A 125,926-nucleotide genomic window follows, 5' to 3' on the forward strand; every position below is an offset into this window, starting at 1 on the left:
TACAATAAAACCTGGTTTTGCATGAAGGAGGCTGCACGAGAAGTGAAAGCAGTGTGGACAGAAACAGTGATGCCAAGAGATGCACTTTGCACTGCACTTACAGCTAGGCAAATTGGTCAAAAATTCTTGTGTTGCTTCACAAGAATTCTCACAGCAGAATATGTTTCTCCATCACCAACTCCGAGGCCCTGAGAAGAGCTAGAGGAAGAGGCTCGGTAGAAAACCTCTCCAGTGGGAAGTGCTGAATCCAGGTGACTTAGCCTGCCACAGCTCACAATGGTTGAAGAACTGAATTGTTTTGAAATTTTTTGTCTTTGGAATAATCTTCATGTAAAAAAACTGCTTGGAGCCACTGGTACTCCTTTGTTCTTCCCAACACCTTTTTCTGGAGCAGAACAATGTGTCCTGTTATGAGGCCTTTTCATCTTCTATCCAGAGTTCTAAGCATTTGTGGAGTTTACCTCAGGTTTCAGAGACATGCAGTTTTTCTCTGAATGTTGAACAAACTGTAGCGCACAATTGCCTACAAATTGCCATGAGATGGATGTTGATTACAGTAAATAAGAACTGAAAAGATTATACAGAAGGAAATTGAAAGCAACTAAAATGAAGCTCATTTATGTTTTCTCAGCCTGCCTTCAGTTTCTTTGTTGAGTATACACTACATTTTACACCCTGATTGAAATTCAAATTACTTTCTGTGTGGGAAGGTCTATTGAGAATTCAGGATACCCTTGATCTGCAGATTTGGGGATCTTGTATTTAAAATGTGGTATTTAACCAAAAGGTAGGTTGTCCAGCCAAGCAGCCTGACCTGAGCAAACAAAGGGAAATCACTGAAGGGAAACCTTCACTACAGGGCTTGGGCACAGTGAGACCCTTGCCCCTACCCCATCTGTCCCTTCACAAAAATCTCTGTTAGCACTGCTGGAAAAGGCTAGGCAGGCACTGCAGCAAGGGAGTCTGAGGGAAAGGCAGGAGAAATTAGCCCCATGTTCAGCATATGTAACTCAGCGGGGCTCCTATCTGCAATTAGCCCTTTTATAGCACTGCCGCTCCAGCACAGCAGGGCCTGCCCATGAACCAGGAGCCATTCAGATATTTTTTCTCAGCTGCTTGCTGTGCAATGCAGTGACATGGCAAGAGGGAAAGAAAGGTCTGGTGTCACCGGTGAAAGCAATGAGATGCATCTTCAAGTGAGAATGAAATTTTATGTTTCCAAAGAAAGGCAAGCAAGACATAAAAATACCCCAATGGCTCCCACCATCTGATCCCACTTCAGCGGTGAGGGGTGTCTGGATTAAGTGGATGCTCTTTAATATTTCCAGTGCCATGTGTGAAAGAAGAGAAAGCCCATTAGCACTTTGTTCCATGTCACACTCCCAGTTAGCAGCAGGGAAAAGGTGAAGTTCTCCCTGGTTTCTGAAGAAGGGTCTGGGGCACAGGTCTGATGAAGAGCTTCTGAGGGAGTTGGGGTTGTTTGGACTGGAGATAAGGAGGCTGAGGGGAGACTCTATCACTTTCTACAACTACCTGAAAGGAGGTTGTACCCAGGTAGGACTCTGTCTTTTTTCCCAAAAAACCAGGTGATAGTATGAGAAGAAATGGCCTCAAACTGTGCTGGGGGGTGTGGATTGTTCATTACAAAAATTTCACCACTGAAAGGGTTGTCAAGCACTGGGACAGGCTGTCCAGGGAAGGGCTGAGTCACCAGTCTTGGAGGTATGTAAAAGGTGTGTAGTTGTGGCACCTGGGGACATGGTTTAGTGTTGGACTTGATAATCTTAAAGGTCTTTTCCAACCTAAAGGATTCTACAATTCCATATTTTTTTTCCTATAGCTTGTTGGCAGTGCTCATCATCTGATACAGGCCAAAAAAATCCAAAATCAACCAACATTTTTCACAGGTACTTGTCTAATTGTCTTCCTGTCTCTAGAAAACACTTCCAGCAAAACCTTACAAAGTAGATGCAGAGGCAACACCATGTGGGGGGATAAAATGTAAGAAAATAAAGGTAGTGCAGAAGATAATCTCACCCCTGAGGAGTTGCAGCTGTACCAATCACCAAAGATTAGTAACAGGCCTGCCCTTAACAGGCCACAGTGTCCAATAAGGATGAGTGCTATAAAAGAGGGTTAGCTGGCTAGGGAGAGGGCTGTAGTTTGTTGGATGGGCTGTGAAGAAGAAGAAGGTGTCAGTGCTGTGAGGAGTTGCTCATGAGAAATTACTGAGAAGGTATGGAACTTTTACAATAAGAGGACAACAACATGATTAGAGGGTGGTGGTGAGACACTCAATCTGCTTAATTCAATACTTTTCACTCTCTGAAAAAATATTTTTTCTGCTTTAACTCTTTGATTTTTAAATGGTTGATGCAATAAATGAGTAGCAATTAGACTCTGTAGGTTTGCATTCTTCAACAGTCCCTAATTAGCCATGTAGCACACTGCATCACCAGCCTGGTCCCCAAGGGCTGTGGCAGGTGGCTCTTCTGGGGCACACAGCATCCTTACCATATGGGCTGCTGTGCCTTCCCTTCAGGGAGAGGGCACACAACACAGGCTGCCTCTCCAGGGCCTGAACAGGGCTTTCTTCTTGTCACAATTTACAGTTGTGTCCCCTGTCCCCACTGAGGAGATGGAGCTTTCCAGCTATGGCAGCTCCCCCTGGGGCCCTGGTCTCCTTGTCCTCCTCATTCACAGCTGTCTCCAGCCACCTTGATGGTGAGCAAAATTACTGAAAATGTGTGAAAACGTACAACTGTAGCAGACATCCTTGAGCAAAAAGGCCTCTGAAAGCTGTGCATGTGACTTGACAATTGTTAATTCTCTCTACTGAAAACTCAAATTTAAAGTGAAGGGTTTTAAAAGAGCTTTTGGTTAAGATTTTCAGGTTGGCCCAAGCCGTATATTTTTTGTTTTGGGTCATGATAAAGGCAAGAGTAATCTGGTGAATATGAGCAATCCTGATTCAGACTCCAGTAGAAATGAACCAGTTAACAAATCTGGAGATGCCTGATTAAAGATAGTCTTGCCCTTTTTCTGAAAGTGAATAGACCTTTATGTATATGAATTAGGGTTTTGGGGGAGTTGAGGTTTTTTGGGGGACTTTCTGTTTGATTTTGATTTGGGGTTTTGGTTTTTTTCCTTTTTTTTTTTTTTTTTTTTTTTGGTTGGGGTTTTTTTGTATGATCATTTTCCTATGGTGCCCTGGAAACCTGCAGCTTGTGAAGAAATGACCTTTGTCCCGTAAGTAAGAAGATACTTTTTCTGTCTGGGTCACAGTTGTGATTCCTTCCCTGCTACTCCTGCTATCAGTGTCCTCTTCCAGCATACCTGGATGTTCCAAATTCCTGCTCAGTACATGCTCTTCTCTCTTGGGCATTTCTGCTGTTAAAGGGCAGCAAAGGTTGCACAACCCAGCAGTAATGGCACTGCAAGTGCTGGGCAGCTGCTGCGGGTCCCACCACAGCCAGAGCTAGAGAAAAAGCAATGCTGTGGCTCAGGCTTCCTCCTTGCCACCATGGGCTGCATGGGAGGATGAAGTGATGCAGTGACATGAGGGGCTGGTGCAGCTGTGAGCCCCAGGCCTGCAGAGTGCAGAGGAACAGGGGTAACACAACCAGACAGGTCTGTCCTGGGAAACTCAACCTCAGGTTCATGTTCCAGCAACGCCTTGGCAGAGTGCACTGAATCAAGGTGGCAGAAATATCTGGTATAAAAGCAGGCTGGTTCTGGGCACAGGGAGAATGAGCAAACACAGAGGAAGCTTTGAAAAGAAGGACAATATGATGGATAGGAGCACTCTGAATGATAAATGTGACCACCCTTGTAGCCAAGATGTACAAGCAGTGATGATTTCAACCCAGATGGACAGAGCTGAGCAGCAGTGCTTTCTTGTGCTGCATCAATTGAACTGGCAAGGCATCAGCTGGGGTCAGTCTGTGATGGCAAGGCCAGACCACCCCTGGCTACAGCAGCCAGCCTCTCATAAAAGGGCTCCTTCCACAATTTTTGCTTAGGCAATCAGCCTGTAATGCTAATAATTATGCCATCTGAGCACTGCTTTGTGAATTTAACAGTTTTCAGGCATTAGAAAGAAAGATCCACCCATTCTGCAGGATCTGTGAGAAAACTAGTGTGCTTTGGAAGAGGTATGTATTTCATGCAAATAAATGGCATATTCAGAACTTAAGAGTCCCACACATGATTTGGTTTTGCAAAATCGTAACAAAATATTCCTGATATATGAATATGGGTGACTGATGGGAAAGCTTTAAGATCTCATAATCCCCAGGTCAGATCACAGATCTGCATTTTAACTAGAAGTCTTCAGAAAGTAGTATTTGGAAATGTCCTCCAGTTTTTGGAAACCTTAATTAGTAACAAGTGACAGGACAAGAGGAAATGGCCTCAAGTTGTGCAGGGAAGGTTTAGCTTAGACATTAGGCAAAATTTCTTCACTGAAAGGGAGGTCGGGCATTGGAAAGACTGCCCAGGGAAGTGGCTGAGTCACCACCCCCAGAGATACTCAAAAGACATTTAGATGTGGCACTTGGGAACATGATTCAGTGGTGGACTTGGCAGTGCTGGGTTAATGCTTGGATTTGATAATTTTAGAGGTCCTTTCCAAACTTAGCAATTCTAGGATTCTGTGATCAGTGAGCTGTTAGTTCACCCACGATTATTCAGATAAGGAATTCTTGATACATTATTTTTAAGCTAGTACTGCTATTCTGTAGGCAATTTGTGCTAACTGGGAGTAGGGCTGTGGCTGAGCCTCATCCCCAGTGGGCTGCGGCTGTGAGCAGCAGGTGAGCAGCATTGACAGCAATGAGACCTGGAGGGTCCAGGTGTGCTGACTAACCACCAAAGGGAGCAGAGGGCACACAGGTGCAATGCATGAACCTGAGGGGTATAAAAGGTTGGGCTAAAGGACAAGAAAGAGCAGATGTTTGCAGCCTTCTGCAGTGATGTTACTCTGTATGGGCAGGCATGTGAAGCCTTCTGATGAGGTATGGTACTACTCTGTATGGGTTGAAGCTCTCTGAAATTGTACACTGATGTTCTTTCTATCACGGCTCTCTCAACTGCAATGCTCTCCCACACCATTGTTCTTGTTACTGCTTTGAGGAAATATGGATGAGACCTTTTCAGTCTGAAGATTTAATTTTTTGTTCTGCAAAGTATTTGATGAGAAGACCAAATGGTCTTTGTGTTTAAGTCTCAGAAGCCCAGTGCATATTGTGGTTGTGGTACGACTGCATCTTTGCAAGACATTGCCAGAGTGTCCAGGGAAAAGAGGTATTTCCTAGCTGGGAGGGTGGCTTGGCATTGGGACTGACTTAACTGGGGGTAACAAGCCCATGGTGGTGGGTAATGCCCCAAAATTTTCAACAGTAAGCACAAATGAGTTTTCTTACTTGAGCAGATAAAAGCTTTGCCACCCAGACCTGGGGCCTTGCCCCCATATCACTGCTTGCTTTACATCACAGCCAGTGTAATCTTCCCAGGAAAAAGATATATGTTCCTTGGCTCCCAAGCTGAGACTTTTCAACAGACTCAGCTGCCACAACCTCCTCAGGGCTACCACCAAGATGGTTTTTGCTACAATAGGAGCCACTGAATTAGTAACAACAGGAATCCTGTCAGAGCAAACTCTTTTAATTGATATGTTTATGGCACAGTAATGATGGCAGTAAGGCAGAAATAATCTGACCTATCCTTGACTAATTCAATCATATGGAGCCTTTAGAAAACTGACCCAACTGATCTAATCATGCTGTGGGAGTAGACTAATGAACCATCAGAGGTTTCTGCATCTCTTTTTCCCACACTCCCAGTTTCTAACAGGGATGCTGGATCTGGCCTTTGGTTCCCGTTCATGGCACCCCCTCTTCACTTGCCAGGACAGCAGGCGTCTCTGCTCTCCCTGCTGCATATGGGGACTCTGGCATGTCTCTTCTCCAGCTTTTGAACCTTATATGTTTTTCAGAGGCACAAAAACTATTTACCTGGAAGAATGGACAATATGGTTGGAGATCTCCAATAGCAGGATTTCTCTGAGGAAGTTCCAAGAATTTTCTCTGTCCTTGGTGTCAGCTGCTCACAAAAAGAGTTGGGACCACTCCTGGAAAAATGCATTTTTCTTCTGCAGTCAGGATAGAAGTGTATTAGTGAATATTTACAAAAATATTACTGCTGTGTCTTTAGATTGTGTTTTACTCATAACAACTGAAAAAGCTTCCCTTCCTGAATATGCACCCTTTAAGACAGTTGCATGTGCTACTCAGCTGTACAACTGTGTGGTCATTGGGCAAGCCTTGTATAGATTTTCTAATATGTAAAATAGACTAGGGAAACAAATGTTAGGAATACATTTACCCAGTGTCCCAGTAACTTAATTGTGCTTGCAATATTTTTCTTCAAATGCCTGAAGCAATGGTTTGGTGTAACAGAGATGTGCATGTTCAAAGGTCTGTTTCTCCTTTGAAGTTGTGAGGAAATATGTCCTCAAAATGTATCAATTGAGTTGTAAAAAGCCTGATCGACTTTGACTGCCAATAGGATCTCTTCATTTTATCAGCCCTCACATTGTGTCCAATTTCCTATTATCAAATAAATAGGCTGAATTAATGAATGCTGAAATAACACACTCTGGTTTAGATCTCTTCATTTAAGCAATAACCCCCTCAACATCAGTCCAGAGCAGAGACTGAAACAAAACTGAGACAGTATACTGAGGATTTGTGTTGATGGATGAATATATATCTTATTTTATGTGCATGTTCTAGGCTGGTAGGACACAAACCATTTCTGTGACTGAATAAATGAACCATAAGATGAATTTTTTTTGCCTGCTGCGCTGGACCTGCCCCATGTTCAGCTAGGCTGAAGTCCTCAGATTGGTCTGTGTCTGCAAGCACACACCTCCCTGTGTGCTCTGGTGGGTGGTATCCATTAGCTATAAATAATCTTACTATATTTAAACTATCTTTTGCTTTAAAAGAAAATGGATGATAAATAGCAGTAGCATCACTTCTGCTTGGTCTACCATGCACTGGCTCAAAGTGACACAAATGCCAATGATGGCATGCAATAAGATGAGTGATCTTAAAATTTCTGTCTGTTGTTGATGTTTCCACCTTGTACCAAAAACCAGAGGGACTCACTAACAAAAGTGGGTGCAGATACCTGTGAATCCCATTGACAACTAATCAACCATTTCCTTTCTGTGAATAATTTAAAAATCCTGTGTGCTTATTCCATGCTTTGTTCTGTATTTGGAAATATTTCAAGCTGCCTGTATCCTATTAGGATGTCACTAGTAACTCCTAAGGAAGTTAAGAAAATTCAGGGAATAAATTAAAAGCAGCAGATATAATCCACATTCCAAAAGTGTTTGTTGAGAAGGTGTTTCTGTATTAAGAGAACAGGAGTTTCAGATGCTGTGGAATGGTGATAATATAGTGCCAATGGTTTTAAAAATAATATCATTGTGAATAATGCAATGCAATATATATAGAGCAGCCTGCCACAAATCCTAGGAAAAGTAATAATTAAAAATAAAAATGGAGAATCACTTCTGATAGGATTTGTTCAGTTCATTTCAGTTACCAGGTGATAATTGAGGTACTAATAGTGGTGTGATTGCAGCATGAATGTATCTTTCCAAGTGGAAAATAAAAGATATAAAGAGCTTCCTTAAGCTATTAGAGGGGAAAAAAGGGGAAAAAAAACCTTCCTGGAATGCAAATCCAGAGAAATCCAATCAGCAATTAGGATCATATTCTTACCACCAAGAGCACTTAGTGGCCAAGCTGCTTACAGAAATGAAGAAACCTCTTGTTTTCCAGAGAAAGCTGAATGTGTTTATAGGAAAACAGGGCAGGAACCCACAGTGCATGCTGGCCATGCAAAATAAGTGTGACTGCATGGGGCAGGGAGATGGAGCCAGTGACAGCAGCCCTGTCACAGCACACTGTGGAACATAGGCAAGACCCCTCTGCTCTCTGGAGAGAGGAAAATCACTGATCCCTGAAATCTGATCTGCTGCCTTTCAGCATAGGTATTTCAGTCCAGGTGAGGGCTTAAATGTGAAAGCTTTGAGATGTCTGACAGGTGCTATTTTGGTGATCTGCAGCCTGCTTCAGAGAAACAATTTCCCTTTTTTCAGGGGCTGTGCAGCCAAAGGCAGGGCATGGACGTTGTGGTACTCCTGTCACCTACAGCTGCCCACATGCCAGATTCACATACCCAGCTGTCCATGCAAAACTGCACTGGTGTTCTCTGGGTGATCCTTCCAGCATGTCAGTGAGGCAGGACTGAATGCACTGAATATTCTGGGTTTGTTTTCACTTGATTATGATCCATTTCGGTAATTGTCCAGGGGTTTGATTTAATGCAGTGAATCTGAAACCTGGGCAATGCCTCTGCTCTTCTCTCCAGCACATAATACTTGCTGGCTTTGATCTTTTGCAGTGGGTTTTATATCTGCTGCAATTTGTTGGGAATGGCTTCTGTAAGTGTCCTTTTTATGCATCCATTACCTGTGTGCAAGCTGGCCTGTCTCAGTTCAGCACTCCTGCAAAGCCAGTGCTTGCATGCAGTAACTGCAGCATTGTGCTGTCACTGATGTTTCAGCTCATGTGAAAACACTTCATTTCCAAGCTGCCTTTTAGCTCTGGCTCTTCAAAATGTGATGATTTGGGTTCTTTGCTTGTTTAGTTCTGGTTTTGTCACCCCACTTCCGACAGGCAGCCATGTGCACTGGATGGAAGTTGGAAAGTGCAACTGCCTGGGTGTCCATGGCACCTTACCCCAGAGTCCAGGGGTTCATCCCATGCCAAGTGAGCTGTGGTGATTTTTTTCTGCTCAGTTTTCTCCTTCCCAAACCAATCATGAGACATGAAACTCTTGTCATGTGCAGCACCAGGTACATGGCAAGCCAGGAGCCATGTGGCTTTGGCCAGCCCTCATCCACAGGGGATTTGGGCACTTGTTTTGTAGAGTGAAGTGAGGACAAAAGAAAGCCCAGGAGCCCTGAGCAGCCCAGTTCTGAGCAGGGGAGCTGAAGGAAAGGGTTTGTTCTGCAGAAACCTGAACTCTCAAAGCAGCAAGGTTCATGCTGGTTTTTTTTCTCAGGATGTAATTAAATCTTCCTCATTTGTGCATCCTAGAGTAGAGAGAATTGTATTTGTTTTAAAGATTGGAAGTGCATAGGATTGAGTGGCTGTACCCTGTCCTTTTTGCTGCCATCATCTGGATGCCTTTAAGTAAGCCTAGGAGCAAGGCCCAGAGACCACCAAGTACTTGGGTTCTTGGACACTACTGGAATGTCATTTTAAATAGCACAAAGGGGCTCTGCAGGGAGGTGGTGAATCTGCAACATGGGGCAGGGCTGGAGGGCCCTCAGCTAGTTCAGGAATTGCTGTGGCTCATGAGACACTTGACTTCCCTGAAGGAAGATGAAGAACTTGCCCCAAGACCAGCTCAGTGACTTTGTCCCCACAGGCAAGAGCTTTGCACCATATTAAGCTGTTTTTGGCCAAGTCTGGATCTAAATGGGGTGTCCCAGCCAGGGGGAAGGTTCTCCTGCCTCCAGGAGCCTACTGCCCTCCCAACATGATGGTCAAAACCACAGTGTGCAAGCAGGGAAAGGAGATGTCCATCAGTGCTGGGTTCAGCATAAGGATATCCCCAAGCACCCCAGGATGCTCTCTTGTGTCACTGGGGCAAAGCTGAACCAAAAAGGGCAGGTGCTGGGGTCCCTTCCCTCAGGCTTTCACTGTTTCTAACCTTGCTCTGGTAACTCCTCTTCCTTTTCCCCACCAAGTGCTCAGGCCTCAATACTGTCTGAGATGCAGCAGGATGCTGTAGCTTGTGCCACACAATTTGTCCCAGCCTTTGCCACTGGTGGCAGCAGGGAGAGGGTTTTTTTCTGTGACAGGAGGGAGGCTGGGACCCCTGAATGTGCTCACAGGTGGACAAAGCACAGCTCTGCCTGAACCACAACAGATGGTAGGGCTGAGGAAAAGGAAGTCCATGGAAACAAACTTCATGTACAAATATGAAGTTCTGGGAAATAGTGGGCAACAGCCACAAACAAAAAAAAGATTGACCGGTTCCATATTGATGTTTACCCTCAGGGATACATTACATGATACTTGGGATTTCCATGCTGGACCATGAGACTTTGGCAGGAGAATTTCCCTGCTGGAGACTGATTCAGAAATTCAGCTGACATTTTCCAGTAGTATCAAGAAAGGCCTTTGCAGTGGAGAACTTCACTATCAGAGATTTTTCATGTCTGTCCTATTACTCTTCAGATTAGGAGAAAGTTTATAACAATTTAACTTTCAATATCTGATCTTTCATACCATAAATCAATGCCCATGCTTATTCCTATTTTTACTTACACATCACATGGCTGAGTCATTCTGGCAGAAGGATTCAGCACTGATGGAGTGGCATGCTGCCACTTCCAATGACTTTAGTCCTGTTCTGTGTAGGCTGGGGAACATAAAAACACACAGATCTGGAAATTTAGTGTAGTTTTTCTTTACTAGCAAATTCAGCTGGCCTCTGCCCCTGAGGTTTAGTGCCCCTCTCATAATATATGTTGTGAGACCTCACAGCTGGTCATTGCTCCAGTAACTCACCTAAAGACCCTTGAAAGCATGAGCAATTTAAAAATCATGCATTTAAAAGACATGGCATGAATTTGTTAGGATTTACTGTAAAAAAAAAAAAGAAAACAACAAGTGAAAGATGTTTTTTATTTTTTTCCTCTGTGCTAGTGAGCATTTAAACATGTTCTCCTAGACTTATAGATCTCCAAGCTGTTTCAAAAGTTCAAAACCCCAATAAAACAAAATCAATGTAATAAAAAATATTGAAGTGAATGAGATTTTTAATTTGAAAACTGAAAACAGAAGCTCCTACTCTGTGATGACCACAGAATGGGAGCAAAACACAAGGTAGAGGCATCCCCCCATGGCAATCCCAGCTGCCTCCAAAGGGTGTGAACCAGAGGATCCCTCATCCCATGGGTCAGTAAATGTCCTTGGACAGAAGGTACCAGCTGGACAAATGGGATGGGAGTGCTGTGGCTTTACAGCATGAAAGAAAGCTTGTTTAAAATTAATATATCATAGTGATCTTGTGTAACACCCCTGACTGGAACAAGGCAGGTCAGGGTTTTCCTGTGGCTGCTCTCTCACCTGACTCCAGTGAGGTCACCTGGCAATGGCAGAGTCTTCTGTGAGACCTCAGAGGTCCCAGCTAATGGCACCCACAGTGTGTGAGGGTGCTGTGCTTCCCAGCATATTCTGGAGAGCAGCAGTATTTGTCAGGAATGCCTTTGGGTAGGTTAGGAAATCCTCCCACTTCTCAGCCCAGTACTCAGTTTTAGAGATGCTGGGAGGGAGGAGAAGTGATCCATCAAGCATTCAGAGTAGAACTTCCAGGGCCAGGTAAAGTTGCTTCAAAGTTTACTTTAAATAAAATATTGTATTAAAATGCTGCTTTAAGAACAATCAGGTAAGGTTAGTATTAAAAACCATCAAAATGCCAAAAACCACTAAGGGAGTTTGTTAAACAGCAAATTGCAACAGGAGATGTGCCTTTCTGTGCACAGCAGGGAGGGAGAGGAACCGATCAATAGGGGACTAATGAAAGTACCAAACAATTGGATTGCCTCTGGCATTGCAAATGGCAGGGCAGCTGTGGATGAGGATACGTATAAACTCAATTCACAAGGTCAGAAGAGGACTCATGGAGCCTGCAAAGAAGTGGCATCAGAGCACGCTTAAGAGATTAAGAATATTTTAGCTGAACAAAGCTGCCCAGATGGAAAAACTTACAGAGATTGCATGTTTGTTTCTTGGTATTTTCAGCATTTTTCTGAGGGAAGGAAAATGCTTTCTTTTGCAAGAAAAAAAAGGTTTGAGTGGCTGCTCCTTAAAGGAAGGTTTCTGCTTCAGATTTTAATTTCAAAATAACAACTAATGCAAAAAAAATTATAGGATTTTTAGGACTTGCTAATTTTTCTCTTCTTCATGTTTTGTTCTCTATTTCATTGGTGCTGCTACAACTGAAACTGCTGCGTAGTTGAGTTAAATTGTTCCCAAAGTAGTTTCAGCCCAAACGGAAGCAGGAAATCCAAGTAATCATAAGGAAAACTTTGTTTTAACCCAAGCATAAGGTTAAGGTGCTTTTTCAGTTGTGTATCTAAGCACCTACTGATATCTCTAAGTGGATTTGCCAGGATTACTTACTGCTGGCAGTTGAGATAACTGCAGGTGTGAGACTGTTGCATTTGCTCTGAATCTCTGAATTTACTTTAAATATTAAGATGACAGATTCTGTGAACTGAAGTTCAATCATTTGTACTCTTGTAAATGAGTTTTGTGCTGTGGACTGTGTCTAAGTATACGGCAAATTTTTTTGTCTGGACACATCTGTTTGTCATTGTGGAAAACATGATCCTAAAAGCAAATTTTCAGGTAGGTTTGTCCTGATGTAGAATAAACTCAAGTCAATAAAAATACATTGGTATATCCCAAAGATCTTCCCCAGTGCTGAGTTCTACATTTGAAAATGAAGACAAATTGGATTCTTGAATCTGTTACTCTTACCATATCCCTTACAAGACAGATGGGTCCTTGAGTCTTTCAAGTCTGCTTTCCCTAGTGCTAAAATCACAGGTAGCATTGCCAGTACACTTAGCAGGTTTGGGCTTAGGCCATGGGTTGAACAGGGCTCTGTTTCCATCAACAGCAGAAGGGAAAGTGCTGTAACAAACTCCTTGAAGGACAAAATAACTTGCACATTGAAGAAATGGAACCTCTGAAGAGAAAATCAATCTGGTACTTGATGCTTGATATTTAGTCTATTTTATAAAATATCCTTACTGTAACTGAATTTTAGAGATCACTGCAACTAAGATATGAAGGTTACAGAAGAATGAAAAAATTTCCTGCTTGAAAACCTGAACATAAGTCCAGATGGTGCAAAATGGCTTTAGCATTACAGGAAATTGAAAGCATCTTTCTTTTTGAAAACCAGATTCAAAGTTTCTTTTATAAAATATTATTACCTTCAGCATGCAGGGTTTTTCTTTTAGTTAAATTATTTCTCTCTCAGAAGCTTATTTCCTACCCCTCAAATTGATCAAATCTAAATACAGTAAAGAGTAAAGGACTGTTGTAATACTTGGAAGTTTTCCCATCATCTCCTTCCTACGATCAATGTCTGTCTGGGTTTGTGCCGTAATTTCTCCTGCGTGAGCCTTGGCAGGAGTATGAAAGGAGAGAGCCATGCTATTTTACCTCCACTGGGATCTCTGTTTTCTCCCCTTAGGTAAGCCCACTCTTGGGAGCATTCATTAGCCAAATTGTTCATCTGGAAGAGAAGAAAGACCCTTTTTCTTGTTGGTTGTGAGGCTTTCTATGGACCAAGTTTCTTCTGGTACCTGTTGAATTGAGAAGTCGGCAGTTGCCCACGAACTCAACTCTTTGAGCTTCTCCTATAGGAAAACAGCTTATCCATGCCAGATTTATTACACTTGTACTGATAAAGGATCTAGAACAGTTTTCACAGTACATTTTGGTACAGGGACCACTAAAACCTTCCAGCTGAAAGAGCACCCTACAGTCCACTAAGGTCCCTGGCAGCAGGTGCTTGTTGTTACTACTTCCTGCCATGGCATTGTAAGCAGCATGGCCAATCCAAAAGTCCTGGAATAGAAAGCAACAGATACAAATGAAAGGTGCTGCTCATCTGCAGGTGGATGAGGTGCTGAGTCTGCACTGCTTTTCCTCCAAAATGAAGCAGTGCAGCATCACAAACATTGTGAGGTGTGGCTACCAGGACATGAGTAATTTCTGCATGACTCAGCTCCAGGACGGTTTGAAATGACCACACTGTACACTGCTGCTTAAAATTAGTTCAGATCCCACGGACTTGAAAGTGGTAAATGTGGCATCAATATTTAATGAAACCCCAAGGGGAAATTTTGAGAATTACAAGGAGAAAAATGTGCCTTATACACTGAGCAGATTAATGGGAAAACATCAGAAAATAGACAAATATGTCATATATGGAATGAATCAACATGGTTTTTAGAGTAAAAGCTGTTGGAGCTATTTGAAGATACTAACAAACATACAATTAAGGATGACTAATCATAAAATCATTTTAACAATGTCTCTTCTCAAAGTGCGATAAAGAAATTAAGCAATTATTATTATAAAATTAGTAGAGTAATAGGAAATGTAGAATTCCATAGATGTTTGTAAATGATCATGAAGTAATGTGAAGACTTAGGAGACACTTTCTGCTGATGATACTGAATTGATCACAGTAGTCAAAGCTAAGTCTACCAAGACCTGTAAAAATATTTGGTGAGAATATCAATAAATAATGCAATGGCTGAATAAATTCAATATTGATAAATACAAATCAATGCAAAACCTACCTTAATTGCACATTCACAATAATGCTCTGTCAATGAGCTATTGCTACCCAGGAGAAAGATCTTGCAATCATTGTATTTCTCTGAAAATTTCATCTTAGTTCAGGGCAATGATCAAGAAGCTAAACTGAATGTTATGAAGTATTAGGAAAGAAATAGAAAATATAAAAGGAAACATCATCATACCAGACTCTGGAATGACTCTGGAATGATAACATTGTCTTCAGTTCTAATAGCATTGATCCAGAAGGTCTGTCCTAAGGCACAAGAGGTGTAACAATGGCCAGCAAGGATAACTATACAGAAATATAAAATGATTCCCATGAAAATACGCTTTCAAATAGAAGAGAACTAGCAAGTGGGTTTTCTCTGTTAGTAAGGAGTTCTAAATTCAGGTAAGGTGCAAGGGATGAGGATAATTCCCTGTGCCAGGGGTGGGAAGGATACTGCTGAAGCATGAAATACCCCTTGGGCTTTAAAAGAGCAATCTGCACATATTATCACCTTCAGTAGGCTCTTGTGAATTTACCAAGCCAACAGTTGTATTTTTGTTGGTAATCTGATCTCAGCTTGATAACAATGCTTTTCCTGTATATGATCAAATGAATAGTGCAGCAATTTTCCAAAGCCCAAGGAGTAAGGATAACAAAAGCCACATGTTTTGCAAACTGGCCAAATGAAGCATTTATAAAAGTTCATATTTTAAAGGACAGAAAGAGCTTTACAGCTGGAGCTTTCCTAAAGTGGCCGTGGTTTTGGTATCAACCCACAGTGGATTTCCTGTCATCCATTCATTCCCCCAAGCCATGTAGAGATTTTCCACCAACAAAATCCTTCTGCAGCAGGTTCCACAGGTTGATTATCTACTGTATACTAAATCCTTCTTCTGTTTGTGCCCTGCCAGCTTCCTCTAGTGTCCCTTATTGCAACACAATATTTTGAAAGGATCCAGGCTGTTGAAGCACCAAGTAATAACACAGACCCAGCCTGCTGGCATGCCTTCAAGAAGGACCATAATTTAATAGATGATAAATAGGAGAGGAGCATAACAGAAAAGCAATATGAATGATGCATTCTCTCCAGTTTACAGCTTTGGTGCACTAAAAAGAGCCAGACTTTCTTCTAGCTCTGGCAATCCTACTTCACCCCAATACCCTAAAGTGGAAAAAAAATTGTAATTATTATTCAGGCAACGTTTCATCCTGATCTGATAGCACACTAAAAAGGTTTTCTTTCAAAATAACTCTTTGTTTTCTGCAATCACAATCTATCATGCATTATCTATTTGGTCCAAAGTATAGCATTTGACTCTGTGGTCTAGTTGAAGCACATTTGCCCTGGGATAGTGTAAGTTACACAGATTGCCTGCCTGTGAAGAGGTGATCCAGCCCAAGGCACCACATCTATGCCAGGCACAGGCACATCCATGGCTGTTCTTCAGTTGGAGGCCATGGTGCCTCAGCTGGAGGCAGATCGTCCTGGGGGTGAGGATTTGCCATGTCCTGTCTCAGAAACAGAGCTGCCCACCAACCTGTTTCTGGGAACATCTCCCTGACCTTGGCAGCCAAACATCTCGGATTTGGCACAGCAATACAAGGACAGCTGTCAGTGTGAGTATCAAAGAGCTTGCCTCCTTGAGGAAGGCTTGCTACAGGATGCTAAGAACCACAGGGCAGTATGAGCCTGACCATTTTCAATCTGTACTCTGTGGGTACAGATTCATGGCCTAGCAGGGCATAAGAGCAACCCAAGCCACTCCACATTTTGCAGCCCAGCTCTGCTTCTGTGAGAGCTGGGACTGTACCAAATAGCACTCAAAGTATTGTTGTGAAATAGGACTGAGTTATTCTTTTGCTCATTAATTCACTTACAACTTCAACTGTCTTTTATTATCATCTTATGTCTCTTCTCTGTTCTCTGGAAATAATTTTCATTTTTGCTAATCAGGCTAGTAATCACAGCCTCCAGTTCCAGATGCAACTTCCCACTCAAAGTTCCTTAAGGGCTGATTGCTGGAAACTGGGAGGATGTGCCAGGGAAAGAGACACTCAGCTGAAGCAGCCACTGCTCCTACAAGCGGGAACGTGGCTCTTTGTGCTCAGTTCTTACAGTCACGTGAGTAAAGCAGAGGGGGAAATATTTAGTTTAAAGTAATATGTTAATGCATGTAAAGTACAGCTATGTGTACTACCTGTTAAGGCAGGAGACAGGTTTTCTATTCTCATTTGGCTCTGGAACCACATAATATTGAGTTGGAGGGGGCCCATAAGAGAAACAGTCAAAAACAGACAAAAAATGTTGAATTTCTCTGATGTTTTTTTGCCATTAAAAACTTGGCTGAATATCCTTGCATAATTTTTTGCATGATTTTTGATCCCATAAAAAGCAACACTGTGACTTGTGGAATGAATTTGCAAGTATGCTTGCAGGTTTATTTTGCCATTATTTAACAGTGTTTATCCCAGAGGCTCAGAACAAGTTTTCTAAAGCTATTCATATTGGCCTTAGTATACTTTCATTTCTGTTAATGCAAATGTGACACCCTGGTTATATTTTTCCCATAGACTGCTGGGGAAATTTACCTCACTTGCGTAGCAAGGGCATTTTCCATTTTTAAACACCCTCTAAAGTAGTCTGATTAAAAACAGGGCTATTTTAGACATCATGCCAGCAGTCCACTCTATAAACAACAACCTAATAAATATTTACTGGTTCAGTTTTGGGAGTCTACTTCTTTCTCTGTCCTTTCAATGGAGAAATCTGGATGATGAGAGACCCTCATGATGATTACTTTGGTTTGAAATCAGATTCTCCAGATTGATCTGGTGTTTCCTAGCCCAAGTTTGCTCAGCTCCTGGGTGTGCAGCCACTTGAGCCTCTTTTTCTCTCCAATAAAGTGCCTAATGGTGTTCACATCAATGAGCAAAACTCTTCTTGTCATGTAATTTACATGACAGACTTCTGCAGCAGCAGAACCAAGTGCATGCAAGTGCTTTGTGCATAACCTGGTGTGTGTGCTTGTACAATTAATAAAACTTTGAGATAGCGGCCAAATCCACTCTAAATTCTTTTGAAAGCTTCTTAATATATTTGTGTGATTTCCAGGTTAAGTGTTGAAAGAATTATGGAGTTCCTTTAATATCAGGAGAGTTTAACACAGGTGCTGCAACATGTTACACCAGACTGTGCTAGGTCTATGTTGGGCTTGTGTTTATTTTTAAACTGGACTCACAAAAACCTCCAAATCTAAATAACATGGTTAGTGAAGGATGAATTTCACAAACAGCTGAACTGAGCATTCCCATGTGGCATAGCCCCCACCAAAGAAGCACTGCAGAATGACTTCCAAGTAAACCAGAGGAAGGAGAAGACTAAGTGCAATATGAAGATTTAATCTGTGTGTTCAGTGTCCATTGCCACAGAATTCTACTGGATTTTGTCCCTAGGCTTCCTGTGCCTCTGTGTCTAATCCTCTGGGGCCAGCTGTGGCTAAAGCAAGTTTCTCTTTGGATTTCTCTGGAGTGAGGGAAGGAGACAGTGTGAGGAAAATGTCCAATATTTTGGCAGAGCCAAGGGCTCTGAGATTACATTCAAGAATAATTATTAACAAATGTTAGCTAACATTTCTCTGAAGCCTCCTTAATCTAATTCTTGCAAGGACCAGCTTGAGTCTGGAATACCAATAGTAACATTAATCCACTCATGCAGAAGCTAATGTAGTTTTTGGATGGAAATGTGTGCTGGTGTGGAGAACAGCCCACGTGACAGATGTGGATGTGGTGAGGCTGCTGGGCACGTTGTGTCCCTGCCAGCCTGGGAACAAGGTCTCATGTTGACAGCTGCCCTGTGCAGCTCTGACAGAGGCTGGATGAAGGATGTGAGATGGGGTGGCAGGAGGCCAGCAGTGCAGGAATCACTGGCTCACACAGCTGGTGGACCAGCACTGCTGGAGGGGGTGGCAGGTGGCAGCTCAGCACCACAGAGACTTTGGTCCAGGGGACTATGGAGACTGACCTCTCTCCTCCTAACTCATGGCCACCCAACCAGCAGAGAGATTTTGGGGTGGGGAGCATATTAAAGCTTAGCTTAGTAGTTTGTAAAACCCCATTTTTTAATGTGTTAAGTAATAGACAGCCACTTTATGCTTTTGAGCTGTGCATGTCCATTTTGTGGGGTCTCTTTATGCCTGGTTAAAGATGCCCAAACAGATTGAGCTGAAAGAGAGGCCATAACACATTTTGAGCCAAGACCTGATCATGTTCACTTTCCCAGCCCGGCTTTTCATTTGCTGGTGGTGTAGGCTGCTGCCCCAGTTTGGTAGATCAAGCTCCCCATACACAGTCTTTTAGCCTCTCTTCATGACCCTGGTGACTTCACTGACTACAGAGAAGATCCCTTCCCTTTGATCCCATGGCCTCCAGCCTCTGTTACTCCATCACACTCACTAGTGTAAATTATTAATGTATATAAATTATTAATTCATGTGGATGATCCAGAAACACTACAGCAGTAAAAAACCCAGAGACTTAGTAAGTAACTATGAAGGAGCATCTCTGTTATGAGAGATGAAAAGTGGCCTTCCAAGAGTCTGAGGTTACAGGATGGCAACAAGACAAGACAAACTGATCTGTGGCTTCTCCGTACCCATAATTTCTGTAACTAAATCCATCACTAAATCCAGTGATGTTCCATAATGTCCATGTTATTTTCAAAGTAGTACACCCCTGTATACTGAAAGTACAAAAGCTGTCTAGTATATAACTAAGAAAGTTAATTTCCAGTCTCTCAAAAAATGCATTACATCATTTCCTTTTTTATAATCTTAAGGTACATATTAAGTGTGGGTTCTCTGTCTTTTGGTGCCTTTCCTGTATCTCTAGAAAAAATTATTACCATGTCTACATGTAAAATTGTAGAATAAATATGTAACAGGCAGGTCACTGGCAATGTTAGCTCAATGAGAAATGAATATATTTTTCTATGTTTTCTACATCTACCACTAAAAGCAGTTCCAGTTATGTTTCCTTAATTAACACTTGCTTTAAGTGCAATGCAACTATGCAGATTAGACTTGTCCCTGCACTTGAAGTTTTACTGGGATGGATGGATGGATGGATGGATGGATGGATGGATGGATGGATGGAGTGAGTTAAGAATATCTGGACTTACTAAAAAATTAATCTGTTTTTTCCTTTTTGCACCTTCACTTTTGAAACACCTTCCTTACCTCTGCAGAATTATTAATTTGGGATGTTGCTTTAGCCATTCTCTGCATATTCCCTTTGTAAGCAATCATTCTACAAACAATAGGATCCATCCCAGTCCAGTGGTATGTCTAATTTTAGAGCACAATGGTAAAGAAGGCTTTAATTTATCAAGTTATCATATTTACTTAATGATTCTGGCTGGTTTTGCTGTGGACTCTTTTGTTAAATAACCTAAATAAGTGTGCTAAGGTTTGTATTCCAATTTCCTGTACTTAGCAAGAACAAGGCTTGGTGTTCCAGCCATCACCTCAAGCTATTTGCAAACATTCAGTCATCCATTTGTTTCTGGGGGAGGGAGGTTTGTTGCCCACTCTGCTCTGCTGGCTGGCAGGAAGAATGCCTCAGAATTTAAGATCATTTGCAAATTATTTCCTGTAATTCTCTGCACATTTAAGGGTTTGACTACTTATTCCACTTTGACAGAAGTTGGATAAAGTGGTGTTTTAGCTTCATGAAAATTGTTCCAAGTCATGGTCATGTAATAGTTTAATTTGTGAAAAGCTTTTGAAATTTTGATTCTTCTGTAAGTTTTCACATAGTGACAGGGGGTAACTGCTGAATGTGATGAAGGTTCAGAGGACCTACACAGTGATAAATGGAGCTTCAAATGCACAATTTGTTCCTTTGCTTCTCCCTGCTCCTCTAGAGATCACCTCCCTGAGCTTTGCCTTGACTTTACCTTGACTTAGCCACTATCCTGCCATATTCCTTAAAACTCTTCACCTCAGCATTCTGCTAGAGTGACCACATGCTCATTCAGCCCTCTTCCTTGGATGTATCTGGCTGGAAAATGGGACTGGGAAATGGGACATTTGCCTGTACAGTACAGCAGAGTGACAGACACAGGTGTTCATTATTTGACTGACCAGATGCAGGGTACACTATTGTTTTCCTTCCTTGCATCCTCTATTCTTCTAAACATTTGGATTTACTAGGTTTTCTTTTTTCACACTAGCAGCTACCTTTGACTTTTATCATTAGTTGCTGGTATTTCTTGTTTTGTTTTCTGTTATGTTTTGTTTTTCTGAGTTATGACCAAAGTTAAATCATATCAGCATGTTTTCTTCTTATCTTCTGAGTGTTTCAGTGCCTGAAGTTCTCTGTATGGCTAAGAAAAGGAAAAAAAAAATTAAAGTAAAATGTATTCTGGAAATGCAACGTTTCCTCTGAGTTTTAATTCAAATTGCAGTTTTGCTAAAAAAATCCCACCAGAATCTCGAGTCAGTCTTGACCTCAAATCATTTCTGCCTTTCTTATATGAAAGAAAACCAACTTTTATTTCAGATAAGCTTCTACTGAAATCCCCATGTGTAATTTTTTAATTATCTTCTCTTAACTACTATAATTCTGCATTTTGGATTGGTTTAATCCTTAATCACCACAAGCAAAAAGGGGCTTTATTTTCCAGCAATGAGGAGAGCTCCTGGAAGAAACAGTTCCACGTCTCAGCCTGTGCTAATGCATTTTTCATCCAAGAGTCACTAAACAAAGAACATAAACAGCAGTGGGACCAGAGACCACAAACCAGCAGTCAAACTCCAGTCTCTTGCTGCAGAATTATTTGCTTATCAATGCCAGAGTGCCCTTTTTGCTATGCCAGGAATGGCAGGCATATCGCTTTTTGTTTTCCCTTGTACTGTTCTAATTATTGCTCCACTATGAGTGTGTTTTATTCCTCAGCCCAGCCGTCTCTTGGGACTGATTTTCATTCAGTACAAATGTTCTCATTATAAAGGCTTAAAATGAGGAGAATATAAATGAGAAGATGAGTGCATGCTAAGAAGTTGCTTATACAGAAACTATTGATCAAAGGAACAGCAGAGTAAAACACATGTCAGCATTAATGTGCTCCTACTTCCACAGTTCAAACAGTTTCCATTCCCATAAGAATAGTGTGACTGCTTGCCTCTGAAACCAGGCCAGGAAAAACTTTGTTTAACTGAAAAAAAAAAAAAAGTGCAAAACATTTCTATAGAAGATTGTGGTACGGCACTGAAGAGCTCTTTGAAAGCAGGTGCACCTTCATCAGTCTTTACTGATGAAGGTGCACATTACATGTGCACCTACACATGAAAGAGATTACCCCCTGTCACGATGTGAACAATTACAGAAGAATCAAAATTCCAAAAGACTTCCACAAATTAAATTATTACATGACCATGACTTGACACAATTTTCATGAAGCTAAAACACCACTTATTTTATCCAACTGCTGACTAATCATGCAGTTGACTCACTCACCATGTCATTTCTGGGATCTGCTTTTGTCCAGTGGTATTGGGCTGGGTCAGACAGTAGTCACTGCCAGATGAAGACTTCAGTGAGCAGTCATGTAAGCCCTCCTTCGACCTCTGTTGAGCAAGACCAGAGGTGTCTCTGCAAAGACACCAATCTCTCTGGGATTTCAGAAACAATTTCTCCCCTCCTCCAAAGGGATGGAAACAGCTGAAAGCCACAGTAGCAGTTCAGCCCCTCATTTTTTCAGGCCAAGACAACATACCACTAACAGCTGAACAGAGGCAGAGGGGGTTCCCTGATAAAATACCGTTTTGAAAAACATTGTGCAAAACCAAGTCTGAGGCTAAAAGCAGAGTGAAGCAACCCTCAGGTGTTTGGCTACCAGGCTCCAGCTGAGGCAAACAGATTTCCTCCTGGCCTTCCACTGGGCTGCAGCCTGCTCTGCAGCTAGTATTTCATCTGCAGAGAAAAAATTTCAGTTTACACTTCACAAGCATATTCTTGGACATAACTAAAAAAAAATTAAATGTGCGTTTTTACTAAATTTCAACTTAAAAGTTCCACTGAGGGCAGTGGCCCTGCTCTTCTCCTTGCTGACTACATAAATCTGTAGGATATCTCTCAAGACCTTTAACAAGTCAGAATTCTAACAAGAATATGTGAGTCATGTCTAGACTGACATAAAAATGAAAGAGTATCATTCTTGTCACCAGAATGAAGCATGGCTCACACTCTGATCCATGACATGCTCACACGGTCTTTAGGCTAAAATAGCACACACAGAAGTGTGCACAGTTATAATCAGAAACTTCTATAAATATGTAATATGAAGCCTCTTGAATCCTAACTTAGAGACTGTATAACCTTGCCAAGAAGTAGTATTTTACCAAACAATTCAGTAGGACCATCAACAGACATAGGGCATTATCCAGTGTGGGTCCCCATACCTGTATATCTGGATACAGCATTCAAATCTGACCTTAAGGTCCAATCCATTTCAGCTTTAGGTCACCTTAAGTCAACTCAGAAACAGCATTTAGTTTCATTCTCACAAAGGCCTTGATGCACATTCAGCTTGTGCATTACCCCTCAGCTACCAGACTGAGCAGCCTTACGCTACGTGTACCTGTGCTTGGAGACATGGATTTCCACAACAGTCTCCCTTCCTTCATCAGAGAATTGGGGTCTGTTAGTCAGGATTTACATGGATTTACTGTCCTCTGGTTACTCTGTCAACTCTTAAACAGCTCTCATGCACAGCCCAACAGTGTAGGGAATTTATGGCATGGGTTGCTCAGATATCCATGCATGCCTTCCACAATTTTTTTGGTCTATGCCTGGACCAAGCCTAGATGTCAAGAAGTTTCTCAGCAAGTCATAGGCAGTTCCAGCTAGATTAGTCCTGGAAGCTAAGCTACTGCTTTTGAATCTGTCACAGCTCTACAATCAGCAGTGTAGAAATACCCTTTGAGTATGAGCAAACTGGAAGGTAGAACTGAAAACAAAACATGGACAAACTTGCACCTTCTGCTTTGAAATGCCAACACTTTCCTAGAATAACCTGTGCATCAATACCTTAAGACATTCCTCAGAAAAAGAGCTTATTTAAGAAACAGAATTGTTGTCTGAAAATGATTTGTAAGTGTGAGGAAGGCAACATATTTGTTCTGGTGGGTGCAGCTCTGAGCTTCACACTTGCCTATATTAGGTTCAGTCTTTATGTATCTGCCTTCTTCAGTGCTCATCTCACAGCTCCATACAAGAGATTTATCCTTCAGTTTGGCAGCCAGGCTTCACTGCCAGTGGAAAAAAAACTTTGAGAAAGCAAGAAGGGTAAGAAAATGAATCCAGATGCAAGGGTTTCCCCCCCCCTGTTTTTTGAGTAAATTAACAGTCATTCTTGTAAAAAACAGAAGTAAAGGCTATTTTAAGATCACATGAATGGTTCAGAAACAAAAGCCCTGTTGATTTTCCTCTCTCAAAACATCTAAAAATTAAAGATGGGTTTGGTTTGCTTAAACACGTGTATCCAGAGTCTTTTTAGAGGCTTCTGGGGTGTCCTCTATCCCACAGTTTCTGATGCAATAGAGCATCCCCTTTATGGTTTGTGCCATATCTGGCAGACACACTCCAGTACATCTCAGATGATGCCTTTGTTCAGGCCCTCAACCCTCCCCAACACTTTCCAGAGCTGCTGTTCTTGATGCCATCCATAGGAACTGAATGAGCATGCTCTCGAATAATGAGATCACCTATCAAAGTGACTGGACATAATTTCAGTGATTAATTTCCACAGTTTTACTTGAAACATGAGAACAATGACTGTTACAAACTGAATTATATAAAAAGGCCCTTAATCATGGAGATGACTTGTAGAGAGGAATGGGAGATGACAATCCATGATTCAGATATAATACAATAGTTTTCCTGTTTTCACAGCTGAGTGTCTGGTTTTGTGTTCTTACATGCAAGTTGGATTTAAATTGCTTGATAGCCTATAAAAAGCTACCTCTCAATGATCTCCAGGGACGATTTCAGATTGAGATTTTTTTAATCTATCATTCTAGAGCATTTTGAGTCTACTCCTTTAACTCACACTTCAAGAGTGGACCTCTAGGAAGTTGTAACCCTTATTTATTTCTAAATCTGCCCTGCCCAAAACATAAATTAATCCCAAGAGTTTCAGAGATTTTTCCTTGAAAACAATAATGACTTGGGCCTAGTTTATCTGCATGATTTCAGCAGCCAAGCTCCAGAGCAGTATGTTGGCACAACACCCTGTAGCCAACTCAATGGTGTGATTCACTGGAGCACTATTTCTCTCCTGTAACCCTGTTACTTGCAAGCACTTAATTTTATTCAAGTCCATTTGGAAACAAGTGAAAATGTTCACAGAGTGCAAAGGAAAAATATTTTATTGTGAACATAGCATGTAAAAGATGCGTTTCAGAATATACTGTTATATATCAAATGAGGAAAAAAAAGCTCTGACGTGAGATAAATGAACAGTGCTTGAGATAAATGAAGAACATGCACACAGCTGTTCTAACAGCACAATTCTGATACAAATCACAACATATTATATAGCTTTTATGACAATGCTTATAAAAATTGCAAATATTGGACCTACTCCTGCTTTGCTGTCCATTATCCAAATCTTCAGTGACTCTTGCAGGTGTGTGGGGGGAACAATGAGAGCAAAGTGACACTCCACCTCAGGCAGCAGAAGGTAGAGATGGAGGAACATCAAAAACAAAACACAAAAACACTGTTCTACAAAAGTAAAAAGGCAAATATTATCCCAAGGAATATTATTATTTGCACGAGAAATCTTAATTGCAGCATCCTGACTCCATTAAAGCCAATGAGAGTATGGCATTGAAATCAGTGGAGCCTGAATTTCATACTGAAATTTAAAACATTCTTGCTTTAGTGTAAACATCAGCAGAAACTAAATGTCAGCATCTATAGAAATATTCAAGTGCTGTTTAAAAAAACAATAAAAAACATACAACGCTAACCCAAAATGCCAGTACATATACAAAAGGCAGATAATTAAAAGAGGAATTTTTTCCCCAAATATACATTTTGTAGTATTTAAAACCACCGATTTTTTAGTACTTGTACATCATTGTTAGGGAAGGAGTATATGAGAAAAAAAACCTGAATTATTTACAATGATAAAGGAAGGGCACAGTGTTTGCTCAGATCTATTTGAAACCAGTATTTTCTACTTTGGAGTCATGACATATACCTGCACACTCAAAAAGGTTTCAATGCAATGTTGAGAAGTGGCCATACTTCATTATTATGAAATATAACCCTTCTGTGCAAGTATTTCAGCATGATTCCTCATGAGCCATTTATACCCATTCACATTTTCAGTTAAAAAAACCCAAACAAACCAACCTGAAAAATTTCTTGCCACAATATATTGTCTTTAAACAACCTGATGAGATATTCCACAATGGCAATTTACAGTCATGCATTTGGAGACTCAGAGTCAATACAACTTTTCCATTTACTGTTAGAGTTGTGCCTGTCTTCAAAGAGTTCTTTGCTAATTTTTGTGCGGATCTCAGGACTCGTTAACAGCTCCTTTATCTGATTCAGTCTGGGTAACAGGGCCTGCGTTTCTCTGCGTAAAGCTTCCTTTACTAAGTCTGCTTCATGGCTCTTTCCTAGAGGAAAACAACAATATAATACATTTTATAACAACTAATGTGATTTAGAATCATTAATATTCAGAGATAAAGAGATCATATCCGGTTTGGACAGTAGTAAGTGCTCAGTGTTTTGCCCATACTCATTTTTTATAAAAAGGTTTTCATCAAAAAATATAATTTACATCAACAAATGCTACCAAAATGTAAAGAACAGTACAGCATCACATTTAAGGGAAACTCCTGCCTTATTACATACTGTGTAATAGTATCTGCGATGAGTATCTGCAGTGGTAATTTTTAGCTTGGTATTGACTGCTGTTGACTAGGAAACAGCACGTGCTCTCACACGGAGCAAGCAGCCCTGCAGCGCTGCCAAACCCTCGGGCGCAGGGCACCGCTTCCACTTATGGCAAGGCTTCATCCACAGTCATCCACGACAATCCAAATGACAAATGCAAAATGTTCAGTTTCTCCTCAAAAGCAAGAAAGGGACTCTTGGTATCAAGAGCGAGTGAAGACTGGAGCCGCCTGCTTCACCACTCTTGTCTTTTTTCCACCTTCCATCCCTCCCAGCAATCAGCAGATTTTCAGCAGTGCAAGCACTTATTAAACCAGTAGACAGTGTCCTTCAGTTCAGAACAAACTTTTGATAAGAGACTCACAAAGCAGAGTGCCTGACACCCAGCATCACTTTGCAAATTTCAGCAGGGAGCGGAACATGTTTTTGTAGTTATTCTTGGTGGGATATTTGCTCCCAGGCATTTTGCACAGCGCTCACTTGCTGTTATCATTGTCGCTCTCATTCTTGCTGCCGCTCGCTGCTTCCTCAGTTTTTGCAGGGCTCCCATCACTCTGCCTGCTTTTGTTTTGTGTTTCTTCTAAATATTGCTGCACAGCCTTCAGCACTGCGTTCTCCACCAGCCTTTTGCTAAGGCTCACCAGCTCTGCATCGTCTGGCTCTGCTGCTTGCTTTTCACCTATGCATCACAACAGACAAGAGAAGGAATTCATTGCCATGCAAAGACAGTAGCTGAGATTGTATCAGAAGCTTCTGATTTGAGCTGGATTCTAAGTTATTAGCCTCTTCCTGATTGTAAAAAGTAATTTTTCCCCCCCTCAAGCTCCAAATCAGAGTGTTCCATAAAGATGTGTGCAGCATATTAGATCAAATATTTTTCAATGCTCGTGTTTCTTATAACACTCGAGCAAAAGCCACTGGCTAACGTTATAAGCCCTCATTCAGCATAGAAGAGTAAGTGTGCAAATTTAATTTTTTTCTGGCCAATGATCACCAGTGACATTGGAGCAAAGATCATAGAATCACAGAATAGTCTGAGTTGGAAGGGGCTTATAAGGATCATCAAATCCAACTCTTGAGTAAATGGCCATTAAGGCAATCAAACTTGCAACCGCATTATCAGGCCCATGCTCTGATCAACTGAGCCAATCTCAGGGTCTAATATAGCACAAGGCAGATTTACACTTCAGCAGCATTCCTCAATTGAGGTGCCACCATTTTTTGATTTTGCTTAATAAATCTAAATCTATTTATTCATTGCTTGTAATTCAGGAGTTTCTCACAGGAGAAATTACTAAAACACTCAAAGCACAGGTTTCAAATAGTTTTCTAAACAAAGCACAAAACTAACAAAAAACATGTAGTCCCTCCCTGCCACTCTTCTGTCTTCTATCTTAAAGCTCTAGCACCAAAGGATTTCAAGTTCCAGCAGTCCATTCTTTAATATCTGCAGATAAAAACAAGAAGCTGAAATTTCCCTGTTTTGCTAAAACTTAATATGAATAACAAATACAACAAACAACTATATTCATAGTGAGGATTCTCATACATCATTACATGTAATTTAAAATGGTACTTTTCCATGAAACATTTTCCCAATAAACTATAAACCCTACTGCAGAATCCTCCTTTCACAAAGAGTTTGTTGCAGGAAAAGCAAATTTTATTGTCCAATTCTCATTGGTCATGCCATTTGCTATTTCACAGTCCCCTGCACTAGGTAAATAACTGTTTCCCTCCATCTGTATTTAAAGGTCATACATTTCATGTCCTCTTCAGGCATTTGCATTCTGCGACCAGTAATAAGAGGCTGCTTAGTCACACACATGTGGTGAAAGAGATATTATTGTATGCTCTGAGCACAAAGCTTTGTACTGTTCAATTACCTAAATTCGTCATTTTTCATACATGTAAATTTATTAAAGCATTCCAGCACATTTAGATAACAGTTATGAAAGACTTTTATTAGTCTTCCTAGCGTACTGCACAACCTGTGATTTCACTGATAAAGCATAATTCATATGGGGATTCAAGGAGGGGAGAGAGAAGCAAACAAAACGCTTCATATTCAGAGGTAGTGCTTCTATTAGCTGTTAATCTGAACATTCTGCTCTGGAACAGTAGCTGCTCTTCCAGTTCTGGGCCTCCACAGCACTGTTAGTATGGACAAGGAAGAACTGTGCCCTCCCCCTGAAGAATAATCAGACTACATCTTGGTAAAGCATTTCTTTACATTTTGGAGAAAGCATAGATAAATATTCTAAAGATATTAAAAAGAATATCTAGGGGAATAGTTTTGGTTAAAACCAAATATAAGAATACATCATAAGAATGTATTATAAGAATGTAAATATAAGAATACATTAAAAACAATTATCATTTCCAAGGAGAAATATTTCAGGCTACCATGCAACAGAGGCAGAGGCACTATTCCCAAAACCAAACATCTACATACTCCACATTCTCTGACTCACTGCTTATATACCACTATCTCTAAATTCTGGGTCTAAGTTTATCCTTTAACTTACAGGAAGGACTCCTCTCTCTCAGGGCACCCAAGGTATTTATGAGCAGCATCTCCTCACAGCTTTTCTGAATTAATCCCACACACTCCTTTGAACGAAGCCCTTAGATTACTGATTTCCCTTGCTTCTAGTAAGGATGCTCAAAAATGTGTTGGTTGCACTGGTCTATTTAGTCACTAGAAAAATTAATTAAAACACTTAATGATTATTTAAAATAAAACTGCTTTCCAGTTGCAGAATTTCTCATTTTTCAGAATTGCTCATAGGTCACAGAATTCGTTACTCACACAGTGCTAATGATCTATCCATGCAACTCAGAAAAAAAAAATCAATGGGAAATATGGTGCTCAGCCACTCTCACACTTGACCCTGCAGTGCCTGATATGCAGAATATGACTAATCAGTCACAGAGGCCTCCAGATACCACACAGCTGTACTGATTGTATTTACTCACAGTGTAATTTTAGTTGTAGTACATCATGCATTATGGTCTGAGAAAGGCCAGAGCCCTTCTCCCATGTATACTTTCTGCAGAACAGTTGTCATTTACAGAGGTATGTAAAAAATCCATATAACTACTATTGTATTTATTATTTCAAAATAAGCAGGTAGCTCACTTATAAGTACTTTCTCAAACATGAAAAATGTCAGATTTTTGTAAAACTGTACTTTTATAAGTACAGTTTATATAGCTACAGAAGAATGGATTTGTGGGGTTTGTTAGTTTATTTTTAATATTTTTGAGATATTTGAGGCTCATCAAAAGTCTGAGGTGAAGACTGTAGCACCTCCTAAGAGACCTCTGCGCTGCCACTGGAAAGACATCTGACTGACATGTGAATGCAAATGCATGCACATCCTTGCATGAAGATTGTGCTTGGATTTATCAATGCAGCCACCTTGGTGAACAGGCACACAGACCCGTATGATTCCCTGATGCTCTGTTTCTATTCTCATACTCCCAAAATAGCAGTTGAGGGAGTGTCTGCAATGCCATGGTTGGCTGGCAAGGTAGCTGGGTACCATTTTATCACTCCTATTCATGACTTGATAAAATGAAACAGGTCATGTAATAGAAATGAGTATTGAGCATCTGTATCTACTTGACAATTTAACACACATCTGTCCTGTTTACATCTTTCCTCCCATGCTGTAGCTGCTGCTTGCCTGCTTCTTTGATGAATACAATTCTTTTGCAGCAGGCAAATGCTTCTTTGAGTGCACTGTCTAACATTACTGGAATTACTGGAATATCTGTAGAAGTCATTGCAGATATGAATGTTTTAGATTCAAAAAGGAGGTTTAAAAATTCACACTTGCTCTGTTTGTAATCTCTGCTCTGAAAAGGGAGCAGATATACCACAGCACTGTATTTGCATCGATATTGTGACACTAACTTTATTTCTGTGTCTGTGAATAAAAAAATTCCACTGTCTTCTCCTCAATGTTGTTCAGAATAAAAATGAAAAAATTATTCATTTTGTTTATCCCAGAATTCTCTTCTATAATTTTCAAGACATGAAAACCAATTCATACTCTGTGAATGTACCTCAATGCATTCATGCTGAGCAGCAGTTTTTATTACTAAAACTGAAGCATACAAGTTGTCCTGAAATGACCATAATTTTTCACAAAGGGAACTATCAGCTCCACAGAATTATTCAAAAGAGGCTTTATGATCCTACATCCTACTGTTAGCAGTTGTGGACATGAACCAGATGCCTGCAGCCACAGCCAAGTTTGGATTCAAATTCACTGCTGTATCTTTCTACTGGACTAGGTTTACTCTCCAAGTTTACACCCCCTACACATTATAAGATTTTGAACTGAATTTTGAAATACTGTATTGGAACAAATCAGATATCATGGTCCTGGTACAGCATTTTCACGGCCCTGACACAGCCTGTTTAGAGGGCATGTAGGTATCTCAGATTTGGAGAGAGGCAGGACAGTTTGAATCCCTCTATTGTTCATATGATTAGCCCATGGATTGTGATTTTTTTGTAATAGATTTAATTGAAGGAAGCAACAGGGGATCCCTTTTATAGGAAAAGCCAGTTTTACATCCTTTTACCAGCTATGCTCCAAGACAATGTTCTGCAATCCTTCCCTTGTGGCCACAACACACTGGGCTTTGTTCTTCCTTCCAACAATCTTCCTTGGCAACAAAACAATGATAACATGGGGAACATTATAAAAGAGACCCTTAGTATTTTGAATAGGTGACTGAGACCCACTGAGAAATTTGGTGGCAGGTGTTCTGCTCTGGGACCTAGGGAGGGCTGTGGTAACAGACATGCCTCTATCCACCTTTTGGATTATTCTAATAATCATTTCTAATACAGTTTTTACAAACTTTATGAACATAAATATGAGCACATGCCCATATCTAATCAACACAGTAAGTAGAGACAGGAAAGTCACAACTCGGAACATTTCCTTGTTAATTAAGAAGGACTTGCATGAAAAGTCTCTTAACTGGTCACTAAAGAAATTGACACAAATAAGGAACTGGGAGGAAGGTGAAATTAGAATCTCATTAGGACACGAGGGTGATGACATTTCTGTTGCTGGATGTTCCCACCTGATGTGGGATATCTAACAAACTTCTTTAGGTTTACATATATTGCTCTGTAAATACAGGACTGTCTTATAAAGCAATACCAATCTGTCCTTCATGCTGAATACATGGTTTCTAGTTTGCTGAAAAGGATTTTTTAATTTTAATTTGGCACACCATGGAATAAACCTGATAAAGTAGTAATTTCTACTAAAGAGGAAATTAAGGGTGTTACAGCTATTCAGGGAAAGTGGTGCTCTTGCCAGATTCAGTAATGACAACAGAAACACCTGCAGGTCCCTTTGAGCTCCAGACTTGGCAAACATGGCAAAAGTTTGTTTGGTTTCACACAAACCCCTGTGAAGCTCTGATATAAATTTTCTGACCACCTCTAAATGAAGAAAGAGGATGTGATCTGCTAAACATACTCACCCCTCTGTAAGCATAAGGGATGTGATGCCACAGGCAAGAGCCTCCAGAACAAACAAAATTAAAGAAGTTATATAAGACTCTAGTCCTGGCATACAGGGAGTTCTGTTAAATATCTTGGGTTTATTTTTCTATTAAAAGAGACCTGTTGACAGTGAAATTCCCCAACTCCTTTAATGAAGCTTAAATTCAACTCATTTATAAGAAGTCTAGTGCAACAGGCAGGAAAGATAGCAAAGAGGCCGAAGGAAATAAGATGGCCTAAAAAGCTGTGAGTTTTACTTGATTTTTCCCACCAACACGCCAGTAGAGAAAACAGGCCAAGTTACAGAAGTGGTTTTACATAGCCACAGTAACATCCATCTTGTAACATCCATCCATCTTGCCATCTGTGCAAGATGGCAATGGGAGAACCAAAGGGTTGAGGCAGATTGTGATAGCAAACATCCAGGCAACATTATTCACTCCCCTTCACCATCCACAGCGCTGCCCGGTGCCAGCAGCTCTCAGGAAGGGCAGCTTGGGTCAGCAGGCTGATCAAGGAGAGCAGAAGAGCTGCTCTTCCCTCTAGGATGGTGCCAAGGGCAAAGCTTCCTGCTGTTTTCAGAGCCTAAGAGAGGGAGAGAGATCACGCTTCCCGGTTTTACCAGGGAAAAGCTGAACTCTGGAACACGACAGACAGGTCAGTGCCTTGCCTTCCATGGTCCTCCAGAAATAATACTGAGAATGTAACACGCTATGGGTGACACATAGGCTGCTTCCCCATCAACCTCGGTCACCAGTGACCACAGACAGAGCTGGATTGTCTTGAAGGCACAAAGACCTAGACCCTGCTAGGTCACCAAACTGAGGGAGGTGTAGGCCCAAAAACACAGCAGCTAACAAAAATGGTACATACAAAGATTTTAATTGCCACAGTCCAAATATTTTGGCAAAACCCTAAAGTCCCTGCTTGCGGACCTGTCAGCCATGAAAATCAAATGTTTAGTCACCAGCATGCCAAGGCAAGTCATTTAATAAATATTCACTTCTTGTTACTGTTTCCTTATCCTTCCCATAGTCGTGGGAACTTCATTGTCATGTCTTTAGGATTCATTTGTTACTACACAGCTTCCAGAGATGTTATTTTGGCTCTGACTTTTCCATGCTTCTGTCAAGTATACTAAAAAAAGCAATCTTTTTTGGCCTAAGACAGATTGTTAAACAAGTGTTAATAAGTGAATCTTAACAAGCTGAACCTGCGTTGTTGTTCCTCCTGAGCTCAGAAAAAGGCTCCATACAAACTCATGTTATCACAGTCTCTCACATAGCACATCTCTTTCCCTGGGGAAAGCAATTATGAATGTACTCGTAAGTTATGGACAGAAAAGTCAAATTTTAATCAACATCCATTTTCATTTAATTATTTAAGTTGCAGAAGCATGAGTTGTCAAACACACCGGCATGCTGTTTGAACTGCAAAAGGAAGATGAAATCTTGCAAAAAAATCTATAATTGCAATTCGAGAGTATGTCCAACAGTGTCCATAAAATACCATAATAATTTTAATTTTATTTAATAATTTTAAATACTGTATCTTATAATGAAAAAAAGGTTATCTCCAAGGTGCTTTTAAAATCTCTGTAACCATGCTTAATTAGATTCTGAATCTAATGGAAGAAGGTTAGAGTCCCCTCTCTCAGTATGAGCATCTTAGATAGGTTTGAACTGGTAGCAAAACTGCATCCAAAGGCAGACAAAATAGATGGGTCTAATCCTTTTCCTTCAGAATCTTCCTCTTGAAGGAACTGAACTCACTTCATAAGCTTCTTATGCAAACCATGAAGTTATGTAGTTTTGAACATATGAGTAGGATTGTTGCTGTCTTTCCTTTCACGGATCAAGTCTATAGAATCTGACCAAATTTGCTAACAGCTTTGGGAAAAATAACAAGACACCCTTAAATCAATTTGAAATGCATTTAAAAACATCTCCTTCCATTAAGCACTTATTATGACCTTTCCTATCTGAATCCCCTTTATCTATCATAGATTTTGCGTTAAATGATGTATTTAGTTTTGTTCCTTCTTCCCTCCCTTTTGTTTGCCACCTAACTTCCACTTTAAATGGAAGAGCTGAATTTGTTACCAGTTTTAAAACTGATATTGTGAGATGTAGCTGTATAAATGTTCACTGCTCTACCACAGAAAAGTTTGTAAACATGAAGCTGACTTTTGATATTTGGAGAGTACTAGTACATAGAAGTTTAGGCCTCTCTTTAAATGCTCTGGCCTTGAACCCATAAAACCACTGTTTGGGATCTTCTTTTAGGACAAGATCTTCCTCAACATTTATCGCTATCTGAAAGCCCAAATATAGCCACTTGCAAGAACACTGAATCACAGAATGATTTGGTTTGGAAGGAACCTTAAAACTCATCTAGTTCTATCCCTGAAAGGGACACCTTTCACTAGACCAGGTTGCTCAGAGCCCCATCCAACTTGGCATTGAACACTTCCAGTGATTGGGCATCCACAACTTCTTGGAATCACCCCCCTCTTTCAGTTTAAAGCCATTGTCCTTCCACCATATGAGCTTGAAAAAAGTTCCTCTGGATTTCTAAAGAAAAATATTCCAAAGAAAAGATAAGCAACAAATTCAGGCATGTGTTTAGCCATATTAAATTGCTCTGTGTCATGGGAGTCTTGATGACCTCAGACATGAAATCAGAATAGCTGTAAATAAAGAGTTAAGAATGCTGAAGGTAGGATTACAGCTCACTTAATCTAATTCACAGAAATTTAAAAATTGTTGCTAGAGGATGGCAGAACAAAATCTGTGGGTGAAAAAAATCCTGAAACACTACCATGCCATAGAACTAAATTTAATGCATGCATTGATTAATGAATCAATCCTTCACATGAAAAAACAGACTTTATAATCTGGGGCAAGAAAAAAATTGTAAGAATATGAGAGAACAGTACTAATTTTTTTCCCATCCTATATTCTTTATGAATAGAGCAAATAACCTCATTTACTGAACAAGCACCTAATAATCAAAATTATTCTTGAGTCTGTTTCACCATTAAAAATCAAGAATAACTGAGTCCTAATTACTGTTTTTAAACCACTGGACCTTACTTCCATATCCTTCCGATGTTAAATATCAAACAGTTATAAAAGCATTTTCTTTCTGAAACAACATAAAACTCCTTAAAACCCCACTTCCCTACCTAATACAACACTTCTTTGATGAGATTAAATCCCTACAGCTCTAACACTGCATTCTAGGAAAAAAATAACTCCCCCTCCCTTTCTTCCCCCATATTTCTACTTCCTCAAACTCAGTGAGTCAAAGACTCTTCTAGCAACATTTCAGTGAAATCAATCCAGAAAAATATGTCTGCTATGCCAAAAACTGAACTAATCATCACAATTTTTACCAATTTACTCATAATGGATTGCTCATTACCATGCCTTAAAACTGATGGTTCTCATCTCTTTACATTCCTTTTTCCATTTGCAAATTTTCTCTCTACCTACATAGTATATAGAGTTCCACACCTTCCTCTTTAGCATCCCAATAATTCTAAATCTGTCCCATAACATCAGTAGAAAACTGCTTATTCATGCCAGCTGGTCTTTTGGGCCTTTATTTCTATCAGGCTAAACAGTTCTAATTTGTAGTTTGATATATTTTCTTTGTCCTCTTATTTTAAAAAAGTATTGTTCTCAGTCTTTCCTCAATTCAAGAGTGAAAGAATAAAGGGTGGATATTCATGCCCTAACCAGTTTTTGTATTTATTTTCACTCTATTCAGACCCAACTGTGTGGTGAAAAGCTGGTACTTTAGTTTGCTTTGCCTTTACATTTTCCATACAGAAAAGTTCTGTATGGAAACACATTCTGCTGCTGATGGAGAAGATTAAACTTGGACAGACTTTAACACATATGAAGATTTTATTTAAAGTCTAATCCTGTACTATTTTCCTATTTAATGCCTTCTTTAAAGGTTATGGTTAAAAAAAGGCAAAGGGAATAAAATGGATCTTTCAAGGTAAAATGATGCACTTATTTTGGAATGGACATGTTATTATTATTCACTTGTGCTGAAGCAAGCATTACAGGCAGTGTCTCCATGATCCAGGCTGTGTTACACCTGTCCCTTCTTCCAAATGCTTCAGATCAATTGTGGCAGAGAACACACATGCAATGTATGAATAGGGCACACAGGTGGGGGTCAACATAAATTAACATTTATGTCATTAAATCAGAGGATCAACTGTGCTTCAAAACACAAAAACACTACAGAACATTTCATTTTAACAGAGAAAGGTAAACTCTGACTTTAAAAAAAGGGGGGTTCGATCCCTATAACTCACCTCATCACAGGTTACAGTTTGTAGAACTGCAAGAGAAAACTCATCATTTTGTGCTGGAAAACCTCTCACATTGTGTTAATGAGGTGTATGTGAAAAGTAAAAGAGGATATGAGAGAGAAAGAAAGGAAAACCTTTTTGACTGCATTAGGCCACACGAGATGGTAATGGATTTTTAAGACAGAAAAAAATGTACATTTTCTGACTGTACTCAGCCACAGCAAGTGATACAGAAACATGGATGTCTTAATATGTTTTTGTTCAATCCTTTTGCTTTGTAGTAAAATGAAAGATTGAATAAAATGTCATTTAAAAATTATTGCTAGGATGTAAAACAGAATAACACAATAATAGACCATAAGGTAAGACAATTTGCCTCTTAGCAAAAGGATACAATCTCTCTGGTGAGGGAAATGAATTATCCATGCCTGAGGATTATAACTCACAGGAAACTTAGCAAGTGCCCAGATCAAATTCACCTGAGATTGGCAGATATTCAAAGGTATTAAGCCATCAGCAGAAAAGATAAAGTTAATGGTGTATTCTGAGATTTGGGGATTGGGATCCAGAGGGAATACCTAGTAAGAAGTGAATTTTCCCTACACCAATTTAGGACAACAATTCAGGCAGGGTCAAGAACCTGACAAAAGTTCGGCTGTGTATGCTAACATCAGAACTGCAAGTCTAAAAGTACTGCCTATTGTACAAGTGGCAGTGCCAAATTGGTCATTGGTACAGAGTATTTCTAGCTATTTAGGGCTCAAGGACAGCCTGCACCCAGTTAATTTTTAAGACAAATATCCCACCTCATGCTCCACGGAATTACAGAACGGTTAGGGCTGGAAGAGACCTTAAAAGATCATCTAGTTCTAAGCCTTCTGCCATGGGCAGGGACATCATGTTAACTTACATAGCATATACAACCATATACCTCAAATTCCTCTAAATCCCAATCTCTTCTGTCAGTTCTCCAGCTTCTCAACACTTATAGAAACAGGACCACTCAAGTTTTAGGAATGGCAAAATTATTTGGCATAAAACATTATTAAACCATCAGTAATCAGCTGCTGAACAAGGCATCAGTACGCCTTGCTATGATACTTTTCAAGTTATCTTATTTTCCACTTTGCCTACAATAATTTCACAAACAATAACAGACCAATGTCATCTAAAGGACAACCCCTCACTCGACCAAGGACCTGTTGTTTGTCTTGCCTCTTTGCTTGTCTGCCTTAATCTCAAAATCTTGGTCACAACATTGCAAAATGAAGACTCTGCAGCCCAGCATCTGTCACTGACAGGAAGCTTTCCCTGAAATATATACAAAATGTTCTCTCTTGTTCTTATTTCACATGATGCAATAGAAGTAATCCCATGCTATCCTAACAGTTGCTTAATCGTGTTAACCAGTTCCTCCTTCTGCCTCCTGGCTTTATAGTTTTTTGGTTTTTTTTCAAAATTAGCCAGCTCCTGCTCTCAGAGCTTTCCAAGATGCAGCTCTGCAGCTTCCCAGGCATTTTCTGAAGCACAGCCTGGGCTCCTACTTCACATTTTGAGCATTATATTCTTTTGGAAACACAGTACTTCCCCCAAGCATCTCTTTCCTCTGCTCCATGAGCTTCTTGAGCTTCTAGGACAAAAGTTACTCTGCTCTTCCCAGGGCAGATTTAGCTAGCACTGCATGCATACCATTTCTGCTAAAAGGTTATAGGTCTGGTGGCACACAACCTTGCTGGAGGGGAAAAGAGGTAGATTTTGGGGATTGTTTTTTCCTTCCCAGAAGTGAACCTTTCCACAGATGAAATCTATTTCCACCCCTTTTTGAAAGAGGACCAAGTACAGCTTCCTGATTATTCTCAGTCAGTATAGAAATGTCAAAATTGAGAATCTGATTATTAGTCCATATCCTAGTTTCTAGAGAAATGTTTTAATGAAAACATTATAACAAAATAACTCATTTTTTCTTTCTTAATTATATGACATCTTTAATGGAGGCTGTGCAGACCAATTTTGTAATTTTTTTAAAAAAATAATTTTTTAAAAGTTTCTAGAATTGAGGTTAGAACATGCCTGTTTCCTTCCAGGAATACCACTCTCCATTAACAAACAAAGCCCTCAATTACCTAGCATTAAGCATCACAAATCAGACAGTACAAAAGGAAAAAAGTACATTTAAAATATCAGCTTAGGAAGAAGTAGACAACTACCACATTTTGGTTGTGTAACGAACACTTTCCCACTCTCAAGTGTGGCTATTCTATTTCAGTAATACATGTTTTATCCATATGCTACAATTTCTACATTGTGAGTGGCTCCACTCTAAGCTCACAGGGATTAAGTTATGTAGGACTTGTCTAGCAAGACAATATGCGGAAGCAAATGAGTTTCTAAGTTGAAGGGGTAGCTGTTCATATACACTAACAGAGAATGGTATTTCATCTTTAGCAAGTTGCACTTTCTATTTGGCTGTAACATGGATTTGCTTGTGGATCACCTTCAAACAGAGAAGGAAAATTCAGCTTGGGTTCTCTGTTGACATTAGACAAACACTTGTTCTCAGAGTACCATGAAAAGCTTCTCTGAAACCTGGTGTTTCATGCAGAGGCACCTGCCCTGTGTTTACACAGGTGAGCTCTAAAATGCCAGTACTTGTTGGCTCTAAGGCCAGTTAGCACAGAGCAACTCAGGTCCATCCCATCCAGCTCTGCAGGCCTCTGAAATGCTGTGGCTGTATCCAAACTGCCTGCTGGCAAAGGGCTTGGGTTGGTGTTAACTCCTGACCAGTGCCCAGGAGCTTCTGCAGCATGTTTGCCAGGCCCAGAACTATGCCAGGATGGTGGCATGGGCAAGGCAGTCCCAAGGGCCAGGTGCAGCCCCAGACACCCTGGCATGCAGGGCACTGGAGTCCAAGGCACCCAGAGCTGTCACAGAGCTGGGGTGTGTCTGTAAGTAGCGAAGCTGGAAGTACATTGAGCCAAATTCTGCATTCGTGGAACAGTTACTTCTGTGGATTTCTCCTGGCAGAGGTTTTGAATCGTAACTCCAAGGCAGCCCAGCACAAATGAAAACAGAAGTATGAACTAAGAACAGTTTCAGAGAGTAATGCAGTAGTAGCTAGAGTAACATGTATGCCAGAGGACAGGATTTGGCTCTTGACTCCCGTAAAGCTGTGGGAACAACAGCATTTCCATTTCCTCTTTTACTGCAATGAAATCTGACTGCTGTAGTTCTGATTTTACTTGAAGAAGTAAGGAAATGGAAAAGCAAAATTCATAAATTTAAACATTTAGACCTTCCAATGCTTTTTACTTTCCAGGGCAGGCCTTACAGCACTTCAGAAAACCAAGCAGCTCCTTCTACTGTTTGGTGTGTAAAGAATGGCACAATTTGTATAGTGAATAGACAGAGGCACTGTGCCAGAGTACACAAAAATCTCAGTAAACTGAGACAGGAGCATGCAAAAATGAATGACAGAAATAGTACTCCCATAATGCAGAATAAGGTATTTGGATATGGTTCACTGGGAATACAGGACAGCTTTTAATATTATCTGATAGCAATGACCTGTAATTTACCCTCTGAAAATCAATAAAAACATAATGCTGTAGCCTTTGCTTATTCAAATATATCTAGAGTAAAGCAAACAGAGCCCCCCTGAGAACCCAGTCCTCCTTTTGCTGTAGCAACGGTGTTACTAAGATAATCTTTAAATATTTTTAACAGCTTAAAAGACTGAATATCTCATATCTAGGTATATTTGTGGTGGATACCAAACATATTTTCCACTAATGAGCAATAATGTTTAACCTGCATACTTATAGAAGTATGAGACATCCATTACACTTTCTAAGTTGAACATCTGCATACAGGACCATCACGGAAATTACGCTCTTCGATTCACCCACTACATATTTACGTATGCTTACTTTTTCCTTTTGGCCTCTATTTTCCCTTTTAAACCCAAAAAGAATATGGGATGGCATCAGACACATTGCTTGGAAAAACTAGTGTAAATGCAATTTAAAAGTGATCTTAATTTCTTTCCAGGCTCACTCTTTTTAAAGAAATCGTGTTGGAAATCTCCTGCAAGAGCAAGAGAGCAGACTACCAGTCTGATTTTTAATGCCCAGGGCTGCAGAAACAGCATTTTACCCAGGCTCCTTCCCTTGCTACGTATGTACTTAGAAAGAGGATTCTAGATGGAGTTGGCAATTTGTTGGCTTGCCATCTGAACCAATCTTCCTGATATTATTTATAGAAGGTCTGCTTTTAAATGGGCTGGCTGATACTCTCATCCATCTCGCTGCAGCTCTGGACTCCAGGGGCTGCCAGTGGACTGTCACAGCCACGACACTTGGCAGGCCAGGTCCTTGGTTGGTATAAATCAGCACTGTGCCTGCTCACTGCTGCTAAGGGTTTCACTTGACATTTTCAGTACTGCTTGATTCATGCCCCAGTTAATGTTTCACTTTCATGGTTTTACTTGCATGTTTAGCAAAAATCCTTAAACACTATTAACTTGTTTCTAATTGACTATTCCAAATGAAGCATCCTTTTAGACAGCTTTCAAGCATTGCAGTACCAAACAGTGTATTATTACTGAAATTATTTCAAATTAATATAAAAATTATTAAAATTAACAATTCTGTTGCTGGACATCAGAATTTTTTCTGAGATTCTACACTACCAGAAAAATTACCTGTGTAGTTATTTTTATTATGCAAAAATCAATTTTCTGGGCAAAAGCAACATGTATTTTTATTTGTTATATTGCAAATTGTTAAAAAATAGTTAACTGTCAGTTATTACCCATTTATAAAAGATGAAAAGCAATTAATCATTACAGTATGTTTTAAAAGAGTTATTAATTTCTATTCAAGTTTTTTGTCTAACTTTATGCTGGAGATTTACAAAACAAACTAATTGCATTTGAAAGATTTAGCCCCATGAGAAATTGCATTCACTACTCTTTGGTCTGTTCAGCTTTTTGAACCAAGAAGCAGCACAGTTTGGAATTTTAAATGCAACTTTCAGCTGTAATCTACCACTGCAGCTGGTGGCCCACAGTAATGCTCAGGGCCACTGGAGTGTGATTGCAGCAGAATTTGCTCATATTCCAGATCATCATAACGCTTCTTTTTTTCCGACTGCCAATGGAGAGTTCGGATGTATTTTTGTGCCTCTTTTCTCCCCCTTACAGGGCAAGGAAATTACCTATGGTAGATGGAATTTTAACTGATATCTATATAACCTAAGAAATACAGGGCTCAATTCTGCATCTGTTGAAGCCTTCTGTCTCCCCAAACTTTTGTCAATCAATTTAACTGGTGTAGCATCAGTAAGAAGTTTAAGAAAATACTACTGTTCCTTTGGAATCTGCTGGGTTTATTCATGTGTTTTTTTGAATGAAATACTTTCCAGAAACAATGAACAAAATGTCTGACTAATGTCATGGTTAGAAACTTCTCCACATAAGCAAATTTCCAGCGCATTACTTCTCTACCTAGATTGTCTGACCTTGTAGCCAAGTGTACTAAAATGTTATTTGGCCATAAATTTTAAAATAGAGAGCAAAATCAAGAAAACAAATCACAGAAATAATTAATTGTCTCAATGTGCAGTAAAATAAACATTTCAAGGAAGGTCCCTTTGCTCGACAGAGGATTATTTTTTCTTTCCTTTACAGTACATACATGCAACAGCAGCAATACTGCATGGTACTCGTCATCACTTCTTACTGTGTTTTATTTCCACTCAGAAAACTGCATAACCATACTACAACTAATAATGCAACCACAATCCCGTCAAGCAGCAGCCTCTGTCAGCCTGACAAGCATGCTGACTAGTTCCAGCAGTGGTGACCTTTGTATGGACTCACTGGGATCACAGGCTTGCTGCTTCCCATATCAGCAAAGAAGCCTTCAGCTTTAAACAAAACAGTTTTAATGTTGTCTCTCATCTTCACTCAATGAAAAGTCCCATAACAGAGTTATCCACTGCAGTACCAACAGGACTAAACAGTGATTACCTAAAAAATCCACAGATGGCTCATACAATGCCCTTCACAGCAGAAAAACTGGCATCAGTTTTTAAATTTTCTTTCATGTCTCTTAATATTTTCTGACCAGCATTAACTAACAATCATTTTTTTGTCAATAAACTAATTTCTGAATTATAGCTTTGCAGATCAGAAGAGGATAGGAAAGCACACAAATATGAAGATAACCTTCCTGTGAAATACAAGCATGATAAATGCTACAGGACCTTGGAAGTTGGCCCACCAATAAGAAGTACAGGACTTTACCCTGCAGAGCAGCAGCCACATGAGGCAATACAGCTGGGAGGGGTGGCAGAAGGGAGATACAGAGTCCATGCACCTCTCAGATCTTTGCCCTTCCAACTGTTCTTGCAGCAGTTTCTGAAAAGCACTCTGCTACAACCAGGCAGGGCTTCCTTCTTTTCTCCATCTGAGTCCAGGGTAGGTAGAGAGACACCATTTCACTATCCTGAGACTGGTACACTTAGCAGGAAGGCTGACCCATCTGACATAGGTTAATGTTTTATGGTTACATAATTTAATGTTTGATCCACATGTACCAATGGATCAATCTGCACAGAGGCAGAACTTATTACTTTAAACTTAGTAAAAACACTTTCATTACACCAAAGGAGCAGTACCCTCTGTTTGAGAAAGACATTATAATCAGCTTTTCTGGTCAATGCCTCCTCTTCCCACTCTGCTAGTCCTTTCCTCATGCATCAGAAACTTCAGCTCCTTGCCACTCCAGCATAGTGTGCTGGCAGCAGGAAGCATCTCCATGTGTGCACATGTTCACAAGGTATCAAAGCTGCTCAGCACTTTGCAAAACTGAGCCTGTGTATTTCTCTTGTATATTTTTCTTCACTAGATCCAGTCACACAACAGAAGAAGCTACTGTGGCTATGTGACCAATACCATTAGCTGTTCCAGGGTTTGTGAGAATTCCTTGATTTACTTAAAACAAAATTACCCAGGTTAGTCAGCTAATGATGGAGAAGCACTTAACCTCACTGTGGTGTTTTTGCCTTTATAAAAGGAGTGCTCACATAAAACCTGCTCTCCAATGGATCAGTCTACACAGCACAGATCACCAGCACACAGTGAACCCAAGCAGGGATGGTGGCAGCAATGATTCCATGGGGTCTGCAACGTCTTCTGTCAGTACTTTTTAATCTAGAAGCAGATAGGGTTTTATGGTCATCGAGCCATTACTGTTTTGCTTATCTTTGTTTCTATCAACATCTATCTGTAAGAAGCCAGGTTAACCAGGATTGCATGTGATCACATATTTCTTGCTAGAACTCACTATGAAAGATGGCAGCTTGTAGCAACCTCCCACAAACTACGGGCAGGGTTATAAAAAGTGTGGCCAGTTTTCCCATTGGTAATCTTATCCAAAGATCACACAACTTCCCCATCAGGGAAAGGAGGACTGAGATCATAGCGAGGGTGAAAGCAAAACCCAGCTACGTTCTGTATATCCTCCTCTGCCAGTCATTCAACTGACATCAAAGATACTCCTTCCCAATATGCTTGGGACCTAATACAGTTCTAGAGGTACTGACAGTGAAGGAATAGTAACATGTGAATAGAAGACAGAGCACTTGGCCTCAATGTAGAAAATAAATACAATTTCAATAACATAGGAGGAATCTATGTAAATACTTCTGCACAATATGATGTGTCACCTGATAGCCAAAAAGGTACTTATTTTTTCCACCTATGCAGAGTGATGGTTTGGCAATTAAGCTGAAGGTAAGACAGCCCTTGAACACTTAAGCTAATGGACAGTCTAGATACAACACACAGCGGCAAAGTGCTCACAAAAACATCCTAGATGGAAGCTGAAAGAAGATCTTAACCAGACATTTTCTCCCACTGGCATCAGTTAAAGACAGGAAACAGAGTATTATAATGAGAATGGCTGCACAGTTACCTGGGCAGTTCTCATCCTGCTACACAGTCACAATTCACTGGAGACTGGTTCTCTGCTGACGCACTTTTTATGAAAAGTGATCATTAAAATTCATTAAAGTTCCAAATCCATCAATATGGAGCAAATTTTAGTGACCTCATCTCCATTTCAAAGCCTCTCATCAGGGTTTTCTGAACTCTAGTACTTTTTTTTTCCTTTTTCATCGCTTACTGGGATCAAGAGAAGTGTTGGTACCTGTCCCATCTAGCTAATCCTGGTCTTCTACTTGCTACAGCTGAAATGAAATGAAATCTCTTCCTCTCTTCTCATGAGTTATCCTTTAAGTCTTTAATACAAACAGGTTTAGTTAAGACTTTTCCTGAACTTTCTCAGCATAGTATAGTTAGGATCACTGTGGCCAATAGCACTCCAAATAAGGCCCTCAGCCCCACATACACCCTCATTTCATACATAAATGTATATTTTATAAGGATTAGACTTTTAGTGGAATTTACAATGTACAGTATTTTAGAACAGCTACAAATTAACCTCGAGATTTTTTTGCTTATGAACCACAGAACTCCCTGACTTTGCTCATGTTTCCTTTCAGGAAAAGAAGCAGTTCTGTCATATCCCTAAATAAATTATGTAACAAACACTTCTGCTTTTTCCCGCCATCAGTAACATAACCTAATCACAAGGCAATCACATTTGACTTGATCCATCTCCAGAATTTCTAGTTGCAATTTATTTTACACAAAACATCCTGTCAGGAAGGTGGAAGGGAGCCTAACTCTTGCAGTGTGATAGCTTATAGAGCTAGACAGTCGGCTGCATACTTGTGAAATAGTAAAACGTAGCCTAGTAGAAAAAAAAATACAATTCTATGTTTCAAAGTTCCTTACACCCTAATAAAAACTGGTGTAAAAATTAAATTAAATTTCATTTCTTTCCACAGACCATATATGCTGGTGGGATTTAAATTTAGGCTTACATATGTTTGTATCAAACACAAAAGGAGGAAAAAAAAAATTCACTTTTCAGTTAAAGTCAAATGCCACCTAAAATTACTATAGATGAGACACAGAAGAAAATTCAGCAATATGTGTTCATATAATGTAGGCCTATTTTCTAAATGTAGTTATTAATTTAAAAAAAGCCAACTGACAACCCCAAATATATTGAGACATTTTAATTTCAAGGAGGATTGCCTAAAACATATGGAAACATCCAACACAATTTTTAAACTTCCCAATTGCACAGTCACTAGTATTTTTATCCTCTTTACTTCAAGATGACTAGATTCTTCATTCTTGAGGCCACAAAAAGGCATCCACTTCTGATGGCTTTCTTAAATATCATTCCTCTTATTTAAGGGTCTGTCCTTTGATAGATCCCCCTCCTTGATACCTCTTTGCAGGGAAAGTGAACTTAACACCTTATTTTCTCTCATAGATTTTTAAAAAAATCTTTATCTTCACTAGTGTGAAGATAATAAATGTTCTCTTAGCAATCTAGCTGCATTACTGAGAGATTATTTTTGACAGCCACTGTCAGACCCAAGAATGGACGTACATGTAAGATACTCATGATTCTACTGACATTAATGACAGTCTTCAGAACCTGGTTGGGCTTACTGCCCTGGTCATCAAACCTAATATTGGCTGCAGGAGGATGAAGAGTTCTGTAACTTTTAGCTTTGATATGGTAAGTATTGAATACTTAGTTTTGGTTTAGACTGTTCAGTTTTCTTTCTTTTCTTCCCATAAAGAATGGAAACAATGTTAGCAATCTAATCACAGGCACTGTGAATTTCTATGAGGGAAAAAGACAAACAGCACCTAGTTGTTATTCAAAATGTCATTTCGAGGAATGCACCTTTCCTTCAAATTGTTTGTTTTTTTCACCCACATCATGCACCTCTTTGTGTGTATCTTGTGTGAATGTATGTGTAGGAGTGAAGAAACAACATCACACAGGGAGATTGGCAAGACGGAATATAAGCACTGGAGAATGAGTATAAATAGGACTCACCAACCTCAGCTGATGAGTGCGTTTTCACATCTCAGGAAGAAGAAGGGAAAAGAATAGCGTCTTTATAGTGCCACAGCACGTATCACTATGAGCAAGTAAGAGTTAAAACCTCACAAAACAGAAGTGAGAAGGACACAACCTGCAGGACAGGGAGCAATCAGTATTGGACAACCTGGCAAATGTACAAGGCCTGCTTAACCACAGGGATTGACTTACTATTTGTGGTAGGCAAACCTGTCCTGTCTCTCATGACAGAAAGCCAGACAATGCAACTTTTGTACTACAGCTATGTAAATGCAAAACAAACCATAACTTACACCAAACTGCAAATTTGACCAAGTCATTGATTTGCAAATGCAACTGTCAGTATTTTCAAAATCAATTTAAGACTTCAATAAAGTAGTTGCATTCTGTTCATTGAACTTTGCTTTACCCTGAAAAACCAATTTCTAATTCGATATAGCTGAGTAATTTTTGGTCAGGCCTAAAAGATCTGGACTGCATCTTGCTGGCCTGGCTGTATGTTGGAACTTGCCAGCTTGCTTGGTTCCTCTGTACAGGCTACAGAGCCCCAGACCCTGTGCTTATTTACTCATTTCCACAACTATTTACCCACTCTATGTTCAATATGCACTATGAGCATTAACATATAATAATAAAATCATACAATGGTTTGGATTGGAAGGGGCCTTAAAGATCATCTAGTTCCTGCCATGGACAGGGACACCTTTCATTAGACCAGGTTGTTCAAAGCCCCATCCAAACTGGCCTTGAACATTTCCAGGGAAGGAGCAACCATAGTTACTCTGGGCAATGTGTACCAATGCCCCACCACTGTCACAATAAAGAATTTCCTCTTAATATCTGATCTAAACCTATGTTCTTTCAGATGAAGCCATTCCCTCTAGTTCTGGCACTACATGTCCTTGCAAAAGATTTCACTCCATCTTTCTTGCAGGGCCCTTCAGGTACCAGAAGGCCGCAATAAGTTCACACCAAAGATATCTCTTCTCCAGGCTGAACCCCCATTCTCTCAGCCTTTCCTCATAGGACAGGTTCCATCCCTCTCATCATCTTGGTGGCCTCCTCTGGACTCATTCCAGCAGGTCCATGTCCTTCCTGTGGTGGGACCCCAGAGCTGGATGCAGCACTGCACATGGGCTCTCAGCAGAGCAGAGGGACAGAATCCCTCCCTGGCCCTGCTGCCCACGCTGCTTTGGATGCAGCCCAGGGTACAACTGGATTTCTGGGCTGAGTGCACATTGCTGGGTCACGTCCAGCCTCTCACCCACCAGCATACCCAAGAATAACCTTCTCAGCAGGGCTGCCCTCGTTCTGTTTATAACAGCATCGAACAACAGATTTTTAAATCTCATTAAATTAAAATATGTAAAACTGCTCATATGGCTATCTTCTGCCCTTTTAGTTGAGAATCACATTTTTTAGAATGCAAATATTCTATTTTGATTTTATGACCAGCTTTATTTCACATCAGTAATTGTATAATATGGGAGTTTTGTAGGCATTCAATATTTAACAGCCTTTTTAAAAAATTTCTGGCCAGTACAACCTGTTCCTCGGTTTCCCATCAAGTAGTAAATGGGCTTCCACATATATAGCTATAATGACACATAACAAAGCTTATTTTGTAAAGTGCTTTCTTTTATGTCAGATTAAAAAGTGTCATGCTGTGAAGTTAAACAACTTTAGACCAGAAATGAACTTACAATTAGATGATTGCAAAAAGCAGTTAAAAATCATTTGAGACCATTTCCAAAATGAAAAAGTACTTACTGAGCATTGATACAAGCAAATCAATACAAGGTCTAACTACAGGGTTATCATGCAGGCAATTCCTTCATGATCTTAGAAATATAAAGAATTAACTGTTAGACTAAACACTAATCTTTATTTGAAAAGCTCCTCCTTGAACATAGCGAGCCAAGTTTTGAAACTCCAACCAACTTCGCTGGAACTCAACATGCTGAATTGAGTGTCTCTATCCTTGTAGAAAGCTTTCTCAGCCTTACAGTGGTTACATGACCATTCAGTAACACAACAGAAAGAACAGGTTGTGAAGGTCCCACATATCTAAGTTTTAACAGTTTCTACTCATGCTTTACTTGTGTCTATCCCACAATCAGTGGTGAGAAGAGATACTATATTTTTTTCCTCTCCATTGCAGAATACCTTAGATCTACTCAGATCTGGGAATTTATTTCTACCAAGAGTAACAGAAAAACTTTTTACTATGATAATATTCAGTAAATGAAATTGTATTGGTAGGCATGGCTAATAAGATTTTTTACAAAAAACATATTTAAGCCATAAAGTCTCTTGCCAGAAGATAGTACAGATATTAAAATTTTCTATGGATTCAAGAGGAGACAGGAAAATAATAAAAACTCATGATTATCAAGGATGTCACCCTACTTCACAAAGTCCACAAATCTTGAAGTGCAGCAGTATTAGAAATTAGTTTTGAGGAAACACCTTCTTACACATCTGCCCTTTTTTAATGGCTTCAACATATGTTAGGAAGACAGATCCTAAATCTGGTCCAGACAACCACTCTTGTGATCTTACCATAGCCATAAAACTTGGCTAAATGTTATCCATGGTTATATCTAAATTTGACTAGAATAGAAAGAGATGTGAAATACCTCTGTGTGGATACAAGATGTAAGCAAGTGATTGTTAAAACTTAATAATACAACTCAGCTTCCACTTGTCAGCACTTTGGTGTGTTTCAGTCATAAGCACCTATTCATTTCTAAGGTAAAATGTTAATTTTTTTTAACAATGTAGATTGAGTTGAAGCTAAATTCAATTCACACTTGCTGTGAAATAGATCTAAAGTCCAATTTTAAAAAGCACACCATGAAAGCACTGAGCTTTCACCTCACTCAACACAAAGATGTACAATGCAACAGTACCAGACAATACAATTACAACACTTGTTGAAATTATGCTTTACATGAAATAAAAAAATTTCCGCACTGCATAAGGAAAAAACCTTCAGCAATTCAATAACTGTCTGAGTTCACTTGAGGCACCTCAGCTAAAACAAAACTTATAGGAAAACCATAATGAAGTTCATACATTTTCATTTTCACTGCAAATGAAATGAGTCAAGTAGCACAGTGAGCTGCTGTTTATGGCACATGCTTGCACCTTTGTAAAGCACTTTTTGTTTCTCGTGTACCACAGCCACATGACTGTGATTTGCACCTGCATGTTTCCTAACCAGGATAACTTAGTAATAGAAAGCCTAGGTTAATTTCTAAACACAATTAGTTTAGAGGTCACATGATAATATGATAAGAAGAGGAAAAACAGATGTGAGACACATTCCCTTCTGCCTGTTCCTCGTGGCCAGCTTCAGACCACCTCTCTGGCTGGGGCCATGCTAGATGCCCAGCAGCGCTTCCTCCCAGCGCACAGAGGGAGAAACAGATGTGGCAGAAGAGAGGGAGGGAGGCCAGATGAAAGGAAAGCAATTTCCCTTCTCTCTGTTTTCTTCAGTCAGTACTGAATGAAGGGAAAAACCAATCACATTCACATGCTCATCCTATACTTCCTCTCTCTTTCCCTTTTTAAGATCGCTCAGTCATGCTACTCCCCCATAACACTGGTAAAACAGTGCCACATCTACTTTTTTCTCCTCATTTCAGACACCACCCTCTTACCTCACCCATAGCCAGATCTCCTTGCTTCAGATTCCCCTCATCCTATAACTATCCATTTCTTCCTTTCCACATTCTCAAGGGGCTATGCCACACCTTTCAGTTGCTACATGCCAAAAGCAGACATCTTTCAAAAGCCTTTGTGACTTTCACATACATAATGATATCTCCTAAATGTTTTTTTGATTACACATTGTTTGAGGTCATGCTGTGCTAAACGTTTTATTGTGTATGTTCTAGTCACTCACAAGAGCACATAGAAAGAAAGCTGGTGCATGACAGGTGATGTCAGAAGAAAAGTTAAAAAGCAGTGAAGTGAAGGGACTGAGAGAAGCAGGATGCAGAATATAGTGCTTTTCTCTTGTTTTCTGTCAACAGAACAATTAAAAAAAACTCGATTTGTATTTGTTGTCTGTCTTCACCAAATCTATATTAGAAGTGAGATGTGCTACTTACTTGCTCTTCCTATACAGACATTCTGTACTGGCTAGATGAAAAAATAGTTTCAAAATATAAAATGTTCCTAGTCATTTCCCCAGTGCAAAATTTGTAACATTTACCCTCATACCATGACCTGGGAAGGAAAAACATTTTAAAATAACTGCCAACTCATCTTCTTGAGGCTGTGTTCTAGATTCTTGCACTAATGGTAGACACATTCATCGTTTAATTGATGGTATAAACTCCCACTTTATTTATGCCTAGACAGCTTCCTGAGAAACAAGAATGGAATATAAACCAGATTAGAAAACTGGATTTTCTAGCCTACAGCTAATGAATTATGTGAATTTAGTTAAAACTGATTTCAGACATAATGTGACAGAAATTTGGCTGCATCTTCTAGGAGAAAGGTTGAAAGTATTTCACTGAGCAAGAAGTCGAGAATAAATATTTTATTGTGTAACCAAATTTAGGACAAACATCATTTTCAGCACAGAATTTAACAGAAACAACATTCCAGTCAAATTAACTAGCTTGACTCAGTACACGAAAGGATAAAGAGATCAGAACTGCTCCCTCTGATTCAACTTATATTTACTCACTTGAAAGAAAAGGAGACACTACCTGATCCATACATAAAGTGTGACCGTTCTTTCACTTGGTCATCTTAAAACTACACATCCAACCAATACCCAAATGCAAATCCTTTGTCATCTGTCAACATTGATATCAACAAAATCTCCATTCTTTCTATCTGTCCCTAATGAGCTTTACCATCAACATGCACATGCTTACAACATCAAAACCTTCTCATCCCTCACTCTAAACTGCACTCGCCAAAAAGAAAAATCAAAATACTCACTTCGGCTACATTTGCTTGCAGGAATGGACTGACAGAAAGCTCATAGACAAAATTAGACCTGATCACTTATCACTGTTAGAAAGAAATCTTCATCTACTTGGTGAAAATATTGCTTCATTTTTCTCAACCCCTTCCCTAAAAAGCAATCAGTTAATTTTCCAGAAGGCAAAACCCCGCAGGAATGCTCCCGCAGCTCCCTCCCCGCGGCGGCGGCAGCCAGCGCCGCGCACTTACTGATCTTCTCCTCCCCTCTGGAGAAGGGAAAGCAGCAGAGCTGGCCCATGGCACCGGCCGCCTCAGCCTCTCCCTCGTCCTCTCTGCTTGCACCTTAAGCAAAACCTGCAAGTCGGGCGGCGGTCCGTGCAGAAACTGCTTATTCCGCCCTGGAAGCGAGCGGGAGACGGGGACCGAGCGGCGGCCCCGCCCCGCCCCGCCCCCGGCACGGCACCGCCAGCCCCGCCCAGCACCGGCCCCAGCCCCAGCCCCAGCCCAAACCCAAATCCAAGCCCCAGCCCAAATTCCAGCACCAGCCCCAGCCCAAACCCAAGCCCCAGCCCAAATTCCAGCACCAGCACCAGCCCCAACCCAAATCCAAGCCCCAGCCCAAATTCCAGCACCAGCACCAGCCCCAGCCCCAGCCCCAGCCCCAGTCAAAATCTAAGCCCCAGCCCAAATCCCAGACCCAGCCCAGCCCGCGGGGCCGGGGATCACTGGCATCCTGCACCTGTCTCCCTGACATCCAATTTGCTTAAAGACAGATTTCCCGTCCTGACGTTACGCGAGGGATGGGCGCTGGCAAATACAGGCAGCCGTCTGGCCGCCTTAAATACGGCACCGGCCGGCGGGGCTGAGTGCCCCTGCCACCACTGCTCCCCTCCGCCCCACAGCCGAGCGCCGAGAAACGGGAGAAAATATAGTTAAGGACATAGTATGTCTATATATATTAGTATTTATAGTTAAAATATGGGGTCTCTTTCTTTCCCATCCATAAGGAAAAATGAAGTTACAAAATTAAGGAAGGAAGGAAGAAAGCTGCTTAAGCAGCTGGAGGAGCTGGCACAGCAGCCCTAGTCTGAGATGCTGAGAAACAAACGGGGATCATGGCTCTGGGTGTGGTGGGGATTTGCCGCCGACTTCAGAAGGAACAGAGCCGACCACCTTCACTCCAAGTTCCTAGTCCTCCTTTCTCAACACGGTGTGTACTGCAAGTGTGGGTGATGAAGGTCACACGGTGGATGTGTTAAACCTAGGATTTTCTAAGGTAATAAAATGCTAACAACATGCAATCAGTTAGTGATTAAAGATAAAAAAGAATCAAAGGCAGTCCTACAAGGATTAGTATTAGTCCTAACATTACTCAACACAGTCATTATTAACTTGAAAGTAAATAAATGATAAAACCCCTAAGAGTGAAAGTTTGGCATATACCGTGAGAAAGGACAGTAAATGAGCACAGCCTGTACAGCTTTGGCAAACTGAGTCTCTTCCGCCAAAGTATGTCAGTCAGTAAAAACAAATGAAAAGACACATTTTGTTTAAGTATTCTTCCATTCACCAGAAACAAAACCACCCATCTTTCTACTTATTTTGTCCTGTGGTTCCTTTAAAGGAATTTAAAGGAATCAAACATTATTGGGGTGATCACGCTATTGGCTATCAAAACATCTTTGCAGGGTAAATCTATGAGAATATCGCGGCTTTTGCTGCAATTAGCTGTCAGCACAAGCTGGTCTGTTAAACAACAGGGAATGTACATGACACATGGCTGAGAAGTAGCTCTCTAGTGTCCAATAAACTTGTACTGAAGCCTGACCCATGGTCAGCCATTCATAATAGCAAAATTCTCTGATGCCCTGTGGCTCTTAAGCTCATACTGCAATTTTTGCTTCATTGTGGCAATTAATATAATTTCTCTCACTTCTATCTGGATGTGTATTTCTGCCAACATGTAGATATTTAATACTTCAAGATTTCTACATCTGATTAGTTTACCAGAAATTTGCCAACAACTTTTAAAGTTAATGTTGTAATGGGCGGATAACACCCATACACGCACATAAGCAAAACATGATCCCACAGATCTTCTATAACTTGGCTAATAATGAAGGAATGCAGGTGTGCATAGAAATTACAGAGTGGGATTACAGAGTAGAAAATCTGCACGTTGTCCTGGAATAGAGTTCCATTTTCTTCCCTGTAGCTGGTTCAGTGCTGTGTTTTGGATTTAGGATGAGAACAATGTTGGTAACACTCTGATGTTTTAGTTGTTGCTGAGCAGTGCTCACTTTAAGTCAAGGACTTTCCAGTTTCCTATGCTCTACCAGCGAGCAGGTGCACAAGAAGCTGGGAGAGAGTGCAGCCAGGACAGCTGACCTGAACTGGCCAAAGAGATACTGCAGACTGTAGAATGTTGTGCCCTGTATCTGAAGCAGGGGGAGTTGGCTGGGAGACATCAATAGCTGCTTGGGAACTGGCTGACAACCCATTTGTCAGTGGGTTTTATTATTCTCCTTTTGTATTATTATTATTTATTATTATCATCATCATCAACAACGATTTTATTTCTGTTATTAAACTGCTTCTATCTCAACCCACAGTTTTTAATTTTTTTTTCTGTTTCTTCTCCCCATCTCACCATGGGTGGGGGTGGACAGGCAGTGAGTGAGCAGCTGTGTGGGTACTTAGTTGCTGGCTGGGGTTAAACCACAACAGAATTTCCTGTCCAGGAGATCCAGGAAAACCACGGTGTTTCATTGAGAGATCATCCATGTGCACTTGAAAAACCAGCCTTTCATGACTGCAGTCAATTTGCTTTTGAAAGTGTTTTTTTCTACATTCACAAAGTAAAAATAAATCAGAAGAAACCAAATCCACAATTACTTTCCATTTAAAGCCCTAACCTTGCACCTAATATCTCCTTTGGTGATACCTGCAGTCACTGACACTTGAGCACCATTACAGACACCCTGTGATAGCAATGGTTCTTAACATTTGATATTAATATGAAGGATGCTAAAGCATGCAAGTTTCTTCTTATCACATTGATGAAATAAAACACAAGGCTCAGATCACTTTTTAAATATTCTTGTTTCCATTATAAAGACTAATACTTACATGAGAAAAGAATCCAGTTACCACACAGGTGAAGGTATGAATTCTGCTACCATTAAATGCTCTAGTTCATTAAATGCTCTTTTTAAATGCTCTAGTTCATATTGCATTCTTTCCATAAAGGAAATAATTAATCAGTGGCAGAAGTTCTTCACAAAAATGTCAACTACTTCACATTCAAACTACTATTTGATTCAAGAAATCATATCTTTGTTTTCCCAAAAGTAAGAATCTCAGACAGGAAAATCCTATGAATATTTCTTATTTTTACAGAGATAAGTCAGCTTATCTCAGAAGAACAAGTGTAATATTTTTAGCATACTAGCAAAGCATGGTTTTTCATAAAATTAGAATTGTCTTTAAGCTATATAATACTAAAAAACTAAATATATAAGGCTGGTAGGTGGTAATTTTTATTCTTTTCCATTACTACTCTGTTATTAACAATGATTAGATCATCTACTGTTTAAAGAATTTTATCTTCCAGTAGCAGAAATAAAAAATCAGGACAGTATACAAGTTTTTTAAGTAACTATAACAATTTTTACATTCTGTATTCAATGAAATTCCTTTGAGCTATGTAGTTGCCTCACTTGAGGAGATGCTGTCAGCCTAACCCAGAGCAAAAAGAAAAGAACATGACCCATATTCTACAACATAAATGAATTAAACATGAGTACTAGAGGGCATAAGTGAAGACAGTCATCTAAGCATGGAGAAAGTATTTCTAAGAGTGAGCAGTATCTTCCATTCAGTTCAGGATCAAAACAAGACAGACAACATTTTAGGCAAACGCCCCAAATATTCTCAACCAAATAAACTTAAAAAAGAGAAAAAACCCAAACAATCAAAAATGTTCAAGTAATAAAACAAACATTAACATATATTTTTAAGTTTTCTGTAAGCATAATCTCCTTTATACACATATCACATTTATATAGCACCTAAATGAATACAGAGCTACTGGTGCTCTCATCTTTCCACAAGTATGTTTAACCAAGCAGTATCAAAAAGCACAAAGTACTCTTGTACTTAAACCCAAGAATCCTTCTGTTAAAACATGCAATAATCACAGTTCTTACTGATCACTTTCTAAGCAGTCCTGGCAATCCATGGATGTCAGGATGACAATAATCTATGAAGCAATTCTGGAATAGTCACAATCAGTGACAGACCACTTTCATCCATCTATAAACCATCTTTAAGCCAAAACTAACAAAATACAAAAGCACAACTGTGGGTACAAGGAAGAAACAGAGGATTCAAGTAGGGATCTGGCTTTTTAATGCTGGCCCCATCATTCTACATGCATTCTAACTTCTGGAATGAGGGTAGGGACCATCAAGTCCATTGAAACCTCCAGAGCTGGAGAGGATCCATCTTAAATATTTTAAATATGATACTCAGTAACAAAAGTGGGTCCGATCACATTTCCAGTGCTTTGCTAGCTCAAGGCCTGCCATTTGTTCTGTCTGGACATCTCTTGAAATTTTGGTGAGATATACAAAGTACATTTTTGATGGAAGTTACAGCAGAGAAGCAAAGGTTTCAGCTGTATCAGGCACATGTGACTGGATAAAGAATTATAATAACTCTAGCCACATGAGGCCTAAACAGCCAAAGCATTATTAAAAATGAATAGGCAGCAAAAGATACTGGTATATATTTTTTGGGGAGGCAGAGAAACTGAAGGACACCTTGGGATTGAAACAGAGCGGTAAAATTTTGCCAGGTAAAGAATGGCAAGGTACCATCCTGTACCAAGAATGGCTGTTCAGATTAGCCAAAACAAAGTGGTGGAAACAACACCAGCAAACAGAATTATCAGCCTCCCCGAGCAGAAATTATGGTTTTGAATCTTGGAAAGTCTCTCTCCTTACAGCAGATAAGGACTAAGAGAAACTAAAATGTATTCATTTTAAGCAGAGGCAATTTCAGCCTTCTTAATGCTCCTGAATGCTGTTCAGCTGATCAGAAGGAACCTAGCTTTTTTTAGATGATGCTTGTGGTGCAAATTATGTAAAAAGTGGGTGAGGAGGAAAAGCTGATCTGCATTTCAATTTAAAAGTATTTCTGCACTCAGAACCTAAGCTGTTCCCCAGCTTATGTATAAAAACACACATACACACACACAGAGTGCAGAAGGCAGTATATCACTGTAAGTTTTGTTTTAGGAGCACCTACCAAATCAGAATTACAATCCCCATTTAGAAGATAAACCAGGGATAAATAAATGATCTGTTGGACTTGCCAATATGCAGACATTCTCCTACTGTGTTTGACAGTGCAGACTATGCTCCCACTTCTTATTTGGTTTGTAATGCATTGTATAGTTTTAACAATTTTTCAATTGTGTCTTTCTGAAAACAGTTCCAATTCTATTTTTCTGGAGAAAAAGCTTAAATGATGAGCCTAAATTAAATTTAATGTAGTTTATTTTCTTTCAATAGCTTAAGAATATTCCTAGAAATATGCATTAAAAAAAAAAAGAAGAAGATAATGAGTTGGCATTTGCATTATAAAACAGGAGTGCATATTTGAGCTATGCTTTTTAAAACCACATTAAAATCCTCCAGGGAACCCTCACCACTAATATGTGTTTTACAACACTGCCTTCTAGAGAGAGAATCTTGCTCCTACTCACTGCAAATCACTATTCCTGTGAGTTCCATTTCTGGAACACACTGTACCTTTCAGGAAAGGCTGGGATGCCAGCCACCAATGAGCCTGCCTTCTATTTTCAGCGCAACCTGAGGGCAAGGCTCAAGACCAAATCTGCAAACTGCACAAGTTGTTACCCTCAGGAACGCATTCAGAACCACATTTAGAATAAACCATACAGCACTTCTGAGTGCAAACCACAAACATGTCATGGCCCCCTTCTTTGCAGAGTGAATGTGACCACCTATAGTGTGTACATCCCAAGGTAGCCCATCTATTCCTGAAGTGATTTGGCCTCACTGAGAGGATGTGTGTGAGAGGGACTTTCATACTGGATTGCCAGTACAAGAATGCATCCCCTTTGACATACAAAGACTTGTAGATAAGTCCCATGACAATGACAATGTGAAAAACCAGGGCAAGGTCCTCCTCATACTTCAGGGTCTTGCCAAGACTCAGTTTACAAGCCTAAGTCTCTGAGACCTCCTAAGCATTCATTTCATTCAATATTCAGGTAGTTCCTGCTCTTTCTGTGAAAAAGAAAGATTAAGGATATAAATAAATACCAGGACCAGAAACTGAAGGATACTTTCATTACTGTGAGGGAAACGCCCTTTAAAATCCTGACTCTCTTATCTTAATATGAATTATTAAATGCCATGCGTGCAAAAAACTGTAACATAAGTCAAGGGAAAATTTTTGATACCTACATACTTTTTCCTTCTGAAATAAGGAAACTGAGCAGCTGAGATAATAAGCTTGAAAACAGCTCTGTTCCTAGTATGCTGTCTCTGAATTCTACACAGTGGTCAGTAGCTACAGCCAGCTATTATTGTCCAGTGCTGATTTACTGAGAGTCAACCCGACTGTGAGAGCACCAAAGAAATTTTAAAGAGAATATAAAAGATTCATTTAATTTTCAAATTATTTAGTATAACAAAATAATGATAGGTGGCTTTCCTATGTGTATAAAAATTAAACAAGAATACGATGTGGCAGTAGCAAGGGTTTAATCACTATGTTCTGACATCTACATTGCTAAATCTTCCTTTCCAACAAATTAACACTATACAGTTTGCCTTGTTTTAAGAGGACTTTCGGTTTTTTCTCCAAATGTTGTTTTGAATATTTTATTTTCCTGATTACATGTAGTGTTTCTAAATTATTATTTTGAAGATCTGGGAAACCCTCCTACCAAGAAAAAGAAGTTAGAGATCTACTTTTGTACATCATTCCTTTGTTCTTCATTCAAACATGACAAATTTTTACATTTATGCACACAGCACAGTGAGATATTTTTTGCAATGAGTATATATTTTTGATCACATTATGTTAAAATTTTCTTTCTGAAATGCTGTTGTGCATAGACTAGAAGAACAATTCTTGTTAAAAAACCCGAAATGAGTTCTCCACTGAGAACAAGCAAATTGCTCCAAAAGGAAAAAAAGAAATTATAATTAATTTTGACTACTAATATTTTTTCCCATCAAAGACTGTCATGAAAGTCACTGAAATGCACTGACACTGTACCACAGTTCTGTGTATCCAATCTGCTACCACCACTGACCCTAGTCAGTATTTTATTGCTGATGTATTGCTCTTCATTACTATTCTTTACTGAAATTCTCCTCGAGTTTGGAATACTTAAATACATAAATAACTCGCTGAATGTGCCCAAAATTTAGCTGGCATAAGGTTGCACAGGGAGGTCCTTATTGCAGTCCCCTTCTCACTCCTGTTGCAACACCCCTCAGTATTGCAGCTTTTCCCTGATCTCCTACATCTGGTACTCCGGTGCCCATTTGTTAATTTTCTGAGAAATTAAAAAGTTCCTTTTCCCCTTCTTGCTAAAACTTCTGGAAAGAATGCAAGTCAAGATAAAAATTAATATTTAAGGTGGTCCCTTCTGTAAAAGTTTTCATTTATTTTAGAAGTACTTGATGGTACAACCACAGAAAGCTCCTTAAATAAGTATTTCTACAGTCTGAGGAAAAATTAAATATTGAATAGACAGATGCCTGATGTTATTTGAAATTCTGGAAATCAGTAGAAAAAGGGGGTTTTTTTCCCTGACTTTCTAGTGAGAACAAATACTCTGTATTTTGTGTAATTCTTCAGCTTTTTGCCATATTATTCCTGAATGCCAGTGAAAATCAGGTATTTGGTACTGTGCAAACAAGTGCTTAGAATTAAAGAACAGAAATGTAGGGACCAATACTGGTTACTGTGTGTTACAGCTATGTTTTTGAGGCTGTATCAAAGGCTTTTAATGATTGAAGCGGGGTAAAGGGAAGTTGCATAAAGTCAGTAAAGGAATCCATGTACAACTTGTATCTAAAAACCATAATTAATAAGGAATGTTTTGATGTCATCAGCTAGTCTGCACCTCAATTGGTTCCTTAAAATCTGTTCATGTGCTGCTGCATAAAAACAAGAGTAAGATGTGGCAGTGGCAAGGGCTGTTTGCATTAGTAAACTGTGCATGGAACACAGCTTAACCAATCTCTTTGGTCAGATTACAAAGAAAATAAATATTCTGAAAGAAAAGGATTAATGATTTCCTTTGAAATCCCATATTTCACCTCAAAACCTTTCAGAAAATTGATTTCTAGATTTGAATTAATTCTTAAATACAGCTTTTTCTTCCACAGCCAACAGTCCTTCAAAAAGATCAGCCACAGTGGAAAGAAGGTCTGTAAAAGGAGCAAGGAGGAAGACGGATGCTCTGACCAGTGATCATGTTCAGTCCTAATCAATCCTCAATTTTAAGAGATTGACTCCTCCTAAAATTGGCAAGGAGTCAGGCCAAAGTCAATGCCCAGAGAATTCTAGTTTCCTCCATGCCAGTGAGATGAGAAAGCAGCTTAGTCTGCCAAGCAGTTAATTCTCCTCCAGTGCTCATGTTTTGGCCACTGGCAGCAGGCAAAATATTCCCATCCCACACTTGCACCACACATCTGTGAGATTCCTCAGGAATATAATATTTTTGGGCTATCTAAACTCATTCACCTCAGCAAAGAGCTCGCTGCCTTGAGTTTCAAATAGAAACCAAGTATAGATCTTTCAGGCCACCCTCTTGTTTGAATTGTTTTATATGATTAATGTGCAGTACCATGGCTTTCATCTGACATGCACAATGCTGCTTAAAGCAGTACATGCCAGGTGAAACTCAAATCTATGTTCAGCTAAAACTGATAAACAAAGAACAATCTTTTGCAAACAACAAATGCACTAAACTGTTATGCTCTCATCTGAGTATACAAGTTAATATAAAACTTTTTTCAGGAAAACTTTGCTCTCATTCCTTCCTAAAAAGACAAAAATTGGAAATTGGAAAATATTTCAGGATCTAACTCACGTATTCTTGAATATTGTGAACATTTAGTCCAGCAATCATTTACTGACTGTAATTTTAAAAAGCTGCTTCTTTCCTTTTGCATTTTTCTTATCACTGTTTAAATTTACACTGTGAAAGGAAAGGGGAAAAGATCATGGAATTTGAAATGTTCATCTCAAAAACAGGCACAAAAAATGCATTCATTATTAATATATCTTTGCAGTAAGTGTAGTGAATAATCTGCATTTATCACTTCCAGTTGACCCCTTAGCATATGGTCTATCAACACATCACAAACACACCAACAGTTTGAAAGCTGGGTAACTGCTGGTGTAATTTTAACTAAAAGGCATTACACTGCCATGAATGCCTATGTGTGAATCTACCAGATTTATCATCACAAAGAGAAGTGCCAGAGAGACTCTGCTAAAGGATCAGGACAGGCAGTAACACTGACTCATTTCTTACGCTATTCTGCTCCAAGATTTTCCTGAGACCAAAGCAGAAAACTCATTCTAAATGGAAAGAAAAGGAGAACTGGGAATGCCAGCCAGCTTTTGCTTTCTCAGATGACTGTGAACTCACTTTGGTTACTCATACACAGATTCTTGTTATTCCTTTCATACATTCTTCTCTAAACCCCCTAAGTAACAAAAAAATCAAGTCATGTCCTAAAGTTAACAGAGACTTAATCTAGAACCCAGCCATTCTTCTGCTACAGATCAACTGCCTCCTAATTCTGATTTAAACAAATAGTTCTGCCAGTTTTTCACTGGCCTCTAATTACAGATGAGATAAAATATTGGAGCTCACTAAAATAATGTCGATGTAATTACACGACTTACCCAAGAGACTCAGACATTAACAGAATAGGCTTACAGATTTAAAAGATATGCATTTTTAAATAAATTGATACATTTTTTTGTAGGTCACATAAGATTACTGGCAACAATTAATCTGAATGTTATGCATACTTGGAAGAAGTAAAACGTAAAGTACGAACAAGTGGAGCAAAGATTATGCATTGTGATTTTCTATCACATCTCTATAAAAAGATATAAAAGTGATATCTACGTAATATAAGATATGGAACTCTGAAAGTGCATAATCTCAAAGTCCTAGAAAACTATGGAGTCCAAAGTGATCTAACAGCTAGAAGCGATTTACTGGAAGGTTCTCAGAAATAAATGAGTTAGGATTAGAGCTCAAAGATCTTCTTGTATCTTCACCTAGAAATACGTTTATTGCCTTCCAATCTCAGTATTTAAGATCTATAAATATGAAGGAAGTGTGTTCTGGAATTTTAGTTTCATGTATGAACAGCTATTACCTTTTTTTACAAAAAACTGTGCCATTTTCAGAAAAATATTTTCATTCTTAAAAAGGAATTTAAGAATTGGGAGACTGAGATACTTATTATATTAACTGAGTAAAATGCAATTAACTGAGTAGGCATTCTTGCATATTTCTGTACTCCAAGGACACAGTGGTATTTAAAAAGGTCATAAAAAGGGAATGTGATTCTGCATTTGCTCTGTGAACAAGAGGATACAAAATCAAATAAGTGAAATAACAAAATCTTTCTCTTTACCTCAATGTATTGAAAAGTATTTCTTTACAAAATTTACTCATGTAAGCAGGCATCAGATGAAGTAAAACAGTTTCTTTTGTTTGTTCTCATTCTGATTATTTCCATAAAATTTCTGTGTACTGTATAACTCCTTGAGAAGAGAAAAAGACGTTTTTATCCTTAGCAATGATAAATATTTTTGGAGAGAGGAGAAATCACTGGTAATACTACCAGTATCTGTTCTGATTTCAAAATTGCTATTTTATATTAATTGATAAAATAGGATTTTTCTATGTATTTTGATTACAATGTAAAACATTAATTTTTAAGTGCTAAGGAACCTCTTACATAAGAATTCAAAAGCTAGCATAGCTTGAAAAATAAGCTCACATACAAAAGATAACAACATGCAACAGTCAGAAAAGATGCTGGACACTCATGTATGAGATTCTCTGAACTGTCTCCAAAGAAAAGGAACACTTCAATGAAACATGTACTAACAATAGTACATGTTTCAGCTACTGTGCAACTGGAAGGAAGCAGCTTGGATATATGTCAAGGTACCATACAAGTCCCATAGACAAAGGCTGTCCAAACCCACATGTATTCAATGCTTTTCTGCTGTGCTTTTTTTAACCTCCTCCATGCGAACAAACATCACCCACTGCCGTGGCAGAATTGATTGCAAGGATTTCAGCAAGAAAAAGCTGCTTAAAAGCAGTGTTTTACATCACCTAACTGTAAACATGCATGCATGTGCACTATATGCAAGTATGCAAACAAACAGGGACATAAATATAATATGTATGCATGTATGTATGAATCCTATATATTGATAATTTGTTTCTAATGAAAACCAAAAAAAGACAAGCACCACACTGAGCATTTAGCCAGCAGTGATGCATCTGAATCCAGAAACTGAATAAACCCCACATATTCTCCTGCTGTCCAGTAGCAGAATTAGTCATGTTCAGAACTGGCTCAGATTGAACAGCCTGGGCTTAGGATCCAGAAACTGGACACTCCCTTTTCTAAATCAGTCAAAAGATTAAGAGTGCACTGAGCATTTCAGCATTGTGCTTGTGACCTCCGTAAGACTAGACACTCCAGGAAATAATCACAGGATTACAGAGTCTGATTTGGGGCAGTGGTGGGGCTCATTGTTTGACTCTGTGATGTCTGAATTCTCTGCTGCTCTGGTGAAGCTCCTTGAAGAACACTGGTGCATCATTAAGTTTCCATGCTAAGCTACCATTTGTGGCTTTGCTAGTCTTTGGGGGCCTGAATTTCCCCAAGCTGAGAGAAGAAAAAGTCCAAATGTCCAATTTCACTTCCAAGCAAATTATGTATGTAAAATGTATTTCCTCTTTAAAATAAAATGTGAAACCTGATTTAAGTACCAATGTATCATAAGCAGAGGTTTTGGATCCCAGTTGGGTGAGATGCCTAATTCAGAAATCCGAGTAAGACAAAGAGGTGTTGATGCCTGGCTTGTTCAATGCAGGATTCAGTTCAGCCCTTCTTGACTCTACTCTGAGATACTAGACTCCACACAACTGGAAATGGAGGCATCTCATTCTGGGGACAAATTCCTACAAAAGATATTAATCTAAAATCTTTTATTGACTTCTAAATTTTATTTATACACAAGGATATGTAACAATCCCCTCCTATAATAAGAAACAGAAGGACTTTTCAACATAATACACCTATGAAATGCACTTTTTAACTAGTACATTCAGTACATGTTGTATTTCACAGTGCAAGAGATTGTGAGCCAGCACTGTAGACCAAAATTTGTTTGGGAAAACAGCCCTTAAAAGAGAGTCTGAAGATCTATAGATTTCTTATTGTATTCACCCTACTAGTACAAAGTTATTAATATAACTGCACTGACAGACCATTACACTTGGATTTGCACAAATGTAAATTTACATTGAAAAAATGTATGTATGTGACAAAACACAAACCCTTACAGATTCTTCCTCTATATTAAATAAACCATAAAGACAAAAATATTCAAATAAAAATTGAACAATCAGAATAGCTACTGCTACAGAAGAGAAACTTATCAGGTATATGCAGCTGACTAATTCCACATATTTGTGCAGCACAACTTATTTAGACAAGATCCTTCCTCTAAACAAAAGGATGCTATATAGTTCAAATATATCCAAACAATCAAAAAATTTTGTACTCAGCTATTGCATTCTACTTTATAATTCTCACCTTTAAAATCTACTTACAAAACCCAATATTCTCCCAAGATAATTTTCTTTTCCTTAGAATCTCATTAGGTGAACCCCATCACCACTGGCCCTGTACTACTTAAGTTCCAAACAGATAAAGAAGTGAAGAAAAGGACTGAAAGTAAGTGGAGAGTTTAAAACTGAACAAGCAGAAAGAGCAGTAAGAAATTCCTAAATCTTTAAACCATAGTCCTTGTTCCTCATAAGCACCTGAATTAACACGACAACATTGTTCAGGTTGGTCATATAAGCCAATAAAAGGCACCATGATACAGAGAAGAAGTAAAAATACAGATGACTCTTTATCTGGGAGATATTTGCAATAGTTCTCAAATAACTAGGACATTAGGGTTTACACATCTGTATTTCAAATAATAGATTTTGGTCTGCTTTGAAATGCATACAGTTTTATGCCTATATAGAAAGAGTTGTACTACAACATTTCAAACTCCATTTGGAGACACAGCATACCTTCATGTGTTTTGTGTTCTCAGAAATTAAGAAAAGCTATCCCAAGACTAGAGATAACCACTAAGTACATTCAAACCAGCCCAAGTAATGAAATATGAATAAAGTTAAACCAGATATTCTGCATATTTCTGGAAATAAAAAAAAATAAATAAAAAGAGAGACTCTGACTAGTTAACTGCAAGACAACTGGAAAAAGGAAATAGTGTTACTATAATCGGGATTGTGGATGATATGTTACTTGAGATACCGTAGACATCAGGAAAGGAAACTACAATGCATAGAAAGCTGAATTCGCCAATAATAAAGATGATAAAGAATTCAACATAATCATCTGAAAGAGTACATCCCATGCAAAATAATGATTGCTTTTATTTGCTTTCATGTGAAAATAACATTTCTAACATTAAAGATACACTAACAAATCTGCCCTTCTTCCAGACATGGTGTAACAACCTAATCAAGTGATGAAAAATTTTAACATCCAATATGTTTTGAGTCTGCAATATGATAGGAATGGGGAAGGAAAACTATAGAGCTTGCCTGCATTTGAAAGATAAGACAGATTAGCATTGCCTGGGAATTTTAAAGTACTAAGAGCTGTTTCTGAATAATTCCATACGTGAACACTCTTATTTTGGAATAAGAGAGTGCTTTGTTCCTGTTCAGCTTGACCCACTTTCCAAAAGCATTTAATTAGGAGCATTTATATGTGTAAAAAAGGCTTTTGTTTGTTCTCTTGATTAAAACAATAAAGTTCAGTATCTAAGGTTGCTGATTCAAAACATCTTAAACATTAAAAAAAAAAAGCTATGGCAGCCTAGGTATTAAAATTCATTTGTGGCATTTTCACTGCTTCTCTAAATAAGTGATTTAAAAGGCAAAAGGTTTTTCAAACAGTCTTCAGTCAGCAGTTACTTTCTGGTGTAATCCCTAGGCTATGGATGGCTACTCAGAATTCTGTAAGTCAAACCTGCTCTTTGCAAAACATGAAGTAACAGCAGAGGTTTTTAAAAGTACGGGTCAACTGTAATGTCTTTGGACTTCAGAAAGTAAACTATTTACCTAAAGTAAAACCGTGCAGTCTAGGGAGGACATCCTTGCTGTACCAACAGCTGATCCAAATCCAGGTGAATAGAAATCTGTGCTGCCAACTGGAACTGACAAGCTCAGCACTCTGGCAGCCACATATCCCCGGATATTTGCCCAGAATGCAAGCAGCGTGAACCCACACTGTCTCAGAAAATAAACAGTACACATTTAGAAAGTTAAAATACTGGAAACCTACCTTCAGATGTCTGTAAGTATGCCTGGTAATTATGAGTATGTTTGCATGTTTAATCTACACCTGGGTACCACAACTTTGGCCATGTAAACCTCCTGAGCTGTTGCTGCTGGTACAGAAATTAGTACACGGTCAAAGATTTTAGCATCAGCCTAGTGGTGGCACCCACACTTGAGAAGCAGGAAGAACAGCTACATTTAGCACTGTCATCTCCACGTGATCCCAAGTTCTCCCTGTCACTTCCACAGCACAAGCGAGCAAGGTACATCAAACACTGGAGTAATACCACAAAACTTATGCCATGGGTGGTTCAGATCTATTAGCTGTCATCAAATATTAATGTAGACCTTAAATATTTTATCTTCATTGAAAAATAGAAGATCACATACTATGTATTCAGCAGATACTGTGACAACAGTCTCTGTTGTGTTTAAGAACAGATTAAAACCAAATAACTTGGAAGGCTACTGTTAAAACAATGATGTCATGTTTTAGCTTGTGGTTGATGTAATCTTTGTCTTACATTCTACTGCTTCCATGAGAAACAGCACATTGTGGTCTTGTTGGAAACGAAATGACACTACAAGCCACATAAACAATGCATCTTTAAAATATATCACAATTTATCTAGTGAAATTATTTTCACTAAAAGAATCTGCGTTTACAAATACTATGGGCCTCAAAAATATTTTATGCACAGTCAGAATAAGAAAACTATTGTTTCTATCCTAGAAATACCTGTTTTGATAAATTGCTGAGTACTGTCATGAAAGAGAAATTAAACTTGTGGTATAACTCAAAACAAACCCTTTTCCCCAACACCTGCATTTTTATGTCAGCATTTGTCATAATCCCTGAGGTACAGACCTCTACCGATCTGCAACCATATCTTATTTTAGAATACCTCATAAGGATTAGGTAGGAAGCCTACAGACTATGGAACCATGCTGCACACTGCGCAGGAGTTCTACACTAACCAGAAACAACTAAAAAATGGAAAACTGGTTGTCCTTTCATTCAAGGTCCTTCAAACTACTGAAAAAGACTCAGAAATTGCAGAAAGAGCATAATTTGATTATGGTAAATTAAACATACCTTTTATTTTATGTCAACACTATACAAGTAATCTGTATCAACAAAAGCACCTTTCTAGCTAGCAAAATTTTAAGAATACAAATTAATTATCATCTACTGATCCATTCAATGAAAGAATTTTATATATTTACTGATACGTTCAATAAAGAATATTACATATTTTGTTTACTCCACAGCACCTAAGTGGTCTGTTTACTTTTTTGCAATTAATATTGAAATCAATGTTTTACGCATTTTCGAAGTATTTTTGATATATTAAATTTAGAAATAAATTTGTTGTTTGAACACCAAAGTCCGCTGAGGAAAATATCTTTAAAGCATAAATACTTAAGACACTAAAAACCTGCTGGATGTTATTAAATTATTTTTTTATAGCACACTATGTTCTGTTGTGAAAAATCAATTCTGCCTTTTTCATATACTCAACTAAATTTTCAGCTATGAATCACAATCCTACTGACGTCAAGTAAGACTTTGTGCCCTCCTGTTAGATTTACTTCATCAGTTTAATCCCGTTGTTTCCACATATTTTTGAAAACCATTTTGGAAAAACTTATTTTGACTTATTTTCAACTACTGATAACAGCTCTGGCATAAAAACACATCACTACTTCAAATACTCTTTTGTTGAAAAACAAAGGGAAATAGTCTTTTGAACAAAACTGCATTATGATATTTTAAAAAGAGTGTAGCAAAATTGATCCTGTACAATAAACTAAATCTCATAATCAAATCCAAAATATAAATCTTATTATCACAGAAAGTGATGAGAAGCTTTTTTGCTCATTTTCAGTACTAGCAAATGAATGATTGAATTCTAAACATCATGTTCCTGTCTTTGAAGTTCCCTGTCACTGTCTCATGAAGAGTTTGCCATACATTTTCCAACATTAAAGCTCAAATATTAAAATTTGCCTCAGAACAATTGAATATTAGTCTGAAATGAAAACTTCAATTTTCAAAGCATGTTGTTTACCTCCCTCTTAATTAGCTTTTTCTCCTTATCCAGACACAGTAAGTACCCATACAGCTTTTAGGCCATAACTGCTATTACAAAACTAATACAAAACACTATCTCATTATGAAAAATAATGAGATATAGCAGAAAATTACCAAATACAGAAGCAACTGCCCAGTGTAGCAATACGAGATGAGATACATTGCTAGAACCCATCCATCAAGTTCTAATGCAGAAGTAGTGAAAAGGAATCAACAGGGCACCACTCTGTTGTGGAAATAAAAAAATATTTGATGTGTGTAAAAAACCCCTGGACTGCTACTTTCTAGTTAGTGTCCATAAAGAGCCTGGCTTCTAGGTTAATAACCAATATGTGAATTTTTCTCAGCCATGTTTAAAAGAACCGTTTTTATAAGTCAATATTCCACCACATGAGTCAGCTGAGAAACAGAGCTTTAGCTTAGCATGTAATATCTTTTGCTTTTTATTTAGGCAAATACTTGTTCAGCACACTGCATGCACAAGACTGCAGCAGCTCTGGATAAATTCAACACAAACAGTGATTTAATTACTAATTCCTAATGTTAAGAAACAGCCCCTGGGAAACCACCCAAGACATTTTTATCCAGAAGCACCATGACTACCATATAATTAATTAAAATTCGGTAGAAGTGCCACAGATATGAAAGAATCTCAAAAACAGTTACTCAAAACCTAATAGGATGGAGAAAGTAGAAGCTAGACTACAAATAGTCTATCAAGAAAAGAAAATTAAGAAGGGAAAGAAACAAGCCTAAGGGTATTTTGAAATTACAAAGAGGAAAGAAGGGCAAATAACAGGTACAACTAAAGAATGTATCATTATTTTACAAAAAGGGATTCACTGTCACGCAATTAAGAAGGAAGGTGAAAAGAAACCAACACATAATATGTGTAATTTTGCTGGGTATAGAATCTGGACAATTAAAGCAGCATTTGCCTGCTTACCATTGCTGTTCCCAATGTAGAAAATGCTCAATTACCATCCAAATAAAATCAATGACATTGAGGTCAAACTACCAGTAAACAGAGAAGCAGAAGAGCATCTACAGGAGACAAATGGAAATCTTTCTTTCACTTAAGATAGTGCCACTAGAAAAAGCTTTCAGACAAACTGCCAAAATTTCATACTGCATACTGTATTTGAAACATCTTTGTCCTTGACGATGAAGGTGAAATGCTACTGTATTTCTTACTTGACACTGTAAGTGCATTTTTATCAAGAGCAGACTGAGGGATGTTGACAATCTATCCAACTATCAATTGGTTTCCAATTCCTTTATTTTCAGTCTTCTGTTTCTTCTCAGTATTATTCAGAGTTCATAGAGTGACATTATTATATCTATTTTCTGTTTCAGGTACAGATGAGTCTTTCTTCTGTTCTTTCTTCCGTAATTCTTTCTTCCATGTGAGTATTCCCAAACCTATTGCTGACAAATTTGTTTTCTGTCTGGAGGGTTCATATGAAACGTATTATCAGAAGTATCTTGATCTTTGTTTGAGACACGAGTGTTGAGCAGCTGCCTGGCTAGCACTGTACAATGTAATGTGGAAGCATAAACTGCACCACAAAAGCCTAGTCAGGTTTATTAAAGGAACAAAAATGTTACTTAAATGATTTAAATAGCCTAACACCAGCAATTGGCAGAATTTTTTTTTTGTAACATGTTCTGTGCACAATGTTATTGATCTCCCTCAGAAACTTAAAAAATTACAAATATAATGCAACTTTTTGCTATTTAGTTGAAAACTTGCATCTTTTTATATACACCCATATGGAATTAGCAAGGAAGCTAATTAACAAATATTAACAACTGCTCAAGCAGGGCATCTTATGCTCACAGCTTGGCTGTCACAGACCCTTTTTAGATCCTGCCTTAGACACTCCATTTAGGATTGGAAGAGCAAATTCCTGCAGGTGTCTCCCATCTCAGAAAGACTGCAGAATGACCTTGGGACAAGGTCAGACTGGACACCAAACTTGTACATAGATCCACTGAAAAGCAAATTGACCCACTAGTGTTCTGCTACTTAAAAAGGCATCTCTTTGAGGTACTGCTAGAGCAGAAAGAAGCATTACCTTCTACCATATGATTATGATGTTATGCAGATAAACCAGATGTTTGTAGCCTGATATTTTATTTTCTATATTGCTGCTGCTAGATTGCAAGGATTAAGGGGGACTGTAAGAGTACTTTAACCACCAGGTTGGTCAACATTCCAGAAATATGAATTTTGGCTGTGCAGAAAGTTTCCACCCAGCAACAGACTTCTTGAAATTCCTCTATCTCAGAGATAGTACAGGGGAAGTCTGATGTATAAACTTCTTACAAGCCACTCAGAAAAAACATCACAGAAAACAGGTTGGCATGTGATAACTTTGTTTAATGTATATTATCTCATTTTACATTATAATACTACAAACCAATTTTCTTTGAAACAAATCTACAAAAATCTTCATTAATGGATCCTGAAAATATTTAAGTGAGATACTTAATACCAAAGGTATATTTGACATAAGATTTACATAATGCTCCTCCTGACAATCAGAAGATCTATTGAACATCTTTACCACAATATCAAAAACTGACCAATCGTTCAGGTGAAGGAGTATGTATTGAAAAGCTCAACTCATTCCAGCATTCACTTATTGGATTGAAAGCCACTGATCTTCTTTGGGATTCAAGGTAGCATATAATAGTTGCCATGACATGGGTGGTCCAAAGAAGGACACTTTGTTGCCTTGTTGTCTTGTTTACCTTAAACAGCAAACTGAACTCTACTTTGAAGATGAAGCTTCAACATTACCATCACTATCACATCAATTTTTAACTCCTGAATACATACCCTGTGGGGCTAGCCTTCAGATAGAGAAAGCTTCTGGTGCAGATGTAGGCTCTGCTAAAGTTAGGGGATTCTGCTCTGTAACACCCTGTCCAAGCCTGATTACCTGCTGTGTATACTAATGCAGTTCAGCAAGTATTGTACTTCTACCTTTTATTCATATCAATCTCTTTTGGTTCCCCTATTTTTAAACACACTTTTAAATAAATGTGCAGCTGATATGTGTTGTGACATTTATTAGCCATAGAACCATAGAACACGCTGAGCTGGAAGGGACCCATCAGGATCAAGTCCAACTCCTGGCCCTGCACAGGACAGCCCAAGTGTCACACCATGCACCTGACAGCATTGTCCAAATGCTTCTTGAACTCTGTCAGGCTGTGACCACTTCCCTTGGGAGCCTGTTCCAGTGCCCAACCACCCTCTGGGTGAAGAACCTTTTTCTGGTACCAAACCTCCCCCACCTCAGCTTTTTGCCTTTTCCCCAAGTCCTGTCCCTGGTCACCAGAGAGAAGAGATCAGTACCTGCCCCTCTGCTTCCCCTCACAAGGAAGTTGTAACTGCAGTGGGATCTCCGCTCAATCTCCTCTTCTCCAGGCTGAATAGACAGAGTGACCTGAGCTGCTCCTCACATGGCTGCCCCTCAAGGCCCTTCACCATCTTTGTTGCCCTCCTTTGGACACTCCCTAATACTTTAATGTTGTTTTTACATTGTGGCACCCAAAACTGCCCCCAGCACTCGAAGTGAGGCTGCCCCAGTGCAGAGCAGAGCAGGACAATCCCCTCCCTTGCCCAGCTGGCCATGCTGTGCCTGATGCACCCCAGGACACACCTGGCCATCCTGACTGCCGGGACGTGGGAGTAAGCAAATCTCCATTGTGAATGGATTTCTGACATTAATTCTGACCCCCTTTCAGGTCTTTTCATCTTATTAAATGCAAAACACTCAACCATGACCAAACTCTAGGTAATAAGTAAATTCTGTTTCTGTAATTTTTGTGTACTTCAAGGAAAAGATAAGTGCTTGAGTACATGTACATGTAGGAAGAACTAGACCTGGATACAGTGTTTTGTCTGTATTAAGTAGTTTTCAAAATTCACTATTTTTGATGTATTAATAGAACTACATGACCTCCCTTATTTTAATGTCCTAGCTACCTATAATTATTAAAAACCCCATCTAAATCACATTTTAAAACACATCAAAAGGAATTTTTCTAAATTCATTAAAATAAAATTTCTTCTTCTTTGAAATGAAAAAACAAGTAATTTTAACTGCATTCCAATATAGTGTTTTCCTTCACTTGTTGGCGTTAAATAAATATATATTAACATGTACAAAACCAAGAAATTAAATGCACATATTACGCCAAGATGCATCTAAATCCATACAGAACTGGGAAAAATGGGGATAATAACAGTGCCCTTTCTTAATCTAATATTAGTGAAGAACATCCATTCTCTCTATTGCTAGAGAAAGTCAGATGTAGTGCTCATGTAAAAATAATTCAAGGCAGAGTTCTGTTTGGACTGTGAAAATGACACATAAATTCTTTACGCATGGCCATACTGGGATTGAGTTAAAGCCAAACAAGCATCTGATTCTTGCTTTGAATACTGGTTGATTGACTGCTGTTGTAAACCATTTAATGGGACCCACATTCAAAAGGCCACTGAAAGACTGTCTCATTTTAGCAATCTGAGATGTCAGTAACAAGACAAGTTCAAGAAGACAGATTTAAACAATTGTTTGGGAAAAACATATTTACCAAATATACTGGTAAGTAGATTTTTTTTTTGTAATGAGTTATATACCAAATTCCTTAATCATATTCCAGAATAGTCTGAAAAATATTTGTAAATAGCAGAGCCTCAATTTCACCCAAATAAAAAATTTTATACCATGTTAAATGATGCTGTAATTTCTCCTTCTCAATCATTTGGACGCATATAAATAATATTTAAATGCACAAACACATACAGAAGACATTTTATATATAGTTACATACACAAAGTTAAACATAACTATGTGACATTTATTACACAAGGTAATAAATATGATAAGACAAATCTATGGATAAATAAATATGTATAAATGTATTTCATTTTGATTTTGACTGATCTGGATTTTGCAATAGTTTTGCTACATACTTTTTTCCTCTGTACTGCTTTGATTTTTTTGGCAACAATTTAGCTAAGCTAAAAAAGGTGACCCTAAGCACAAACAAAACATTAACAACAACTAGAATTTGTAAGGTACCTGGCATGTTTAAGTATTTAATTAAAAGTCCTCAGAACAATCCTCAAGACTGGTAAGCACTTCCAGCACCAATGCTGCAGCACAAAGAAGTCTCCACAAGGGAAAAACCAAATCGTCACCAAAGCCCTACACATAGTCCTGAAACCAGCACTAACTTCTAACAGTGGTATTTCTGTTCAGACAAATCAGGAAGACACAACTCTGACTTCCAGCATTGTAATAATCTAGCAAGGTGTGAGTACAATGTTTAAAGTCTAACAGTATTCTGAAGACTTATTTTCAAATCTGTGGTACCATTGCAATTCTCTCTGTACATGAATGTAGTCCAAGTAAGGTCACCTCTCTGCCATACCAGAGACATTTCATTTAGCTTTAATCATCTATAAGTACTGTGTCTAATCTGACTTAGTCACACAGCCTGTCTTTAAAGTCAACAGAGAGATGAGCAGCTCTGGGGAGTGATACATCTCACTTATCTTAAACACTCATTTTAGGATGAGAAATGGAATGGGATTCTGGAGATGGATTATTGAACATAAACTTTAGCTGTCAGTGAGAACCACTGCACAGAATTCCTGCAGAGCCAAGGCTGCGGGAGAGACTTCTGTCAGACTCCATGGATCTTACAAGAATTTACTAACACACACTCCAGAAAAAATGGCTTTTCGCACATATAACTCAGAGACGCAACTGACCAGAAGAAAATTATGATGTACTTACCAAAAACAATGGAGGACTCACAGTAGTAGTAACCATTTGGCTGCTTTTTTTTCAACATGGAGCAAAGATCAAAGCGGTGCAAGATCTCATCTCCAAAATAATGGTTTTTGAAATCTTCATACAGACTAGAGTCAATTTTTTTCACCTTTAAAAGGCAACATAAAATTCAGTTAGGCATTCTACTCAGACACTGAATTTTCATATTTAATTCCTATAGTTTGCATTTTAACCATAAGTACAGTTAGTATGGAAAAGTACTTGAAGATGCAAAAGGAATACAGAAATAATCATATGCCAAATCTTCTGTTAAAGGGAAGCACTGTCTACTGCAGAAAATAACAATAAAATAAAAGTGTCATTAGTCCTCCTTTCACCACTTCCTTTTCAGTCTTGTAGGAAACAATTAGACATATACAATGCTACCACTGCTTTAACTTCCAACGGTTTGCAACGGTGTTCATGGAATGTGTAACTGGAAATTATTCTTGCTGTTATCACTGGGCATGCTGCTACAAGGAAGAATCTCAAATGGTCATCAAGGGCAGTTTTCTGAGTCATTAAAATCAGCCCACAGGAAAAAATGGCTGTATTTCTCTAGCACTAGACCTTTTTATCTCAGTATATCTAAAACTTGCTGGGATTTATAATATTGGAATCATTATGCAGTTTTGCAAATATGAAGCAGAAAATAATAAATATTCTATTAGGCTATTTTCAGAAAACATTATTTCAGTAGTTATTTTAAGAGTCAATCCATTGCATCGTCAATAAAAATATATGATCTCTGTAAGAATTCAGTATTTTCTCCTTCAATCTACCTCCCAATAATGCTGTTTACTATTTAAATATCATTATTCCGTGCTAAGGAATACTAGGAGCCTCTAGCAGCTCCAGCCCCTACTGGTGTGTTCCCTACTGCCTGACTGCTGGAGTCCAGTCCAGCGTGTGGGAGCCTCAGTCTTTGATGGATGTACCTGCTGCTTTCACCTCTAGAGACACAAATCCCTGCTCAAAAGACATGGACGTGGCTGGCTACATGGATGCCACTGCCTTCACCAGCATCTGCACATGGGGCTCACAGGACACACAAGTGCAGGTCACTCCTGCCAGGGACCAAAGGACTTTCTCTCCATGTTCACGTTTGTGCATTCCTGAAGCATCATCATGGCCTCTCTGTCCCCCAGCACCCTTGCCCAGATTGCCAGCCTCTCACTGAGCCCACAGGTCTCTCACTTGCTGCTGGCCCAGCTTGAGGTTTGGCAGTGAACACCTGCACTCCCACACACACAGTTTGGGAAGGATAAAGACATTTGCCCCTGGCAATCAGCTGCACAGGTGCGCCCACAAGCCTCATTTTAAACAGGACTGGCCCCTTTTGCAGCCTGCACCGTCCCCTCCTCTTTTGTGTTTTTCCCCAACTTCTCCCCCTACAGACACCCCCTGCATTTGCACAGTCAATCTGCCAACCTCCTGGACCCTCAGCTTTACATCCCCAGCAGCTGCAAAGTCCTGGTTTGCCTGTGGTTTCTCGGCAGCTCATCAGTGTGAAAAGTAAAGTCTACTTTAGAGAAGGTCAAATGTCTATTCATTTCCTTAATCCCTGAAATGATGACATCTAGTGGTGGATGCTTTTTATTTCAAGAAATGGAAATTTCTGAGTCTAAATCTCTGTGGAAGTCTACATTTATTCCATCCTCACAGTAATTACTTAACATTTTATATTCTATGGCTAGACTAGTCCTTATGTACTAAGGTTATTCTGACATCAAATCATCATTCCTTGCTTTTTGGCTGACAGTTCTAGGAAATATAGTTAGACATCAATTAGTAATAAAAAGTGTTCTCAGCCAGGAGAACACTTGTCAAAATGTGAAGCCCTGAGTTCTTCTGGAATGAAATGAAGAAAAGGTAAAAATTACAACTTCACGCTCCAATAAAAAAAAAAACATTTACAAGAGATTTGGGAGATTGCTTGTCAAAGACAGGTTGCTAAGGTGTGAATCAAATGTTGAATGCTCAGGAATTGAGTTGTGCTTGTGATGCACTACTGAAAGGTATTTGGAAAAGCAGTCATGGGAAAACTATGATATTTTTAGTAACTAGAACAATTCCTGGAGCGCAGCTTGCAGTGAGATGTGAAAGGATGAAGCAATGCAGGTGCATGGGAAGGTCACGGCTCATTTCTTAACTGAAAGAGTCTGAAGCAGTAGAGATGCAAGAGAAAAGTTGTTACCACATGGGAATAGTACAGATGCTGATAATAAGTTGTAATGGGAGACGGTGAGAAACAAGAGTACTCGAAGCATTTGGTGCTGGAAGGGGAGGAGGAAGACATCTGCCTCTCGAGGAAGCACTGTAATGGATGATGCCTGTAAAGGACACGGCTGAGTAACATGGGCCTGGAGAGGCATGGCACTTGCAGGACTGCCAGAGCACCAGGAGAATGCTTTTGGCAGCCCTGCAATGCTGGTTTTCCTGCCCGTGTCCCTGGGAAGGTGCAGCCAGCTATCCCAGCAGTTGAATCCCATGCAGTCCCAGTAGCTACTGCCACAGTCAGCCTTGGGACCGGGGGCAGGAAGGCTCCAGGGGTGACAGTGCAGGTAGCAGGGACGCAAGCAGCTCCGGGCTCCGTGTGCCAGAGCCCACAGCCCAGCACAGCACTGGGTGTTCCTCCAAGCGGGGCCCGCCGGCGGCCCGAGGGTCACTCCCTGCGGCGCGTCCCCCCCGCCGGCCGCGACAAGGCCGGGCCAGGGCCGCTGTGGGCGCGGCCCGGCGGCAGAGGCGGGTCCGGGTCCCTGACGGGCCCTCACGACGGAGCGCCGAGAGGAAGGGAAAGGGAAAAGAAACAGCACAACGCCTTTGGGCTGCAGGGAGGCTCAGCCCCTGAGACGAGCTGCCCGTCTGTGTGAGGAGGGTGAGTAGCGAGCAGAGAAGTGGGAGAGGATTGGAAGTGAGGTGCTGACAGGGATTGGTATATCCCATCCCTTATGTTCTTCTATAGAAACTGGTGCTGTGTGATGCTGCAGCATAAATATGGGGCTGCGACCCTGAAATGATGGCCAGGCTCTGGGGCTGCACTGCTGAGAGAAGCCACGGTCAGTGCAGGTGCATGTCACGAACCTCTGAGGGAGGGTGATTTTGTGCATGGATATACATGTCCGTGCATGTTACTGTATTTATGGGTACCTGGGTCTACACAGACTTTAAAAAAATAAAGGATGCAAAGAAAAACTATAAAACTATTTCTGGTAGTTAGCTCTGTTACTCCTTCCTTGGAAGTGGCTGTAGTTACTGGCTCTGTCACTTGAACATTTGTAGTTAATTCCTGGTAGCATCTTAGATTCTCCAGGGTTGGAAGAGTGACTATCTGTTGACTTCCTGTTGTCAATTAAAGTTACTTCTCAGGACCTTTTGCATGAGTTGTGAATAAAAATACCTCTTGCCAACAGATGAGTGCCACATCAGCCACGAGCTGTGTCTTGCCACCGGCACTTGGGCCTGAGCAAGAGGAGCAAGAGAGCTCGGAGACACATATGTCTGTTCTGTGGTATGCAGGGCAGCTTGCAATTACTTACTATGATACAGAAGATTGCTCAGTCTACTTCATGCCCGACATACCTGATAATGAAGACCTCAAGCTACTGCAAAAAGTGATTGGGGAACTTAACCCTCAATGCATAGTGACCAGTGCAAAACAGGACCAGAATATTGCTAAATTCCTGACCAACCTAAGAGCTACTGCTGGTGATAAAGACATAAGAAAACCAGAAATTGTCCTGTTTCCCAACACAGATTTTGGTCTAGAAGTCAGCAAGCAACGGATTCTGTCTAGGCAATTTCCATTTATTCCATCTCATATGACTGCCACAGAGAAAATTCTCTATTTGTCCTCCATCATTCCTTTTGAGAGTCCACTCATGATACGAGCCTTAGGGGGGCTCCTGAAGTTTCTAGACAGAAGAAGGGTTGGAGTTGAACTCGAAGACAGCAGTATAGCAGTTCCTATTTTGGCCTTTAAAAAATTTGTGCTGTCAGATACTGTGAATATGGACCAAGACACTTACTGCGTCCTTCAGATATTTAAAAGTGATATCCATCCTTCTGTGTACAAGCTATCCAGTGGACTAAAAGAAGGATTTAGCTTATTTGGAATTTTAAACCGTTGCAGATGCAAATGGGGAGAAAAACTGCTGAGGTTGTGGCTCACACGACCTACCCGGAACCTGACAGAGCTGAACAAACGGCTGGATGTTATCAACTTCTTCCTGCTAGCTCAGAACCACGAAACAGTCCTCACTCTTCAAAACTGCCTCAAGAATATTAAAAATGTGCCTCTTATTTTAAAGAGAATGACTCTTTCCAACACAAAAGTTAGTGACTGGCAAGCACTGTATAAGACAGCGTACAATGCAGTGTGCCTTAGAGACACGTGTCGTTCTCTGCCTAACACTATTGAACTTTTCCAGACTATTTCACATGTCTTCACTGATGATCTGCACTACATTGCTAACCTGATCAGCAAAGTGGTAGACTTTGAAGGCAGCCTCTCTGAGAACCGCTTCACTGTTAGACCCAATGTAGATGCCACGATTGATGAGAAGAAACGAAAGCTGATGGGACTGTCAGACTTCCTTACAGAAGTGGCACGAAAAGAACTGGAGACTTTGGACTATCAAATTCCCTCCTGTGCTGTCATCTACATTCCTTTGATTGGGTTCCTCCTCTCCATTCCACGCCTCCCAAATATGGTGGATAAGACTGACTTCGAAATTGAAGGCTTGGACTTCATGTTCTTGTCAGAGGATAAACTGCACTACAGAAGTGCCCGGACCAAGGAGCTAGACAGCCTGCTGGGTGACTTGCACTGTGATATCAGAGACCAGGAAACACTCATCATGCACCAGCTGCAGACAAGGATCCTGGAGAAGTCTGAAGTACTTAACAGCGTGATTGAGTACACTGCACACCTGGATGTGCTGCTAGCCTTGGCAGGGACGGCCCGGGAGAACGGCTATTGCCGGCCCCGCTTTACTCACCGCCACGGCTTCCACATCAAGGACGGGAGACATCCGCTCATGGAACTATGTGCAAAGACTTTCGTGGCCAATCCTGTGGACAGCGGTGAGGCTACCAGGCGAATAAAGATCATCACAGGGCCCAACTCCTCTGGAAAGAGCGTTTACTTAAAGCAGGTAGGTCTTATAGTGTACATGGCTCTCATCGGCAGTTACGTCCCTGCAGCAGAGGCAGAGATTGGAGTAATTGATGGGATTTACACAAGAATCCACAGTAGGGAATCAGTTTCTGTAGGGCTCTCCACATTCATGATTGATCTTAACCAGGTTGCCAAGGCTGTAAACAATGCCACAGAGAGGTCCCTGGTACTTATTGATGAGTTTGGTAAAGGCACCAACACACTGGATGGCCTGTCCCTTCTGGCTGCTGTCCTGAGGTACTGGATCAGACAAGGAACACAGTGTCCACAGGTCTTTGTCTCCACTAATTTTCACAGTTTAATGCAGCTAGAACTCCTGCCTGACACACCTCTTCTGGAGTACCTGACCATGGAGACCCATCAGGATGGCGAGGAGTTGATATTTTTCTACCAGATCAAACAGGGCATGTCCACCATTAGTCATGCTGCCAATATTGCTGCATTAGCAGGAATGCCAGCCAAAATCATTGAAAGAGGAGTGGAAGTATCAGAACTGATTCGCAATGGAAAACCAATCAAACGTCTTGATCATCCTTCAAAATGTGATAGGATGGAAAAATGCAAGTCTGTTGTGGAAAAGTTTCTTTCCATAGACCTTGATGATCCCCAGGTGGACTTGGAAGAGTTCATGTCTAAAGAGATCTTGCCTTCTGCAGCCTCAGTCCTGTAGCCAGGATATGTGTAAATACACAGACTGCACCATATCTACCATGGAGAGTCTGGGACTTTAAGGAATGATCACTATGACATGACACCTCACAGGACATTTAGCTTGTAACAAACTGTCTGTAGTTATGTCCTTCCTCCTTCTTCTTCTTGTTTAAACCAAGTTACATATCCCTGCAATATGGTGCATCGTATGAGTGTATGAAGAGGAAGAATTTCAAGAGCCTCTTACAGCTCCTGCATCCCTCAGTTTGTGCATTTTCTGACCCCATTGCTGGAAGCTCAGATTAAAAAAACATACTGCAGAAAAATCACAACACATTGATTTTTCTAACACTGGTCTTAGAAGACTATGAAAGGAATGTGTTTATTGTTTCATATTGTGCCAAAGTGATGGTTTCAGCCATTTTAGGATCAGCATAAAAGATTCCAAATAAATATGTGGCTGAGACTCTTGTACCAACAATTAACAGTTGTCACAATACAAACCACTGACATAGAGGCAATGCAGAGGGATTTAATGGCTCTGTGGCTTTTCTTAAACCAGCTTTTCTGTCCAAATGCCAGAGATCCCAGGGGTTAGTTATAAAAAGAATGCTAGTGGTCAGATTCAGTGGGGACTGATAAATAGAAGTACCTTAGTTTTACTGAGAACTGCTCTCTTCTTTAAGGTTCTGTATGATACAGTTGTATCATATATTACTATGATGTCTTTACCCATGTCTTTTTGCTTATTACCCATGTCTATGCCACATGGGTATAAATGCAAAAATACAAATCTAGGAATTTAGGAGAAAAATTCACATTTTCTGTTCCATTTTCTATTATTAACAGTTGAGGATTAATACCACAAAGGGAGGATTCCCTTTCACTTCTCTTGTCATGTAAAGGATCTTTACTGAACACATTATTTTATGTATACATATGCAAGAAAAAATAGGAGCACACTATACCTCCTGTTTTTAGGGAAGTGTTCAGTGGCACATCTAATCTGAGAAATATCTGACTATGCATGAAGAACAAGTTCTGAGTAGGTCAACAAGTTCAAGGTCCCACTTCTGAGTAGGTAAATAAGTCCTTTAATTGGAGAAGCTGAAGGGGATAGTTAACCAGATAGTTCTTTCCTAATAGACTTTATTTCCCACTTCCATCCTTTATTAATATCTGTTTCCAAGTTTTTTAGATTTAGATAAGCTACCATTGTTAGCTTAATGATATGCCTTCAAAGTGAAAACCTGATTTCTTGAGATCTTTACTAGTTCTGAATTCTCAAACTCTGCTTTGTAAATACAATTTTTAACTCTGGAAAAGTTAAAATCTCTACAGAATATATATATTTCAAAATTACTACAGTTATATTAAGGTTTAAAAAACAGATTTTTTTCCCCCCAAAATAAAACTTTGGTGGAATTTGGATGTCATTGAGAGGAGGGTGACTTAACAGAATATTGTTGCAAATAAGGAAGTTCACATTTAAAAAATAAATTAATACAGTTATATAAAGCTATGGCTGAGAACTATACTCAACCACTTTAGTACTATTTGCTCTTTTATAGGCTTGCTCATGTAACCTTCATCCACTTCCCTTTTCTTGCTTTTCATATTGTTGTAAGATCTGAAAATGCAATTAGACATTGTATTAAAATGTACTGCCAAATAAGTATTCCTTTTCTGATACATATTTTTTTCTTACTGTTTTCTGTAAATGCATGAAACTATCTAAGTACAGGAACACAATGAAAGAAAAAAATATAGTAAAGACTTATGCTTATGCCTCACACTGAATTGACAGAGAAAAATGTACAGATTTTTAATACATAGTATCTTTCTATGCAGTAGATCATATGCATTAATCCAGCATTATAGAGGGCTCAGGAAGATGATTTGGAATGACATTGACCTGGTTCTGTCAGCAGCAGTGAATATCAGAACACAGAAAGGATGTATCCTGGCTAATATTTCATGGAAGGTAGATAAATGTAAATGAAACAACCAACCAGTCAAAAAACAGAAAAAATACAGAATAGCAAAAATCCCACCCTGATTGTCTCAGATCTTTTAACCAGTTAGATCACTGAAAAGCTGATATTCTAGAAGATCAACTGCCATTTCAAGCAAAAGCTTCTGTGAGTTAAAAAATTTAATATCTATCATATACCACCTGCATCCTGTGGCTAAGTCGTTGTTTCTATTTCAGAACAAGTACACATACGCTCAAATTTTCTTGATGTATGTCAAATCTCACCATCTTATTTCTACTTATTTCAAAATACTACTTAATTAAAATGTGCACCCTCAGCATTTTTAGAGATATTTCTAATTAAAATTTAAAGTTTAATTATTAACTTTAACCCACTATTAAGGAAAAATCAACTTAAAAGATTAGTTCTATGTACTTTAATTCTTACTTAAAATATTTTTTCTGAAAATTATTTTCCTAGTCAATGTTAAAGAAACACATAAGACATTCTACACAATGTCAGTAAAAAAATGTATGGACGTATACCTAGTGTTAAATAATACAGAACTACAGATAAATTAGTATGAAATAAAAAAAAGGTACACTAGTATTGCTTCTATATATTTTAACCACAGTTATATCCTATTTTCATGTATTCGTGTATTTTGTCAAAAAACCCCAAATAAACAGGCAAGAAATAACTGCTGGCAAGAGAGAATATAGAAGATATATTAAATTATATTATATACATTTATTAATATAGTTTTTCCTCATTATTCTGAAATTCACCAAAGCGTATTCAGTAGGGAACTAACTGCCTACTATGCATAATCCAAACAGAAATTCTACTGTTTATTTGCTCATTTTCTCCTATACAGTAACAAAACTCAGCAAACACACTCCCTGCATACAATCTGCCCCCTAATGGGAGTCCTGCAACTTTGAACAAGTACTTTTATCCTTCGGTCTTGCCTAATTTCCCAGCAGAAAACAGACCATGATATTACTGCACCGAGAATATCAAGAGTAGTAAATTACAGGACAGGACTGTTTATACGGCACATACATTAAGTATTTCTTTAAAAACCCAGCATTAGTCTTAACTCTTCAGCTGGTTATAACATAGCAAATATGATGCTACAGTATAAACAACACTGTCCATCTCCAAATTAAACTCTCTGGATTGCTGCTGAGTTATGTGAAATGTGAGCTCACCTGCTTACGTAGCTCCGTTGATTTTGACAACTTCATGAAGGTCAGATGTGGTTTAAAAGCTCTTTCATCTCCTGTCATGATCCCCTTTTCTTGAAATATCTTTTTCATAGTTTCTGACAGGAGGAGAAAATTGCATAAATACATAAATTACATAATATAATGCTTAAAATGCGCTTTCAAATGTAATGTTAGTCACAGGTTCTTCACATGAAAGAAACAAGATGATAAGTATTAAAAGGCAGGAAGATTTCTACTTAATTTCAAAGGTACCTATTATTTCTTCAGAGCTTTATATTATTTCATGTGAACATGGATATATTTCATGTGAAATATTTGCAGTGAAATAATGGCAATTAGAAAGCTGTTGATGCAGTCTGATTTTGCTATCAAAATAGAAACTCAACATTAGCACTGTTCAGGAGTCACTCTCAGTAGAAGTGTGGGAAACTTGAGGAAAACTGAGTGTGTAACAGAATTCTCAACTCAGAACCAGTATTCTGTGGTAATTCTATTATCTCTGTTTGTGTAATCTTCCACTCAGACCAAAGGAAATTTGGAACTGAAAGCTCTAAGTTTCGGCACTGGATTTACATGCCAGCATTAGAGAACATAATAGGTGTGCTGTTGATTTTTGCTTGGGTTTTAAAGGTTCACTGTTGCCTTCTGAGCTAATTTCCCAATTTTAATGTACTTTTTCCTGCTTTTATCTGTTTAAAGTCTAGGCCAAAACAACTCAATGATACTGACCTAGTTTACTATTTTTCAACTCATCTGCCCAATGTAATGTTTAATGTCTTGGAAATAAATTTCAGTGCAACTTCTGAATTATGTTCCATGGTTTTATTTAGGTTAAATACTTTCAACATAAAAAAATTCTGTTTGAAAAAAGGTTTAGATAAAATTGAAAAAATCTATGGTAAAAATAATACTGGGAAATAGAGTATTTCTATTGCTGAAAAACAGAAAAACCTTAAGCTTTTTATTTCTTTGCAAGTACAACTTCCAGTTTTTCACCAGGTGTAGGTCTAGCTCACTTATACAATCAAACTAAAATAAAAATAGGAGGAAAATTATCAATCTTACCACATAGATTTAATCAGCCCCTAACAAAACAATGTGTGTTCATTTAAATATATTTTTTTTTTGCCTGATAGTTCAACAGTCCTTTTTTCAGACACCTGGAAGAAACAGCATCACACCGGGAAGCAAACAACACAAATACAGCTGATCTACTTGTATTATTTTACATTTTGTCTGTCAAAGACATTTCTAAATTTACACTAAATCCCCACTGAGCTTTCTGGCTCCTGTATCTATTCTCTGAACAGCACAATTTGGGGACCCATTGATGTTGATGTTCCAGCAAAGGGTAAATCTTATCAGACCCAGGTTTACATTACCATGTGATGTTCTGACTCGGTCTTGTGCATAGCAGTCTTTTTTTCCCCCTCTAAAAACTCCTTTTTTTTTCTACCATCACATCTTAGGCCATGCAGTCTTATCTGACACTCTGTAATTAGGATCTGTGCTGATGAAGATTTGCACCTCTCCAGGTACCCCCTCCTAACTCTGGGAAGAGCTTAGTATCAGAGCAGAGGTTTGCCAATGTGCCTCTGATCCAGGGATGAACCCAGGGATGTCAGCAGGGCAGACTGATCAGACAGTGCTGTGACTGTGTGGGAATTGGGTGGGACAGCTGGGCACCTGCACTTTACCCTGCTGAACAGAACCACTGGCCTGCCTGTCTTTGTTCCGTGCGAAATAGCTTTGTTTGGTATCTGTTCAATGTATCTTTCCAAAATCCTCTTTCATATCTGGCAGTTCCGATCAAGAAAAAACAAAGAAAACCTGAGTCAGAAGAGAAAGGCACGTAGAGAGAGAGACTGCAGTTTTAAACTTAACAGTTTTACTTGTGTGTAGGTGTGTGTCTACACATATTCTCAGGGGCATTGGATTTCTCACACAGCTTTGTCATGGCACAGACACATTAAACATCACAGGCTCAAGACATTGGGCTTGCTGGGACTACAGATAGCCCCAGTCTTGTAGAATTTGACATGTACAGACATGTTACTAGTTAAGGTAACTTATGAACATAATTAACACAATGTTTCCTTCTTCAAAAATAATGAAAAATAGAATGAAATCTGACTAAGGGGAGGGGAAAACAAAGAAATAAAGAGAAATGTTTTCCTGAGAGTACAGGAAGGTTAGAAGATAATGTAATGCTATTAATATCCATGAAGCTCTTTGAAGAAGTGGTTACAAAAAGGGATTTAAAAGCAACTGGAAAGGACACATGGATGCTGTGGGCAAGAGAAAGTTTTAGGCTTGTGAGACAGCATAAAAGTGGATTTGTTGACTGGCAAATACACAAAAGTTAAAGTTTATGATGGAGATTACCTAAACTTAAAGAAATTGGAGGCCAATGATGAGAAAAATAGATAGTGCCCAGGTCTCTTGACAAATAAGTATCCTCCATCTTTCCTCCAGACACTATCATTACTACTTAGACTGAAAAATCAAACAAAATCTATGTTTTCTTTTATTAGCCTCAGGCTGACTGATGTTTGCAGCTTCAAAGTATACCCTAGAAATGTTAAAGCTATTTTTACAAGCTCAATGACTTCCTGGAACAAATTTTTGGACAGCTTTTAGACTGCCTTTCATGCAGTTTGAAGTACTCTGTAATATCACTTTGTACCTCATTTTTATAATGTCAAAATTACTGAATGTCATCTGCCTCTTACACTGGATGCAGCTGAATCCATTAGACAACTCTTTCCCTATAATTAAAATGTAAATGTGGTACATGAAGCTTACTCAGAACCACTTTACATGGGAAAAGCTCAAAAATCCAACAGCTAGATCAATACAGAACAATTCATAGTAAAATTGCTTATTGAGCCATATTCTATAATACAAATGGCCATCTTCTTTCCAAAGACTTCATCAGATACAGAAACATGCTACATATGTAGTTTACTTCCAGACTATTAATTTCTGCTTGTCTCAAAACCATGTCCCTTCAACTAAAAGGTTTATAATTTAGAAACAGTATTCTGTCTTTTTATTGATTTTTTTTTTACTTTTCACTTGGAAATGAAGAAAAGCTGAGCATAGATAACTTACCATTAGAACGATCATGGTAAGCCCTGCTAAAAGTATTAAATTCCTAGAGTTTTTTAAGAGATGGGCCAAAAGATAAGCCAGAGTCAAGCCAGTTTCCCAGTAGCTCCTCCACTGCTCCTTGGTTGTGTATTAGTTTGACTTTTCTACAGTAAGCTGTCACTGTCCCAGACCACTGCCATGTATCAGCATGCCATACTCTCATCAGGAATGTGTATGGCTTGTTCTGTTCCTCTCTATCACCCCACATATATTCACATAAGAAAGATGAGCTCATTCATAAAATAGGATCCATGGAGCAGCTGAGCCTAGCAATGTCAGTACATAAGCTAAGCCTTACAAGACAGCGACAAGGTGATGCTAAAGTCCTAAACTGAGAAAGAAACATAAGTAGAACTTCCTAATAAAACTTTCTTCTTATACTAGCTTCAAGCCATTCTAATGCTTCCTACGAGTTTGTTATGATCACAAAAAGAAGGGAGTGATACAACCTTCTTTTAAACCGCAGAAAACATGTTGCTTCATTTTGGTGAGCTATTTATCAGAGCTATTGCAATTCAGTGTTAGGCAGCACAATATGAAAAAGAATGTAGATTAAAACCTAAAGGCATTTGCTGTCTTCATTTTCAGTATGATTTTAGAGAATCATTTCATAATTTCAGAGAATCCTTCCAGTCCCACCTAACTAAACAACAGCAATTCGGACTGTCACCTTTTTGCTCACTTTGTACAAATCAGTTGTTCTAATGGAAAATTACAATACCTTTGAGTTCCCAATTTTTTCATCATGTGAAATGACCTGAGAGCAACTGACAAGAAGCAAAATTCATTTATCATAGCTTCAGCCATCTGTAACTAAAGTGAACTAAATTAACTGAATTAAACTATTTCCCTAGGCTGCCTGAAGGGAGGGCAATGCAATTCACCCTCAAATGGATGCTAAATGTGTAGATTCACAATTTTTAAAGAAACTCATCATTGATGAGCTTTAAACTATCATCCTTATCAGAATAGACTGCTCCTCTCCAGCCCCATGCCTGCCACTGCTTCTATCTTTTCTGCCAACAGTTATGCAGCTATACAGTCAACTTCATAGGCAAGCTAAATAGGTGAAAAATTAGCTGGCAAAGGTAAAAATGTTCATTTTACCACAGCTGAATTCTCCATGTGGCTGCACAAGGGGTCAGATTGCTTTGGTATGGTGGCAATGTAAGTTTATGCTCAAGTAAAGCTGTAACGTATCTAGAGAAGATGTGACTTGCTTTCCATTTCTCTCACTCTCTAGTGTGAACTGCTAGGAAATCAATTCAAAGAGATTCGACTAAATGCCATTTATACACAACTAAAGTAAAAGAAAATTACTAAGTCAGTTGTACTGCATGTCAGCCTGACTGTTGTACCACAGTGCAGTCCTAACTGAATTAAAATATTTAAGACAACAAATCAACATTTCTTAAAAACAAAGGACCAAAAGCAAAAGAAATATTTGTATGTAAAAACAGAAGAGTAATTTTTCTGTTTGTGAAAGACAAGGTCCCTCTCATGGTCAGACCATAACACACATCTAATCCATAAAATCAACATCTGCAAATCCTCTAGGTAAAAAACCAGGATTCACTTATTCACTTTTATCAGCTTCAAGCAGCATTTGCAATGTAGTTATCAAAATAAAAACCAAGCGTTTCATTACTTTTTCCAAATTAATATTTGCGCTGATTTTGAATGGGTACTTTCTTCATAGTACCTAGTATAGGGTTATTTTTGGGATTTATACTGACAAAGGTTTGTTAGGTCAGGGATGTCTTGGTTACTACTGAGCAGTACTTGCACAGAGCCAAGACCTTTCCTGTTTCTCAGCCCACCTCTCCAGCAAGAGGCTGGAGGTGCACAAGGAGCTGGGAGGAGACACAGCTGAGCCCAAATGAGATATTCCATTCTGTGTGGTATCACCCTCAGCATATATAGTGCTGGGGAAAGAAGGAGGAAGGAGGATGGCATTTGTCTTCCCAAATCACTCTTAGTGATGGAGCCCTGCTGAATCACTGAAGGGCTGAATATGTGCCTGGCCATGGGAAATGGTGAATGAATTCCTTGTTTTGCTCTGCTTGAGTGCATGGAGGTCACTTTCCCTATTAAACTGTCTTTATGTCAACCCACAAGTCTTCTCACTTTTACTCTTCCAACTCTCTCCCCCAAAATGGCTGCGGAAGAGTGAGTGAGTGGCTGTGAGGGACTGAGCTAACACCTGGGACTAAACCTCAACAGTCCTTCAAATATTCTGTGGTGCAGCAAAGCAGAAAAAAGAAAGTTTTTTAAAATGTCCTGTAATTGTATACGCCACTGTAAGCGCACAATTTATAAAAAGACTTTGATAAAGAGTTATTAAAATACTCCTCAAACCTCTGTCAGAACTGTTTAGCACTATTCCTGGTAGGTAATTAAATGATGCTAACATCTTTTAATGGATTTTTGGGAAGTAACTAGGAAATTAGAACAGAAGATTCACGTTAGCTCTGCTTTTCCTGGACTTCCATCTCCAGCAAACCTACATCTACACTGGTATTAGCAGACATGCAATGACCACGTTCAGATGTTATTATCAAACAATTTCTCTTATATAATTTATGGAACTAAATGGTTTCCTACCATTTGGAAGCTAATTTAACTTCATTTATTTTCTATTGACTATGTTTTCAACATTTCTCCTTCATTAATGTACAACACAAAATAACAACATGAAATCAAAATTCACCTTAGAACACAGCAGAAGTCATACATAATCTTGAAGTAGCAAAACAGGGATTCCTTAATAAATTCAACTGAGGTCTTTGTAAAAGGTCAAACCAGCTGCACTTCAGAAATGAAACTAATGAATTGCTAGAGAAAACACTGTATTAATAAAGACTTTTTCAATTTTTCCCTCTGTACTGGACTGCAAAGAGGTAGTGTGACAGCAGCAGTCCTTGCTACTCTGCAAAATGGGTTATTGCTCTATTAAAAATGGTGTGACCTCACATTCCTCAGAACACAAAAGATAATTCATCAATACTGAAAAACTCTTTTAAAGAATCTTTCCAAGGAATACTTGGAATTGCTGGGATAGTTTTAAAGGACACCAATGAATTACAGACAGTACTGTTCTTTGAGAATTTTATTAAATATCTGTAAACAACATAGTTTAAGTATAGACTCATAGGCAGATAAAAATGGGACCAAAACAAGGTAGCATGGAGTCTTTACATCCCATTTACAAATTTGCATTATGTTTTTTACATATACTGAATAAAAAGTTATCAGAGAACAGTACTGTCTGTAATTCATTAACATAACTTTGAAATATGCAAAGTAGGCTAGGAAGTTAATTATGTAGCATTTACGGTTGCTAAAGGTAAATTAATATCGACTAAATTAGCACAAACTTATCTTTGTGCTCCATTCTCATTTTGGTTGTTGAGAAGTCTTTAAAACACTTAAACTAGATTGACAAGTTGTACCTGCTATTTCCTTAAGTAGTGCTGTATGATCATTTTCTGCCAAATTCACAAATCCAACTTGATTTCTGAAGTGATCAATTCCTTGAAAAGACAAATCCACTCTTTTTCCTTTCAGGAGATCATCTACAAAAACTTTGCTGTCTGAAAGAGCACCAACTGCTCTGTTGAAAGAAAAGACCGATGTCAAATATATTTCTGCTGTTAATATTGCTATTAATCATTATATCAATAAATATAACAAAGATTTTTTAGTACCAATTTATTATCTACTGCAGTACTTTTGCACAAATTTCTATCAATACAATTGTTATTATTATTACCACCTTTTTATAAAGGTAAAGTGGTTCATACACTGTGCTATAAAGGCAGACTTAGCAGTGGGTTCAATTCCTAAAAGAGTTTATCTCAGTCCTCAAGGTATACAGACACTAACATGACAGTGTCCCTATTACTTTGTGAATCTCATTTAAAAAAGATGATTACTTAGAAGCATTTTGCTTTCCATCCTTAAATTAATTTTTTCCTGTCCTGATATGTCAATTGAACTAAGATTCTTCTTCAGTCAAAGTTACAACAGTGCTAGTTAAATTATAAGCAGATATGACATTACATATATAATGATAAAATTATATGGAAATTACAATTAAGCTCATGGAGAACTGTTATTAAAAGATGTATAATCTCAATTTACATTTACTTTCTGTAAGAGCTTAGAGACATGCACACTATAACTGCAATAACAGGGCAGAAACCTTTTAATAATCATCTTAATTAGCCACATCAAGTGCATGTAAAATTACATGAAATAATTGTTTTGACCTGCACTGAAAGTGATTTAAATTCTAAACAAAAATCATGTAAAAATTTTAGTGTTTTCTAAAAGATTTCTCACATTTCAGTTTTAATTCTATTCAATTAACTTGAATGTAATCTTTTCCCCAAATTGATGCAGATTTTATAAACGCTAGATGGCAGTAATAGGTTAGAAATGCTCAAAAGAGGTATGTTTACTTTTTCTGTCCTAGCTGGATGAAAGCAATCACCGATTTCGAGGGTAGGTTAAATTATTTCATTGAAGCCTTTACAATTCCAAGAATCTCTACACATTCTCACTGTGTTTAACAAGGTGGACTCGATGTGAACTGTGCTTAACTAGAACCTAGGGTAAGTTAAGAAACACATGAAGGTTGATCACATGACAGAATATCCTTCACTGATAGAGTCCTCTTGTAGTCTTTTCAGAGGGCTTTAATCTATAAGCTAGAAGTGCTTTAGCTCCTTTATAACCATTTTAAACACCAACGTTCCTTGTAAAAAATATTTTACTGTAAGTATAGTCTCTGTCACTTACCTACCCTCCTATCACTGTTAGACAAGCCTGTTCCTGTGTCTTCCTTACATGCTGTACTTCAAGACCTTTCAAAAACACCATCTAATATTGGTTCTGCCTGTCAGATTACTTCACATGTAAGCAGGCATAGATTTATTTACCAACATCAACCTAAAAATTGGTCCAAAACAAGTACAGATATTTCAAATACACTGAGTCAAATTAAGCTGAAGCTTGCAGAGGACTTTTAAGTATTGATTAATGAATGTATCTAAAATCCATCTCTGGAGTTTTTACATGTGAGAACTAGTCCAAAGAAAGTCCATGGAAAGCTCTATTCTTTAGCTGAACAAACATTTATATTTCCATACTGTAGGGTCTGCTGCAGAACTCACTGACCAGCCCAAGTCCACCCAATGAGTTCCATGAAAGGTCAATCCACACAGTGCACTGTGCTTTCAGTTTAGCACTGTGGCATTGAAGATCTAGTTCTACTCTTTACGATCTTGCAAACACTAAAATATGTAGAAAAATAGCTGTCATCTCACTCTGGCTATCTTGCCTTTTGTATTCTATCAACCACTTCATAACATCCAACAATTGCTTTGTAAGAATAATGCCCAAGGACAAACATTTCCACTGAGTCAATAGCTAAAAACACAACAGTGGTATTTTCTTGTTATTCCATATCAAATAGTATTTACAATGCCAACTGGTAATTATGCTCAGTGCAACTAATCCACAGAGATACCCAAAAAGTTTACAAGTACTTTGATCTAAAGTCAAAAAGGAAATAAAAAAAATAATTAAACAGCATATTCTAAGTGAACACAAGCTAGAATTATAGAAGCAATGCCTGTTCTCTTTCTGTATTGTTGTAACATAAATATTGTAGTCCTTAAAACTCACAGTTTCTTTTTAGAAATTACTGAGTTTCAATTTTGATCACTTGTTAGAAAAAGCAATCTCGCAAAAAAAGCCAAACTCAATTCTGCCATTCCTGTTACTTGTAATGCAAAGGTGAGATTCACAGAGTCTTTGACAGAAAATGAGCAAGAAAACCTTGACACTATAATCTCATAATTAGGCATTTACTGCAAAGGCAGGCATCCTGATTTCTAGCACCTGATCCCATGACTATGCACAGTTAGCATAGAGTAGAACTTCCTGGCTTGAAGGGAGTGCTGTCATGAGTCTTGATTGCTTGTTTTCTTTCTACTTTCAAAATTTCACACTCTTGATTTCATACAGTCCTACAAAAAGAGATGTATAGTGTATTCATGAAGGCCAGACCACAGTCAGTTAGGAAACTCACATGGGAATTGCAGGTCTGGATTCCCTTAGAAAGAGTGGCCTAGAATACAGATGTTCCATTTTCAGGGTGAAAGCTGTATGTACTAAAATAGCATACAAAGGGCTTTGTGCTGAATTGAATGTTATGTTTAGCACATTCTTATCACGCATTTGACTTCAAATAGCATTCAACACATTTCATTTCTGTATAGACAGAGGCACTATTGTGCAAACACAGTTGAAAAACTGTAGATATCTAAGTAACTCAATGGATCCAAACCTAAGGATCTGTGAACTCTCAGATGCCCCGTTGACTAGCTGCACTTTGTTTGAGAGATTACTCTCCCCCTACATTACACACAGGTTTGTTTGCCAGCCTGGATCTTGGTTTCTTTCCATTAACCTGGTGTCAAAAATTGGTGAAGCAAGAAGAAGGCAAATTCAGCATTTTACTCCCAGCAGATCTTCCAGAAGATTAAACAAAAACCATCAGTTATGAATTTTTATTTTTAAATCTCATTAAAAAGAACATGCAATCTAGAATACCTGAGGAGAGCTGAGCTAGAAACCTATAGGAGGCATCTGGCCAGGAAAGGGGTGAACCTCTGAGGAAGCTGCTGCTGACTAGAGGACAGTTCTGAGTGCCTGGACTGTAGAGTTCTGCTGGGAGAGGCAGAGAAGAACTCTGTAAGTCAGTGCTTCAGTGGCATTCAGACAGTGAAAGCTGAGAAGGGGCTCACAGAGTAGTAGAATATCCTGAATTGGAGAATATTTGTTTTGGTATACACTTTTGGACTCTTATAAAATACTCATGAAGAGGCACATGTGCTTTGAAGTACTATCCCATGCTCCCTTTTTTTAAAGTTTGCTTCAAACCCTTTAAAAAAAATCTCACATAAACAGCTGGTGGTTGCTCTCACGAATTTTCAGTTGCTATCACAGTTTACTCATTAACCAGGCACATGGAGAGGGGAGGGAATCTACCAGACCTAGTATCCCTTGCTTGCCTTTTTATTCTCTGATCCTGGCTGTTTCTCTCCCCTTAGATCAGACTGTTGATGCTGACAAATTTGCAACTTCACAGTAGAAGACAGGTAGGAGTATAGAGATCTCAAGGAAATAGCATTCAAAGAAAACATGCATGGAAAAACAAGCTAACTGATTTAGATATACTGATCATTCATTATTTTTAGGTGTGTCATATGCTTTCAGCCAAAATACTTCTACTTATTAGAAGCATGCCCTTGACTACCAAATGGTTCCTGCATTCTACCTTGGATTTTCACTTTCTAATGAGCAATCTGCACTTCAACAGATTTTTAATTCCCCTGTCCCCTATATCAAAACATTATTTTAAAAGAATTCCTTAAGCAAACATGAGATCTATGTGTGCAAGTTCAGCACACAGTAGGAAAAACACAATGGAAATACTTTGTTCAGAGTTTATGACATATAAGTTATGAAAATGGCTAATATTAAGACTAGCATTTTAAAGACAAAATTAATTAAATGCTCAATAACCCTAGTAAATTAGGGTGGTGTATGGTAGAAAAAAGTGTCTGTTAACCCTGCTAGTCTCTTTATGAACACTTAATACTAGTATATACTCAACTAAGCAAAAATACTAGTATATACTTAATTTACACCAAATACCTACATGCTAATTTCTTCTTCACTGGATAAATGCATCACAAACATGGTGACATGCAATGAGCCAGAGCGAACCATTGCTTTGGAAAGCCTTTGATCCTTTTGTACTATTGCATTTTGGACAGCCTGAATACTGCCAGTAATCTGGGAAGAAAGACACAGAAATAACAGTTAGCCACTACAACAATTACTGTATCCCATCATGCAAGTGAACAAGAAAGCACTCAAACTAAAAACAAACATCCATGTAAAAACCATTCTAGCAAAAGAAAGTTTTATCTGCTGACAAAGCTGTGCTAATTGACCCGAGTGAACTCAAACTGGGTACAAATAGAGTGATTAATAAATCACTGGACACTCCCCATCACATCTTAATAGGAGCTTCCTTCCATAAGTATCATCAACTCCTGAAGCAGGTTAAGATCATCCAGTTTTACACTGCCAGTAATACCAACAAAAACCTTCTTCAAGGAATTACTCTGCCCACTCTGCTAAATGTCTATCTTGCTATGCGCAGGTAAGTGACTCAAGAAAACCTGATCTTTGCAGCACTGGGCACATACAAAACCAGAATATTTAGTAAATTATTTGTAGAGATATCTAATTTGCAATTCTGATTATATTGTCCAATAGACAGATATAACATATATACTCCCTTCAAATGTATTTAGACAAATTTCATTGCAACAAGTATAGAGTTCTAACTTCATCAGTCCTTCTCTTTAAAAACACTGGAATTACATTGTTTTAAATTTAAATTATTTATTTGGTTACACATGCTCTATAAATTGTATCCAAAATGTTTACTGTGCTTGATATTATGCTCATTGTATCGTAGCAATTTAAAAAACAAAACACCAAAAACCTGCAACAATTCTTGAGTATGTTAGTGAAAATTAGATCAAGTCAAATAAACCTGACCATCTGATAAAATGAATTACTTCTTAAAGCACAGTGAACAAAGACATTACAGACAAATCATCTCTGGTGTATAAAATCTAAAAGAAGAATGTTGAAAACTCCAATCTCATTTTTTTGTTGTTTACTTACTTGAAATTCAGTAGTGAACACTTCACAAATGTACTGTCAAGACTTGAGTTTCATAAGATAAGCACAAGTAGCTCTCAGGTATAAAAAAAGCATTGGCATATTTTGGTAGCTCTGTTAATCATAAGGAACATATAAATTTCCTGGGGGAAAAAACCACAATCTAATGGGAGTGTTCAGTATTTTTCTGACTGAATTTCTTAAGATGAGTTTTGCTATGCAGAAGTTTCACCTAATGAGCCATAGATATCTAGTAGTGTCATATAAATATAACTAAATCATAACTCAAATGAACTGATGGTAGCAAGGGTAGGGAGAAGGATGGAAGGTAAAAGGTACTTGCCAGAAAAGGGGATATGGCATTTACAAAACCAGAAGTGTCTTAAGTAGTGTAGGACATATGAAGAAAATTCCACCAACATTTTATCAGAAATCATGCTGTAATAAGACCATCTTCCTTCATATGTCAGCACTGATCTTATCCTGGATAAATAACAGTTTCATTGTCTCAGAGAGAGGAGGAATTTAATCCATATTTAAGCAAAGAACTGGTAAATGTGATCCCTGCTAATTACAATGTATTGACTGAATAATTATTTAGGTGTATAAGCTAAAGTAAAAAAAAAAAAAGAAACAAAACTCAAAAATTAAATGTGCCATACTAATTGCAATTCTATTAAATTTTCAACTATTGCTTCAAAATTTAATTTGCACCCATGACCTTGCAAAAGAAAAAAACATAAATGTAAGTGCACAAGCCCTTCAGAGTACAGAAGACAGATGTGGAACTGTGCTTTCACAGAAGGTAAAAGCATGCTAGCTCTGAAAGAGATCAATATTATTCAGCATTTAGTTTAGCAGCCAATACCCCACATCCCCATACCTCTATAGTTCCCTTCAGCAGTACTTCCATAAAAGCATGTTCTTTCAAGGCTCACTCTTTTATGCAAGCATCAATGATACAAAAACTGTAGGAAATTAATACCTCTGAGATGTCCATTTTTCTGTCCAAAACTGGACAACAGGTTGCAAACCCGAAAAACCCCAGTGGATGGGCTCATAGCTGTATAAACTCTATTAGGAAACCAAGCTAAAAACCTAACAAATGATACGGCTTTGGAACAAGATAAGTCCAAAGACAGGCAGTTATCAGTTCCAAAGAAAAGTTATTGCTGAATCTATCAAGAACGTATGAAAAATCCTGCCCTTCAGATACAGGTGAAATAAAAAGAAGGTTGAGCATATCCTCTCTCTCTGGCTAAATGACAATGCTCTACACAATCAACATTAATTGGAAAGGAAACAAAAAAGTTTTCAGCTAAGTTTTTCTGAATTTTAGAAACTTGTTTTTCAGATGTTTTCCCTGAAGTTATGCAATCAAAGCGTGACACAACAGCTGTTAAACAGGTGCGCCATCACAATGCATATCACAATTTCACATTTGTTCAGTTTTCTCCAATAAATCTAAGGTGCAATTAACATTGGAGTGTATTATTGTAATGAAGCAAACTAGGACTCTCCCAATGCTATATTACAGGCTTTGACCCACTGCATAAATAAAAACTTTGAATTGCTATTTAACCTGTTATTTACATTACCTTCAAACATGTTGTCTTACATTTCAACTGCCATCATGCTATTTATTTTTACTTGACATGTCCTAATTTAATCCAAAACCCTTTTTAAGGCAGATCACACTAAACAATTCCTCCCTCTGAATTTTTTTTTAAAAAAAGTTCAAAAAAGGCCTCAACTACTCATTTCAAGATCTCCTCTCCATTACTTGAAGTACATTATTCTGAGGAGCAACAGAATAACACTGTTTTGCAGTGTTTATTACAAGGATACTACTAGTAAGTAAATGTAAAGCTTTAAAGACCAAACAGATGAATAACAATTATAGTCAAGACTGGAGAACCCTGAAAGGCTAACATACCAAGCAATAGCATATCATGAAAGTCGTAACTTAAAAAAAAACCCTGAACAAATAGAAAAAGATACAAGGATCATAATCTATTTAACTATTTTTCCACAAGTAATAATGCAAAGTTCAATATACATTAAAAATTAATGGAAGAACACTTCATTTCTAAAGATTCAAAACAATTAAAATGAAAATAAGGAAACTGTTCATTTTCCAAGAGGAACAGCTGATTAAATGTTTCAGAAATATCCTTTATTACAAAATTTCCTCTGTGTAAAGCTTAAATTAATACAAATAAACAAATAAACAATACTTATGCTCAAAATACTCCACTAGAATAAAATAAGCTCTTCAAAAAATAAAGGTCTTTCATTACCAACTGAAATACTACTAGGCATTACCAGATTCACTCTGACTATCAAGAAACCAGGTGTCTAAATTTTGGTTGATATTGCCTATAAAAATTCCAATAGTGTATTTTCTACTTTCAGAACAACTCTACCTCTAAGGCAAGTATAAACAAAACTTTCTAGCAAAGTCCTGGAGTTCTCAAATGCTCTGAGATTAAATTTAAAGAGTTGTTTCTTTACCTCTGTAAATGATATGACTAAATAGTGACCTATAAAAAAAGATATGATTAAATAATGGCATATAAAAAACCAAGCAGAGTTAAGATCTTCCTAACCAACCCTTGGGCATAGTAACAATTGTCAGCAGGAATTCTCAATTACCTCAATTCTCAATTCTCAATTCTCAGAATATATAACCACTACATTATTCTTGCACTTGCTAAATCATGGAACCTGTTAAACAGATCTGGAAGATATCTTTAAAAAGGATTTCACAAAAGATATCCTACAATATTTGTAAAAGGCTATCCTGGATCTTACAAAACCAGCCTTTAAAATTTCTTCTTCACATATGTTTTGAAGAATCAAAGACTGCAGTGTCACTTTCAAATGTATTTTAGTCTCATTTCGTGTTTTCTTAATCTTATTTTACTTTTTCAGAGAACTGATAATGCAGATGTATTTAAGTTAAAATTAATTAATGAGTTTTAATATGAGTTAAAATTCATCTGAGATAGCTTCTGATATTAAAAGATCCCACAAACTAAATTTGCAAATGCTGTTAAACTGGTCGGTTCAACGTTTTAAACATAAGGCACCTACTTTCCTTGTTTCAGACACAAAAGATATCAAAGATGTACCAGAGACAACCTGCAGGATGTAAAAACTCATTTTCATTTACTGCCTAAATGAGACAACTCATGTAACTGCAAGGAAATACATTTTCTTAGAGCTCTTTGCATTTCCTGAATTTATCTGAACAACATCTCACTAAAACAACAGTTGTTTGAATTTTAAATAAGATGAACCATTTTACTGTAAAATGCTAAACTACAAACTGCCAAGTTAAAACAGTAGCAGATCCAAATATGAGTTTGTATCTATAAAGAAATCTAAAAATATTGCTAGAATTTTTCTCACTAAATTAAATAGGAATGTCTCCCTTCCTTATTCTACAAGAACAACAAAATAGGCAATACTAAACACTGCAGAGGGGAAATTTCAGCCAGCTTCAGGGAAATCCATAAGACTGACAAATTGAATAAAAATGTAAGTATTTTTCCTCCAGTCTTTTTTACAAAAGCAATTTTATTCACAAAAAAAATGTTACATAACATAGCATTACTCATTGAATAGACTGCTAATGTTTCTTTAAAACTACCTGAAAAAAATACTTTTTGGACAATATCAAACAATGTTCTTATAAACCCATGCAGCTGTTGAAGTAATTCTGGTTATACCAAATTAGTATAATAAAGAATATCACCTTTGGATTAGTAATTGGAAGAGAAATGAAATAATTTGGCTGACACTGTTTGTTCTTTTTCTTCTTTCTCTCAGTGCCTTCTTCAATTTCCCTTCCAGTAGTCCGCTTTCTTTTCTTCTTAATACTTAGTTCAGAAGTTGCAAGCACTGAAGAGAAAAAGAACAAAGTCACTTTCAGCACACAGACATTTAAACAAAGACACTCTTAATATCACAACAACAGGAGCTGGACTTGAGTCAACGGACTGGAGCATGTCTTCCCACTCACCTGCTCTGCCCATGCCCTGAACTGTCTCACTGGGATCCAACTCTGACCTGAATTAATGCAGCCATACATCTGAAATACCACACCTGAACTAACAGCCTACACGTCTAAGCCAGGTTTATAAGCTGCTAACACAGACAGACACATGGCTTCAAAACCAGTGAGCCTCCCTTAGCCAATGTATGCAGCAGGACAACAGGCCTGCAAATTGTCCACACTTGATCATGGACATGACTGTAGAGCAGAAGGGCCAATATTAAACTTCAAAAATCCCATGCATTCTGCATTTGGATATACAAAATGCAGCAATACATAGGATTATTAAAGCTAAAAGTTGTAGTAGACTAAGACTAATGAACCAATAGCACAGGAACCAAACCCAGCCCAGGAGAGAATATCATCCCAGCCAGATTTGCCATCTACCTCCTCCTTTCCCAGAGACACTTTCTGATATAAAGAAAGAAATGTGTGTGTCCTCAGTTATTTCTTCACACATAATCGTGTTTCTCTCAGCTCATCTCCTTGAGCCTTTACAGACCCTCTCCCACCACATGGCCTGATACATGCCCACAAGCTGACCAGGCTGCACACATCCACTGTCAGACTAAAAGTGTACCTCTAGCACCATGCTGGGAATACACATATTGAAGGACAGCTCACAAAACCCATCACCTGAGAAGCTCACATACAGTAATGTGAATTGACATACAAAATGTCTTTATTCTGTGACTCATTGCTCCACAGGATAACAAAAGGGTGAACTCTTAATATGCTCAAGTACTGCAGGACTGAATAGTAATAAGAGAGGCTCAGGACTGTAACCTGTTTTCAGGGAGACTGTTCCATGTGCATGACACAGGTATCCTTGCCAACAGGCAGGACCAAGAACTGAGTGCATGATGTGTCTATGCTTTCACATTTCTTCTGTTTAATGTACTTACTAGCATGTTCATCCTCAATATCTGTGTCCACAAATGGCATTTCTGCCATTAGAGAATCTACTGAATCAGCAGAACATGGCTCTTCACTCTGTTGTGTTTTTTCCATATTCTCTTTAAAGATTTTCTTTTGCTGTATATTTTCCAGCCCATCTGTAATATATTTAAAATAACACACTGGGTCTTAGTTTTTTATATAAACAGCTAAGAGACATTATACATAAGCAGCACAACAAGTAAACATTTCATTAATTATCAGCAAATAAATATTGACATATAACCCCGCAAGGATCCTGTTCTTCTTCTTTGTCAACAGATCAGTAAAAATTCTGTAATATTTTATGTGAAACAGCAAAAAATAGAGTTCTGCTTTCTATATTTTAATAACCTAGGGTCTTGTTTGGTTCCAAGTAAACGAAATTACTGCAAAAAAATACTGAGAACTGAGCATATAAAATAATACCCTTCAGACATCACATAAAGTTCATTTTAGATAACAGTAATGGCATATGAAATTCACTGCAGACAAACACTGGCAAATTAATTCTACTGTAAACACACTAAAAATGAGGCATGAAAAAACAGGAAGGGAATCCTATCATTCCACATATAACGGAGTTCTCAGCTGACTCTATCATTCAGGAATGAGATGATCACTCTATTCCTGCATCTCCCACTCAGTATAGAATGTTTTAGACAGCAATGATCTGAATTTCTCCTTCTAAAAACTGACTTTTAGTATTTAAGCTAAGGAAGGAAGTCAATGTAAATAAAAACACATCCTGCATGTACAAAGATATACATGAAGCTCTACCTCAGAATAATATCACAATCACAGAATATTTTAAGTGAGATGGGACAGAATAACGTCCACTAACAAGTTTTTGAAAAAGTCTTTTTCCCAAGAGTAACTAACTAACTGAGCATGAGTCATTTCGTTATGTCTGCTTCACGCTTCTGCATCAGTAAACTCTAATATTGGCATATTAAGTCATACCTTAAAAAAAATAAAGAAGAAGAAGCAAAATCTTCTCTAGCAGCAAAAAATGGGCATATAATCAGGCACCCAGCAATACTCTTTTGGGACAACTCCACAATGGGATTACTGTAGTGGAAGGAGCTGTGTGTTAGGATTGCAGTTTATCCCAGGACAGCTCATTACTACAGACAACACACTTTCAAAGCTCCTCTCAGGCCCAGTGAGGATGGCCCAAATCTGGCCTAAGAGGAAAATTCAGCAGCAAAAGTGTACACTATGTTCTTAAGGCATGCAAGGCTACACATGTATAAAATCGATATTACAGACCCAGTGTGGGTGAATATCACCCTGTGGAATGTTTCTTACACATATCACTTTATGCTAGGGAAGATAAATAAAAGAACAACCTGATTAAATGCTAATTCACTCCAGGCTAAAGTAGGGAAGCATAAATCACTCTGTGGTTGTAGTCTGACACCTAACTTTATTCCCCCACAGGCTATTCAAAGGAAACAAAGTATTTAGATTTGTTACTTGTTCCCTACAGACACTAAAGAACCATGCATAACAAACAGATGTTAAAGCAGTAATAAAATTATTACTTAACATTTAGATTAAAGCTCACACAAAACAGATTGTTTCTGGTATCCATGAGCATACAGAAAACAACCCTGGATCCAAAGAGATCTCAAAGTGAAGGACAAGACAGAGGTCCATGAAACTGACAAACAAGTAGATCAGACTGAGGCAGAAAACATCAAAATTCAGCAGTGCAGAATCATCAGCTGAGACCAAAAGGGGTTTGTTAAGGTAGCATCAGCTACAGAACAAGGACTCTCATAAATCTGAGGGGTGTATATTGCAGATTACAGGTTTCCTTTGCTCTGTCTGCTCAAAAAGCAACATACTTGTGCCACTTGGCAAAATGCAGCCTGTTCACAATAGTAAAGGCAGAGCTAAAGTAATTAACAATGCACCTTCAGTAAACTGAACTGTGTCTAAATTCTACAGGTTGTGCTTCTACCAAAAAAACACTCCCTTGCTTTTTTGAAAATACTAATTAAAGAAATCAGCAACAAAATTTAAGAGTTACATTCTAGTGACTAATACAACTTGAAAACAAGATTTTTCAAACTTCTTGACATAATGTTGATAATCTGAAACCTAGAGTACAAAACCAGCTTCCTGTAGGAACTCCTTAACCATCAAGCTGTTATAGGATACATTATTTTTTCTTAATCGCATGCTTAATTATATTTGCCCGAATTTCATATATGAGTAGGTGTATCCATTATTCCTTTATTTGTATTTAAGTGATTGCTGATCTTGAACACCATTTGTCATCTGTTCTAGCAGAAAAAAAAAATAATCATGATCCACATACCTCATAAAGGAGAGACCACAAAAATAAGGAGCAATAAAACAAATTTGATTGTGCTCTGATTGCCAGCTGCCTTCTCTACATAGTCAGATTATTGTTTCAGACAGAACGATCTGTTATTTGACTTATAAGTATCACAGATCATAGCGAGACCTGATCTTCAGGCACTATTCCCTGTTCACTATGTTTATGTTAATGTGTTTAATAGGTTTATAACAGAATCAATTAGGCTGGAAAAGACCTCTGAGATCATTGAGTCCAACTGATGACTGAACACCACATTGTCAACAAGGCCATGGCACTAAGTGCCATGTCCAGTCTTTCCCTAAACAGAACCAGAGACATGAATCCAGCATCCCTCTGGACAGCCTGTTCCAATACCTAATCACTTTTTCCATGAAGAATTCCATCCAAATCTCCAACATAAACCTCCCCATGTGCAGCTTAAGTCTGTGTCATCTTGTCCAGTTGCTGGTTGCCCAGGAGAAGAGGCCAATCCCCACCTGTGGAGGCTACAGTCTCTTTCCAGGTAGCTGTAGAGAGAGATAAGGTCCCCCTGAGCCTCTTACTCCAGGTTAAACACTCCCAGCTCCCTCAGCTACTCCTCATCAGACTTGTGCTCCAAACCCTTCACCAGCACCACTGCCCTTCTTTGAACATGCTCCAGCAACTCAATGTCCTTCCTGAAATGAGGGGCCCTGCACTGGACACAGGAGTTGAGACATGGCCTCATCAGTGCCAGAAACACTGGGACAGTCACTGCCCTGGTCCTGCCGGCCACACTATCAGGGATCCAGGCCAGGATGCCATTTGCCCCAGCTGGGCAAACTGCTGGCCTGTGTTTCATTGACTGTCAAACCAGTACCCCCAGTCCTTTTCCACTGGGCCACTTTCCAGCCACTCTGTGCCCAGCCTGTAGTGCTGCAGGGGATTGTTGTAGCCAAAGTGCAGGACCCAGACTTGGTCTTGCTGAACCTCATATCATTGAAATCAGCCCATTGATCCAGCCTGTCCAGAGCCTTCCTACCCTCTTGCAGATCAACACTCCAACCCAACTTGATCTTGTCTGTGAATTTGCTATTGAAAGACTTAATTCCCTCATCCAGATTATCAATAAAGATCTTGTACAGGACTGGACCAAACACTGATCCCTGGGGACACCACTAGTGACCAGCTGCCAGCTGCATGTGGCACCATTCACCACCTCTCACTAGGTGAGAGAAGAGTGCACCTGTCCAAGCCATGGGCTGAGAGGTTTGCCAGGAGTGTGCTGAGATGGTGTTGTAGACTTTGCTGAAGTCGAGGTAGACAACATTCACAGCCTTATTCTCACCCACCAGGTGCATCACCTGGGCATAAAAGGAGATCAGGTTGGTCAGGAAGTATCTGCCTTTCCTAAACTTGTGCTGGCTGAGTCTGATCCCTTGGTTGTCCTGCCTGTGCTGTATGATCACACTTAAGATGATCTGCTCTGTCACCTTGCTGGGCACTGTGGTCAGGCTGCCAGACCTGTAGCTCCCTAGATCATCCTTCCAGCATTTCTTGTAGATGGGCATCACACTGTCCAGCCTCCAATTGCCTGGGACCTCCCTGGTTAGCCATGACTGATGACAGATGGATAATGGAGAGCAGTGTAATGAGCTCTTCTGCCAGTTCCTCACCATCCTAGGATGGATCCCATCCAGATGCATGCACTTGTGGGCATCTAAGTGGTTGAAGTCCTGTTGATTACCCTGGTACTTTTCTCATCAACCTTGTCACTATTAACCTGGACAGTCAGCAGTGGGTAGAATTAGCTCAGGGATTCTCTTGGTAATATCCTTTACCTGGGCCACAGGAAGTCATCAGATTTTCCTGTGGAATGGGTCCAACCAGCATACAGGGCCCTCAATTTCCCTCAGATGCAAGTCACCCACTACAACTACCGTTGTTTTTCCCTTAATACATGTATTTGTGATCCACCTGGTTGACTTCATTAGTCCAGAACACCCTCCAGATATGACTTCTCCACTGTTGTCTGCCTGACTCTCCAGATCCAGGGCCTCCTACCTATTCTGTAAGGGCACCTGGGAAGGCAAAGGATGCCAGGAGTGGATTCTTCCATCTCTCCGAGCTGGGACCTTCTTCCATTCCTCCCCACCTGCCTGATGGCAAGAGGGTTGGGGCTCCTTGACTCTCGCTGAGCTTCCACCCACTACTTTCTATTCATATTTTTAATAACAAATGAATCCTTTAGAGCCAGTTCAACTGCGAGCTGCTGTAGAAATAGACAGTCTTAATGTCGACGCATTTTGATCCTCCAGTGCTGGCACTACAGTTACCATAGCTAAGGAAATAATAATAATAATAATAATAATAATAATAATAATAATAATTTCTTGTGGGAAAAAAATTGTAGGGTTAATATTCAGCCAGGTCACATACGCAGTTAAGGAACTAAAAAGAAAAGGAGTAGTAGTAAACTTAGGGGAAAGAAAGGTAGATTTAGTGTTCAGTCAGGTTGGATGCATACACTGTCGGCAAGCCTAGGGACTGAGCGGGGCAGACAGGGAAGTGCCACAGCCCTACAAACAAGAGCCCTGCTTCATCATTAACAACTTAATAATGAAGTTGAAAAGTTTTCCCGTACGCCCCGCACGCCCCAGCGCCCGCCCGCAGCCCCGGGGGAGGCGGGCGCGGGGTCTCGCTAGCGCCTGCCCTCGGCCCCCGCCCCGCCGCCTCTCACCGTGCTCCGGGGCCGCGCTCCGTACATCGACCCCGGCCCGCGCCGCTCCCTCCGCCGGCCGCAGCGCCATGGGCACGGCCCGCCGGGCGATCAGGGCTCGGGCCGCCGCCGAGCACAGCGCGGGGAGAAGCCGCCGCAGCAGCGGCCGCATGCCCGGCCGGGGCGAGCAGCGTTGCCCACCGGGAAGCTGCGGGTCCGGAGCGGGTCTGACGGAGCCGCCGCGCCCCTCGGAGAAGCAGCGGAGGAGCGGGGCCGTGCGGCCGTGGGACTACAGCTCCCGGCACGCTCCGCGGCGGCGATGGGGCGGCCGCACGGCCTCTCCCCCGGCGTGCGCTCCGCGGTGGCGGCGTGCGGCGGGGCCGCCCCTCACGGCGGGCGGCGGGGCCCGCAACCAGAGTGCCTCGGTTCCAGCGCCAGCGCTTTCACTCGGTATCTTAACGAGGAATGGCTGGCCCAGCGCTCGCCCCCGCGAGGGGCTGCAGCCAGCGGCATTTGGCGTCCCTCAAAATAAGCGGCTGTGGCTTAGGGCGGCAAAGCGATAATGAACAGTAATTTAGCAGCGGAGAATAGACAGTCTTGCTCTGAATGTGCTCTGCTTTACGCAGCCCCGGGCGCTCTGACCGCTGGCACTAATGGCTCTGTACAACTGTACAGCTCTGGCTGTACAGTCTCGTGTTGGGAATGCCTCGAGGGTGATAATTCATATAAAGACTAAAAATTTTGAGTTTACCTGAAGTTATCGAATAGACATTAAAATCTGGCTGGCAAAGAAAGATAAAAGGATGTAAAGGTATGCACACAGGATTATAAGAGTGGCTGGAGCTGGTGGAGAAACAGATAAAAAAAGGGCTGCGTATGGGAGAGGCCGCTTGTCTGGGGGAAGGAAGGGGAGACGGTCTTTTCCTGCTTAAATAAAACTTGGTGCCTCTCGGAAGCCAAATGGAGCCAGATCCTGTCAGGGCGTTGGGTGGGAGAAGCCAAGGGAGCAGGTGGAATGTGTGCACATAAAGATTCCTACTTTCATTTGTAAATAGAGTAGGGATGGTGTCATGACTCATCAATTGAGGGATGATATTAGTTGTAAGTTCTCATCAGGCTGAACTCGTGTTTTTAACTTTGGCAACCAGCCCACTGTTGAGCCTCGAGTTATTGGCTAACAAGCCCTTGAATTCTTACAATACATTTCCACAAATGTGGTGGCTAGCAGGTCCTTAATTTTATACCATACCCTTCCTTACATTCTCAACTTGCAAAACAAACTACTCAAAGGTGCTGGCCCAGAAGTCACAGCACAACTCCATGAGCTCCCTACACCCACAACAAAGTTCAGTATGGTAGAATATCCCTGGCTGTGTTTTGCCCAGGCAAAGCAAGGGGAGAAAGAAATAAAGAAAGGAAAGGGAGAGAGAGTACAAAGAATATCACAGATCCTCAGATCCTGCATTGGTCCTGCTGTGTTGGAGGGTCTGGAGCTGGGCTCATGAGAAAGAAAGTGAAAGAGAAGGAAAAGTGTGAGAGGGCCTGACCTGTTTTCTTTTATAGATAACCTGGTGCAAGCCTCTTGCATAAACCAGATCTTCTGCCCTGTTTTGTTGATGCATGCACAGCCAGCCCTTGGAACCCTCCCACAGGAGGTGAGTGGGGACAGGGACACTGAGCACAAGTGTCAAGGTAAAGCAGGAAGTTGGGTCAGAAGAGTTCCTGCCCCACCTGTACATCTTTAGATCACACCTTTTCCATTGTAGCAGTCACAATGTTTGAGACAAAAAATGCTTATGTCTGGTTCTCCATAGATGGCAAAAGCAAATAAATAAAATAGGATGGTTGGAGGAACAGCATGTCTGCTGGAGGTTAGAAGCTGGCTGAAAGAAGAGTGAAAAATGAGGCCAGTTCCTGTATTTGGCTACTACTTTTACCATTATTTTGATCCATTTTGAGCTGTGTTTGCCATTCACATAGAATTTGTATTTGATTTGCATAATTCTGTAGAGGCCAAAGGTTGGATGTGATGCAGAAGTCCAAGTTCTGTGGGATCCAAGAGGAGCTTTAGGATGAGGCTGCTGGCAGTTTTTGTTCACATTTCATTTAAATATCAGCTATCATTAGGAGACTAAATGCATAAGTGCTCTCGTCTTCCTAGCCAGTTTCCATTGTCAAGTACAGTACTTCCATAAAACTTTGATTCTAGAGAGCTATAGATCAAACACTGGAAGAAAATATTTTTGGAATGAAGTGCTTTTTATAGATGTGAATTTAAAAAGCAATTTGGATCTGAAACTGCTCCAAATAAATTCCTTAAGTTTTTTGCAGAAATCTTCAGCGAAAAAACTTCAGGAAAAAACAGTTCTGTTTGTAAAATTGACCGGGGAGTCCAGTGCAGTATTTAAATTAAGATGGCATTTAATAGTGCTCTTAACAAATGAAAATGCAGTGCATTTTATGGAGCTAAAATTGTCTGTAACCAGTACCCGCTAGCCTGGCATTAAAATTATAGATGCCTGTAGGTGTATTCTTTGGTCACAGGACTTGCCTGAATATACTACCTCCAGGATGAGAGGAAGTGAGAAATCAAAAGTACCTCAGCTAGAGCTGGTAGCAGTTCCCATGAATTGTCCCTGCAAGTCACAGAAGTGCTGTTGGAGGGAAGCGCTCAGTTGAGGACTAGAAAGATGAAGTAACAAGTTGTCATTTTCTGCCTGCCCAAATACTGCACAAGTTTCACAGAGGTCACTGACCTGGTGCCTGGCAGAAACTGCTTTTTGTTACTGCTTAGAGTTGGGCTAAAGCCAGCACTTTATCAATTTTCTGTGGCCTTGCCTTTATTAAAGAAAGTTTCTGATTAACCTCTCAGTAGTACAGTTGTCCCTTCAAAGGAAAAAAACCCAACACATTATGACAGCTGAGTGACGCTGGCAGAAAGAGGAAGCAGGGTCAGCTCTGTGGTTGTATTTGCTTTCACAACTGCACTGCCAATGCCTGTTAGCCTCTCACCTACCTTTCCTTCTCTTAATCCACCCACCAATTTCAGGCAAATTCTGTAGAGTGTTAGAGCATTTGGGGGTATGATATTCCCACACCTTTCCTGGTAGTGGAAGTTTTGGGAGGAAAGAAAGATCCATTTCACTCCCAAATGAGGAACAGAAGAAACAGTGCTGTGGGTCTGTTTTTCCAAGAGTGGCTGTCCATGAGTATTGGCCAGCTCATAACACTAGGTCAGGGCACATATTATCAATACATATTATGTCTTATCTTCGTCAAGCAAGAGATACGGGGGAGCTGTGAGCCAGGAGTGTTTGGGACGTGACTCACTGAGGGAAGTTAGGTAGTAAAAAGGCAGGAACGGGATGTGTTGCAGGGAGCCTAGAGGAGACACTGGGATGTTGTGTAGGACATGGGAGGGAGTTGAAGGTATTGTAATGAGAGGGCATGGAAGCTGTAAGGGAAGCTTGGGTTGTTGTGATAAGAAGGGAGGACATAACTGATTCAAAACAAGTTTTCATTACTGTCACTGTTTTGCAGCATCTTGTTTTCTGACAAGCTGTGACCTGATAGTAAGAATAGATTTGCCAGAGAAACAAAGAAAACTTTGAGCTGCAGTACTACAGATGATGGTAGATGAGAGGTAGAGGAGTGCCTAGGCTAAGGTAATTTAATGCAAAGGTCAAAAAGCAAGCTGTCTGGAGTCTCTACAATAACTGATATAAAAGGAAGAAGTGCATGAAGATGCTATCAGATGTAGTTAATAAATAGAACTGCATTTGATTGACATCTGACATGAAAATATAAATGGATATTTTCATGGTCTGTTGATCACAGGCAGTTCATTTACATTTCAGGAGGAGGAAACAGAACAGCAGAAGGCAGCTGAAAAATTAACTGCTTACCAATTGCAGCAGCTGTTCACCTGTTACCCTCTGGATAGCGACCTATTGTGAGGGATGTGGGCTAAAGATCAGCATAGACAAATAAATGCTGTTAATGTCAATGTAATATTTCACACACTTCCAGGTTCCTCCAGGATTTTTGAGGAATGTCATCTGTTGGGTGGAGAGAGGATTCACCTAACAAAGTGGGTCAATAATACTTTTGCCAACTGGCTTGCCACCCTCATAAGGATGGCTTTAAACTAGGTTGTTGAAAGATGGAGAAGCAGTCCCATCAGACCTAAGCTGGAAGAGCTAAAAGCTGTTGTGCAGGCAGAGACGTAGTGGTAGATAATGGGAAAGCAGGTGCAGGATAGCATGATGGCAGAGATTGCCTAGCATTTAGGGGCACCCCAATAGGCTTGAAAAGTAGAACATTGGATGCTTACTACGTAAAATTCAACAAAGACAATTGTAAAACCTTGCATCTAGCACCTGATGGATTTTGGCAAAAACGGCTGGATGCACATCTGCTGTAACTTAATGGTCCGTGACATATTTGACCAACTTGGAGTTTTCACTGGTGTTATTGTTAGGTGTAATCTCTAGCCTGAACTCCTATAGTATTTGCTCCCTGAACATAGCACTTGTTAAAGCTAACTTATTGCTTTACCCCTTCACCTTGCAAATTGATCTCACTGGTTACTTTTAATATTTCCTCTTAGATACTTTAAGCAACAGACATAGAGTATGCTTTCCCGATCTATGCTTTCCCTCATCTAATCTTCCTTTCACTTTTCAACACAGAAAATCCACCAGAAATCATGTAAATCCTCATTTTGCATCAGAGTTACATCATCCTTTTCTAGTCAACAAAATCAGTCTTCCCTATGTTGCTCCACCGTCAGGTTGAAAGAAGATATTACTTTCTTTAGCACAAATTCCATCACTGTGATATATGTCACTACATTTTCCAAAATGTAAGGTAATTAGAATACAAATAATATAATGGAATATCTCTAGTAGTTTATATTTTGTAATGTGAGTAGGTAGGTTTCTGTTTACTAAATATTTATATACATGCCAACAAGACTATAAAATAGAAAATAACTTGAAGTGATTTTGATTACCACAATCTTGTTTTTCTGATTCTTGACAAATATAATGTGGATTTAAGCAAAAAGTTGCCTGTCCTGGAGATTGTTAAGTATACCAGTCTGCAGGGTGAAGACAACATTCAGTTTGATAGGAAACCTTCACACACCTACATTATGAGGGACTGGACACTGAAACAAAAGCAGATTTCACTTTCACTTTACTAAACTCGTTTCACTTTTTAGCTCTAGAGGTCAAGTTAGGTTTGATCTGGAATGTCCAGTTTCCTGGAGCTGTTCTTTTTCCCTAACTGAAAAAGAGGTTTGAAAAAAGCATGTGCAGGGGAAAAGTGGATGGAAAGTAAGTAAGAGAAAACACTGCCTGCATTTAAAAAGTTTAAATGAATATGGTCAGCTACATGTGGAAGTCATGCAGCTGAGACACTAACTAGATCTTGCATTCAGCACTAACTAGATCTTCTTCAGCAGAAGACACTTTACTGGGAGTCTTAAGCAAATTAAGAATGCAGTTTTGAATCCAGAATTCATATTATTCCAGATGTGGGTGGGGGAAATACGTATTTACTTATTAAACTGAAAAATCTTGATTCTATGCTGCCAGTCTGTTCTGTTTCTTGCTCTGCTCTTGTTCTTCTGTCTGTCTCTCCCTTCAGACACAAGCTTTTTTTTTAGCTCTGGCTTCCTACCTTCTCAAGCTTCAGGTATTGTACAAGCGTGCTGCATTTGTGACCATTATGCAGGCTTTGTGTGTGGCCTTGTATCTATTTCCTTCTCTTATCCATGGATTTTCTGTCAAGTTAGGATGTCTGTGGAATAAAGGCAGTATCTTTCCTGCACGTTTGCACAGCCCATTGTCCAATTAAGAAAAAACAAATCTATGTTCCTTATTGCCAGAACATATTAGAATTCTTCCTGAAGTTCAGCTCATCGTTCTCTCTTCCTGCATTTCTGGTGTGTACCTGTTGTTTTTCCTTAGAGGAGCTCAGACATTAGTTCACAAGCACTACCAGAGCTTCTGACAGTTGCTTATTTAGCCTAAGGTGTGAATGTATGTGCTTTGACTCTTCACCAGTCAATAAAGACAGAGGCTTATGTGAACTGAAATTTGTATAATAATTAAGTAGTTGTTCCCATGAACTACCAGGATTATTGTCTTGCTTAGACACAACTTCTAACCTGCATGTTGATTAGAAGTCTGATGTTGGGTGAAATGGATCAACGTTGATCCTTTTGTGATAACAAATTTTGTTATCACCTGGTTTAGAATTAGGAAAATAACTTCATGTGCTAGCCCAATACTTGCCCTGGCAATGCCTTTTGAAGCCCAAACAATTAAATTCAACATCTGCTAACTGGAAACACTTGAGTCAAAACAGCCTTTCTTGATTGTCATACTGACCCTCATCACGGTGGAAGAACCTGCTATGGCTAATGCTGCAAAGCTCGAGTGCTCAGAAAGCTTCACGCAGTGTAGGTTTTGTGATCCTGCCAAGTTAGAGCCTACCTAGGAAGAAATAATTAAGCGGTGTTGTTTTATGTTTCACATGAATTTTGAAATTGATTTACTCCTGGTGTTGCTGGGTGTAACCATGGAAAAAAATCCCACCCACCTCTCACATCAGCAGTCTCTTAAGATGTCTGTTTATGTTTAACCTAAAGTCTAGAACAAAAAACCAGTGATGCTCAAAATACCTTTCCTATGAGATATTCAGGGAAACCGTAACTTATTGTTTGAAGAAGAAAAGCGTCCCTGACCTCAACAGAAATGAGAGATCTCAATTCTAACATTGGTTTAGCTACCACTCACACTTGGAGCAATGTGATGTGGCATCCAGTTTCTGTCACTGAAATCTCTTAACAGTTATTGTTGTATGTATGGGTCTGAGGCTATTCACCACCTCTTTGCTGGTGGTGGAGTTTCCTGATCCTTTTCTTGAGACTCAAGGTTTTCATTTATAAAATCACTAGGATGAACCAGTTCAAAGCTCCCTTATTTACAGTCATGATTTTTACTTAGATCAAAGACATTAACTCATGTCCACATTTTAGTATGACAAAGTATGGGAAAAAAAAATACAGTTAAAGAAAAACACATTCTGACTAATGGGGAAAGAAACACATTTTAATTCTCCAGATTAGCACACTGCTATGTCTTTAATAGATTATATCATACAGTTTTTATTCAATACTGCAGTTCTTTGTGGTTAGTTGACATCTTTCAAATCAGGGTCAAACTTCTGCCATTGAAACCTTGTCTCACTTGATTTTTATGATAACGTTGACTCATGATTATCCCACGTTTCTACATTGCTTTTGGAGGATTTGTTTTATTCCTTGACCCCTTTGTGTATACCTTTAATTTCTTACCCTCTTCCAGCTAATAAACAAGTTACCATCTTTATTAAATTCACTTTCAAGTTTTCCTCTCCTTCATATTTTTCAAATTAAGATCTCAGGCTGACTTTGACCATCCGCTTGTGGATGTCTGGCTTTCAGCCTATGTGCAGCATCACTAAACGTGGTTTGTCCTCATCCTCGCTCTCCATATTCCTTCAGTCACCAGGAGGCACAGCTCCTGCCAGTCAGTGAGTTCTTATCACTTAAGCGCTATGTTTGTCTCAAACCCCTAAAAGTTCTTCTCTCAATCTGTCATGTGTTAGGCAGAAGTTAACTTTTTACCTAAGATAGAGTCTTGTCAATATAAACTGTAATGCTTACTGTTGAAATTCTTGTCCAGATCTTCACCTTATGTCTCAAGTACTGGAACTGGTTTTTTTGTTTGTTTGGGGTGGGGGTTTTTTTTTTGGTTTTTTTGTGGTCTTAAAAAATGCAATTTAATTCCCCTGTACAGTAATTTAGAATGTCTTTGGAAAGGTAATTTTTTCTACAATTTCAACTTTTGCAATGTAACCTATCTTAAATTCCTCTTCAGCTTCTGTATTTTAGCACACAACTTAGATGTCTTGGCTTTTATTCTTCATGATTAATGCCTGCCTTAATTATCTTGTGCTTAATACTGAGAAGGTTGATTTTTTTTCTCTGAAAGGTTTGTAACTTAAACAGGAGCTATTACTTGTGCCTGCATAGCTCAGGAGAAGCAAAGCCCAGATCTTAACAATGGGTCTTGGGTACTGGGACCTGGATGGCTGTGTTTGATGTGACTGTACATCTAGATGGGCTGTACTGGGCTTCTTGGCCAAGCAAACAGCCCAGAGAGAATACTGCACTAATTAATTTGTTCTGCTCCCAGTGTGAATTTAAGTCATTTAGAAGCAGCTCAGATATCTGTGGATAATGCTGTGTTAGTACTGTGCAGACATGGAATCTATGGCTTTTTCCTGCACTCCTTGTTCTGTTTGGAAAAATACTGCTGTTAGCACCAGCAAAACTACTTTGTTGTTCTCCTTTAAACTGTTGTTTACTATGATATTGCCAGAAAAAAAAATCCCAAACAACAACAGCAATAATCCTTACAACTGCTGAACTAATAATGCACTAAGGCAATCTTCTAAGCCGTTTAATGCTTGTCATATGGCTCCCTGGTGTATACGCCAGTCTGTCTATCTATCTCAGATGGAGCTTCTCTGCTTTACAGCTAAGGAAATGGCCACCACAAAAATCTGTCTAATGAAAACTGGACAAGGTAACTTCTTGTTTGTGTGATAAGTATCAAGCCTTGACAAAAGAGCTGGTATCCTTTCTAAACCTTTATTTTAAAATCTCATTTTAAACTACTAGTAGCTAATTTTAGAAAAACACATAAGAATTCCAGTAAATCATATGTCGTAAGACATGTCTTCTTGTAAATACCTATTCCTCAATCTTTTAAAGTATTATTAATTGAAAAGTTTACGGTCCCCAAGGTATATTTATAAAGTTTTCTGAGTGATTCGTTGCATCCAACACTGTTGAAAATGGTCCGGTTTAATTGCATGAGATGACATCTATGTTGGCAGAAATCCAGGATGTAAAGCCTTACTAAAAGCTGTTCTAGAAGGAATAGTCTAGAGAATTATAAAGTGGTTTACATTTTATTTTAATCTGATTTTTTGAAAATGGCATTTTCATATTCTTTCTCTAATTTACGCAGTTAAAAAAAGGGAATGTGTATATTGCCTCTCTACAATGAGGACAATAGAATATTTAATAAGTGCTTTGCAGACAAAAGGGGGTATATGCTTACTGTGATTATGCTGTAGAGAGATTTTACAGTTACTAGAAGACCACTAGGACACTGGAAGGAGACAGCAGCTTTTGGAATACCAAGGCAATTTCTGCCAAAAATACTGTCCTCTTAGGATCAGAAAAGAACCCTGTTGCTGTTGTGTTCCTGCTTTCACCCATAGGCTGTACATGCCTAACAATGAGTTAAAGTTGAGAATAACAACATTTAACTGAGATAGCTTATTACAATGTCTTGACTACGTTGATACTTCTGGGTGTAAACTGAAAATAAAGCGTCTAAGTCATTTGGAAAATGCATATTTCCATACCAAAAACTATCTTGTGCTAGTTTTCATAGGCCTTGTTATTGAGTGTTCACTGTGTGGGTTGCTCTGTGCTCCTTACTTGGGGGAAAGAAATCTTTGCCAGAATTAGGACTTCACTAGGTCCTTTACATTACAAACCAGACATGGAAGGTTATTAGGAACTGGCTGAACCCTGCACAGAGGCTGACAATTATTCTCTCTCCTTGTGTATTCTACCAGCACCTGATTATTTTTAGGTATGTGTAACTTTTATCTTTAGTACTGCCAAACTGTGTGTCCCTGTCTGCCTTGTTAGTCCAAATTTTATGGAAAATGGGTCAGAGTCTGTGCTAATTGACACTGGCTTCTAAAAAAAAATTGTACCAGAAAATTTTAAATCCTCTCTTATAATATTTGCCTAAACTATGCATGTAAATGTAGGCACAGTAGAATTGAAAGTTATTTGTATCCTAAATAATTTCTCAAAAGATTGAGACAGTTAAGTATGGAGCAATTTTAATTTTATCTTTTGGTCCTTTAATAATTCTTTTTCCATAGTTATGATTGGAATTTGTAATGGCAGGGGAGATTCAACTGACAGATAACGTTTCACAGATTTTACAGCTCTCCTAGAACAGAGTAGCAACTATTGGAGTTTATTCAGTGCCACAATGTTGAATTCATGGGATATTTTACTTCTGATGTCAGTAGGGCCTGGATTATTGCCCTGGTGCTGTGGCTGCCCAAGATGGAATTCTATCCACCCTGCAGTAAAAGACAAACTTGCTGTATCTTCAGTCAGAACAGAATTTCACACTTCAGGAATAACTCAAAATTATTCCACTTCGGTAGCAGATCTGCTTTAAGACTCATCTCCCAGCTCCTTTCCCCACTCCAGCACTGCACATTTGCCCCTGCACTGCTGAAGCAGAAGAAATGAGAATGAGAACGTTGAAAAAATTTGGACGTTCAAAAAAAAAAATTGAACATTAAAAAAATTGATTTTGTGGGATTCTTAATGTGCATAATTTTAACAATCCACCTTATCATAGAGTCCAGAGACAGCTCTGTCCACATAACTTCTTTGTGGATGCAAAGTACAACGTACATTTGATCAGACTGGGAGCAGTAAACAGAGCTCATCAACCTGACCTGAGCTGTGTTCTTCTCATGATACATGGAGAAGAAAGAGATGTGACATTTTGGACAAGAAGATGGTGTTTGTTGGATTTTCTTACTTACTACAGGCCTTGGATATCATGAGGAACATACCAAAGGTCAGATAACTGTGGTCAGAAGTACTGAGAATATCAAATATAAAACCACATATTAGAAGTGATTTGATAGCCTGGTTTCCTTAGGCCCATGCAACTGCTGTCAGCTACTGCCCTTTATCATTTGAAGTCAGTGACCAATTTCAGCCATATGTGCAACAGGATAGTAATCTTAAAGACAATGAATGCCTTACAAGCTTTGTAAAAAAACCCTACAGTTTGCAAGAAGAGAAAGGACAATAATTCTTTAGCAGAGGGAAAGGTTTCCAGCTCTGCTACTATGCTTCCTCCCGGTTAGCTGCAGTTCATCCTGTCTTTTGTCTGAGGCAGGTGCCACAGAGGAGGACCCGAGATCACTGCAGTGGGGAAGGAGATTTCAGGACCAAAAGACATAAATCTTTACCAAACCAGACTCTAATAGTTGTGCTGCTCAGTCAAACATGTTGTTTCCTCATAAGCAGCTACAGCACTTTTGTAACATGAGTAGAAAGCCCACTAGCTCAGGATTCTTCGGCAAGGCAAAGCTGATTTTCATTGTGAGATAAAAATAAAACTGTTTAAAAAGAAGTAAAGAAATAACTTCCTAAACAGCTTGAAGGAAACAGGAGAAAAGACCTCCCGTTTTTCTTCTTTCCTCTTTGCCGGATACAGGGCTTACAATCCCCTGGAGCACAACACCTACAAATGAGTGGAATTTGATAACTCATTTTTAATTACCGCCTTTATCTGCACTTCTGTAAAACAAACAAATTAAAAAGCCTAAAGCTGAGCTTGCACAGGGAAAACCTAGGTGTTCATAGGACTGAATTCACACACTTCTCTCTGCACTGTTTCTCTTTTCTTCATTCTGACTTTTGAATCTGCCCTGATGCCCTCATCTGACACAGCAACTACATCAGGGAGAGAGAAAACAGGATAGGCTTTCACTTTTGTCTGGCAGCACAAGCTTGCATTCTGTGCTTCGGAGGTTTTCAGAGGCTCTTTATTCCATGTAATGTTCCTGGAGTGGAGAAGCGTATCTTTTGTTCTTCCTTATAAAGGGATATTTTTATACACAAAGATATACAGTACACTGAATTACAAGAGTTTTTATGTATTGGATTGTGAGGCTTTAGCACAGAAATTTCTGATGATTCTTTAATTCCGCCTTACCCAAAGCATTTAACTTCAAAACCTTTAAAGCATAGATGAATCAAAGCCTCAGAAACATATCAACTAATTGAAGTGACATCAAAACCAAAATGAGACTCTTAATTTAAACAGGTTCCACTCCTAGCATGCTAAACATGTGGCCTGCCTATATGTGCTAAGCTGCACTGTCTCAGTATACATATGTATGGCTTTATATACTTGCAAGTAATTAAAAAGAGGGAGGACAGATGTACGTCGTCTCTGCAAATAGAAACAATTCTTTGATGTTTAAGCATATCTCTTGTTGTTTTAAATGTAGCTTCCACATTTTTGCTGTGACATTGTGTACATCCAAAGTGACGAAGCCTGTATAGGTCTTCTGATTCCTTTAATATCGTTTCCATATTAGATAGCCAGATGGTGGAGAGCGATAATACTCTGTACTAATCACTTAGGAAGTCTACAGAGTGGTGCTTTGAGATTTAGACCCAGAGCCACTGCCATCACTCCTTTGATGGAAAGCCGCAGATACTATTCCAACCAATTGAATGTTTTCAAATATATCAACACTGAACAAATTATCTAAACAGGAAAAAGACTGACAAATACCATTCAGTGCTAATGAAGAGAGGGTTTTGTCCAAAGGAAATAATTGCATTCACAAGGATCAGAGACCAACATGGCATTATGCAATAGTATTTATACACATCTAAAAAAGCATTTTTGCAGGGTTTTTTATAGCTATGACAAATAGAAGAGACTTGCATTGCTAAGTTACTTCCCCCCCAAAAAAGAAAAAAGCCTAGGAGCAGAAATCATTATCTCAATGAGTTCCTCAGTGTTTGATTTTTAATTCCACACTAAATTTAATTCCACACCGAATCTGTTCTGCTAATTGTAGGGTTTTGTAATTCCAAGAGATCAATCAGCAAAAACCTTTTTTCCTATAGTAATATTCATTTATGTACAGGAATACCTTTTTGCTTATGTTTCTACCTTGAAAATACTTGGTTTCTTTTCTGAATGATGCATTGTTAGTCTGTGGGCGCATTTTACAGGAATGAAATGTCAGATGTGCCCATTCCTAATGTCATAGACTTTTTAATATGCTTGCTGAGATTTCTACATTATAAAGGGAAAATATTTCTCTGTGAATTTAACTTTTATTGTTACGCATTTCATAAAAAACCCACACTGCAGGCTCTACTCCAGGCTGGCAACCGGAGGCTCTGGAAAAAGAGACTGAGACAGCACTGATCAGCACTCAAATATGATAAGCAAGTAGACTAAACATGTAAACAAGTCCTGTGCTGAGTGCTTTGTTTTGGTAGCACCAATTGTAATTTCAGTAGAGGAACAAACAATCCACTGCAGGCTATGTAGTTTATTCATTGTAGAACACTTTAAATAGTAAAAAGAAAGCACAAAATAATGTTAAACAAAAAGGTTTGTTAGATACGTCTCAGAACTGGGCTGCTCTAGTTACAATTTTCATTCTGCAGCAATGTTTTACTCTAGCCCTAGGGTGAAATAAGCATCTTTGTCATCCTGATATTTGTACAACATTGTACTAGCATTGCAAAAATGGTGGACTTTATAGAAGTTCCCTCCCACCTATCCAGCATTATTTTTTTAATGCACTGAAAAATCTTTACTCAGCATTTCTGAGAATCAGACTCTCTAATACCTGAGAACAGAAGACCGAAGATGTCATTATTTAAAAAATATTTATGTTTCTTCTTAATTCACTGTGCATTTTTCCTCTCACTATGCTTAGTAAAAGGATGTATTCATGTTTTGGATAACACTATTAAGTTGCTAATTTTAATTAGATTTTTCTCTCCTGTCCTAAATCCCCTACTCTGTATTACAGTATGTATCACTGTAGATTCATTAGTTACATTACCATGCAATGTGGCATTTTGCGATGCTGCCCAGTCAGCCTGAAGCCAGAAAGCTTGATTTTAACCTTGAATGACTTCATGGAGTTATTCTTCATACACACTGATACATTAAAACACAAACACTGGATCATAAGTTATATAAAACCAGCACTCAACACATACTACTGTTACAGCATACAGTTGTGAAATGTACATGGGAAATAAACAAAGCACTAAGGAATGTCTTTAAAATGAGGATGGAGCAGGCACACAGAGAGGAAGAACATGTAAACAAGTGGTGGAAAAGAACAGATGTGTGCTGTTTAGACACACAGGCAACTTGCCCGAGGGAAGTTTGGATTATTGAGCTAACATGGCAAAGATACATAGTCTGTTCACATTTAAATCATAAGAGGGTTTGTGCATGTTGTGTGAAGAGTGTTCCCTCCTTCTCTAAAGTAGGTGGTTTCTTAGTGTATGCCAGAGTCACACATAAAGCAGATTTACCATTCAGTTTGCCTAGAAATTTCCTCAGAAATGCTGGTAAAAGCTGCATCTAGTATAAAATTCAACAGAGATGCAAGTTACAGAAGCCTCTTCGAGATTGCTGCACAAAGTCAACAAAAAAAAAATGTTTCAATAAGAGTGATGACTTCAACAGGCACTAATGGTTGTGATTCCACTGATACAGCATCCCTGTACATCCCTTTACATTTTTCAAAGAGTAGAGAATACAGTTCAGTTCTGTCATTACTGCACACAAGTGGTCCTGGATGTACTTCTTGTTTCTGAGGCCAGCTTCCCATGACAGTTGTGCACAATAAAAATACCCCAACTGGTGGAGTGAGAAAGGAAGAAGAAAGAGGTAATAGCACCAAAGACTCTGATGAAGAAGTCCAGAAATTCATAGACCACAAATCTCATTTGACTTAACTTCTCTGCCTTCACTGTAGTTACAATCCTGGTAAAAAAGTAAGATGTACCAAAAAAGAATCGAAAATTACATCCACATTAGAAGAGAAGAAATATGCATATCTTTTGTTTCTGTTTAAAGTCTGTTAATGAAAAATGGCACATACAGCACAGCAAGCCACCAGAGTACCTAGAGAAGAAATCTATTCTGTAGAAAAAGGAGCAATTTGTTCATAGTGAAATTAGTGTTAGAACTAAAGACTACAGCAGTAGTCACTAGTTTGTTGCCACAAAAACTAATCATCCATGCAAGTCAGGCTTGCACATCTTACCAGTGTCAGAATCTCCTCTACACTTGCCCTTGCCACATTTTATAACTTTGTTGAAGCTTTAGCAGACTAGGGGCTGAATACAGGGTCTTGCAGCAGTCAGACAGGAAAAGGAAGAGAAGGAGGAGGTTGCAGAGGAGAGAGGTGATGTCAAGTGAGGTGCAAGATTTAAAAGGAAAAGGGGTGCCCCAATTGGGCCCTGAAGGAATGGACAGACATGACTTTCCCAGAAACTCCAGGTATAGTATTTTCTCGTCTTAAAGAAGGACAACTTAGGGAATTTGTAGTGTGTTTGTAAGGTGCAGAGATGCAGAGCTGTTTGTGTGTCTATTCACATGCTGGAAGCAGACTTTTAGGAAGGCATTTGGTTACTCTTTCTCCTGGCATGGCTGCCCCACTGTCCTTCCCACAGCACCCTACTACGCCTTCTTGGATCTTGCACTTTGCACCCCACTGCTTGGCTCCAGCCCTTCTTATCAAACAAGAGAAGACAGTTCAGTGCTGCCAGTACTTCTGCAGGGCCTGTGGGTAAGTTTTTGTGTTGGTGATGTGTGGGAGCTATGCATGGAGAGACTGTGGACTGATGGGGTGGAAGGGGGAGGAGAGGGGCTGCCATGGCCTTAGGTGCCAGACATCTGGCACAGGAAGACCAGAAGTTGTTTGAAAAGCCTAGCAAAGAACTTTTCCAATTTTCCTGATCTTGCTACAGTAACTCATCTGCTGGCTCACCACAGAAAAGAGAAGGAAAAGAGACAATATAATGGTGATGCATAGCAAAAAGAGCAAACAAATTGTGAGATTAAAGGAACTCAGTGCATCCTTTAAACTGCTTCTCCTTTTGAATTAGTCACAACTACTTTTGAACTGAGCCATGCTTGGCAGAAGACTACTAGTAGACCTTAAAAACAGGGTGATTGAAGCCTTCAGGAGCAGGGAGTCTAAGGCTGTTAGGCTTCCTGCAGGATAGAGGCTTACAGATTTTATTTGAGAGAGGAAGAATAAGTAACACTGCTAGGCTAGAAGCCAAGCCACTAGAAGAGAGTTGTGGAGTAAAGGGGAATCCAGGCGAGGTCCCTGAACACCAATGCCTCCTGACAGATTTGTGAGAGGCTGCTGTTGTGCAAAGGAACAGCTGAATGTGCCGAGTGATACTCAACCTCCCTTCCCAAGAATGTGAAGAGCTGGCTATAAAATATACATGCAGAATGTATGTATATTTGTATAAAACTCTCCTGTGAAGCAAGCATAACACTATTTATATTTTTATACTGGCACTAAACAAGGTTGACAGCACATGAGATTACAGAGCCATGCTTGTCATGGGTTAAACTGCACAGGGTTTGTAAACAGTGCGTAAATATGCTATATGATAGAGCAGCACGTCACTAATCCACGGTAATGCAGGGAAGCCCCGGTGCAGATTAGTGGGGTTTGTGGATTATGGGCCGAGAGGGCATTTGAGGGGAAGTCAGCCATGTCTCAGGGCAAACTCCCCGCTCCTCTCAGCAGCGCAGTGGAACTCTTGTCACTGGAAGGAGCTGCCAGGGGCACCTCCGCTCTGCTTGGCTCCAAAGGACATTGTGAGCAATGCTTATGCTGCTACTGCTTCTTTTTCAAATGCTGCAGTAGGCGTGCTCCAAACAGGGAATTGCACTCCTAGGGTCCCTTGAATCACTTTAAACACTTAGCACACACCTGCTGTGCAGACACTTCAAATCAAATTAACGTGAAATTATGTATGGATTTTGCAAGGAATTCTAACCTGCTCTGAGCACAGCTTGCATGGACAGATGTTACTCTGTATGTACAATGCAAAAATTAGTTTCTGAGACTTTCTAGAGTAAACAGTAGTGATGTCAACAAATACATTGTTTCTGATTTTATACATATAATGGCTGTTCCACTCACCCAAAAGACAATATCACTCCCTAATTCACAATAATCTAGAATTTAATACAGTAAAATAATTTTCCTTTCTAACAGTTTAACCAGTCACACACACTTTTAACTTTAAAAGATGCTTTTACTTGAATAAAACTGAAATATTGCAAAATGTCATAAGGATAATAGTCAAAGTGAGTGTCATGATAAAATATCAGTAAAGCAATCATGCTGATTAAACATTTTATGTTTAATAAAGCAATCATGCAGTATTTAAAAAATTGAAATTAGATATTTGGGCCCAATATTGATATTCATTGTAATTTCTTCTTTTCAAGAAACAAAATGAATAATCCATATTTAAAAAAGAAGAATGTGAAGTGTTTGGCTGTGTGTCAGACAAATTTTATATTATCTGAAAATCAGTATGTTCACTATTTTTTATATAGGACATCACAGATGTCTTGGCAATGTCATGGCTATACATGAAATGCTTTTGTAATGCTAAAAAGTTACCTGAGGCAAAGACTTGAGATAGATGATTTTAAAGAGATCAGCTCTTTGTGAAGCACATTTTCCCCTCAGCAGTCTACAGGCTTAGACAATGAGTTTGTCCATTTTAAGTTTATTGACCTTTGTGAATAAGTACTTGAAAACTGCTAACAGATTTCTTTGAAAATCAATGCCAGTTGTGAAGCTGTTTGTTGTCTATCCAGTGTTTTTTCTTGATTGTTATTAATAAAAAAGAAAATTACATCAGTGAAATTGAAAAGTCAAAAAGTCAAATTAATTAAAAAGGAAACATTAATTCCATTCTCCTTTGGAAAAGCAAAATGAAGAAGAGATGGATATTTAATCTGGATCTACATTTCTGAACTACATATATAATAATGTAGTTCACCACAAACCAATTAAATTTTTAATAGTTAAACCTGAGAAAAGATTGTGTGGAGTTCTATGCCCATATTGTTGTAGGAAAAAAAATCAAGCTAATTTGCTTCTTTGACTTATTTTGGCCTAAGCTCACAAAAGTAAAGCAGTTGATTCACACTGTTGGCTGTATTACAGTGTAAAACATACAGGATAAAGTAGAGGCCCCCTGTGCTGTCAAGAGAGTTGATTTATAGTGATAGGGTGAAGCCAGGGTTTGACCTTGGTTTCTTTTGTCACCATTAAGAGTCTTACATGGAATACTGAGAATTAGAAACATCAACATAAGTACCAGTTTTTCTGTAAAACACATTTCTCTGACACATTTTCTGACAGCAGCATATAAGGCCTTTTCTCAAGCAGTTTGCTGTAAAGGTAGCTAAGCCTAACTGGCTGCATGGGAAATCTCTTGAGGGCAAAGCCAGTTTCCAGTTTTGCAAACAGACATAAATATGAACTAGGTACCAAACTGTCTGCAGGACCAATCAATATAAATGTTAACACCCAGTATAGGGTAACTTGTCTGTAGCCAGGTTCCCTGAATCAACTGCGTTTGTAACATAGATATGGGGCCCCACAAGCTATTCAAAGAAAACATTGCAAAAGCTGCTTGCCATTTAATGATTGCATTAACACCATTATCTACTATCTAATCGATGCTGTGATTGACAACTTTGCAAATCAGATTAGCTTTCAGTCTGCCTATGAGTATAGCGTGGCTAGGAATGGAAAATTGTGTGGGCACCAATTTGTGGAAGATGAACAACATTCAAAGGTATGAAACAGAAAATCACTGATGTTGAAGATTAGTTGCAACAATTGTACTCCAAGATATACTAAAATCACTCCTGCGATTTTATTCACATCTTGCATCGCATCACTCCAATGTTGCTCACATACAGTGAGGGGAAGTTCCCACCCAATGACATCATAGTTTGTCTTTGGCTACAGCCAGCTACATATTTTTAAAGAGGTCCTGTTTGTTCCATAACTGAACTCTTCACCTTTTGATTATATGTTTTGGTGGGGGGGTTAAAAGGAAAAAGCCTGCTAGTAAATTTACTTGAACTTGGCATTCACCGTCTCAGACTTGGGTGGGCTGCATTCCCTCCTCCGGTTACACCCTACCTGAAATCCTTGTATGTTAAATCACTTGACTAGTTCAGCCTTAATGATTGGGTCATACCCTGGGAAGCAAGTTCAGAGATACTGGAAATGTGTGCTTACAAAAACACACATAATTGTAGAAAAATATGTGGACAAACTAAGAGAGAAACACTGAGACCGTGGAAAAAAAACCCACAGTTATTTGGAAGAAAAAAATTATCTCTGAGTTGTGATGAAGTGTCACAAAAACACATATTATTGCTACCCTTCCAGTGACACATTTTTATGAAGAAAAATTCCTCCCCTCCTCCCTCCCTCCCTTCCTCCCAATCAGGAAACTTTAAACTATTTTTACATATTAACACCAACCTTAATATTCCTATCCTCTTTAGCTGCTACAAATGCATTCCCTGTTAAAAATATATATGAGAAATAGATGTTTCTGTAAATATCTGGATCTTCATATCAGTGGAGTAAGCTATTGATAAGCATGAACTGTTGGAGAAGTTTTATGTCACAATCAAGTGAAGGGGATTTATTATTACATTTACAGACACACAACTTTTGTGTTTTCCCTAGCAGCAATCTCAAAGATGGAGTCACCAGGCAATTTTCTAATGGTCTGTAGATAATTGATAGGATGCGTAGTGCTGCTTTCTTGCTTCCAGATACTTGGAGGAGTAGCCAGGAAAAGTCAGGAATCTTATTTAAGGACTTGGAATGGGACAGATATAAGTATCTTAACTGCCTCTTGTATGCACTGTCCTCACAGAAAAAGTGAAGGCCAGAACCACAGCTGGAACAGTTAGGAAAGACTAAACATTTTCTTAACATTGCTTTTCCATTGGAGCAGTTTCTGTGGTTGGCCCTGTATGTTCCACAGATGAAACCAGACGTGATCCATGCCACCAGGATGCTGGCCTGGGACAACTTGCTTTAGAACATCCTCAGCATATATCCTAAAGAAGAGAAGCACAGTGGATGCTGGATATGGTTTTTATTTTGAAAAAGTTATCATTTCAGAAAACAGGTAAGTGGTTGGTTATGATATCAAACATATGGGTTTCCACCTTTGCTAGAATTGTGAGAAGAAAAGGCTAAGTACCAATTGCTACTGGAGATTTTTTGGTGTGGGTGTTTGTTTTTTTTTTTGGGGGGGGGGTTGCTGATTTGATTTTGTACCTATGTTGTGAATTCCTATCTTTTTGCCATTGGAAAGTTTCAAAACTTTTGCAGAAAATTGACTTTATTCCTTTACAAGTATTCTGATCTATATTCTGATTTGTCTTTATTGAAGTAGTGGTGCCAAGGCTCCCACTCAGTTGTGAGGCTAGCATGGAACTCATCTAATTAACCGATGTCCTCTTTTGTCATTGTGTGGTCTGTCACAACGTGATATGCACTTTCCAAAGCGTTCTTAGTGAATGGTTTGGCTTCCTACCACAGGACATTGTGATACAAAAACTTTATTTAAATATCCTGGTGAATCTGTTCCTACAAGGTGCTAAGTGATTTATACTGAGTTACAATCATCCCTAGTTTCTTGAATCTTTGCTAAGTGGCAAGGTTTCCCACATCTTGATCTCAGGATCTTAAGACAGATGATTCTAGGAATATGTACAATGGACACTATTATGGTGATGTAAATATCCATTTTACCATTGAGGACAATGGGACTAGGGTGGGACCTTAACCTATTTGGCACAGCTGTCATGAGACTCCAATAAAAATAAAAAACATCCCTCCCAGCTTACATTTTCACATTCTATTTGTAAGTCCCATGAAAATTCCTTTCAAATGTGATAGTTATCTACAGCTTTTTTCAGCTAAGTGAGAGCCCTCTCTCACAAAACTTGATGATGACACAAGCTCTCTCCAACTGGAGTCCAGAAACTTTCATCACTGCTTCGTATATTAGAATCAGAAATGTTTTAGGCATGTTAACAGAGATTGTATACAAATTGAGAAGATACACCTCCTTTGCTTCACTTGAGATGCCTCTGGAGTCTCTGTTGGTTGGTTTGGTGCAGCTATTAAATAAGTAACTTATTTTCTTTCTTTATGGCTTTCATCCTCTACTTTATTACTACACAA

The 125,926-nt window shown here is 39.1% G+C and overlaps 2 protein-coding genes across 4 annotated transcripts; one reads left to right on the top strand and one right to left on the bottom strand.

The window, feature by feature from the left end:
- Window positions 1-24,890: 24,890 nt before the first annotated feature.
- AKAP7 (A-kinase anchoring protein 7) lies at window positions 24,891-105,089 on the bottom strand. 3 transcript variants are annotated; one of them, XR_008483193.1, is made up of 9 exons: window positions 104,939-105,089; window positions 99,857-100,006; window positions 98,652-98,797; window positions 93,852-93,988; window positions 89,572-89,732; window positions 82,949-83,061; window positions 73,893-74,037; window positions 26,404-27,124; window positions 26,077-26,162 (listed from the first exon to the last, which is right to left on the bottom strand). XR_008483193.1 is itself a non-coding variant. In XM_054279536.1 (8 exons), exons 2-8 carry the CDS (start codon window positions 99,960-99,962, stop codon window positions 25,963-25,965), a joined length of 1,008 nt encoding a protein of 335 aa, XP_054135511.1. In that variant the 5' UTR covers window positions 99,963-100,006; window positions 104,939-105,000; the 3' UTR covers window positions 24,891-25,962. The 3 variants fall into 3 exon arrangements, 2 of the variants coding, with proteins under 2 accessions (XP_054135511.1, XP_054135510.1); XM_054279536.1 differs by lacking the exon at window positions 26,404-27,124 and having other exon boundaries at window positions 24,891-26,162; window positions 104,939-105,000; XM_054279535.1 differs by having other exon boundaries at window positions 26,072-27,124.
- MSH5 (mutS homolog 5) lies at window positions 77,342-79,777 on the top strand. The gene has a single exon (XM_054279534.1). The coding sequence runs from the start codon at window positions 77,342-77,344 to the stop codon at window positions 79,775-79,777; it is 2,436 nt and encodes an 811-aa protein (XP_054135509.1).
- Window positions 105,090-125,926: the final 20,837 nt, after the last annotated feature.

Source organism: Melozone crissalis, unplaced genomic scaffold, assembly GCF_028551555.1.
Source record: "Melozone crissalis strain CALT ecotype California unplaced genomic scaffold, PUWL_Pcris_2 ptg000027l_1, whole genome shotgun sequence".
In the NCBI taxonomy this organism is placed as follows: Eukaryota; Metazoa; Chordata; class Aves; order Passeriformes; family Passerellidae; genus Melozone; species Melozone crissalis.

Excerpts from the sequence above, each read along its gene's own strand:
- AKAP7 (XM_054279535.1), bottom strand. The coding sequence starts at position 105,089 with ATGCGGCCGCTGCTGCGGCGGCTTCTCCCCGCGCTGTGCTCGGCGGCG. Across the intron at positions 93,989-98,651 it reads TTCCAATTACTAATCCAAAG|ATTACTGGCAGTATTCAGGC; the intron begins GTGATATTCTTT and ends CTTTCTTCCCAG. Across the intron at positions 27,125-73,892 it reads TGAGTCCTCCATTGTTTTTG|GTGAAAAGCAAGCAGCAGAG; the intron begins GTAAGTACATCA and ends TGTGATGCATAG.
- MSH5 (XM_054279534.1), top strand. The coding sequence starts at position 77,342 with ATGAGTGCCACATCAGCCACGAGCTGTGTCTTGCCACCGGCACTTGGG.